The sequence below is a fragment of the Hyaena hyaena genome, unplaced genomic scaffold (genome assembly GCF_003009895.1).
Source record: "Hyaena hyaena isolate Hyena2069 unplaced genomic scaffold, ASM300989v1 scaffold_100, whole genome shotgun sequence".
Taxonomy (NCBI): domain Eukaryota; kingdom Metazoa; phylum Chordata; class Mammalia; order Carnivora; family Hyaenidae; genus Hyaena; species Hyaena hyaena.
Window position 1 is genome coordinate 1,156,678 of NW_024080732.1, and position 144,179 is coordinate 1,300,856.

Below are 144,179 nucleotides of genomic sequence, written 5' to 3' on the forward strand. Positions count from 1 at the left end.
TTTTGAATGAAAAACTGTCCAGGTTATTCTAGGCTGACAGTTATTTTTTCATACTTGAAACACATTCTTCCTCAGTTTCATGTGGCAGTTGAGAAGTTGGCTGACAGTATAATTGTTATTCTTCTACACATAAAACTGTCTTTCCTCCCTGGCTGTTTTTAAGATCTCCTGGTCTTTGGTGATCTGCAGTTTCACAATTATGTGGCTTAGCATTGGTTTCTTGCTGTTTAGCTTGGGTTCACTTCATTCCTAAATCTGAAGATTTGTATCATTCACCAGATCCAGACAGTTTCTTGCCTTTTTTGAAATGTTTTATTTATTTTTTAGAGAGAGAACATGAGCGGGAGATGGGCAGAGAGGGAAGGAGACAGAGGATCCGAAGCAGGCTCTACGCTGACAGCAGTGAGCCCAGTGTGGGGCTCGAACTTACAAACCATGAGATCATGACCTGAGCTGAAGTCGGACTCTCAACAGACTGAGTCACCCGGGCACCCTGACAATTTCTTGCTTTTTAATGTTTGATCATTCTTTTTACTTCTTATGGAATTTCATTTCAATGTACTTTAACTCTTCTCATCTTGCCCTTTATCATATTCCTTTCCTTCTCTTCCATATGTTTCATTTCTTTGTCTTTCTGTGCTGAATCCTAGGTAAGATCTTGGGGTATTTTTCTGTTCACAATTCTTCCTATCTCTTATGTTTACAGCACCATTAGCTATTCTATTAAAGCAGAGTGAAGTCTTATTTAAAAGTTTTACACACATACACTCATATCCTTGAGCAGATTTCAGCATCAAGCAGTTTTACACATCAAGATTCATATATTTATTTATAGTTTATATGGTAAAGCCCAAATGATTCACCAAGATGATTTTGTGCAGTTATGGGGGAAATATCATCTCCTAAGTAGAAAATTGTGTGGATGGCTTCTGAAAACCTTCATTTATAGTAGCTTTTGAAAAGGGAACTTCATTGAGAAGTCTGAGCCTTCCTTCCTCATTTTTCTGTAATCTACAAGCATTGAGTAGAATTTGTCTGAGTCAGGGTCAAGAGTTATTCTTTCTATCCTACTTGACATGGGACTGTATGTTTCTTCTGTCCCACAGGATATATGGTGCCCCTCCAGTACGACTGCTCCAAGAGCAGACAGGTCAAGTTGGACGCTTATGGCCCAAGCATACACAAAGACAGAAAACAAAATTTTCCGGGCCCAAGAAATGATAGTCTTTTCCAGTTCTTTCAGCTATGTCTCATCTGTCTTCTAACCTATCCATTGAGTTTTAATTTCCATTATTATTATTTGATTTGATTTATAGAAGTATTATAGTTCTTTTTTTGAAGTCCATCTGGTCCTTTTGGTAGTATCTTATTTTTTGCTTCTGTCTTTTGTTCCCTCTTTTGTTTCTTTAAGTCTTGTAAAAATGCTCATTTTAGATTCCATAGGGGATAATTCCAATACCCTTGGGGCTCTAACCCTGCTGTTGCTGTTTTTGCTGACACACACTCAAGGTAGTTGGTTGACTCATATGTTCTGTAATTGGGGTTGTGAGTTCCTGGCCCACATATTGGGCTGTATTTGTTGGCATCATGAAACTTTGGTTGAGTGTGCAAACTTCAAAAAGATTTTACCTTTAATTCTGCAAGGTGCCCTCAACCCAAAACCACTGTAAATTAAAGTCCTTAGCTCTGGGGTTTCTGGGCACTTCAGGTGATTTAAAATCATTCCCCAAATCCATGTGAGAGAAGGCCATGGCCAGGGTTATACATTCTCAGTCTTTTTTTTTTTTTTTTTTTACACCACATCTAGAGTCAAGGTCACAGTGGATAAATTTTTTTGTCATATCTTTGCCGGTGCATGGTTTTTCAGGTCTACCTTCATACGGAGGGGGACGTATATGTGCAAGAGGTCTTATTTCCAACTTCCCAATCTGTATGGACCCAAGGCCTTGTCTCCTCACCCCATGAGGCTATTAAAACCCATGGCTCTTGGAAACTGAGTTGGGTAAACTCCTTCATGGGAGTCTATGTATGGAAGCTGCCAGAACCTGCTTACCACTGTGGTTTCCTGGTGTCTCTTCATTTTTGACTCTGAGAATTTCTCCCACTTTTTTGAAAGTGCAGTCACTTGCAGCATTATTCACAAAAGCCAAGAAGTGGAAACCATCTAAGTGTCCACTGACAGATGAATGGTTAAAGAAAATATGGTATATGTATACAATGGAATACTGTTTAGCCATAAGAAATTCTGCTGTTTATGACAACATGGAATGAACTTGAAGGCTTTCTACAAAGCAAAATAAGTCAGACAGAGAAAAACAAATACTCTATGATCTTACTTTATATATGGAACCTAAAAACAAAACAAAACACCACACTCATAGAAAAAGAGATTGGATTTGTGGTTACCAGAAGTGAGGGGTGGAGGGTGAGGGTATCAGATGAAGGTGGTCAAAAGGAACAAACTTCCAGTTATAAGCTAAGTAAGAACTTGGGGGGATGTCATGAATGTGTAACATGATGACTAGTGGCTAACACTGCTGCATGATGTACAGGAAAGTTGTTAAAAGGACAAATCTAAAAGTTCTCATCACAAAGAAAAACCCCTTTTTTCCTCTCTTGTAACTATTTGAGGAAGTGAATGTGATCATGGGAATCAATGTACAACATACATAAATCAAATCATTATGCTGTACACTTTAAACTTCTGCAGTGCTGCATGCCAATTTATCTTAATAAAACCGAAAGGAAAAAAATCTGCTTAACATTTTTTCAGAAAGCGCAGCCACATACTTAAAAGAAAAACTTGAAAATTTTCGGTATCCAGTATTTTTAGTTGTTTTACTTCACATTATTTTTGTGGGCTATCTATTCTGCCATAGTCCTGGAAAAGGAAGTTTCTTTCCATATTTCTTCCAAATCAGCTTCCTCTTAGGGAAAAAGATCTTTGGTAGAATAAGAAATAATACCCGGGGGGGGGGGGGGGGGCAGGGGGAAGCCTAGAAGTTAACGTACCTAGAGAGAAGAATATTGTTTACATCTTGGATTGAGCTAGAAACCCAGGTATGGGGACAGGGGAATGCCTCACTTAGGCTGCACTCTAGGTAGGCCATTTATCTTCTGTAATTTCATTTAAAAAGATTCTATATCTTTGCTGCCCCAATATGAATTCCATTCCAGTATTTATTATATCCAGAGTAATTATATGAGCCAAATGGAAGACCAGTTAAGAAATACACAGGATCATCGAGGAAAAATGATGTTTCTAAATAAGAGAATGAGGGGTCTTGGGTGTCCCAGAAATCTTGGTGTGTTTAATGTCACTATTCTGTGTGCAATGGCACCTTATGATGGATGCAAGCCAGGTCAGACCCACTCTTAGCCAAATGTAATTGTTCCCTAGAAGAAGGATTTGCATGGTGGCTCTTGCAGTTGCTGGTGTGTGATTGTCCCCTAACGACTAAGACACTGCGGTTGCCTGGGTATAGCAGTGAACATGCCTCTCAATTTCCATAGTACACATTTACTTAAACAGCTAGTTCCCCAAACCTGACCCATTGACCTTGCCCAACAGAAACTGCTTCAATTGTAGGAGCCGCAATAGGGTTCTTCAGAACAGTTCTAAACTATCTAATGGAAAACATCTTGGCTGAGGATAGCTTGGGCTTAAATGCTGTTGTGGGACTTTGGGGCCACGTTTTCAACACATGTGGTTCATTGGATCTGCTCCCTTCAATCCTAAGTAGTTTAACCTGTGTGTGTGTGTGTGTGTGTGTGTGTGTGTGTGTGTGTGTGTGCGCGCGCGAGCGCGCACCATGTTCACACCACCTTTCCTCTGTCAGCATTGGCAATAACCTTGGGATGCCATAGAAAGTAATAGGTCTGCTTTGATGTCAGACAGTCTGAGTAAAAATCCCAGTGCTGACTCTTACCACTTATGTGACCTTAGAACATTATTTAACCGGGGCGCCTGGGTGGCTCAGTCGGTTAAGCGTCCGGCTTCGGCTCAGGTCATGATCTCACGGTTCGTGGGTTCGAGCCCCGCATCGGGCTCTGTGCTGACAGCTCACAGCCTGGAGCCTACTTTGGATTCTATGTCTCCCTCTCTCTCTGACCCTCCCCTACTCACGCTGTCTCTCTCTCTCAAAAATAAACATTAAAAAAATTTTTAAAAAAAAGAACATTATTTAACCTCTCCGATCTTAGCTCCCTTAAATGAAAAATGTGGATAATAACGGTCTATATCTCGGGGCGCCTGGGTGGCTCAGTCGGTTAAGCGTCCAACTTTGGCTCAGGTCATGATCTTGCCATTCCCAAGTTTGAGCCCTGTGTCAGGCTCTGTGCTGACAGCTCAGAGCCTGGAGCCTACTTTGGATTCTATGTCTCCCTCTCTCTCTGCCTCTCCCCTGCTCGTGCTCTGCCTCTCTCTCTCTTTCAAAGATAAATAAACATGAAAAATTTTTAAAGAATAATGGTCTATATCTCATATGAGGACTGAGGAAGGTAAAGTGAAGCCTTTAACACATTTTGTAGCACATGTTAAGCACGCGAGAAATGCAGGCGCCTACTTTTATGGATGGTGATAGGAGTAAGGGTAGAACAGCTGTGGAAAAAGTGAGCCAGAGAAAACGCCCCAGGCTCTGGTTTCACTTGACCTAGCACTGTCTGTTTTTCTTCCTCCTAATTGATTTCTTGTGCCAAGCACAGGACATGGCGCTGTCCTGCATCCTGCTCATATCCTGGTCCTGCCATTCATTTGCCATCAAGTGACCTTAGAGAAGCATTGCTTAGAATGGGTCATGAAGCAACACATTTCTTGGCTTGACATACAAAAGTTTATTCTTCACTTAGGCCAGATTGGCTGTGGGTCCAAGGGAGCCACCTTCCTGATGGTACCAGTATAGGCTGCTTACAGCCAGTGTTTCCCAACTGGAAGTCTCCGTGGCAGAGAAAGAAGGTGCCCAGGAAGCCGAGCCCCCTCCTGTGGGTGCGGCCAGTGCTTCCCCTGGCACCCTACAGGCCAGAACGAGTCCCCTTAGCCCTTCCTTCCTGCTGGGCACCGGGATGGAAATGTGGACCGTTGTAATTGACAGGCATTGCTCTTTCTGCCACAGCTGGTTCATAAGCCTCTCTGTGTCTCAACTCCCTTACCTACAAAATAGGAATAATACCTACCAGGGCTGTCATGAGGATTACCGGCACACAGAGAGGACTGATAGTATCTTGATCAGGGTCCTGGCAGGACACACATGGGACATTGGCAAGAATCAGTTGGTCCTATGGGGAGGCGCCTGGGTGGCTTAGTCGGTTAAGCGTCCGACTTTCGCTTGGGTCATGATCTCGCGGTTCGTGGGTTCGAGCCCCGCGTCGGGCTCTGTGCTGACTGCCCGCTCAGAGCCTGGAGCCTGTTTCAGTCTGTGACTCCCTCTCTCGCTGACCCTCCCCTGCTTATGCTGTCTCTCTCTCTCTCTCTCTCCTAGAAATAAATAAAACATTAAAAAAAAAAAAAAAGAATCAGTTGGTCCTAGAAGACAGTCAGTGGTGGGACCAGGTACAGAGTGCAGACAGAGTTAAGGGAACCACTAAGGGATGGCATCTGAGGTTCAGTTTCTTAGAAGCAGGGCAAGCCCAACTTCAAAGCAGAAGGCAAGGGAGGCTGGAGATGCAGCCGTCCTGAAGACTGGGCAGGCCACATCTGAGAGAGGGCTGCGGAGTGGCAAATCGAGAACAACCCACCCAGTACATCATAAACAGTCATTAATCTAAAACACTACATCACCAGTCAGCTGGGCTTGTAAAGGGTTGGTAAGTTACCCCATCCCACATTGTCTGGCTTCAGTCTCTGGTCTTCCTCAGCCCTTCACTGACGCATCTAGTAGGAAGGTGTCCAGAGGCACGGGTATCTGTAACGACTGCCACAGTCACCACACACATGTGTCTTTTGGATGGTACTTGGGTCCAGCGTTTCTCTGGGCATGGACAGAGCCATCGTATCTCCCCTTCACCTCCCTTGGCTTCCTGAGACTCACCTGCAAAGGCTGAGGAATGAATAGGAACCCTAGGAATTCAATCCCCGTGGTTTAGAACCTCACCTCTTCTCTCCTGGACTCTGTAACAGCCTCCTAACTGGCCTCACTGCTCCATGCTCCACGCACTCATTGAAATAGCAGTACTCACTCTTCAAAAAACGCTTAACGTTCCCTCATTCACAAAGAAATAAGCCTATACCCCTGAACCTGTTATTTATTTATTTATTTAGAGAGAGAGCACAAGCAAGTGAGCAGGGAAGGGTATAGGGAGAATGAGAGACAGTCTTAAAGATTTTTCCCCATGTTTATTTTAGAGAGAGAGAGTGCGTGTGTGAGAGAGAGAGCGAGCAGACAAGGGGCAGAGAGAGGACTGAGGATCTGAAGAGGGCTCTGTGCTGACAGCGAGAATGGGGCTCAACCCCACAATCCAAGAGATCATGACCTGAGTCGAAGTCAGACACTCAACCGACTGAACCACCCAGGTGCCCCTAGAGAGAGAGAGAGAGAGAGAGAGAGAGAGAGAGAATATCTTAGGCAGGCTCGATGCTCAGTGTGGGGCATGGCAGTGGGAGGTGGGCGCCTAACACTCAGTGCAGAGCCCGAACCTCAACGTGGAGCCCAATTCCATAACCTGGGGACTGTGATCTGAGCCAAAATCAAGAGTTGACTGAGCACCCCGAACCCCTCAGCTTGTTCACAGCTACCTCACACCACAGCTTCCCCTTAGGACTACTGCCACCACACCTGCATATTCACAATTTCCTACATTTTTCCTTTTGGGGTCTTGGCTCCGGATGGCCCTCCCGTGGCCATGGTCACTTGCTGAGGCACTATTCCTCTTCTAAGGGCCACGACAACACCACCCTTTGTCAAAGTCCCTCTCTTGATCCTCTTTAGAGGAAAAGTCCCTTTTTATGTTCTTGTATGACTGTTGTCCGCCTGATGCTTGTAATTTATGCATGTCTGTCTCCTTTACTAGATTACAAGCGTCTTCAAATCACCTTCGTTCTGCAGCCTTCTCGTGATGTTTGGCATGGCGTTTTGCATGCAGTAGATCCTCTGTATGTACTGGTGGATAGGAGTAAATCCATTTTGAATGGGAACCTGGGTGGCTCAGTCAGTTGAGCGTCGGACTTTGGCTCAGGTCATGATTCCATGGTTCGCAAGTTCGAGCCCAGTGTCGGTCTCTGAGCTCTGTGCTGTCAGCTCCGAGCCTGGAGCCTTCTTCAGATTCTGTGTCTCCCTCTCTCTCTTCTTTCCCTCCTAGTACTCTGTCTTGTTCTCTCTTAAAAATAAATAAAAAACATTAAAAAAAAAAAAAGTAACTCCCATAAAAGCTGGGGAAAGAGAAGGCTCCAGTGATAGTACTCAATTTTTTATTTTTTTGTTTTTAATAATGGTGTCTGTTTTTAAAATTTATTTATGTTTACTTATTTATTATTATTAGTTTTTGGTTTTTAGACAGAGAGAGCAAGCCAGTAAGGGGCAGAGAGAGAAGAGGAGAGAGAAATCCCAATCAGGCTCTGCACTGTCAGGGCAGAGCCCAACGCAGGGCTCAAACCCACAAACGAGAGATCATGACGAGCCAAACCCAAGGGTCAGACACTCAACCAACTGAGTCACCCAGGTGCCCTGACAACCCTTAATATAGATAAATCTCTCGCTTAAAAAAAAAAAAAAATTCCAAAGCCTCAACCTTCTACAACCAGAGGGCTATGATGCCATAGGAGACAGAACTTGAGGTGCAGGGGTTGGCTGGCCAGGCAGCTGGGTCTTTCCCCTGCCCCCCAGGAGAACTGTTAAAAGAATCTGAAGAGGGCCTGTGTGCTGTTTTTGCTCTAGATTCAGCGTTCCAGAAGGTGGGCAACACAGTGTGGTTCTCGGAGTGGCCTGTGCCCGCTCATGTCAAAATCAGCGTGGGGACGGCGACAGAAGGTCCTACTCTCCCTAAGGCGCCTGACAAGATGGCCTCAGGAAGTTTGCATGCGCAGGACTCCCAGCAGGACGGGGTGCGTTGCCAGGATCCTGCTTGCCTCCTGCAAGCCTTGGAGCCAACACTTGTTTTGCAAAAATGCCTTCATCTTTATAACTGAGTTGCCAAGGAGGCTTTGCTTCCCTCCGATACAGTCTGGGAAGCGTGGGCGGCTCCTTGACCCAGCAGGTTCAAAGCGTCAGCCCCTCACCCTGGGCTCTCTCCTGCGCTCTGGGAAGTTGGGGGTCATTTCCTGCCCGCCCCCGCTGGGAGCCAGAACCCGGGGCGAGCGCTCCTCCTCCCCGCCCCCCCCCCCCCCCCCCCCCCCCCCCCCCCCCCCCCCCCCCCCCCCGCAGCCGCTCCGAGGTAATATCCTGTGTTTGCGTAGCGTGTTCCAGCCACGGCTTCCAAAGCCCTCTGCAAACATCAGCTGCTCGTTACTGGGCTTCTCCCTTTTCTCGCAGTGTCAGGGCAAAGGAGACTGTGGAAAGGGCACACTGTTTTGTGGAATGGGAAAATTCAAAACCCCGTTTCGAATACAAAATAGGAGATTAAAAGATGGGAAAGGTCAGAAAACCCAAGCTCCGGCTATCAGAATAAAATTCACTCGGGTTCGAAATAAAAAATGCCCCTTCCTTTAGATTGCAGCCACCTGGCTGCTTTCCTGGGGACATGTCTGTAGGGTGCAACCATGTGACAACACTGGCCGGGGGACTTGCACTGTGTTTGCTAGCCTGATGACATCCCCAAAGACAGGATTCGATTTTGTGTAGAACAGACTCCATGCATTTATGAAGCTGTTATAATTCTGACTCCACTGGTAGGAGTGAAGCATCTACCACTCTTATATCCTTTGACTCACTGATCTTCCTAATAAGCTCTCCATTTTACAGATGAAAAACCATGTCCCCACTGATGAGCCAGATCCCCGAATCCACCCACAACTCTTTCCATGGGGCCATAGGTCTGTATTCTGCTGACTCTGATGGGTCACGTGGAAGGCTTTGCAGCTGCTTCTGCTCCTCAGTCACTTGTTTCCGGGCCCGGGGACACCTACGGGGACTTCTCTGGGCTGCTTTGCCTTCTCCCTTGGCCCTGCCACATTGAGTGTCTTTAAAGATCAAGTCTAGACCTCTGTTCTCTCCCTTCAGCCCTTATTCCCCCTGGGCTCTTCCTAACACAGAAAGTCACCTGGCTCCTATCTCAGACTCCATCTGCCCCGCCCAGCAGGAGAAATCCGGTTAAGGCCAAGCTCAGAAAACCACACGGACCTCCTCAAAGCAGGGGGTCCTGCCTAAACAAGGAAACTCGGCACCACCATCGGCATTTGCCTAATATAACCTCCATCTACCCAACGCTTCATTCCCCCTCTTTCTTTATACACAGCTCACATTCCAGCCAGGTTTCTAGCTCGTAGGAGAGACGCTCCCAACCTTGCTGGTCTGTGAAATAATATCCACTTGCACTGTTTCCCCTCCCCGGAATGCCGTTCCCAGCCCCCATGTCCTCAGCCAAGACCTAGTCTTTCTTCAAAGCTGATTTCGAATGCTACTTCCCTCATGCAGTCTCCCCTGCTGTGCAATCCTACATGCCTCCTTTGAATCCCCAAACACTGTCATTTCTCTTAGACGGTTCCTCTTATACTGTCCTGTAGCATAATGCTTGTCGTCGTATCCAAATAACGCTTGCACTGCAAATTCCTGAAAACAGGTCTGTGCCTCCGTTCTTTCTGGCTCTTCCACAGTACAGACTGTGGTACCTGACACGTAATAGATGTCAAATAAATGTTTGCTGATTATCGCATGGATGAATGTTTGCATTACTCACCACTCAAATATCTGTTGAAACTGGTTTGCTAACCATCCCCGATCCACGTTCTACTTCTCCAGCTGCGACTTCACCTAAACTCCAGGCTTATATTCCAGATGCCGCGAAGAATGCATCTGGTAGTGCCTTACCCTCACCTGAAACACAGCAAGTCAAAAACCAAACTAACTGACCATTTCCGTCCCCCCCACCCCTCAGCCCCGGGCCCCAGTTTCAATTACTTTTCTCTTTTGCGTCACAAATCCTTTATGAGAGTTAGTTCATATGGGGTTGATGGGCGTCAGAAACTTGACCTGGTAGCCAAATTCCCAGCACCTAACAGCCGCGGATTAATTGGTATCACAAAATTATAGGATGTGAGCACTCAAAGCAACCTAAGTCCGACCCCTTCATCACAGATGAAGAAACCAAACCCCCAAAGGGATTTGCAAGAACCAGAAGCAGGATTACCACAAGACTCCAGTCTTCTCGCTTTTGGCCTAGGTCGCTGTGCTCATTACATACGTCATGACCTTCCTGAGCTCTTCTGTTTCTCCTGGTGCTTCAGGTGGTTATTTTTCAAGTGGCTGCATGTTTCAGCAGCTCCTCGTCTCTGAATCCCACAGAGCGATATTTGACAGCACAGGCCTTTAGAATCTGTGGCACAGGGCTTAGACAAAGCTGTCTCCTTTCCCAGCACGGTCTGCTATACTGCAAAGCTCATTAACTCTGCCCCAGTGTCTGGTGAGCCTCCAGAAACTTCCTAGCAGTTAGCTGGTAGGAACTTTCCATTACTAACCCAGAGGCAAATTCAGATTTCTCTTCATTTTATCTAACATCCCCATACAAAGCTAAAGATAACCCAGGATACTTTAGGGCTTTGAATAGTCAATCAATTCAAAAAGAGTTCTTTAGAACATGATTAGAAATGGCCAAAAGTCCATGGAACACAGTTTGCACCAGACAATATGCAACTTGGACTGAATCATCTAAACTCACAGGCAGCCTCAGAGTGACACTGATTAGAAATTACTCATGTACATCTGGTCTGCTGCGCTAACGGGGGCCAGAGAGTTCTTTCAGCTGGTCTTTCTCTCCCAGGCAAGAAGACGAGAGAGAAACACCATTTCGGAGCACCAGCTACGCACTTTACATATGCGATCTCATTGGATTTTGTCTTCTCAGTAACCCCGTGTGGTAGTGTCCTCATTTTACAAATAAAAGAACTGACACATTAAAAGGTACAGTCATTTCTCAGCTGATGTAACCAGAAACAGAGACAGCCTTCAAGCCCAGCTCTGTCTTGCCTCCAAAGACTAAGCTTTTTCTGTTTCACTGGTGGCTTCCTTCCTCCCTCCCTCCCTTTTCTTCCGTCTTTGGAAGCCATATATTTTTTTTTTCAACTGAAATGATACACACAAACCCAAATACATAAAGCATGTAAAAGCAGAGATGCGTTGTTTTATTTACAATTGACAAAAACTGGAAACACCCCAAATGACAATCAACAGGTGAATAAAGAAGCAAACTGTGGTACATCCATTCAAGGAATGTAACTCAGCGATAAAAAGTAAATGAAGTACTGATATGCACAGATCATTGGTTAATCTCAAAATAATTATGCTGAGTGAAAGAAGCCAGACGCAAAAGAGGCTATACTGTATGATTCCACTTAGATGGAAATTTAGAAAAAGCAGAATGAATCTCCAAAGACAGAAACCCTATCAGTGGTTTCCTGGGGCGGGGCTAGAGTGCTTACTGCAAAGTGGCTGAGGGAATGTTGGTCCATTTTGGGGAAAATGGAATGGTTCTGTATGTTGATTGTGGTGGTAATGTACATATCTGTTAAAACTCATCAGACTTCACACTTAAAATGGTACAGTTTGTCATGTGTAAATTATACCCAGTAATGCTGATTTATCTTTCCTATTGTCTTTCTTTAAAAAAATTTTAATGTTTATTCATTTCTGAGAGAGAGAGAGAGAATGAGCAGGGGAAGAGCAGAGAGAGAGAAGGGAGACAAAGAATCTGAAACAGGCTCCAGGTTCTGAGCTGTCAGCATAGAGCCTGATGTGGGGCTTGAATTCACGAACGGTGAGATCATGACCTGAGCTGAAGTCAGATGCTTAAATGACTGAGCCACCCAGGCGCCCTATCATTTGTCTTTTTAAAAGCAGAATTGCTGGAGGGTCTGGGGGGCTCACTTGGTTAAGTGTCTGACTCTTGGTTTTGGCTCAGGTCATGATCTCATGGTTGGTGGGTTTGAGCCCTGCGTTGGGATCTATCCTGAGAGTGCAGAACCTGCATTGGGATTCTCTCTCTTTCCTCTGCCCCTCCCCAACTCACACAGACTGTCTCTTTCAAAATAAATAAATAAACTTAAAAAAAAAAAATAAAAGCAGAATTGCTTTAATTGAGGAAGCGATACCTCAATCCTCCCCACCCCTCCACCCCCTTAGTGACCCTGTGACCTTCCAAAGGGGCCCTGGGAGTGCTCTCTGGAAATTTACACCTTCAGAAAGCTGTCTGACCACATTATGCTGCCTCGCACGATCATAAGTATTGCCAGGCAGTCCAGGCTTTGTAAATAGCATAAGATCAGCTCATTTTTGAGAAAATCACTTCGGCATTCTTACTGAGGACTGGCTGCATAGTTCCAACTAAATTAGTCACAAGACTTACCTTTGGCAAAGGAAGGCTCCCAGTCCAGTTATATTCTCTGTGCTGTGAAAAGAATAATGCAGAATTCGGAGTTAATAGAGGAAACTGAGGAATGTTACAAGCATGAATGTGTGTATATGTGTGTGGTGTGTGTATGTGTGTGATAGAGATAAATTTGCTTCACACCACTTAGATGCAGAAAATATTGTTTTATTTTCCTAACTCAAATTACATCCGTCTCCCAGTCTCCACTGATCAGAATGATAGGATACACAGTGTCCACCACTTTTACTATCTCAAGGCCATGCAGGAGTCCTGGGGTGTTTATCAGTCCAGAGAATTTGAGGAAGTAGCTCTGCCCTTGAGTCTACCCAGCCACGTGTCCAGTGCCCAGCCTCAAACTGTCCATTTCAAAGGTTGGTGGCTTTGATGCCCAGCTGGGGCAGGAGGCCTGTACCAGGCCCCCAAATGGACACATCTAGTATTCTGCCATCTTGAAATCAGGCCCCCATGGAATGCTGGGTGCAGGAGGGCTTGGTCACTGCTACCTCCAGTGACCTCAGTGCTCCTCTCTTCTCTCAGAGTGGAGGAGTCTCCCTTCCCCCATTTCCCACCCTTCCTCCCTCCCTCCCCACCCGCTCCCACCAGACTCTCTCCTCTGTTCCCTGGAAACTTCCTCCTCCATAGGAGCTGGTAAAGGAGGCTTTTGTGCTCTTCCTTAGTGAATCCACAGTAGGAAAAGAAAGCTGAGACAGGAATTCGTTTCTTTATTAGTAACTGTGTATGCGAGTTTGCATTTATATTTAGGTAAAATAAGTTAAAAAAAAAAAAAACAAAATTCAATCAAGTACCTTTGAAGATCTAATTGGCTTTTTCAAGAGACTCATGGGTGGGGCAACACCCTACCTAGCAAGTAGAAGGCAGCTCCTGAGGCTACTAAATGGAAGGTTTTTTATAGGAAGGAGGGTGGCGCAAGGAGGTCTTAAGCAAAAGGAAAAAAAGGTTTTAGGCAAGCTCCCTCTCCCCTAGGGGAAACAACACGGGGAGGTATCACGCACCTCATCTCCTTTTGGGGGACGGAGAAGGCGCATGTGACAGATGACCTCACTGATGCCAACCAGAAAATTCCTGACCGCGTTCCTGGAGGAGTTTAAAAGTGCAATTAGGTTCGCTAGGAAGCTCTGGTTTGGTGGCTTGATCTAAGTGATGCTGAGAGAGGACTTTAACTGCCTCCATCTTGACCTCAGTCAGTTCTTCGTAACTGATTAAGTTCTTTCCAGCTTATCTCTTAAGTCAGGCAAAGGACCCTGCGGGCGAAGCATCCCGTGATGGGGACTAAACTACCCCTCAAGCAACAAGGACTGCTGGAGCCAGCAAGCCCCACGTGACTGACCCCGGGGCAAGGACCAACTCACGTGGCCTTCACTGCCCACCTGCACGTACCCACTAACATTTGTCCCACATTTTCTTTATATAAACCTGGAAGTATTTTCAGCACTTGGGAGACAATCTCTGAGACCCTAGTCTACTGTCTTTCAGGTGTTGGCCTCATAGAGATGCATTCCCTTCTGGCCTCACCACCAACCGTCTGTTTGCCTTTGGTGAGTGAGTGGCCGAACCTTCTGTTTGGGACCATCCCCCTCTCCCCTCTCCCCAAGCCAGGTGTTCCTGCACCGTTGGGCCCTGGTTATGATGCCATCCTGAGCCTGTGATTTTCTTTCTAACAGATCCACGAGGTAAAGAATCAGGTTGGTCTCATTCACAGCTGTATCCCCTGCACTCGGCCTGACACAGTATAGGTGACTGGATATTCCTGAATGAATGAGCGAATAGGGTTGAAAAAACAGAACCTACAGGCCAAGATGGAGTCACCGGCCCCCAGGACAGCACACCAAGACCTAACCGCACTTTCAGCTTCTCCAGGAGTGGAACTTTAAACCAATCGATTTGGAATTTTCTGGTCAGTATCGATGAGGTAATCTCACATGGGCTCTCTCCAGCCCCCAAAGGAAAATGAGGTCATCCACCTAAGACCCCCTCTTCCTTTCCCTTAGGGGAAGATACTTTGCCCGAAACGATCCTTTCTTTTATTTTGCTATTAACTCTTTGCCCCACCTTCTTTCCCATAAAAACCTTCTATTTTGTACAAGCCTCAAGAGCTCCCCTCCACTTGCTGTATGGGATGCTGCCTGATTCGTGAATCACTGGAAAAAGCCAAATAGATCTGCAAATGTACTTGGCTGAACTTTATTTTTTAACAATAGGAAATGGCCAGAAGGACACACACCGCACTAGAATGGTTTATGTTTGGGAAATGGAGTTCTACGGAGCGCTATCATTCCCACTCATACATCTTGTATTGTTTGCATTGCGTAAAATCATGTCCAGTGACTGTCACGTTTACGTAGTTTGTATTAGTAAGCTTTTCAGAGCAAGTAAGAAACAGGTGTAAGGCTTTATTTTGATGGTGTTCCGAGAGGGCAGCACTTTCGCAGCCATGGTTAGCATTCGATAGCATTACCCTGTGGAGTGAGAAAAATGTTGATGATTGTACTCGGCCAGATTCAGAAAGGTCATAACATCACTGGACATGTGACTCTCAGCTGAGTGGGTGACTGGTTTCTCAGAACATGACAATCTTTTCTGAATTTAATGAGACAACTTCTTTAAGCATTTTGTCAGGAACAAATGATATTCCCAGGAGATACAAAGTCCATCAATATGAACTATTCCAGACCAGGTTGAGAACAATTAATTGTTCTTTTACATTGTGAGTATTTAGAGGCCTGTGAGAGTCAGGAGGAGAAAGAAAAATAATAGGTGAACTAAAATCCTCACAAATCCAGGGAGCCTCCCAGTAGGCTAAGGTGCTTAGTCATGAAGCATTTTATTTTGCTCAGGAGACTACTGTTGGGGAAGATCTTTGGTTTCTCTGAAACCCCCAGAGCAAAACACTGCTGGAGAACCAGGAACAGAGCTTCAGCTAATCGGATGTAGAAGGACACAGAGTGGTAGCTCTCCGCCCTCCACCCCCATACTCCACCCCCATACTCACTGGAATTACCGAGGAACCTTCTCAGTGTATCAGAACTCTAGCTCAGACCAGTAAAATCAGGATCTCTGGGTGAGTCCAACAGCCTATATATTTTTAACATCAGTGGTTTTCCAACTCCGGCATGTGCCAAATCATCTGTAGGGCCATTCAAACAGGGGGTTCCCTGGGTGGCTCAGTCAGTTAAGCATCCAACTTCGGCTCAGGTCATGGTCTCACGGTTCATGAGTTGGAGTCTCGCGTCGGGCTCTGTGCCGACAGCTTACGGACTGGAGCCTCCTTCGGATTGTGTGTCTCCTTCTCTCTCTCTGCCCTTCCTCCGCTCACACTCTTTCTCTCAAAAATAAATATGAAAAACAAAACAAACAAAACACGGTTTGCTGGGCCACTCCCAGGGTTTCTGATTCGTAGGTCCAGGGTGGACCCTGAGAATTGAAAGTCTAATAACCTTTGCAGGTGATGCTGAATAGAAGATTCTAACAGTCACGCAAAGTCAAGAACTGGCATGGAGCGTCCTTCTCTACTTGGGTTTCCACAAAGTGTCATCTTGACACTTGTTAAAACAGTAGACCCTGACATAACTAAATCGAGACGGGTCAGGACATTATTTGCTTATACCACAAGGAATCTTTACTGAAGTTGAACATAGGATGTTTACTGAGAGACAGAGGCACAGACAGGGGAGGAGAGTGTGGTCTAGATGGAATTAGGGGAGGCGAGGGCAAGTGGGTGTGTTTGTGGGCCATAGGCCATATGGCCAGCCCAAAGGGAAACTTGAAGCTTCGGTAAATTCACCAAATGAGCTGAGATTCTTTGATGTTCCCCATCATTTTGAGAGCGGTGATTATGGCGGAGCAAGCAGGGCCAGGACAAGGGGAGGTGGGCAAGGCTCCTGTCTTAGGCTCAAAACTGAACAGAGTGCCAACAAAAAAAATAATTTATACAAATAATTATCTTTAAATTTTTAAGTAATTATAGACTCACAGGAAGTTCCAAACAATGGTATTCCCCCAAGGTTGACATATAACTATACTACAATCACAAAACCAGGAAAATGACACCAAAATGATGAGGTTTTGGGGTAATGATGGGATTCTGAGCCAAAGGCCAAGAAAGAATTCTTGAAAACATCTTTGGTGCAAAAATGTGATTTCATTTTTTTAAAAAATTTTTTAAACTTTTTTTTTTTTTTGAGAGAGAGACAGAGCACAGGTGGAGGGGGGGCAGAGATAGAGGGAGACACAGAATCTGAAGCAGGCTCCAAATTCTGAGCTGTTGACACAGAGCCCGACACGGGGCGTGAACTCATGAACCATGAGATCATGACCTGAGCCGAAGTCAGATGCTCAACTGACTGAGCCACCCAGGTGTCCCAAAAATGGTGATTTTATTAAAGCACAGGGACAGGACTTGTGGGCAGAAAGAGCTGCATTGGGGTTGTGAAGAGCGATGCTTCTCCATTGCATAGTTGGGGGAGGTAAAATCAAGAGAAAGTTTCTTTTTTTTAAATGTTTATTTCTGAGAGAGAGACAGAGACAGAACACGAGCGGGAGAGGAGCAGAGAGAGAGGGAGACACAGAATCCAAAGCAGGCTCCAGGCTGAGCTGTCAGCACAGAGCCTGACGCGGGGCTCGAACTCACGAACAGCAAGATCATGACCTCAGTCAAAGTTGGAAGCTTTAACTGGCTGAGCCACCCAGGCGCCCCAAGAGAAAGTTTCTTAAAGGGATTTCCACATGCTAAAGAGGGTTTACAGATGACTAGAAGCCTAGCTATTGTCCAGCTAAAGTTTTTTCTTCTAACAAAGCATTATCATTAAGATAGTAAGGAGTTCCTGGAGATCAGGCTATTGATGAGGTTATTTGTAAACTGATGGAGACTCTACCAGATTGAGTCTATCAGACTCTAATCATTTGTTTTCTGTCCTTTCCTCTGTTCTTGGGCAGCCAGGAGTGCCTGAGGGATGTCACACATATTTCACCCTGGGAGGGGGACCAGTTTTGCTAGCTTGTGCTTGGCCCTCATCTTGCCTTATGGTCCCTCATCAAAAACATTACTGCTGACTAGACTACAGATACCACTTTTAGCCTATATTCACGTGTGTGTGTTTGTATATAGCTGAATGCAATTTAAGATGAGTAATATATTTATTTTTAATTTTTGAGAGAGTGTGTGTGTCTAAGCCAGGGAGGGAGAGGGGGAGAGAGAAGGAGAGAGAATCTCAAGCAAGCTCCACACTGTCGGTGCAGAGGCCACTGTGGGGCTTGAACTCACAGACTGCGAGATCATGACCAGCACCAAAACCAAGAGTCTGACGCTTAACCCACTGAGCCACCCAGGCGCCCCATTAGGGGAGTACATTTTATTGCAATAATTCTCAAGCTCAAAATCAATGAAAAACATCCATGAATGGGCAAAATATCAAAATTTTCTATAAAGACAGGATCAGTAAAAGCTCTGCTAACCACATTGAGCCTTGGGGCAAAAGGAAAAATTAGTAACATTTTGTTTATCATGGATTTTTTCCATTAATTTTTGTTTTTTTAACCAATTGCACTAAAAGATTTATCTCACCCGCTGAGTTTTGGGGGCCCCCGGAGATCTTGTGTTCGAGGCGAGTGCCTCTCACTGCTGCCCAGCCCTTGGGAGCAGGGTGCACAATGCCCCATGAGCCGCGCAGGGCTTGCTGAACACGGGAGAGGTGGAGACGAGCCTCCCTGCTGCTCTCCTCTACCTCCATCTGCTCTGCTTTGGGGGCTGAGCCGGGTGGCGCTGGCACTTTGATTCAGCACTAATTACGTGCTGCAGGGCACAGGGCTTGCTTCTTGAGGCCAGACGGATCTCAGCAGTCAGCTGCCCTGGCTCGTCCCTCTAACCTCCCGGCCACCCCCGGAAGGGAGCACAGCCCTGCACCCAGCTAAGCCAACCCTATCCCCTCGCCTCTCCTCCGCCCTCCTCTTCCCTGCTGGTAACCGAAATCACAGACCCTCCCCTAAGAGCAGGCTCCCTGTCCTCGGTAGCATGGGGGTGGGAGTGCAGAGGGTGGTCTTCACTTTGAGCGAAGGCTGAAGCGTGTAACCAACGTGTAGGGCCGAGCATTCTCATTTCTGAGAACCTACAGTGACCCGAGAGCTGTCTTTTCTCTAAGTTGTCAGCAGAGAAGTCAGGGGTCTGCCCAATTTCCCCTCCTAGGCCAAGGACAGTTACCCTCAGAGAATACATTTAAAAGGATAATTGGAAGAGAAAACCAAGGTTTTTTTGGAGCACATCCCATGTGCCAGCAGTTAACAAAAGGTTTCAATGTGATGGTGTTAAGAGCTAAATACTGAAGAAGAAGTACAGTAAAAAGTAGTTCTCAGGGCGCCTGGGTGGCTCAGTTGGCTAAGGGCCCATCTCTGGTTTTGGTTCAGGTCACCATCTTGAAGTTTCATGAGTTCGAGCCCTGAGCGGGGCCCTGCGCTGACTGCTTGGGATTCTCTTTCTTCCTCTCTCTCTGCCCCTTCCCACTCGTGCTGTCTCAAAATAAATTAAACTTTAAAAAAAAAAAAACAGTTCTCAGTCATCATAAGGCACTTACGGAGTGTTTGGTGTGGGCAAAGCACTATCCTGGCACTACAAATCTTTATATCCTGTAGTCTGTGACCCGCGGGGCTGGCACCCTAAAGAAGGCAGGCCAGCACCAACAGGGTTAGCTCTGACGCCGGCTTGACCCGGACAGCTGTCCGTCAGGGGTCACACCTGCTGCTGAGGAAAGCGCTGGAGGCAAGTTTGTGCTCTCACAGGGCGTAGAGTGCAGCAGGGAAAGGGCTCATGCTTCTGTCGCCTGTTTATTGGGACACAACTGATTTTTAAATCCAAATGACACAGAACATGGGGAGGAATCACAAGGGGGAAGAACTGAAGCCCACAGAGTCACGGGCTTCCCACGAGAGTGGGAACCAACACTCATCCAGTAGAAGCCAATTCTCCAGTCATCTTGGCCTGACCCCACCGCGCCACTCTCTCCAGAGCCCCTCCTCTTCCGAAGGCGTCCCTCCTACGCTGACGCCCCAGTCCAACACGAGAGGATGGGAGCAGGCCACCCCCAGAAGTGTCAGTGAATTAAAAAGGAATCTAAAAGCAGTTCGAACAAGTGCTATCTGAGAACCCCAGATGGTCCGTTGTGGAAATGGCTCACTGGAGATTTAGAGAAGGAACATCAATTGTATTGAACTCCGTAAGAAAAAGAGAAAGAGCTGGAGAGATGGGTCAGCCCAAAGTCCTCGAAAAGGAGGGTAAAGGGGCGCCTGGGTGGCTCAGTCAGTTAAGCGTCCGACTTCAGCTCAGGTCATGCTCTCACAGTTTGTAGGTTCGAGCCCCGCGTCGGGCTCTGTGCTGACAGCTCAGATCCTGAAGCCTGTCTTCCGATTCTGTGTCTCCCTCTCTCTCTGACCCTCCCCTGCTCATGCTGTCTCTCTCTCTCCTTCAAATTAAAAAAAAAAAAAAACAACCATTAAAAAGAAAAGGAGGGTAAAGCCCAGCTCTGTGCATGGAGAAGGTGCCATAATCAGCCACCGTGAGGAACGTGGCGGCTTTGGCAGGTAGAACCACATGATGAAGCTCACCAGCTGGGCTTCTGGAACAGAAACCACAGGCCATTTACACCAGACAGATTCACCTTGCCCTGTGTATTAGTTTCCTGTGGCTGCCGTAATAAACGGCCACAGACTAGGTGGCTTAACAATGCACTGTCTCTCAGCTCTAGGGGCTGGAAGTCAGAAATCCTAGTGTTAGCAGGGCCATTCTTCTGCCAGGGGAGGCTCCTTCCTTTCTCTTCCAGCTTCCGGTGGTTCCGGGTATTCCCTGGCTTGTAGCTGCGTCCCTCCATCTGTCTCTGATTCTCTTCCGTCTCTCTGTGTGACCTCTCCTCTTCTTACCAAGACACAAACTGGAGGGGGCGCCTCGTGGCTCAGTAGGTTAAGCAGCCAAGTTAGGCTAAGGTCATGATCTCACAGTGTGTGGGTTTGAGCCCTGCGTCAGGTCCCAACAGCTTAGAGCCTCGAGCCTGCTTCGGATTCTGTGTCTCCCTCTCTCTCTCTCTGCCCTTACCCTTCTTGTGTGTGCTCTCCCTCCCTCTCCCTCTCTCTTTCTCAAAAATAAATAAACTTAAAAAAAAAAAAACACAAACTTTGGATTTAGGGCCTATTCTAAATCCAGTATGGCCTCATTTTAACTTAACTGATCACATCTGCAAAGACCCCTTTTCCCAACAAGGTCACGTCCTGAGGTTTGGGGCAGACAGGAATTTATTTACCCTGATTACACATTCACAGGACAACTTTCTGATTTTGTTTTCTAGAACTGACCACATTGGTCTACCAGATGGGAGTTACGTTTCCTGATACAAAAATTAAGTCCCATCCTGGCTTTATTCTCTAGATGCATTTTACCCCAGATTCTCTGGAGTTTCTCAGATGGAAACGTCTACCCACTGCATACATTTATTACCCTGGTGCCATTAACAAGAGCCTCCTGAAGACAAGTACAATGTGTATCCTAGCACCGAGCTCAGCACCAGGTACGTAATAATTGCTCAACGACTTTGTGGAATAAATAAGTTACAATAGTTAAGATTTTGGGGGTGCCTGGGTGACTCAGTCGGTTAAGCGACTGACTTGATTTCAGCTCAGGTCATGATCTTGCAGTTCGTGGGTTCAAGCCCCGCACTGGGCTCTGTGCTCACAGCATGGAGTCTGCTTCGGATCCTCTGTCTCTCTCTGTCTGCATCTCCCCCATTCATGCTCTCTCTCTCTCTCAAAAAATAAATGTTAAAAAAAAATAATAGTTAACATTTTTTCTGAGCACTGTGTTCAAAGGTAACACACACAAATGGCCAGGTTTGACGATAACAGCAGCACTTTGACATAAGTATTCATTTCCAAATCATTCTGAAAACAGGGACACTAAACTTACAGTGCTGAAGGTCTTTGCCAGCAGAGTTCAAGTCTCAAGTCCAGGAGTGACTAGGCTAGTATAGGACAACCGCTCTCAGCCTAAGCAATTCTGCTCACACAGACAGAATTCATTACTAAAACAGAGGGCTGAAGTCAGAGCCCTTGACCTTGGGGATCCCACAGACAGCATCGGTAGAGACCAAGCTCTGTTTAATTTCCCCAAAACTACTACACCACTTTCTGAGGCTGAGTTGGCTAGGAACATTCTTTGAATTTCCTTCCCCTCAACGTTTCTTTGTAGATTCTCTTCAATTTACCTTTTCTTTTTCCACAAGAAAAAAATCCTTTAATACCTCCTCAATCTTGCTCCATTGAACTACCCCTTTTCCCCCCACCTTGTTTCTCCCTCCCCGCCAGCCCAAAAACATGCTCAAATCTTCCCACCCTAAAAAAAACTCTTTCCTTGATTCTGCTCCTCTCTCAAGATGCTATTGCGTTTTCACTTTTCCTGACAAGAGAGGGTCTGTAGCTGCTGTGAAAGCAGGAGGCAGCTGGGTCTGAGACATCATCTGTGTGGTGGGAGAAGGGACCCAGCAAAAGGAGCCCAGAGAGGGAATACCCAGAGGGAGAGAACATTCATTAACCCCCTTCTGGCTCCACCCATATTTGGCTTTGACCCTGACCTCTTTTTATATTCTTCCTCAGTGTATCAACGGCATCCTAGAAGGTAACATTTACCACCCACTCACTCCTTTGGAGTCTGGCCTCTGCCCACACCATCTTTCACTGGTGTCATTAGTAGTCTCCTAACATCAGCACAGGCTTGTTGGAGCCATTATGCTGTACTGCTTCTCCAAGTAATTCGTGGTTTGGTAGGGAAGAGACACTGCATCGGCTGGGAGTTCACCTCATTGCAAGTCACAGAGTATTCAACCGAACGGTGTCTTCACTGTAGGAACATTTCATATTTTCTCAACAAGTCCAGAGGCAGACTGTTTAGGGTTTGCTTAGCAGTTCAGCAATGCCATCAAGGACCCAGGCACTTTCAAGCATCTTCAATATATTGATGTTTTGTTCTCATGCTTGTTTGCTACTAGTCATAAGATGGCTGCAGTTGCTCCAAGTATCATCCTCTCATACTGTATTCAAAACCAGGAAGCAGCAAGGAAGGAAGTTAGCAGAAAAAGAATGTTCCTTTCACCAGGAAGAAAAACATCTTCATTCGCCAGAACTAAGACATGGCTACTGGTCTCAGCTTTACTTTTTGCTCTGGCCTCTAAACATGACCATTTCTCTGACTCCTTCAGACAAACTCAAAAGGTCTTCTGTATCCACTACATCTCTTGTGTACCTTGATTACAGAACTTAATGCTTTCCTATCGTTGTTGAAGTGCCCTTCTTCCTCTATAAACCTCACCTTCCTTCCCCAATACCTCATACATATTTATCCCATATATTTTTCAATGAAGGAGTGAATGAAGGAAGGAAGGAAGGAGGGAGGGAGGGAGGGAGGAAGGGAGGAAGGAAGGAAGGAAGGAAGGAAGGAAGGAAGGAAGGAAGGAAGGAAGGAAGGAAAACTCTACTCAAGTCCTGGTCTTTTCCTTTTCTGTCCATACTTCTTCTGCTGGTGATGTCAGCCACAGCGTCAGCCCTGATGTGTCTACCAGGCAGAGGTCCTGCATTTTCAACTCCTGCTGGGCCTGGGAATCTCGAATCCAACACACATAAGACGGAACTTGGCATTTTCCACCAAAAATAAATGTTCTGAAATGGGGATAATATTTTTGGAAATACGTCAGTTGCTCTTCTCTATTACAATCCTGTGTGTGGTTTCAGAGCATCCGTTTGCCTCTGGGAAGGTTAGGATCGTTGTAGCAGGAATGTAAAGAGGAGAATAATATTCAATTCTCCTTATCTAGAGCAGACTCGCAAAACCAATTGTTTATTATGGAAAATTCCAAACATCTGCAAAAGTAAACAGATGAGTATAGTGAATTCTTTGTGTACCTCTCACCCAGCTTCAAGTTATCAACCCGTGATTAATCATGTTTCCACTATACCCCACCCACAGTCCCCCCCAAAATTATTAAATATCCAACCAGTATTCAAATTGTCCTGATTGCCCTTAATTGTTTTACAGTTTGACTCATGATCCAATTAAAATCCACGCATCACAATTGGTTCAAAGTCTCCTATTTAAAAAAAATGTTTTGGTTCCCTCTCCTCACATTTTTCCCCTTGTGGTTTATTTGGTAAAGAAACCCAAAGTCTCCAGTTTTGCTGGTCATACCTCGAAGGGATAGTTTAACATGCTCCTGAGTCCTCTGAATGCCTCCGCATTTGTGGTTAAATCTAGGGCTTGTTCAGATTCAGACTGGACCTTCTGGCAAAGAGGCATTCTCTGTTAGTATTGGTGGCAGGTGTTGGTGATCATCGCCGAGAGCAATTAATTAGGTGCTGCAAAAAATTATGCATTCTTTTACTCCTTCACTGATCAGCTAGATCATTTCTTTAAAGAAAAATGTCCCCTCATCAATCATTTGCTTATGATGAGGTACAACTTGATTAGGAAAGGCTGGATAAATGAACTCTCCCTCTGGCTCCTTTTAGCAGGAAATTATATATTTGCCACAATCTGGGTGCAAGGTGTACCTACTTTTCATGGAATGATCATTGTTCCCAGATCTTTTCAGTGGATAGAATTAGGAAATAGATTCCACAAAGAGACTCCTGGGTGCCTCTGTCAGTTAAGCAACTGACTTTGGCTTGGGTTATGATCTCAAGGTTTTGTGAGTTGAAGCCCCATATCAGGGTTCGTGATGACAGCACAGAACCTGCTTGGGATTCTCTCTTTTTCCCTCTCTTTCTGCCCCTCCTCCACTCTCACTCTCTCAAAATACATAAACTTAAAAAAAAATAGATTCTAAACAGATACAAAACACAATGAATTCATATTTATACATTCATATTAAATTCAGGAGCACATTGAGGTGCCTGGGTGGCTTATTTGGTTAAGTGTCTGACTCCAGCTCAGGTCATGATCTCATAGTTCATGAGTTTGAGCCCCACATCGGCTCTGCACTGACAGCATGGAGACTGCTTGGGATTCTATGTCTTCCCCTTTCTCTGCCCCTCCTCCACTCGCTCTCTCTCAAAATAAATAAGTAAACTTAAAAAATTAAATTAAAAATTCAGGAGCACATTGTTTTTTACTTAACATTGTTTTGCAATCTTACATCTGTATCTCTCTCCTTTTTTCCCCCACAATGATACCACTATAATTACTGGTTTGCTTCATCTTATAATCCACATACAACAATCTCAAAATAATACCACCACCACCATCATCAACAATATGATTACTCAAAACAGGTTTTGTTTGTGTTTTTTGTGGGTTTGGTTGGGGGCGTACTTCTTTCTGTCTTTAGGATCTATCTGACTATGGATACACAATCAAATTACTCTGAAATAAAGCCCCTGGACATACCTGATTTCTGTGCATTATGCTGCCAACTCAATACACTTTTAGATCCATTTGTTTGGTAGCTTTCAATTTTTAGGGATTTTTTTTCTTTGTAAATTTAACTTTTAAATAATTGTATAAAAGTTTTAATTGGTTTCAAAATCAAATCCACCAAACAAGGTACAGTCCAGGAAGTCTAGCCTTCTACCTATTTTCTCAACCCTATTCTCTTTTTACCCCCCTATCGGTAACATTTCTCCCCCTTTTCTATGGTTTATAGTTCCATTTTTAAGAATAAAAGTTTATATATATCTATAGAAAAATATGTGTATGCATGTATATATATTCATATTTCTCCCCTTTATCGCCTAAATGGTATATTAACATTTCTTCACTTATACTTTCCACTGATCAATAGAATCCAAATATAACAATGCAGTACTAGTATATGGAAATCTTTACCGTTCCTTTCACTTTCTCTTAAATACCTCTCCATTTTGAAAATACCTCTCAATTTTGATAAGACACTTGGTTTGTTGCCAGTCTTTTGTTAATTGGTGCTGCAAGAGTAGCTTCCCTTGCGTATGTATCTTTTCCTATTTTTGCTTCACTGTCTTTAGAATAGACACCGAAAAGTGGGAAATCCAGGTCAGTGAATAAATGCATATGTAATTATGCTAGATATTGCCAAATTTCCCTCCATAGGAATTATGCCATTTTGCATTCCCACCAGCAGCCAGCGTATAAGAATTCCCATTTCCCCACAGCTTGGCCAAGAGGATATGTTGTCAGAGGAGAAATTGGGTGGCTCAGTCGGTTAAGTGTTGGACTTTGGCTCAGGTCATGATCTTACGGTTGGTGAGTTTGAGCCCTGCATCAGGCTCTGTGTCTCCCTTTCTCTGCCCCTTCCCTCTGTGTCTCTCTGTCTCTCAAAAATGAATAAACGTTAAAAAAATTTTTTTAATAAAAAAAGAATATGTTGTCAGATATTTTGGCTTTTGTCAACCTGCTGAGTGAGAGATATGGTATCTCAATGAGTTTTAATTGTAGGCAAGGTTGAGAACACTGTTAAAGGCTATTGGATTTCATTTTCTATAACTTGTCTATTCATTTCTCTAGTCCATGTTTCTATAGATTTGTGGTCCTTTTCTTCTTTAATTTAGAAACTATTTCTATATTAGGAAAAACATCCTTTTGTCTATAATTCTTCCCTAGGCTATTATACTTTGCTTATGGTATTTTTTGCCATGCAAACTTTTTTTATGTAGTCAGATTTATTCATCTCTTCTCATTGCTTCTGGATTTAAAATCTTGGGGAAGTTTTCTCATTGCACACATTACACAAGAATTCGCCCATATTTTCTTGTAGCAGTGGTGGAGCTCTATTTTTCACATCGAAGTCTCTGATCGACTGGAATTTACATGTACCATGTGAAGAATGGGTCTTACTTTATTTTTTTTCCACATGGCTATCCTTATCCTAAAACCACCTAATAAAATGCCTGTGAGATGCCTCCTTTATTCATGCACCTACGAGGCTGTTTTCTTTTCTTTTTTTTAATGTTTTATTTATTTCTAGGAGAGAGAGAGAGACAGCGTGAGCAAGGGAGGGTCAGAGAGAGAGGGAGTCACAGACTGAAACAGACTCCAGGCTCCAAGCTGGCAGTCAGCACAGAGCCCAACGCAGGGCTCGAACCCACGAACCGTGAGATCATGACCTAAGTGAAAGTCGGACGCTTAACCAACTACACCACCCAGGCGCCCCTATGAGGCTGTTTTCTTAGCAGACTCCTTCTCCTTTCCTCCCAGACTCTTGGGGTTCAGAGTCCTTTGGCTTCAGCCCTTTTTTGTTTTAGAGATTCAGGAAGTATGGAACTCCCTACCTCCGCCATCTAGCGAGACGCCTCCTTCATTATACACGAAGTTACCATATGCAATTGGATCTTTTGCTAGATTTTCTAGTCTGTTCCTTGGTCTGTGTGTCTATTTATTTGCCAATACCACATTGTTTTATTTATGGAGATTTTATAGCATTTTCCTGTTTTCCCCACTCCCATTGTTCTTTTTCAGAGGCTTCCTGACTATCCTTGCATTTTCTGTTCTTTTAAATAAACAAACCATTCTTTCTATAATTTATATGATTATACACTTTATAATCAACTTTACCTCCATGAGATCATCATGACCCCTGACAATCCAGCCAATTCCATTATCCTGTATCTTAGATGCCTCTTGGAGAAAAGGCAGCTAGGGGGCAGAAGGCGGAAACTGAGCATTTGTTCAAGAAATCAAATCATCCACAAGGGACGGACATGCTACTCTTTGGCAAGCTTAAAGCTCAGGCATACTTTCCTGTTACCCAGAAGGTGATGTCTCAAGTGAAAATTCAGATTGGTTATGGAGAAATAACAAAGATATATTTTGTTGGCATATCAGCACAGTGTGTGTGATATGTGCTCAGGAGGGTGATGCTGCTCTCTTCTCTCGATTTTCTTATTTTTCTCTACTTTTTTTAATTTTAGAGAGGAGGGAAGGGCAGGGAAAGAGAATCTTTTTTTTTTTTTATCTTTATTTTTTTTACAAATATTTTATTGTCAAATTAGTTTCCACATAACACTCAGTGCTCATCCCCAAAGTGCCCTCCTCCATGCCCACCCCCCCCTCCCCCCCACATCCATCAGTCCTCAGTTTTTGTCAGCATTCAAGAATCTCTCATGGTTTGCCTCTCTCCCTTTCCCCCACCATTTCCGCCCTTCTTCTCCCCCTTGTTCCTCCGTCAAGTTCCTCCTAATCCTCCTATACGTGCAAACATATGATATTTGTCCTTCTCTGCCTGACTTATTTCGCTCAGCATAACACCCTCAAGGTCCATCCATGTTGCTACACATGGCCAGATTTCATTGTTTCTCATTGCCATGTAGTATTCCATGGTATAGATAAACCACATCTTCTTGATCCATTCATCTGTTGATGGACACTTAGGCTGGGAAAGAGAATCTTAAACAGGCTTCATGCTCAGCGAGGACTCGACACAAGTCTCAATTCCATGACCCTGGGATCATGCCCTGAGCTGAAATCAAGAGCTGGATCATCAACTGACTGAGCCACTGAGGTGTCCCTTCTTATTTCTCTTACCAGCATACCCATTCTCATCTGGATGGATTCCTCAGGGTGATCTGCGTGCCTCCCGTCCCACTGGCCACCAAGGCCTGTAGTTTCTGCCTTTACAGAGTTTCCATGTTTCCTGAGATCAGCAGGACCTCAAGGCTCTTCACCATGTTGTCCCACTGGCTCCCAGCTGTAATTTTCAAAAGAGACACATTCTTTCCAGGGCCAGCTCTATGTATTCTTCTAACCAACTTTAACGAACAAAGTACACCAAACTCCTATCATGTTCACTATGCAGCATAAATGTTGATATTGTTCCTTGTATGATTTTAAAACAAGTCTCCAGACTGGAGCCAGTCACAATTAAAAATCCATTTTCTGTGGGCTGTGGATAGATCTGCCTTTAATAAATATCTGTACACATATTCAGATTAAAAACTAGCATGTTTTATCAAGGAACATTTTTAGAATCTAAACATACTATCAGATTCAACTTTTAGATGTACAGCAAGAGTAATAAGCAAACTGATCCACCAAAAGACATGTACAAGAATGTTCATAGCAGCTTTTGCCAGAAGAACTCCTAAGTGCAAACAACCTAAATGTCCATCCGCAAGAGAACGCACAAATAAATTGGGAAGGTTTTCCTTCAGTAGAATGCTACACAGCAATAAAGAGATCAGACCACTGCTAAATACATCAGTAAGGAGGCCTTGCAAATGTGAGCACGGTGGCAAAAGAGCAGACAATGTAAACAGAGTACATATTACATAGTTCATATTTCATAACATAGTCCATGTGTATGAAGTTCAAGACTAGTAAAACCAAGTTATGATGATAAAATTGGAATAATAGTTCTGAGAGGGAGTATTGCCTGGGAAGTGGTTCTGGGAAGTGAAAACTTTGGGGGTGGAAGGCGGCTGGAGATGTCTCTGTCTCCATCCGGGTGGTGGTTATCTGAGTGTACAGCTATGCAAAATTTCACTGAGTTGTATATTTAACATTTATACACTTTCCTTAATGTAGGTTATACTTTAATAAAAAATAATAATAAATCTTAAAGGAACTCCCCTCCCACATCCCCAAAGATAGCAAACTTTTCTAAAATCCCTTGGTCCTCAAATATCAGGTACAAGAAAAACCATGCTCTTACGCACCACCAGGAGTCACAGACCTGAGTGCATGCTATGTAATGGTGCTCCCTGGAGCACAAAATTGATAGAGAGTTTACATTACAGTCAAAATGGAATTTCTCAGCCTTTTGTTTTCCATTTGCCCCAATCACCACATGAGTGAGGGAAGCCTGGCTCAATTTATGAATCAGGAACATGATCAAGTGAGATTGGAACTCCCAGACAGGACAGTAGAAGTACTCATGGCAAGCACAGAGCCTGATTTAGAGGCAATGGCAAATTCCTTGAGGGTGGGGAGATCATCACCCTCTCCATGGTCCTGTCCTTTGAGCCATTAGTACTGTGCCTTTCCTGAACAGAGCAGAAAATCAGAATAAATTAATAAATGGATGGATGGATGGAACCTTATATCCTCAGTACAACAGTTTAATTATCATTCCTAAATGCATGTTTTCTTTGTGGTAAGTCCTTCTCAAGGCTACATGATTATAACAAGCCTCCTTCATCTCTTCCCCTTCAATTTATTGTGTCTTTGATGAAGTATAATTATATCTAACTGGTATTTTTCTCAGTGTTCTTCCTTGTTGAAATATGTCCTGTTCTCATGATTTGTGTCCCATGGTGAAGTTTCCAGCGATAAGAGCTGGCATATAATCTTACATTTTCTTTCCATGGGAATTGGCAATGTTAACAATTAGAGTCAAGTTAGCTTAAAATACACAAAATATGTGAATACTGGAATTTCTCACCAAAGGCTTAATGTGAAAATCAAACCGTCAAGCACTTCCACCAGAGAAGAGTAAATTTCTCATTAAGAGCCAGCCCTGTCAGCTTGGGACAAAGGCAAGGCAAGGCCCCTCCACCAAGGGAAGGGGTGGGGAATTTCTAAGTTGGTGAGGCGCACCTGGGGCTGCAGAAGGGCATTGTTTGGTCCAAGGCTGCTTCTGTGTCTCTAGAGTTTGGTGGAACAAGACTTTATGAAGACACCCTTCTGTTTCCTCTTAAATGCTGCTGATGTCCTTAGGCTACAGGTTGAGGAAGGAAGAAGATCCAAGGGTACCTTCTCTTTGCCATTTCTTAAACCATCTAGAACATTCTTTCCACTTTCCCTTACACCCATCCAGAGAACTGGACTCCTACTCTATGTTGGATTAGAACCAGAACTTAACCTCAGCACATGGACGTTTGGAGCGGGAAAATTCTTTGTTGCAGGGCTCTCCTGTGTTTAGTAGCATCCCTGACCTCTACCCATTAAATGCCAGGAGCACCCCTCTTCCCAGTGTGACAGCCAAAATGACTTCAGACATTGCCAAATGTCCAGTGGAGGACAGAATGGCCCCTGGTTGAGAACCACTGAATTAAACTGATCAGATATGAGCGTCAATACTCAAAACCCAAGGACCCAGCTACTGCTTGTCTCCGCCCCACATACAACCTCCAAAACTCCCCTCTCGATAAGCAGTTGAGAAGAGAATAGTAAAATATTGACTCCATGACTCAATGATAGCCACTGGGTGCAGTGTGGGCAGAAGCTATCAGACATAAGAAAAGAAGGTAACAAAATGCAAATTTTATGCTAATATTTTGGTGTCCAAGATATCTTCTGCCTGGAGGCAGGCCACAGAGAACTCACAAAGGATTGCAGAGTCGGTGAGATCAAGGAGTATGTTCAGCAAATCTTCTGAATCAGATCTAAGAGCTATAACATCTCCTTTGTGGTTACTATTTTATAAAAAGAATGAGGAACCTGGGAGTTCCCTAGTTAAATGTTTTCTGTGATTCAATTCTTGGGTCTCAAAGATGAGTTGGTGTTTCTGCAGTGCCTGTATAGCCAAAGAACCATAGTGGGGTGTGGTGGCAGTGGGTGAGGGAGATGCAGGCTGGGAGATGGCCCCTAGTCCTATATCGATTGCACACTTCTTTGGCCCATTATGACATACTTTCACTACTGCTTTGTATCTGTGAGTCTCATTTTGCCACACTTGCCACTGTGTGGTGACTTGATTTTGTCTGACACCATATCCTTTCTACTTCTCGTGACGGACCATACCTATACCTAAGTTCCTTAGCTACAGAGGGAACACAGAATCCAGGTGGAGTTCATCAGAATACTTCATCTCTGGCCACAGTGACTAGTAACCAAGATTCTTTCTTGAGATTTTTTTTTCCATTGAGGCATTGTGTCTGCACATGTGTACCACATCCTTAGAAAAAGAATCCAAGGATTTTCCCTCCTGTGCATTCTTGTCCTGTCTCCCCATGATCCATGATGCCAAGTAAGGCCACCAGCACAATGAAACCAAACTGGTAGAGATGGGAGCAGATCACTCTGCCACCTCTCTAGATCTCTGAACAGTATATCAAATCCGGGGCCATCACTCCATAGCTGTTTAACCTGCTTGGGAGATTCACAATGATTTTCCTAGCCCTGCGATCATCAATGATTTCAAATTTGCCAATGTAACCATGCTTCAACATCACAGCTAGAAACTTGACAATGACCTTGGAGTGTGGCCCTATAACAACCTGGCCTTTGCCTCTCCCTTCAGTACTGTCAGTGCTGTTGAGATCAGCCACCAGGACATTCATGAGCCCCATTATGGCAACACAGAAAGACGGAAGAAAGAGCTTTCTTGACATTTTCAAATTGGTTGTAAAGCTCCCTTACCTCTGTGGTCAGGAACTAGGAACTACGTGCTGCTGGATGTACCAGGTGTCATGTGGAAAAACCCATCTACACCAAGAGATACTAGAGCAATACCTAGAGGGAGGGAGCCCTGGTGACTTTAGGTCCCTAGTTCTGGTCGTCATGGTGCTCAGAGTCCAGGTTCCCAGCCTTCCTGAGCCTGTATATTTACATCCTCATTTGACTGCATAAACTCCCCTAGAATGACTCTATTAAGTGCCCCTCCAGCTTTTTATTCTAAACAAATGTGATTTGGAGGCTTGTCCATTGTAACAAGAAAGTGCTGGCAACTACAGACTGTAAACTTCGTTAAAGGCAGGATTCTGTCTTACCATTTTTATGTATTACTTATACACAAATGATGACCGTAAACCAGTTTTCGAAAGGTTCTTTTTGATTCATTCTGAACACTGAAGTCTGAATAGCAGCAATACTTAAACATTGTCAGGTAAGCCAGACATTTTCCTGCTTTACTCTCTGTAAACCCACATGCCTTTATCATGACTGAGGGGACTGGGCTGACATAAACAGTGTTCACATTTAAGGATGACCTGTCTGGACATGACCCCCTGCTCATCTCCGAGGTGATTTGGCTGTTATCCCTGGAACGCGGTGTCTTTCCTTCCTTCATGAGTGTCACTTTGGAGGCTGTTTAGTCTAAGAGGATAATCTTGTAAGCATGGAAGACTGATTGTTCTGTCATGACTATATTTGTCTAGAGCTACTTGCTAGAGCCTATATTCAATGGATAATATTATCTTTTTAACACCTATATTGGTACTTAACTACCAGTGCATAAATATATATATTTAATATTATTATGTATAGTATATAAACATATATATACTTATGTCAGTAGAGAGCATACGGAAATTGAGAATTCATTCCATGAGCCTCAAATTCCAATTATTTGAATGTTTCTTATATCATTCCTGGGGGCCAACAAACATGGGGTGTGTGGGAGGAGGTCTCTCTGGTCTGGTCTCCTCATCTGTTGAAGGCCACTGATGTGGCTCCTCCAGGCAGACCCTTTCCTCCAATGTTGTGATCTTTACCTCTAGATCTGAAGGGACAAAAATCTCGACATTCTCAGTCTCATTCTCAGTGGTCATTTGGGCCCTCTGCGTACTTCCAAAATCCACAACTCACAAAAAATAAAAAAAATATATTAAGCATGAGGAGGAAGAATAACCTCAATTTTAATTTCTGTGGGCCGCCATCTTTGTTTTTCTGATATGTACATCTTTCTTCTTGCTCAATGCAAAGGGCAAGCAATTCTAATATCTGTGCCTCGTTCAGATTATAGTTATATATCATATATTATAATTCTATATTATATATTATAGTTAATAAATAACTATATGACTGTATAATTATATAACTATAATCTGGACCTCATTCAGATTGGTTATAGTTCATATAACCACATGATAAATTGTTGTCAACAGTTGCAAGGAAAAAAAGTAACGCCTTGGGTTCCCATATTATCATGCCTTATTACTCCTTTTTTTTTTTTAATGTTTTATTTATTTCTGAGAGAGAGAGAGAGAGAGACAGCATGAACAAGGGAGAGTCAGAGAGAGAGGGAGACACAAAATCTGAAGCAGGCTCCAGGCTCTGAGCTAGCTGCTAGCACAGAGCCCAACACAGGGCTCGAACCCACGAACTGTGAGATCATGATCTGAGCCGAAGTCGGAGGCTTAACCGACTGAGCCATGCAGGCGCCCCTACATTATTACTCCTTTTATAAACCAAAGTACAATTGCTGTCATTTGGAAAAAGATGGGTGTGTTTTAAGAAGCACCCAAGAACTCACCCAAACTTCTACTGTTTAAAACCTGATCAAGGGGCGCCGGGGTGCCTCAGTCAGTTAAGTGTCCAATTCTTGATTTTGGCTCAGGTCATGATCTCACGGTTCATGGAATCAAAGTCGGTGTCAGGCTCCATGCTTATCTCTCTCTTCCTCTCTCTCTCTCTGCCCCTCCCTTGCTCTGTCTTGAAATACGAAATCAATAAACTTAAAAAAAAAAAAAAACAAACCACCTGATTGAGAATTTGACTCTTGGCTCAAAAAAAGATTCCTGTAGTTTTGAGAGGGAAACAGCCTGCCATGTGGGTAAGACGACTGTTCACAGGACAGATGGTTGGATAAGAGCCAATGAGAAATGCATTGAAACAGAAGGAGAATAAAAGAAAAAAATAAGAAAGAAGAGTGAAGGTAAAGGGAGTAGGTGAAAGAAGGGATATCATCAAAACATAGGTTAGAAGATTTCTGTTTCAAAGAAATATTCATCTTCTCTCCCCCATAAAGTTCCCATTAAAGATTTTTAAAAACTGCAATCTCATAAATTTTCAAAATCATGAAGGTTTAAAAGCCCCAGAGCCCAGCATGGCTACTATCAAAACCCAAACAAACAGAAAATAACAAATGTTGGTGAGGATGCAGAGAAAGTGGAACCTTTGTGCACTGCAAATGAGCATGTAAAAATGGCCCAGTAACCATGGAAACCAGTATGCTGTTTCCTCAAAAAAAAAAAACCAAAAAACCAAACAAACAGAATTACCATACAATCCAGGAGTTCCACTTTTGGGTATATACCCAAAATAACTGAAAGCTGAGACTCAAAGGAATATTTGTACACCCATGGTCACAGCAATATTATTCACAAAAGGCGAAAGCAACTCAAGTGGCCATTAATGGATGAATGGGTAAACAAAATGTCACACACAACACACACACACACACACACACACACACACACACACACACACACACAGGAATATTACACAGCCTTAAAAAGGAAGGAAGTTCAGACACATGCTACAACACAGATGAACCCTGAGGACACTGTGTTACGTGAAATCAGCTAGTCACAAAGACACATACTAGTAGTATACTTCCACCTATTTAGAGTCCCTAGAGTAATCAGATTCAGAGACAGAAAGTAGAATGCTTGGTCACCAGGGGCAGGGAGGAGGGGACAACTGGGGTTATTGTTTAATGGGTACAGAATTTCCATTTTGCAAGACTGAGAGTTCCAGAAATGGATGGTGGTGATGGTTGCTCAACAAAGTGAATGTACTTCACACCACCAACCTCTATGCTTAAAAATGCTGACAATTTGGGGGTGCCTGGGGGGCTCAATCAGTTAAGTGTCTGACTTTGGCTCAGGTCATGATCTCATGACTGTTGAGTTCAAACCCTGCATTGGGCTCTGGGCTGACAGCTCGGATTTGGATTCTGTGTCTCCCTCTCTCTGCCCTTCTCCCAGTCTGTCTCTGTCTTTGTCTCTGTCTCTCTCTCTCTCTCAAAAATACATACATATTTTTAAAAAACTGTTCTGCTCTTAATTTTATTTTGTTGTACTAGAGTGAGAAAGAAAAAAGCATGCTTTCTTAAAGCATCAGGCTGGAGAACAGGAGATAGGCCAGGATGGTTGACCTATAATCTTTAGAAATCCACACAAGGTAGGTTTTACCCAAACGTGTACTTAAATGTACACGTGGCAATTATGTAGCAGGTGAATGGTGGAGTCATAAAGCTTACCAGCTGGCCTGGTAAAAACACACCACACACACACACACACACACACACACACACACACACACACACAGTTGCGAGCATACTCCTTTACTTCCTTTTTGTACTGATGTGGGGGGAGGGGCATGATGTGGAACATGGCTCAAACCTGAGGGATCTTCTGGGACAGGGGACCTTCAGTTTTAAAGCTGGGACAGTCCTGGGCAAATCAGATGGTTGGTCACCCTAGTTATAACACAGATGCATAGAATTTTCAAATTTAAAGGATGCAGAGTTTGACACTCTGGCTACAGATTGGAATTACCTGGAGAGCTTAAAAAATACACAATTGCTGGGCGTCATGGTAGACCAATTAAAATCAGCACCTCAAGGGTGTCTGGCTGGCTCAGTCAGTGGAGCATGAGACACTCCATCTAGGGGTTGTGAGTTCAAGACCCCGCTGGGTGCAGAGATTACTTAAAAAATAAAATCTTTGAGGCATCTGGGTGGCTCATTTGGTTGGGCGACCGACATACGCTCAGGTCATGATCTCTCAGTTTGTGAGTTTTCTGCTTTCAGCACAGAGCCCGCTTCAGATCTTGTTCCCTACTGTCCCTCCCCTGCTCACGCTTTCACTCTCAAAAAGAAATTAAAACATTAATTTTTTTAATAAATAAATAAAATTTAAAAAAGAAATTAGTATCTCTGGGTGCAACACCCAAGCATCAGTATTTTTAAAAAGTTCCCGGAGGGAACCATGGGACCAGATCCAATCTAGCTTTTTTATTGGCTAGATGAGGAATCTAAGGCCAGTAAGTTATTTATCCAAGGTCACGCAATTAATTAGGGGCAAAACTCAGGGTTCCTGACTCTCAGGCTAGTGTTCCTCCCACACCCCACAATCCTTTTATAGATAATTAACGATGAATTATTTGCAAACAAGCCCCTGCCCAACGCTACTCATTAGGATGACTCACACGCACCGCTGGTCTCGCCCTCAATAAAACAGACCTTTGAGCTCCCAGCTGCGCGCACTCACGGCTGAAATCCGAGGCTCTTTTCATGTTCCTTCCAACTGTCTTCTCTTACCACCTGCTCTGTTCCTAGGTCCCCCGGGCTCCTGAGGGATTCCGAGTCAGCCTGGATTCCTTCCCGGGCGGGGTGGGGGGGGGTCCCCTCTCCTCGGGTTTACCGAAGCGACCCCGGCAGCTCTCACTTCCGCTTGAGGCACCTGTACTCACTTCCGCTTCCGGCACGTGTGGTGGACGCACGCGATCGCTCCCCTGGGGGTGACCAGCGTCCAGGCCAGGAGAGGCTAACGCGGAGCTCCCTTAATAACAGAACTTCTTTTGTGGAACACGCTAGATCCACAGCAGGCCGTGACGTAAACCCTCCGCGGCCGCGAGGCCTGGCCGCCTGACCACTTGCGTCCAGCACGAAGCCAGCGCCACAGCTGAAGAGGAATCCAGGATGAAATAAAGTGCCTCGCAAAGGTTAGGGTCGCAAACCCAAACCTCAGGCCTGGCCAGTGTGACCGAGAACGGCCGGACTGTTCCCCTGACCAGGAAAAAGTATTGAAAAAAGGTGGTGGTGACATGATCACGGTGAAGGAAAAAACCATCTTTCAAACAGAGCACAGTGAAGTCTCAGAAAAGGAACGAGTGAAGAATGAAATTACAAGTGTTGGAGTAAGTTTCTAGGCTCAAGATGGCGCCGCTCCTGCCCGGGAGCCACGGCGGCAAGAGGAGGCCTCGATGACTTTTTGGGGTCCCTGCAAATCCTCTGCTTGACCCCAGTCAGCGCAGCTGGCCCCCTCACCCCAAAGGAGATATTTCCTATTTGTCTCCTCCTTGGTCTTCTTTCTGTGCCCTGGAAACGCTTCCTGCCCTCCGTTCTGACCGCTTGGTGACGTGTGGAAGTTTGTGTCGCCCATCCCGTCTTCTCTAATCCTCTTTGTAACAGAACAGCCCCCCAAACCCCCCACGGGGGCCTTCCCTCCCTACAGGTGGCAGTTGTCCTGGGGATGCTGGGGATGCGGGGCCCTGGGCTCCCCTGGGCCTCCCTGCCCCCGCCCTGGGCACCCCTCGGCCCTCCTCCCTGCCTGGTGGTTTCATGTGGTTTGTCCCACTGTCATCAAGTGTTTCCTCCGGGTCCTCGTGGTGGCCTAACTTGGAGGACGATGCCAGTCGGTGGTCTGTGGCAGCAAACCTGGCTTCTCTCCGAAACCACATGGGCCACATTCCAGACCCGTGGATCCAGAATTCCTGCGAGAAGCATCCGGGAATGTGTGTCTCCCAGAAGCTCCCTAAATGATTGGGAAACACAGACGGGTTTGGGAAACCCTGCCGTGGGGTAAGTCTAGAAGTAGTGTCTCCATGCAGGCCCTCCTTCCCACAGTGACCACCGAGGTTCCCGGCGGTGGGCGCTCCCAGCTCCCCCAGGCCTGGGTTCCCCGCAGTGGCAGCCGGCAGCCCCTTCCAGGCCTAGAGCCTTGCAGCTACTGCAGGGGGCTTGCACCCCCTTCCTGGGAGCTGTCTGAGGATGCGTGGAGCTGTTACACCAACAGCCCATTGCCTTCTAGTGCTTAATTTTGTATTTGGGCAGCCGGTATTAATTTTAGTTTATTTTTTTTAATTTAAAATTTAAGGAACGAATAATATCTAAAGCACACATCGTTTATAAAAGGAGACTGCTGACCTGAGACTGCAGCATGATCTACAGTCCACCAGGGGGCCCCCGAGTCCTGTACCGCACGTCCAGCGTCGCTATGTCCTTTCCCTGGGTCCTAATCGCTGCTAACGCCAATGCTGGGGAAATGCAGATCCTTTCCAGGAGCCCTTTGGCTCAGGGCTGGATCTCAGGAAATAATTTAACATGCATTTAAAAGCCATGCATTTCAAATCTCTGAGAACAATCCCTATTGGGAGGACATCACACAAGAGAGCGGTGGAAAGAAAGGGATTGACACTCTTTTTCTATTAAAGTGCTCTCTCTCCCAGGCCCTTTGAGTTTCAAACCCAAAGAATTCTCTCTCTCTCTCTCTCTCTCTCTCCCCCCCCCCGTCTCAACAAATAAATAAATAAATAAATAAATAAATAAAATATTGGCTCAGTTGGTAGAGCATGCAACACTTGATTTCGAGGTTGTAAGTTCAAGTCCCACTTTGGGTGTAGATATTACTTAAAGAAATCAAATCTTTTTATTTTCTTAAATTTAAGTGTTTTTTTTGAGAGACAGAACAAACACAAACGGGGGCGGGGGAGAGGGGGCGGTGGCAGAGAGAGAAGGAGACGCAGAATCTGAAGCAATCTCCAGGCTCTGAGCTGAGAGAGATCTGGCTGAAGTCTAATGCTTAACTGACTGAGTCACCCAGACGTCCCTAAAGAAATAAAATCTTTAATACATACATACATACATACATACATACTGATTGTAACTTTTCAAATCTTCAGTTGAAAGCAATCTGCTTTCTCTCCGCTTTAGTTTTGTTTTTGTGACTGTCATGAGTACATGTCCCATGGAAGTGGTCTGTAGAACATTCCAGAGCCTCGCAATGAGCCAGCTTATTCTTCACAGGTAGCGCATTCGGTCAGTGACAGACGAGCAGAGGTTTTGCTTGGTGTCCTAGAATGTAAACGTATCCTCTGTTGATAATGGAGACCTCTGAGTCTTTCTTTTTTTTAAGTAATTTTTTAATGTTTAGTCATTTTTGAGAGAGAGAGTGCAAGAAGGGGAGGGGCAGAGAGGGAAGGGAGACACAGAAATGGAAGCAGGCTCCAGGCTCCGAGATGTCAGCACAGAGCCTGACACAGGGCTTGAACTCCCAAACTGTGAGATCATGACCTGAGCTGAGGTTGGGTGCTTAACCGACTGAGCCACCCAGGCGCCCCATTTTTTTTTTAATTTTTTTTTTTAATGTTTTATTTATTTCTAGGAGAGAGAGAGAGACAGCGTGAGCAGGGGAGGGTCAGAGAGAGAGGGAGTCACAGACTGAAACAGGCTCCAGGCTCAGAGCAGGCAGACAGCACAGAGCCCGAAACGGGGCACGAACCCAAGAACCACGAGATCATGACCTAAGCGAAAGTCGGACGCTTAACCGACTGAGCCACCCAGGTGCCCCATTTTTAAGTAATTTTTTAAAGTTATTTATTTATTTTGAGTGAGAGAGCACAAGCAGGGGAGGGGCAGAGAGAATCCCAAGCAGGCTCCATACCATCAGTATAGAGCCCGATGCGGGGCTTGAACTCCCGAACCATGAGATCATGACCTAAGCTGAAACCAAGAGTCGGACGCTTCCCTGAGCCACCCAGGCGCCTTGACCTCTGATTGTTTCTGATTGGATAGACCCAATGCCATGGCCCAGGCGGCTGCCCAGCTCATGCTGATCACAGGATGTAGGACAGGTGTGGAGACATGCACACACTTTCAAACCAGGTTCAGGGCAGGATAATTTCTTGAGATAAGGATTTGTGTTTTGCTCTATGTATGTTTTTCCCCCTACGTTTTCCAGGAAAAGAGCTGAGCTCTTTATGTTTCCAGGGACTCACAGCAGAAGCTGCCTAAAGACAACTTCTCTTCCTGTTTATTTGATGTCTGCTCTCACTAAAAGTCTAAACTCACTGAAAAAATTATTGAAGTTTCTAGAGTGGGATGGAGACAAAGAGTCTCTTTTCAGGGAGGAAGGAAGCTGTACAGGAGATGGGTAAGAACTTGGCAAAAACAGCAGAAGGGGCCAGAGGCTGGCTGTCCCTGTCCCAGCCAGGGCCATGCTGCCGTGGTGGCACCGACGGAGACAGCCATCCCCAGGGAGCAGCGGCTGTGTGGAGGCTTGGAAAGGGGGCATTCTATCATCCAGACCTCTAGTCCTGGCAGAACCGAGCCGACGGCGGCACAACCGCCACTCCCAGAGGACCACGTGGGCTGGCCACTGACCCGTCTGCCGTGGTCAAGATGGACTGGAGTCTACAGGGTCTACCCTGTATTTTGGGGGACACATAAGCTTTCCAGTGTCTTTTGCTACCCCAGACGAGAGGAGGGAGCTCCTGTAATGACTGAGACTCATTTTTCTGCCTGCTCAGTGGAACGGCAAGCCTCATTTTATTTGATTTATTGAAATAAAGGTGATACTTCCTGCACTTCTGGGTTAGTGGCTAATTTATGCCCGAGACCGTTGTAAATTCACAGCAGGCCTGGAACCCACCGCATAGGAGATGAGATGCGTAGGAAATCAATGTCTGATTATTTCTGTCCTCCTTTCTTCCAAGCAACGCTCGCAAGCATTTCGTGTGCTAGGCGCTGGAGAGAAAGTGGAGATACAGGGATAAAAGAACACAGCCCCGTCCTCAGGGGTCGTCAGAGGGGAGCAGAGACGTGGGCATGAGGAGGGCAGAGTCTTACCGCCGAAGCTAGAGCTGTTTTGGTTGTATATTGCTGAGCAGGGCCTGGGGGTTGAAAATTGCTAATGGCACATATTGGGGGATTAATAAGAGAACATCAAGAGCATTTTAAATTGGATTTAATCAGTGTTAGAAGGTGGAGGACGGTCAGTAATGTATCCTACAGACTGAGAGGCACTTTCGTACTGAAAACCAAAGTAAGCCACTCCATACCGTCTGCACAGTTTTTATTCGGGGTAGCTTACTGGCAAGGGCGGTCAGGAGGGCGAATGGACCAACCCGCCAGGGCACTACGAAGCTATTCTCCACTCCTATTCTGGGCAGCCATCCAGACCTTAATCCCCAGATTTTATGGAGTGAGGGGCACAGTGGTGTGGTCCCAGGGTAGCTATCTAAGGTGGCACACCAGCCCGCCACAGGGGCTCTCTACTAGTTATCTAATGGGGCTCCAGCTGTGCCCAGAAGGGCTCTTTTCTAGTTATTTAACGTGTTGCCACCTGTTCCCAGAGGCGAAAACAAGATGGAGGGCCAAAGATGGACTCGGTGTTGCCCAAGTGGAATTCCTCAGTGCCCCGAAGCCTGGTGCTCCAACATCTGGTCCTTATCCAGGTGCCCGCTCCCACCTGGCCCTCTCCTGCATCCAGCCCTAACTTACACTTGCCCATTCGTTAGATTTGCATTTATGAGGGGTCCTCTGGGTGTGGACACCACTGAACTAGATGAAAATCTGACCTACTGTGAAAAAGGTGAAAGAAAGGGTGGCAGTATCAGCCTCCAAGTCCCATTAGGGAAACAAAACCAGACCAAGCTCGGGCCACACTCTCTCCCGTAGAAGATAAGGTGGATCTGGTGGGCTCAAGGCAAGCACAGAGGATGCTCTGACGTTAGCACACATTAGACGTGAGAGCCATAGGATGCATTCATTAGTCTTTTTTTCAAATTGCGGTATAACAGACATCCAACATTATATTAGTTTCACGTGGACAAGGTAATGATGCAATATTTGGACACATTGCAAAATGATCACAATCAGGCTAGTTGCCATCCATTAGCACACATAGTTACAAAATTTTTTTTCTCATGATGAGAACTTCTAAGATCTATTCTTCTAGTAACTTTCAAATATGCAGTGGATGGGGTGCCTGGGTGGCTTAGTCGGTTAAGCGTCTGATTTTCGCTTAGGTCATGATCTCGCGGTTCGTGAGTTCGAGCCCCGCGTCGGGCTCTGTGCTGACTGCCAGCTCAGAGCCTGGAGCCTGTTTCAGTCTGTGACTCCCTCTCTCTCTGACCCTCCCCTGCTCACGCTGTCTCTCTCTCTCTCCTAGAAATAAATAAAACATTAAAAAAAATACGCAGTGGTGTTATTAACTATAGTCACCATGCTATACACTACCTCCCCGTGACTTATTTTAGAGCTGGAATTTTATACCTTTTGACCCCCTCATAGTCATTATTCTTGAGCTCCCAGTCGAAAATAAGGAGACAATAGAGGAATAATATATATGAGAAATTTCTCACTAACTTCCACAACCCATGAGATAAAATGCAGTTTTTCTCCTTTGCACAGATCTCCAACTGTGAGGAAAAAAACCAAACAAACCCCAGAACATTCAGAAGTGGTCCAGCCTCATCCTTTCCATTTTGCCCTGCATCTCCTTGTGAGAGAGCAAATTAATAAGTCAGGAGTTAGGACCCAGAGATATGTTTTAGACTTACACGATCTGACAGCTGACTGGAAATCAATGAAGTGTAGTTTAAGAACCATCGCCCTGTCGTGAGGCGGTGTGAGATGGTCTTATCCCCACTTCAGGTGTTTCCCCCTTGGGCTCCACTTCGGATTTTGAACCACTGCATTTTCTATTCAAAACCTCCCTTTCTGATGGAAATACTATATTGTTAAAAAGGAAGAAATTCTCTTTCCTAACCTGACATCATGATACTGGCAGGCTGTATCCCGATGCTCATCATCCTCGGTGTCATTTCCTCAGGTAAGCTCAAGTTAGAGAAAATTAAAACTTCATCACCGCAGAATTATTTTAGCCAGGGAGGCGGCTAAATGCTAGAATGATAAAATGTGTTGTATAGGTATCTTTAGGATAACCTTTAAAACGTGGCTCCAATGAGTAATTCTAGGAAATCTGTATATTGCTAAAAAAATCATCATACTATGAATTCCATAATGTTTATGCTGTTGTCATTTCCTGTGCTTTTCCTTCTGAATCATGAACTTGGTAGGAAGCTATAAAAGCAGAAAAAATACTACCCAATGCACTGAATGCTACTCAGAATTGTTAAAATATTTGGCACAGAAATTTACTACATCAACATTTTTATATCATATCTAGTAATAATCACTATATCTGTGTGTGGATACTTAATTTTATCCAGTCTATCCTGTAGTCCTATCTACAAACCTTAATTTCTGTGTAGATGTATTTAGTATGTTTGTATATGGCAATGAAGCAAAAGTATACATCCGATGTCTGTAAACGTGTGAGTTTTCTGTGGCTGCTATCCACCTGAAATCAAGGGGATTCTTAATAAAGGAAGAGGGCACATAAAAGGAGAGAAGGAGAGAGACAAACAGACAGAAGAGAAATGGAAAGAGGAAGAAAGTAACTGAAAAGTTTAGGGGAGATGATCTTTGCACCTGCCAGTTATCTGGGTTTGGGAATCAGTTCCCTTTTTATGGAACTTCAGAACACAAAGCTCTCCTCACAGCAGCAGAAACCATGTAGAGCCAGGAACCAAGTGGCAAGAACACACACACTGTTGCCCCATTAGCAATTTGTATTCATTTCTCACTAGTATTTTTGCAGTGTTTGACTACTGCTATTTTCAGATGGAGAGCCAGAGGCACTGCGATTTGCCCAAGTCCTGAAATAAATCCTAGACTGAATAAACCCTAGATTTCAAATCTAGGCACGAACATACCTGAGCATTATCATATCTTTAAAACGTAGCCTTTCCTCATACGGGGGTCTCAAAACCAGTAGTTTTTAAGTGCAGAGGGCATCACACTCACTTTCAAATATCACTAAATTTGGACTCTGCAAAGTCTGCAGTGCAATTGGCCAATCGTAAAAATAATCATCAACTTCTGTGTGTTTTAGCATACTGTTAATACACACGTGTCTAATGTTCTTTTCTGCATTAATGTACTATTCTATCTACTATGAAAGAATGGGTTCCTACCATTTGTTCCCCGGGGGAAACCAGTCACTGGTTGATGGGGGGAGTTGGCATACACCCTCTCAGTTCACCTCTGCATCCTCACCTCACACAGTGATGGATGGGTACATAAGAAAATTGGAATTGGAGGTGAGACTGGTACTCATTCTCCATCGCATAGGCTGTAAGGGTTCAGGGATTGATACTGTGCTGTTTATGTCTGTCACAGATCTACAATCAACCTGTATAATAACCTGTAGTAACTCACATTTGTGGATATTTCTAGGTCCAATGGCGTCTATTTCTATTTTCAGATCTGTACTACCTTTCCTTAAATTTTGTAGCTTTACTGTTCATTGCAAAGGAAGTGGCTTCTTTTTGTTACACAAAACTACCTTTTCCAAATTACAAGGAGCAACCCTTCATTTTTATATTTCTGGCTTTGGCGGAAAGAATAATTGTGTATGGCCATGTGACATCTCTTGTGTTGCTAGTTCATGCTTTGTGGGTTAGTGTCTGCTCCCAGAAATAGGGCCTGTATCTTACTCATCTTCCCATCATTCTTACCACGTGGTGATGTGTGTTTATTCATTCAATAAATATTTACTGAGGGTGTACTGTATCCTAGGAATGATTCCAGCATGGGGAGTGCAAGAGGGGAAAAAACAAAGTCATTCTAATAAACTCTCACGCTAGCAGGAATCCATTCAATATTTATTATTTGATTTCACCCCGAGGGCTAGCTCTATGTGTTGACAGCAGAAGCTAACATACTTCTAACATACTTCTGGTGTGATTTTTTGGGACAAGCTGGTGATAATGGAAGGACAAAACCAAAATATACCAAAAAGTGTCAAAGCAAAAAATGTGTCTCTCCCAACCATATTTGCTGAAGTTTAAAAGTCTCTTATTACTTCTTTACTCTCTTAGCTAAGGATAAACAATGATGTTGTCTTCAATAAAACCATAAATAAGCATGTGAATTTTCATAGATTAAGCCTTATCAGTTATTTATAGCTCAGCATCCATGAACTTGCCAAAACTTTGCAGAAAGTGTTTTTTTTTTTAATGTTTATTTTTGAGAGAGAGAGAGAAGTATAAGTGGGGAGGGCCAGAGAGAGAAGGAAACAGGGGATCCAAAGCAGGCTCAGCACTAACAGCAGAGAGCACGTTGCGGGGCTTGATCTCACAAAGCGTGAGATCATGACCTGAGCCAAAATCAAGAGCAGGATGCTCAACTGACTGAGCTGTCCAGATGCCCCAGAAAGTGGATTTTGATCATTGAGTGAGGAGAGAGCAGAAAGCCTGAGAGCCTGAAGAAAGGAAAAGAAACATGGTCGAGAAGAAGAAAGAGGCCAGAAAGTCAAGTTGTAGGTTTCAAAAAAAAAAAATTTCTTTGCCTCAAGCTGGTACTGGGTACCTCATCCAAATCTCTCATGATCCTACTTACAGGGGTTGAGAGAGCCCTAACCTCCTCATGGGTGGTGAGTCCTGTCTAACCCTTCATAGCTTCAGTTACCTTTACCCAGATGCCTCTTTTGCAGTAAATGGCAGCCAGGAGAGATATCCTCCAATCAATGACACATCTTAAACATTGACTCTTTTTGTGTCTTCAGAATAACAAATACTGGGCATTAATAGGTCATATTTTGTGTCTGTGTCATGGACATAAAGATCCTAGGAGCATAGCAGATGTGAGTTGGTAGGGGCTTACCAATCATCCACCATTCTATTGTTATTGGGAGAAGTTAAATGCCTTGCTCGATGAAGATTGCCTGGTTTGGAAACAAGACCAAAACTCATATATCTAAATCTGAGTCCAGTGGCTCTCAATGTTAAATAAATATTTTTTGGATTCTTGTTCTAGTGAGTGACGAGTTTGGCAAGAGACTCTGTGTCCAGAGCCAAAAGCGGAGTGCCCTCCTAGAGCACTTTCCCAGCCTGAGTTCCACGTGGAGGAAATTACTGGAATCAGGCAGAGCTCCCCATCTGTCTGTCTGATCGCTTGCATGTGCTCTCCCTCTTCTGGTCTTCCACCTGCAGAGTTGCTTACACAGTCCCAAGAGAAATATTTTGACAAAGAAAATGAGACAAAGATTAAGTAGGGAGAGGGAGAGACAAAGAAGGGGGGAGAAATGGGACTTAAGAGAGCAATGAAATTCCTTTTTACCAAAAAAATGGTAACAAGCTGTAACAGACAGCACACATCCTTTGGAGATGTGCATTAAACTCAGTGTGTGTGTGTGTGTGTGTGTGTGTGTGTGTGTGTGTGTGTGTAAGGGGTGCAAAGCAAGACTTAATGCAAAAAATGTGAAGGGACCATGGTCAAGTCTGAAGCAGGATTGCTCTCACATAAAGCATTGGGTGTCGATCTCCAAGGAGAGTGACCTCAGTGCCCATTCAAGGGATGCCAGAGCCAAGCCAGGTGCCAGGTCTCAACTGCTGTAGACGGAGATTGAGTTGGATTATGCAATACCATCACCAGCGTTGAATATCTCTCTACCACCAAACAAATATCATCTGTGATCTGGTTTTAGAATATCATTCTTCCTGGCAATAGATTGCTTTAAAGTAAAGTATTTTGGTAAATACAATGCTAACAACTATGCGACAACAACAACAAAAAAGCATATAATAACAAATTTATGTTCGTAGACATGAACGCATCTGCCCCTCATTAACCAGGTTTACCCTGGGTAAGTCACTGTCCTTCTTGCCACCTCAGGATCTTCATCTGTAAAATGAGGGACTTAGATGACCTTCAAAGTCCTTTTTGGTTCCATTATCTTCACTTCGTCATCATTTCACTTGTCCTTCCTATTGCTGACATTATTTACAAATACAAGTGCTCTCCCGGCCCTCCCTTCAGGAAGTGGACTTCGGGAAATACAGGCACCCACTCAGGGAGTCACTCAGCTTCCAAGAGCAGTTCGTTGACTTGTCGATACATTGCTGAGAGGTATCTTAGAATATCGATCTTGTCTAATTTATTTAAAATACAAATCTATTTGCAAAACTTTGGTTTTCACACTACTTTTCAGGGATCCATGTATTCCTTAAAACAGGGACCACTTGTACTAGAAATCCTAGAACATCTGTGATCCTACATCCTCTAGAGCAGTGAGCCAAGGTCACTCTGCCTCCTCCCCCTGTGCACAGAAAGTGCCATTAGAGCCTTTGTGCACTGACTCTTTCATTTGTTCTTTTGCCAAACGTCACAAAGTACTTCTTGAGTCCCTAGTCTCAAAGAATCAACAGTGGAAACACTTTCCCTTCCTTATAATGTTCTATTTTGCAAGAAGGACACACAAGAAACATTTCCGGGGCTATCCTCTGCATCTGCTCCAATAACATCAATGACTTCAACTTTTATTTGGGAAAGTTCAAGAAGGTTGAAGATATTTGGGTCTAGTCAGCTCAGGCTGCCATAACGAAATACCACAGACTGTGTGGCTGAACGGCAATTTATTTTCTCACAGTTCTGGAGCCTAGAAGTCCATGATCAAGCTGTCAGAAAATATGGTTTCTGTGAGAATTCTCTTCCTGGCCTGTAAACAGCTGCCTTCTGACAGTGTCCTCACCTGGCTCTTCCTCGGGCTTGCATGGAGAGAGAGAGCTCTCTCATGTCTCTTCCGCTTCTTATTAGGATACCAGACCTATTGGATTAGGGCCCCACACCGATGACTTTATTTGGCCTTAAATACCTCCTTATAGGCTCTATCTCCAAATATAGTCACATTGGGGTTAGGGCTTCAACATAGGAATTTGAAGGCACACAAGTATTCAGTCCATAACAGCCAGTACAGATTTATGCTTTTTGTGCCTTGATTCTGACAATAGCTCACCCTCTGACATTGGCAGCTTGGGTCAAAACATACGAAGGTGCCTGAGAGAGCAAATCTGCTTATCCTTCCAAAGAGCAGGATCCAATCATTCTCACAGAGGGTACAACTGAGGTTGTCAAAGTCATAATTTTAGAAGATCCCTCCCAATGTGCAAGTCTACCTCCCTGCAAATTGCCAGTAAGATTTTCCTGCCAGGAAAGGAGGTTCAAAAGTACAACTTCTGTTCTTACTTAGGATCCCTCTCACATGTCCAGAATTATAATGCTTAGAGTTGTTCAAGCTAAGAAGTCCGTGTGTGTGTGTGTGTGTGTGTGTGTGTGTGTGTGTGTGTGTTGGTTCAGACATTATCCGGTTGTTGTCAGCCTTCCTGGAGTGTCTCCATCCATTGTGAGGTGGTGTCTTCAGTAAATTGTTCTCACTGGGCTGAACTGAGACACAAAGGCTCTTGGCCGTTAGGACTACACTCAGATGCATGTAACAATGGCTATAACAGCTTATCCAAAAGGAAAGATTGTTTTTCTCACACACCAAGAAATTTGGAGACAATCAGTCCTTAGTTGGTTGGTGGACTTAGAGTGCTATCAGGGACCATCTGTCTTTCTATTCCGCCATCTTATGTATGTAGCTTTCATCGGGCTTGTTAGATACCTCGGTGGCGAGATCCCTAGATGCCATGTTCTAGCTCTAGGCAGGAAGAAGAGGGAGCAAAAGGTGAAAGATGAAAGATGCATGTTGGACTGAGTCCATCCTTCTCAATAGTATTTCCTACAAACCTCACCCAGGGGCATCTGTTTGAATTTAAGTGGCCGTGTGTATGTCATATGGCCATCCCTAGCTGTAAGAGGCCTGAGAAGGGAACATTTTAAGCTGGTACCATTCAATCCTGAATAAAATTGGCATTTGTTACTGAGAAAGAAAGGGTAAATGGCTGTTGAGGAGGGAACCAGCGGTCACTGTCACAGTGCCCACCCAACAATATTCTCCTGCCAGGGGAAGGCTGAGGGAGGACAGCTGTGACCTCCCTGCTTCTCTCTCCTCCAGAACAATTCAGCTATGGCCCAAATTCTCCAAACACCACTCAACAAAGTAGCTCACTGCATTGCTGCACAAGGGTTTGCTCAGCAGCGATGATGTGCCAGGCCCCATGGGAGGCAGAAATGAGAAAGGTGTCGTGGAGCTGGCATTTTCCAATAGGGCAGACAGACAATAGACAAAGAAATGTATAATATGTTCCACTGCTCTCATGCAAGATAAAGTATCATTAAGGGAATAAATTGTGAGGAGGGATTTTTAGATTGTGTAACCTGGAATGACCACTTCGAGGAGATGACATTTGAGCAAAGGTGGGGCAAGAAGAAGGAATGAGTATGGAGTTCTCTTCAGGGCAAGAGCCTTCCCCAAACAGAAGCACACAGGCATGTTCTAGAAAGAGCAGATGGGCCTGAGGCTCTGGGGAGGAGGGGTAAGGGCATTGGTGGAGAGGGTAGGGCCAACACGAACCCCAGGAAACCGTGGTAAGGACGTGAGATGTCTGTCTACGTTTGGTGGGAAGCCATTTGTAGGATTTGAGCAGGGAACTGAAATAATCCTCTGCTTTGAAGAGAAGGTTCCATCTGCTGAGCAGGAAATGAACTGTAAAAGAGGCAAGAGTGGAAGCCAGGAGGAGGCAGCACAAGAATCCAAGGGAGAGACTGGAATTTGTGACGCAGGTGGCACCACCAGAAATGGTGGGAGACAGAGTTACGATGTATTTTGAAGAAAGATAAGACCGGTTGTGGGGTAGGGAATTCGTGAAGTTTAGCCTGAGCAAGTGAACACCCCATCCCTCCGGAGGCTTCAGGGAATTTTGACTCCTCCCCTCCCCTAACTTCCAGTAAGGTTTTGCAGAGTGCTGTCCTGGCAGCCACCCAGCTGACCCGCTCCTTCCTGCAGCGATGCCTGCTAAGAACAGCTGAAGTATCAAAGTTTGAGAACAATTAGCTTTTTTTTCAGTTTATTCATTTATTTTGAGGGGTGGAAGAAGGGAAGGAGGGAAAGGGCAGAGAGAGAGAGGGAGAGAGAGAATCCCAAGCAGGCTCATTGCTGTCATTGCACATGAGATCACGACCTGAGCCAAAATCAAGAGCCCAACACCTAACCGACTGAGCCACCCAGGCTCCCTGAGAACAGTTGGCTTTTTAGATAACTAAGCACACAGATAAGCTCTCTCCATCACTCATTCGCATTTTCATATACTTTTTAGAACATAAGAGAAAAGGGTGGGAGCGGCCTGAGTACGCAACCTACCTTACTGACATCTCTGTTTACCCCTAGGAGCATTACAAGTGGGTTTCAAGCTTCCAGTTACAAAATAAATAAGTCACAGAGATGAAAAGTACAGCATAGGGAATATAGCCAATAATACAGAAATAACATTGCCTGGTGCCAAATCATAACTACACATCATGATGAGCACTGAGAAACGTATAGAGTTGTTGAATCATTATGTTGTACCTGAAATTAATATATTACTGTATGTTATTTATGCTTCAGATTTTTAAAAAAGGGTGCGTTTTGAATTGCTACTCCCTTAATAAAGTGAAGGGCTCGTGTACACACTCGGAATGTTTGCTTTTCTTCCTACTAAAAATCTTTGGGTTTTGACTAGGTAAACTTTGGGGTGTGTCTTGCACATGATCATTGCCATCGTGTGTCACTCAGTAGAAAAGAAAGGTTTTCTATGGTAAGCCATGCAGTGCAGAATGAGTTGTTGTAGGGGATTAATAAGGCACTGAATATATGAAGAAAAGGACTATATTTAAAACAGGAACACCTGGGTGGCATGGTCCATTAAGCATCCAATGTTTGATTCTCCGTGTGGGGTTCTGCACTGAGCATGGAGCCTGCTTGGGATTCTCTCTCTCCCTCTCTCTCTGCTCCTCCCATGCTCTCTCTCTAAGTAAATAACTACGTAAAAAAAAACATACAGCAACAACAAAGCTGCCACGTTTAAGTTTGATAGCATAACACTGAAAAGAAACAAAAAGTATCTCTAGACTGCTTTCCTAGGCCATTTCTTCGGCCTGAGGTTCAAAGCTTGAAATTGGGGTGTTCCTTAAGCTCTCAGACATGTAGGGGTGGAGAGGAGTGTTAGAACCTGGTTCTTGACCAAGGAAGGTCTTTATAAGGGAAGACTTCCAGGAGGAATGCAGAAGGACAGCACAGTGGATGTGGTAGGTGCTCAGTGGATATGCGTGCTCAATGGATATGTGCCAAATGCAGGGAAAATGGCCCTGACATATTCCTGTGATTGGATCATTTATTAAACAGATATAAAATAAGCACGCAAGATGGGCAGGCACTGGTCTAGGTGCTGGAGAAACATCATCAAATAAAATGGATACCATCCCTGCCATCACAGAGCTCAAGGGAAGGACAGACGATAACTAATATACAACACATTGTGGTAAGGGACATGATGGAGCCAAATAGGGTGCAGTGGTAGACGACAGCACGTGGGCAGAGACCATGTATATAAGGAGGTGACATCTCAGGTATGTGAGGTCGAGGGTAAGGGGGTGGCGTGGGTGATTCTTTGGGGATCAAGATGCTGGCCTCATGGCGGGAAAATCCCATGAGAGAGCAAAGGTCTGGGTAAAGCATAGAACCCGATTTCAGCCGCATGCTGTGGGCATGGAGAATGGTTAGGGAACCTGTATATTCCAAGCTGCCTTTGCTGACCACATGAAGGTTCAGGCCATAGGATGCTAAGCCAGCCATTATGCTTTTCCCATTAATTCCAGTTTCGCTCATGATTCTTACAGCTGCTGCAGGATTCCGTTCCATTGCTGAAAATGAAGACGCCCTCCTCAGACGCTTATTCCAAGGTTATCAGAAATGGGTTCGCCCTGTATTAAATTCTAATGACACCATAAAAGTATATTTTGGATTGAAAATATCTCAGCTCGTAGATGTGGTGAGTAATCCTTGGCACTAAGCTAAAAAGAACATGCATCCCTTAACCTGTTTGTGAACCTAAGACTCTGTTTTGTTTTCTTTCCCCATGTCTACCATTTCAATTTTAAAAATAACTACTGTGAGAGAAAATCGGCCCCAAGAGGCCAATGAAATGACCCGAGGAAGGAATGAGAAGTGTTGTGGAGTCAATTTTCATTGCCACATTTGTGTGCACCTCTTTGCTGGGGGTTGAATGTGGCTGCTAAGACAGGCATTCCCCCGCCCCCAGCTCATCTGTGTGCCCGGGGCTGATCGGGTGTCACCCCGAACTGGGTGAGGGCTGGCAGGGGTGCCTACAGAGAACAATGGGAGATGGTGCCAGTACCCGAGTGAGCGCCAGGTGACTCATCACCCTCCTGAATCCCCTCAGGACCCCACCTGTTACCCTGATGCCACCATACCTAACATTCTCTGCTGATTTTCCTGTTGGGCTCCCCGTTCTGCCATGATTGCGTTCCTGGGAAACCAGTGCGCATGAAGCCTGTTCTGCAAAGTCATGCTATCGCGGTCCCCAAAGTCCTAGAATTACTGTCTCCTGTTTCCCAAGGCCCCAGTCCCACCAGTTGCATACTCACCGACCTCAGCTGACTCAATGGCCAAGGATTCCTTTTAGAAAATCATGAAAAACTGATCTCTGATTTAGCAAATATTCATTCTACTTTGCAGCCTTACCATACTTTCTGGGTTATGCAATTTAAAAAAAAATTTTTTGGGGGGCGCCTGGGTGGCTTAGTCGGTTAAGCGTCCGACTTTCGCTTAGGTCATGATCTTGCGGTTCGTGGGTTCGAGCCCCGCGTCGGGCTCTGTGCTGACTGCCAGCTCAGAGCCTGGAGCCTGTTTCAGTCTGTGACTCCCTCTGTCTCTGACCCTCCCCTGCTCACACTGTCTCTCTCTCTCTCCTAGAAATAAATAAAACATTAAAAAAAATTTTTTTTTTTAATTTGAGAGAGAGAGAAACAAGTGGGGGAGAGGGGCAGAGGGAGAAAGAGAGGGAATCCCAAGCAGGCTCCGCACTCCGCACAGGGCCTGATGCAGGGCTTGGTCCCACGACCCTGGGATCATGACCTGAGCTGAAATCGAGAGTCAGACACTCAACCGACTAAGACACACAAGAGCCCCTGGGTTATGCAATTTTGGGTAAGTATCACCACAATGAACTGCTCTTTGCTTTAATTATTATTTTTTATTTTAAGCAAAATGTGCATAATATTTTAGGATCCCATGCCATTTAACTGTTTAAGTTGAGAATCCTTTACACTTCAAACACCTCAAATGTTAAGACTCAGGGAGGTCTTTCTGACAAAACAAAAAACAAAACAAAACAAAAACCCTCAAAGATTTCACTTAATCTGAATTTACGTCTTTCTAACTGTCATTTTCTTAGGATGAAAAGAATCAACTGATGACAACAAATGTGTGGCTCAAACAGGTAATCGTCAATCCAAACACTGTATCCGCTAACCTAATTATTTCCATTCTTTTCTATTTGGAAAGACTCCCATTTGAAAAATAATTATTTTACAGTGCATATTGAGCTCCTCGGTGAGATATCAGGGAATGGTTAGGAAAGGTCTATTACTTTTCATTTCCTTTTATGAGACGGGGAGAGCAGGTCCCGGAAGCTCAGAGTAGACTCTCTGACATGGGGGCCTGGGCACGGCTCCCTGGCTACTGGGAAAAAGCGGGGAAAGGTTCCAGAGCACAGTTCCTCTCCTCCCACCCCGTGTAGGATACCGCCAACTGGAGCAGGCAACCAGCAATCTTAAATTCTCCCTCATCCCCACTGGTCCTCCACAGGATGACTCTGCCCCTTAGTGTTGCCTCTTGCTCCCTTCCTAGAAAGAGAAAACAGGTAGTGCAGAACAAAGTGAATTTCAGAACAAAGGAAAGCCTGAAACAAAGTGATGAATACACGTTTTCCTGGTATAACTAAAAAGGCATTTGTTCTTAAGAGAGGGAGCATAAGCAGGAAAGAGAGAGAGGGAGAGAGAGAGAGAGAGAGAGAGAGAGAGAGAGAGAGAGAGAATCTTAAGCAGGCTCCACACCCAGCATGGAGACGCAGGGCTCAATCTCACAATTCCGAGATCATGACCCAAGCAGAAATCAAGAGTCAGAAACTGCACTCTCCCGCCCTGCTTTTTTTTTTTTTTTTTAATGCTGCATGCCCAGCATAGAGCCCAGCATGTGACTTGAACTCGCCACCCTGAGATCAAGACCTGAGCTGAGATCAAGAGTCGGAGGCCTAACTGACTGAGCACCCCAAGCGTCCCTAAAAAGGCATTTTGAATGGTTTTCAGCTCTCTGCTTAGAGCTTGATTAGAGCCTGTTTCCTAAGCGTCTGTTCAGAGGAGCTTGATGTAAAGTTGTCTACCCTTGAAAGCCCAGTTTTGCATATGTGATGTAAAGGAGGAAATACTGACACTTCTTTGAAAGGAGGTGAGAACTTTGGTGTCACTGTTTACTTTTTGTTGTTATTGTTACCAGCAATTACTTGTTTTTCACTGAATGTCCAGATATTGCTTAATCTCCCATAGACTTCAAATCTTCCTGGTGAGGTTGTCCTAAATGTCTCACTTGATATTAACATACATACATAATATTTTTGTTCGTTTATATTAAAATAAGTTAATTACCTATTCAAGTTCAGGAAACATTGTTCAGTTCTGCTAATGGTTTATAGGAACAGTGGACGGAGATTGTAGGAAGATTCCCTGGTCTTCATTTAAGTGTCATTATATTTCTCCCACCCAAAAACTTTAGTCAGAGTTACAGAATTATCATTTTTACTACTCTCTATTCTTCTGATTTTTAAATTGGTAGGTATGTTAGCAAGTTATGAAACGGATCTGCGTATTATTTTATATGCAAATAAAAAATGTCCAGGAGAGGGGTGCCTGGGTGGCTCAATGGGTTAGGCACCTGGTTCTTGATTTCAGCTCAGGTCATGATCTCACAGTTTGTAATTTCGAGCCCCAAGTCGGGCTCTGTGCTGGCAGCTCAGAGCCTGCTTGGGATTCTCTCTCTCTTTCTCTGCCCCATTTCTGCCTGTGCTCTCTCTCTCTTTCTCTCTCAAAATAAATAAATAAACATGAAAAAAATGTTAATGCCCAGGATAAAATAATAAGCCAGTAATGTACATATAAAAATACAATTTAAATAAGCATGTTTTTTCAGTGTACCCATCTCTTTCCTCAGTGATGTATCCCACGTTTGCAACTTAGGAGCTGCGGAATTCAGAGGTATTTTGAGTTAATAAAACTCATTAAGAAGTGCTGTGTTTGAACTTGCAGGGGAGAGAATAAAAACTTTTATTTTTTATTTTTTTAACATTTATTTATTTCTGAGAGACAAAGAAACACAAAGCACAAGCACAGGAGAGGCAGAGGAGAGGAGACACAGAATCCAGAGCAGGCTGCAGGCTCTGAGATATCAGCACAGAGCCCAATGTGGGGCTTGAACCCATGAACCATGAGATAATGACCTGAGACAAAGTCAGACACTGAACCAACTGAGCCACCCAGGCGCCCTGAATAAAAACCTTTAAAGTGTAAGATAGGTTTAAGAAGTTAACAGAAATAAAACAAACAAAAAACCTCTCCCTGCTTCACACACATGCCCTTTTCCAACTGCTCCTTGAGATGAAACTTTTATTGATCTTTCACATAAAACTGTGGTCCAGGGGCGCCTGGGTGGCTTAGTCGGTTGAGCGTCCGACTTTCGCTTAGGTCATGATCTCGCGGTTCGTGAGTTCGAGCCCCGAGTCGGGCTCTGTGCTGACTACCAGCTCAGAGCCTGGAGCCTGTTTCAGTCTGTGACTCCCTCTCTCTCTGACCCTCCCCTGCTCACGCTGTCTCTCTCTCCTAGAAATAAATAAAAAACATTAAAAAACAAAAACAAAAAAAACCAAAACTGTGGTCCAGAGGCTCTTGGCCTTTAATAATGGTACTTTTCACTTTTCTTGAGGTTTTGAAAACATGAGACTGGGGCGCCTGGGTGGCTTAGTCGGTTAAGCGTCCGACTTTCGCTTAGGTCATGATCTCACGGTTAGTGGGTTCGAGCCCCGCGTAGGGCTCTGTGCTGACAGCCAGCTCAGAGCCTGGAGCCTGTTTCAGAGTCTGTCACTCCCTCTCTCTCTGACCCTCCCCTGCTCATGCTGTCTCTCTCTCTCTCTCTCTCTCTCTCTCTCCTAGAAATAAATAAAATAAAACATTAAAAAAATAAATAAAGGTTTAAAAAAAATGAAAACATGAGACCATTTCAGTGAGAGAACAAAAAGTCACAGCTCCTCCAACCTTAACTAAGACTTTGGAAATGACTTCCAGCAAAGTTAGGCCAACTAACATCATCATGGCCTGTCGAATGCCTCTAGGTCAATCAAAACAGTCAAAACCTAAAAATCTCCAATACCCCAAACAGAGCAAGAGAAATCGTGGGAGTGGGGCAAGCTGACCCTCCAAAAAGCCAGCCTGTTGAATTAGGTTCCATTTTTTAGAAGTAATGAGAATAAGAGACTTTTTGCATTAATGTATAGTGGCCCACAGCGTCCCATTAGTTTCATCGCATTGTGATCTGACAAGCCTGTACCTTAAGTTATGTTCACAAATGTAGCTACCACCTGTCACCATACAAAGCTATTACAGTACCATTGACCATATTCCGTATTGTCTACCTTTTACCCCTGTGACATTTTCATTCCAGAACTGCCTCACCCTTTTTACCTAACCCCCCATTCCCCTCCCCCTTAGGCAACCAGCACTTTGTTCTCTGGATCTGGAACTATTTCTGCTTTTTTGTTTGTTTGTTCTGTTTTTTTAGATTCCACATATAAGTAAAATGACATGGTATTTGTCTTTCTCTGTCTGATTTAGTTCACTTAGCATTTTACCCTCAACTCCATTCATGTAACAAAAATCTCATTCTTTTTTTATGGCTGAGTACTATTCCATTGTGTATCTATATACCATATCTTCTTTATCCATTGATTGATTGATTGGCCTTTGGGTTTCCGCATCTTGGCCATTGTGAACAATGCTGCAATAAACATAGGGGTGCATATATCTTTTTAAATTAATGTTTTCGTTTTCTTTGGGTGAATACTCAATCATCTGATACTTCTAATTTTAATTTTTTTTAATTTTTTTTTTTATTTCTAGGGGAGAGAGACAGACAGCGTGAGCGGGGGGGGGGGGGTCAGAGAGAGAGGGAGTCACAGACTCTGAAACAGGCTCCAAGCTCTGAGCTGGCAGTCAGCACAGAGCCCAACGTGGGGCTCGAACCCACGAACCGCGAGATCATGACCTAAGCGAAAGTCGGATGCCTAACCGACTAAGCCACCCAGGCGCCCCTAATTTTAATTTTTTTAAATTAGAACCTCCGTACCATTCTCCACAGTGGCTGCACCAGTTTACATTTCTACCAACAGTGCACAAGGGTTCCCTTCTTTCCACATCCTCGCCAGCACTTGGTAGTTCTTGTCCTTTTAATTTTAGCCAGAGAATAATAGACTTTCATTGCATTTGGTTTGCGAAGTGTTGCCATCTCTCTTCTCCCATTTGTGTTTCTCAACCACTCTGAAGTAGCAAAGCAGGTATCACATTACCCCTGTCTCCAGAGGCAGAAGATTCTGGTAATTCATCTGGCTGGAATCTGGGTTTCCCTAGTTGGGGCCTTGTCTGTACTATCCAACCTCTGCGCTAAACATTAAGTCCTGCTTCTAAATCACGGGAAGAGCCAAAGTACAAGAAGCCTCTGTGCATTTCACTGAACCACAGAAAATATTATAGCTATGCTGTGCACACACACTGCACTGGGAGTGCAAATGTCACGTACATGCCATGTATGGCACAAACAGTATGGGAGCAAAGAAAGGAAGATGGATTCTATAGCATGGTGGCAGGCAGGGGGGCTGCATGGAACAAGAAGCACTTGAACTCCATCAGGCTGTGATGTATCTTTTTATGTTTTAATTTTTAAATTCATATTTATTTGCTTATTAAAGTTTATTTATTTTGAGAGAGAGAGAGAAGGATGGAGAGCACTAGTGCATGTGTGTGAGTAGGGGAGGGGCAGAGAGAGAGAGAGAGAGAGAGGGAGAAAGAGAGAATCCCAAGCAGGCTCTGCTCTGTCAGCACCGAGCCTGAGATGCGGCCCAAACTCATGAACCATGAGATCATGACCTGAGCCAAAATCAGCAGTTGGATGCTTAACTGACTGAGCCACCCCTTTGTATTTTTTTTTTTTTTGAGATTTTATTTTTACATAATCTGTACACCCAACCTGGGCTCGAACCCACAACCTTGAGATCAAGAGTTGTCCACTCCACTGACGAAGCCAGCCAGGCTCCCCTAGCTTTTTAAAATTGAAAAGGTAAAAGAAAAATAAAGGATAAAAGACAAGAAACGATAAACACAAGATAAAATTGATGTTTAAAAAAAAGCTACCACTGGTGTTACCCACAGATCTCAGCTTCAGAGTAGTTAATAATCATACCTAAGATTTACTGAGTACTTCTAAGTGCTGGGGTGTTCTGCTTGGGTGTGTCATAGGAATGAACTCCTGTAATTCTCACAGCCGCCTTATGAGGTAAGTTCTATGAATATCCCCACTTTGCAGATGAGAAAACTGAGGATGGGAGAATTGAAGTGACTTGCCCAAGGTTAGGCACTGTCAAGTGAAGTCTGGCTAACTTGAAGAAATCTTCCCTTACCTCAGACGAGGGAACGGATGGAAGATGTCCAGTTCACTTCTCAGTGCTGTTCCTGTGGAGACTAGTCCCTAGTCCTTGGCTTCTAAGCTTTTGATGTCTCAACCTCTGGGACATCTGATGGTCTAGAAAGGCATTTAGGAGAGAATGCCATCTTCCATTCATTCCACAGCCTCTATTGAGAGCCTGCCAAATGTCAGCCATGCTGCTAAAACCCCAGGAAGACCAAGAGTAAAATACAGCCCCGCCTTCCAGGAGAGGACATGGTGTTAGCTGTGTAAAAAAAATGATGACTGTAATATGATAAACACCATAAGGAAAATCTACATAAGTACTGGATCATTACAAAAATGACAGTGAGACAGAGGAAATCCGGGAGAGCTTCCAAGGGAGGAGGTATTTCAGTTAGGTCTTACAGGATCCATAGAACTTCTGCAAGCCAAAAAGGTGGAGAAGTCGTGAACCCCTGTCTTCTTTCTCCAATCACAGAACTTCCCCAAGCTCTCACGCCAGAGCAAACTGACAGGAAGCTCTCCCCAGTCACCCCTGTGCACCTCGGTCAAAATAAAGACAAAACTGATGAAAGCCTCTCCTTTCCTCCTGTCCCTCCCGGACACTGAAAGATGCCACCTGATTCATATCACGGAGAGAATGAAATTCTACCTCCTTAGGACAAACTCAGCTCCAGGGGCAGTTTCCACAACTGAGATGCTTGAGTTGTTTTTTGTTTGTTTGTTTTTTGTTTTTTTTTAATGCGGTTCTTCTGTTTGGTCCGCTATTTCCATAGCTCTCCTCGGGTATATTTAGTCGTTCTTCCTCCATCCTTTCAACCAAAGACCTTTATCGAGCACACACGTAAGTGACATCCTGAGACAGTCCTCTATGTGGAGCTATTTTTATTTTATTGATTTTATTTTGGAAGCTCATTTGTCTCCTTCCTTCCCACTTCCAGAGAGTAATCAAAACCCTATAAACCATAAATAGAGTATTAACACCAACTCACTAAAACTACACGAGAAAGTACTTACTGCCTTGCTGCTCAGATTCTGCTCCATCCATTTCCAAGGTTAGGAAAACTGCATCGCAAGCACCTTAAAGGTAAAGGAAAATGAAACCACCCTTTCTTTAATGATAAAGGGTCAAGCCTTGGCCTAAACATTATCATGTGAATGATCACTATGACAACCAATGTCAAATTCACTCACCCAGCCAGCATTTACTGAGCGTCTACTATGAGCATGGGCGAGGCAAGGTCGGGGCGTATGCACCAATAGGGCAGTAAGATTCTGAGTGATCTGGCCTCACTGTAGCGGAGAGGAGTTTTCTGTTCTACCCCCTTTATCTTCCCGAGGAAAATAAAACTGCCTGAATGTCTGCCAAGGCCAACATCTCAAACTAGCCTTGTTTCTCCAACAGTTGATTCTTGTTTTAGATCAACAGAAAGTTCAGCAAACATATGAAGGCCTTATGGGATAGATCCCCAGAGCTAGTCTTTGAGGAGAAATCAGAGAAGGGACAGCCTTGCTGTAAAGAGCTGGGAGATCTTCCCAAAGTCTGGTCATCTTCCACAACCTGCAATGGCCTGCTCTCATCTGTGAATTTATCTCTGACCTTCTCTCCTCAGCATCTTCTTTTTCTTTCTTCTCTACAGCCTCACTCTGACCTTAGCAAAGGAGGCCAGCTTGGTCTTCTTGGTCAGGTGGACCCTGAGGAAGAATTGAGTAGAAACTAGGAGTTAGGAAGCAGAATTCCTGCTATGTAAACTTGGGCAAGTCATCTTGCCTCTCTGACCCTTAATCTCTTCATCTGTAGAAAAGAGGCAAGGCCTAGTTCCCCGGTTGTTAAGAGGTTAAATGAGATACATTCTCTGGCATGTAGTAGGGACTCAATAAATGTCATTTCTTGCTGCCACCTTTGTGGGCTTTTTCATCCTTAATGACAAATCTCGTTTCTTGGCCTTGACAACTCATGGATATAATGGGAATGTGAGATGCATAATATGTCATGTTGTTATCTTTAAGATTAAAATGAATCAACATTAACTTGGTTTTAAGAATTTCACACCTGGGGCCCCTGGGTGGCTCAGTCGGTTGAGAGTCTGACTCTAGATTTTGGCTCAGGTCATGATCTCACAGTTTGTGAGTTGGAGCACCACATTGAGGTCTGCACTGACAGTGCCTGCTTGGGATTCTCTCTCCCTCTCTCTCTCTGCTCCTCCTCCACTCAGGCTGTCTCTCTCTCTTTCCCTCAAAATAAATAAATAAACTTTAAAAAAAGAATTTCACACCTGACTTTAAGATAATTGAAGATCCCAGGGATGCCTCAGAGGCTACAAATCAAGACACTATTTGTTCCTTACTACCTCCTGGTCTTAGTATTAAACTAAGAATAACTAGGAGAATTTTTTGTAGTAAAAAAGTCTTTAGGAGTACCTGGGTGGCTCAGTCCGTTGAGCATCCAATTTGGGCTCAGGTCATGATCTTGAGGTCTGTGAGTTCAAGCCCTGCATCAGTCTCTGTGCTAACAGCTCAGAGCCTGGAACCTGCCTCAGATTCTGTGTCTCCCTCTCTCTCTGCACAGCCCCATCCCTGCTTATACACACACTCTCTCTCTCTCTCAAAAATAAATAAACCTTTAAAAAAATGACTTACATTTAAATGAAATTTGGTTCTGAATACTAGCTAGATATTTATTACTGCTATTTCAGGTTACATATGTAAGAAAGGACAAGGAAATATACATGATATGGATTTGAAATTGCACTGTTTAGAACTAAGAAAATTAATATCAAAGATTAACTCTGATATTTGGCCCTGACATATCCCGTGCTCTCCCATTTCCTGCAATGACACAGCTCTCAGACTGGGAACTGCTTCAGGGTAGAGCTGATGTTTGTAAAGGGCTTTGAGAATCTTGGCCAGACCATTCTATATGAACACAGGATATTATTTCTAATCCCTTACTATAAGGAGGGAGAGACAAGAGATTAGTCTCCTGATGCCCCCAGTATTTCAGAGAGAACAGGAAGTGACCAGAAAGTCTCAGAGCTCCCTAGCAAGATAGAGGGTGGGGACTCTGAATCCTCACCCTGCCATTGTTGACTCAGCATGTGTCATTGTCCTGGGGCATGGGGCGCTGTCAGCATCCTAATGGACGCACATGCTGGTAGAAATCCAGGGAACCTCTCCAGATGGACGTGTCAGGGAGAACATCTCTGATTCCCCAGGTCTGGTTCCAGAAGGACACCCCCAAGGGGTACAACCAGTACAGGACCATACAAGTGGGGAACTCAGGGCTTCTGACTCCAGTCCAGTGCTCTTTCTCTTCCGGGTTCTCCAAAGTCCGCAGCATTCACCAAGAGTCCCAGCTAGCCCCTTTCTCCTTACTGGTCAGGAACGAAGCCTAAATCACTGTAGATCTCTTTATGTGCTCCCCAAGGATTCAGTACATCCCTTATTCATCGTTCATTCACCCATGCCCCAGGCGGGAGCCCACGGCCTCTTACTTCTCCCCACCGCACACCACCACTCACTGCTGCTCCCTCCCTTTGGGTCTCTGCTTTAAAGGTGGTCTGCTCGGGGCGCCTGGGTGGCTTAGTCGGTTAAGCGTCCGACTTTCGCTTGGGTCATGATCTCGCGGTTCGTGGGTTCGAGCCCCGCATCGGGCTCTGTGCTGACTGCCAGCTCAAAGCCTGGAGCCTGTTTCAGAGTCTGTGACTCCCTCTCTCTCTGACCCTCCCCTGCTCACGCTGTCTCTCTCTCTCTCTCTCTCCTAGAAATAAATAAAACATTAAAAAAAATAATAAAAATAAAGGTGGTCTGCTCAGAACTACCTTCCCTGTCCATCCTGCGGTTCCTTATCATTATACCCAAATGGCACCCCCTTCTTCTTGGGTGAGGCAGCCCCAGGCTGAGAGCACGTGGCAGTGGTGTGTTCAGTGAGAGCAAAATCTCAGGTACTTGTGGAATGCATTAATTCCCTGCAAACTGCAAGCCCAATGAATCACTACCACGCTGTGATCTCTGGCCACAGATGTTTACCTTGCGGTTGGAGGTCCAGGTAAGCAACACAGACCTTTCTGACTGAAAATTCCCTCATCTTAGGGCATGCCCCAGTTCCCTTAGAACAGGTTGTAAAGCCAGTTTTTTGCTTGCTGGGGTTTGGGTGAAGGCAGGGACCCCAGAATTGTAGCTCTCCACCTTCTCTGCAGGGTGGAAGTGGGCGTAGGAAAAGACAGCCGTGCCTGGAGCAGAGAGGAACTTGGATCCAAGAAGCAGGCAGGTTTGTTCCCAGCAATCTTTATGCTCCAAACAGAGGAAGACTGAGATTGGACTCGGTGGCTGAGCTCACCAGCATCGTCCACTCAAGACAGAGCTAGCGCATAAGAGCACAGTCCCAGCTGGGTCTGCCCGTTTGTGCCTGTCCCTGGGGCTCACAGCCTGCTCGGGATCTGCTCAGGTTCTCCCAGGATCAGCCAAGAACTTTTTAGTTGCAAGTGACAGAGAATGCAACCCAAACTGGCATAAGCAAAAATAGAATGTACTGGCTTTCACAACCTGGAAAGCCCAGGGACAAGCTGGTTTTACATGCAGTGTGATCCAGGGGCTCAAGCAACCTTCCCAGGGCCCAGTGTTCCCTCTGTGTGTCTCTGGGCTCCTCATCCTCTGGGTGACCCCATTCTCACCTCAGCCCTGCTCTAGTGGCAGCAAGGTGGCCACATCGGCTCCAGCCTCAAAGTGCTTCCTGTGTTCAAGTTCTCTTTCAAGAAAGAGAAAGGCCAGCCTCGTTTCCAGTGGTTCCAGAAGATTCATGGTATGTCATTGTTTCCAACTCGGTTACTGCCGTCCCTGATCACAGTGGGCAGGTGTAAGGTGCCGCCCCATTTCTGGGCCAGAAGGAAGAGTCAGACCCACCCCCAGCAGGTGGGTGACAGTGCAGTGAGGAGGTTCTCCATGAGGAAACAGGAGAGGTGTGCTTTTACCAGGAGAAGGGCAGGTGAATTGAAGGCAGCAGGCAGCACGTGTTGACTTTATTTCTTAGTTCATTTGCCTCCTCTTTCTATGAAGATGTCTTGACATGCAACTTCCTTCTCGAACAAAGCCTTGCCTAAGTGGAAGTCAGCCAAAGGCTCCTGTTATAACAGTTCAGCTTCATTTCATAATTTCTCTTCCCTTGTTTGTCAGTGAACTTGTACACTGCTTATTTGTATAATTCTTCTACCTGTTGTCAGATATTTTGCCAGTAAGGCCAGCTTTTCTGTTTTTATTGTCTTCATTTTCTTTTCTTACCAGAGGAAAAGATGAAATAAGCTACTGCTTTAGTCTGAGTACAGAGTCAATAAGCTTTATAGCTGTCAGCTATATCTCTCTCTTAAAAAAACCAAAAAACCAAAAAACCAACCAAACGGAAATTAAATACTTAGGTATAAATCTAAATATGTGTGGGGTCTATAAGCTGAAACTACAAAACACTGATTAAAAAACATCAAAGAAGACCTAAAGGAACTTGAATAGCCAAAACAATTTTGAAAAAGGAGAATACAATTGGAGGACTCACATTATATGATTTCAAAACTTACTAGAAAGCAATGGAGATTAAGAGAGTGTAGTACTGGGGAAAGGAGAGACACAGATTGATGAAATGGAACAAAGAACTCATAAATAGACCCACACACATATACGGTTAATTGATTTTTGACAAATGTGCAAAGGTGATTCAATGGAGAACGTTTAATCTTTTCAACAAAAGGTGCAGAAACAAGTGGACATCCATGTGTGAAAAAACTCAAAAACCTCATTCCATATTCATATCATAATAAAAAAATTAACTCAAAATAAAGATTTTATTTATTTTTATTTTTTAATGTTTATTTATTTTTTGAGTGAGAAAGAGACAGAGACAGAGACAGAGCACAAGCAGAGGAGGACACAGAATCTGAGGCAGGCTCCAGGCTCTGTGCTAACAGCTCAGAGCCCGATGTGGGGCTCGAACTCACAAGCTGTGAGATCATGATCTGAGCAGAAGTGGATGCTTAATCGACTGAACCACCCAGGCGCCCCCAAAAGAAGGATTTTAAGATCTAAATGTAAAGCCCAAAAAACTATAAAATTTCTGGAAGAAACCATAGGTGAAAATCTTTGTGACCCTGAGTTAGGCAAATATTTCTTAGATATGACATAATTCATAAAAAATAAAATTGGTAAAATAAACCTCATCAAAGTGTAGAATGTCTGTCTTGTAAAAGACACTGTTTAGAGAATTAAGGAACCACAGACTGTTGGAAAATGCTTGCAAGTCAAATATTTGATGAAGGGCTTTTATCCAGAATACATAAAAGAAGTCTAAAAACTCACTAATAAGAAAACAAACAGCTTGATTAAAACATATGCCAAAGATTTAACAGCCACTTCACCAAATAAGATATATTGGTGGCAAATAAGCACACAAAAAGATGCTCAACATCATTGGTCATTAGGAAAGAGCATATTAAAAACTATAATGAGATACCATTTCATAACTATTATAATTAAAATAAAAACTGAGGCAATACTAAGTACTGGAGAACACTAAAGAACTAGAACTCTCCTACATTGCTAGTGTGAATGTAAAATGATACAGCCACTCTGGAACATGGTTTGACAGTTTCATATAAAGTTAAACATACACTTACTAGGGCTCCTGGGTGGCTCAGTTGATTAAGCATCCAACTTCCACTCAGGTCATGATCTCAGTTTGTGGGTTTGAGCCCTGCATCAGGCTCTCTGCTGTCAGTGCTGAGCTCACTTCAGAGCCTCTGTCCCCCTACTTCTCTTCCCCTCTCTCACTCTCTCTCACTCAAAAATAAATAAACATAAAAAAAAAAAAATGTCAGGGCACCTGTGTGGCTCGGTCAGTTGAGTGTCCGACTTGGGCTCAGGTCATGATTTCACGGTTCATGGGTTCAAGCCCTGCTTCGGGCTCTGTGCTGACAGCTAGTCAGAGCCTGGAGCCTGCTTTGGATTCTGTGTCTCCCTCTAGCTCCCTCTCTGTCCCTCCCCTGCTCTGTTCCTCTGAAAAATAAATAAATGTTTAAAAAAAATTTTTTTTTAATCTGGAAGAATCCAAAGATCCTGGAGCCTGTTTTGGATTCTGTGTCTCCCTCTCTCTCTGATCCTCCCCTGCTCACGCTGTCTCTCTCTCTCTCTGAAATAAACAAAAACATTAAAAAATATATAAAACAAATAGTCTTACTATATGGCCCACCCATCCCACTCCTGTATTTACCCAAGAGAAGGAAAGAATGTTTTTCACTGAAAAAACTGCACAAAATGTTTACCAGGGCTTTATATGTAATCATTAAAAAACTGGAGAATCCATGGGCACCTGAATGGCTAAGTCAGTTAAGCATCCAACTTTGACTCAGTTCATGAGTTCAAGCCCCATGTCAGGCTCTGTGCTGACAGCTCAGAGGCTGGAGCCTGCTTCAGATTCTGTGTCTCCCTCTTGCTCCCTCTCTGTCCCTCCCCCACTCTGTCCCTCTGAAAAATAAATAAATGTTTAAAAAAATTTTCTTTTAAAAACTGGAAGAATCCAAATATCCTCCTTGGAGAAGAATGATAAATTGTGGTATATAGTCATACAAGGGAATATTACTCACTAATAAGAATGAACAAATCACTAATATAACATAGAAGAATCCCAAATTTTATATGGTCAATAAAAGCAATCTGGATCGAAAGGCTCTCTCCTGTATGACTTCATTTATATGACCAAAGGCAACATTATAGGATCAGAAACTAGATCGGTGGTTTCCAGGGGTTGGGGGTGGAAGAATGGGTTATGAAGGAGCAGCACAAGGAACACGTTTTGGACAACAGAGCCATTCTTGCGTCTTGATGGCATCAGTGATTATACAACTGTTTGCGTAGGACAACATACACAAAAGGGGTGAATGTTATTGTAAGTAAATTTTTGAAAAGTAAAGAAAGCAAAAGGGAAACAAAAAAAAGTCCTATTCTGGGTTCCCTTGAACGTTTCTGAGATTCAGACCTGCTGCTGGTAGTATAAGTCTCCTAGCAGGGGACAAATTATTCATAGGAAGGAAAGTGCATTTGCTTTTCAAAATGGGCAGAGGAAATTAAAAAGAGAGAAGTCTGTGAGTACCAAGTAAACATGGTAAATACTTTATTAGTTTGGGCTATTAAACTGTCAGTCTTCATATGCATGGTTTTCCATAAATAGTCATGCAATCTTTTATCCTTTAGATTGTAGATTTTTAATGAACCATATCCTTTTAAATTTGTTTTCCAAGGATCAAGCCTCACAAATATAGTCTAAGATAGACAATGTCTCATCTGGGGTGTACGGTCTCATACTTCTTCAGGCATCATGCATATTTCAATATGTTACCATCTAGTGAAGTTGCCCATCTGCTGTCTCCTGATTTTTTAATGACTATATTGGCATCACTCGGCTCCAGGAAGCCTCACACCGGGCACACCCTTCAAACTTTCTGAAATGTCATTTCATATTATCCTACATCATTACTCAGTTGTCTACACGAGGAAAAAATGGGATAGAAGAATTTAATTTCAGGTCAGATTTTATAAGATTCTGGATCCAAAATCTTTTTAAGAAAGTCCCCTTTTGCTATAATTGGATCATCCATACATCATCCTCTTGACCTTCATAATCCAATCAATTAGTGGTCAGGTTTGTTAATCTGGGTCCATTAGCTCCTGTAAAGAAATGACTTCATTGCATTATGAGGAAAAATATGTAAGTATCTGGAGGCTAACAATATTAGGAATATAATTTAAAACTGCAATTGGGTGGTCACCAAATAAATTCAGATTAGAACTTAAAAGGAATTTCTTGGAAACTATTTTTTTATTGGAATAAAGTTATGTTATCAAGACTAATCAATGGATACTGAATGTTTCATATTAACATACTGGGTGGATGTTTGTTCAAGACTCTCGAGCGATATTAAAAATTGTTTCTACCCATTATATGAGATTAAAATATTACTGGGCCAACTCTCCTAGCATAGACTGAGTCAGATCTACTATTGCTTTTCTTTTGTTTCTTAAGAGAAAATAGGTTGGAAAAAATAGATCAATCTATTGATTGAGTTTCTTGTTCAAACTCTCCATTGGGAATGGATATGGCAATTTTGGAAATCCCAGGTAGGAGGATTGTGTGGGCCGGGGCAAGATCAGAGGCCAGTGGGGCTCAACCTGTATCTTGAGCTACAGATAAGGTCATAAGATCTAAAATGGATGAATTTCCCTGTTTTAAATAAAGCACCAGATTAGTAAATGAACATAAACTTGAAGATTCCAAAGTCTAATACACCGAATTTTCAGACTAAAATTTCAGTATGCTAATTTAATGCAGGAATGGACAGACCACAAGTTACGCTGGAATCCTGATGAATATGGTGGAATTCATTCAATTAAGGTTCCATCGGAATCTCTCTGGCTTCCTGACATAGTTCTCTTTGAAAAGTAAGTATCCCAGAAGAAAAATACACTGATTGGATTAGGACTAGAGATGGCAAAGCCTAGCCTCTTAAAATAATTAAGAGAAATGTACAACTTTAAGTAAGAAGAGAACTGATTCTTCTTGAAATATTGTTTGACACTATAGTAGGAAAGTAATAAATACAAATAGTAGAAGCGTGGGCAAACTCCCAACTCATCAGTGTTCATCTGCTTTTACCACAGTGCAGATGGACGTTTCGAAGGCTCCCTCATGACCAAAGTTATAGTGAGATCTAACGGCACTGTCATTTGGACCCCTCCCGCCAGTTACAAAAGTTCGTGCACCATGGACGTCACGTTTTTCCCATTCGACCGACAGAACTGCTCCATGAAATTTGGATCCTGGACTTACGATGGTACCATGGTTGATCTCGTTTTGATAAATGAAAATGTTGACAGAAAAGACTTCTTTGATAACGGAGAATGGGAAATACTCAATGCAAAAGGGATGAAGGGCAACAGGAGAGACGGCTCTTACTCCTATCCGTTCATCACTTACTCCTTTGTCCTGCGCCGCCTGCCCCTGTTCTACACCCTCTTCCTGATAATCCCCTGCCTGGGGCTGTCTTTTCTGACAGTGCTCGTGTTCTATTTGCCTTCTGATGAAGGAGAAAAGCTTTCCCTATCAACCTCTGTTCTGGTTTCCCTGACAGTTTTTCTTTTAGTAATTGAGGAAATAATTCCATCTTCCTCAAAAGTCATTCCTCTCATTGGGGAGTACCTGCTGTTCATTATGATTTTCGTAACCCTGTCGATTATCGTTACTGTTTTTGTGATTAATGTTCACCACAGATCTTCTTCCACTTACCATCCCATGGCCCCCTGGGTTAAGAGGCTCTTTCTGCAAAAACTTCCTAAATTGCTTTGTATGCAGGACCACATGGATCGCTACTCTTTCCCAGACAAGGAGGAAAGTCAACCAGTGGTGAAGGGTAAAGTTCTAGAAAAAAGGAAACAAAGACAGATTAGCGATGGAGAAAAAGTTCTTGTTGCTTTCTTGGAAAAGGCCGCTGATTCCATCAGATACATCTCAAGGCATGTGAAGAAAGAGCATTTCATCAACCAGGTGAGTACACTGGTATTCATTCCTGCTTCCATTGGAGTGGGCAAGAACCAATATTCTCACATCTATTTACAACAAGATGCTGTCATTTTTTAAATGTGACATTATTAGCTCTCTGCGTTTCACGTGTAAAATGTAAAACAAGCCCTGACATCAATAAGAATTTAAGAATTTTAGGAAGCAGTTCACAGAAACAGAATGAGCAAAAGTGAAGCAAGTATAGATTAAGCACCATTCCTTATCCTTAGACTTGATCTTATTTAAAATAATTTTTTAATGTTTACTTATTTTTGAGAGCGAGAGAGCAGGGGAGGGGCAGAGAGAAGGAGACAAAGGATCCAAAGCAGGCTCTGCACTGCTATCAAGGAGCCCAGTGTGGGGCCTGAACTCATGAACTGTGAGATCATGACCTGAGTCGAAGCCTGACACTCAACTGACTGAGCCACCCAGGCTTCCCTATTTAAAACAATTTAATTCTACATTTTAGGTTGGGTATCCTGGTCTCTGGTAATTTATCTCTCACTTTTAGTGCAATGAAATTTATTTATATCCACAGTGTTTGGAAATAAAAGAACAAAATTGGATTTGGGGATTAATGTAAACATACAGTGTTCCAACAGATATTTAGGGGTTGGGGGTGGGGAGGATGTAGTTATTTGGCTTACGGTTTAAAAAAAAGTGAGGCATGTGTGGATTTCAGACTCAAAACAGTTCTGGATTCATATCTTACCTAATGCTTAAAACAAATTTTAGGCCATTTATAGGGTTCAATTATTTTACTCTAAGATCAGTGAAAATTAGCGAGAAGAGCCTGATCCCATAAACAAAATTATGAAAGAATTTTTAAAATTTTACTTATTTTATTGTCTTTAATGCTTATTTATTTTTTAAAGAGACAGAGAGAGACAGAGTATGAGCAGGGAAGGGGCAGAGAGAGAGGGAGGGAGACACAGAATCTGAAACAGGCTCCAGGCTCTGAGCTGTCAGCACAGAGCCCAATGCGGGGCTCGAACCCACGAACCATGAGATCATGACCTGAGCTGAAGTCAGACGCTTAACCAACTGAGCCACCCAGGTGCCCCTGAGAGAACTTTTTTAAAGAATATCTTTCTATACTTTATCCAGACACTACCTAGCATATTCTCTACTGAGAATATGTTGTGTTGTTTTTCATCCGCTGCTATAGAACAGAATATCAGCTTCTTTTTTTTTTTTTTTTTTAAAGAGAGAGAGTGAGAGCACATGCTTACAAGGCAGCACAAGCAGGGGAGGGGTAATGGGAGAGAGAGAATATTAAGTAGGCTTCAAGCTCAGAGTAGAGCCAGATGCAGGGCTCAATCTCACGACCATGAAATCATGACATGAGCCAAAATCAAGAGTCGGAGGCTTAACCGACCAGCCACCCAGGTGCCCCTTCAGCTATTCTTAAGAGCTGTTTGTTGTTGTTTCTTTACATCTTTTAAAAATTCTAATTCAAGGACTCAACTAGCTTTTTTTAAATGATAAAAGTAACACATTATCAGGGTACAGAATTTGGAAAATACAACAATATAAACAGGAAAATTAAAATCATTAATAATCCCACCACTTAAGGTTGACACCTTACACACATCTTTTTTGTATTTTCTTTTCCCCCAAGGTTTTATTCCTAAACCTCTATGTGTGCAGAATGCATTCGGGTTCTACCTCAGTGCCCGTGTCCCTTCTAGAACTCCTGTTCTACTCCATCTTCACAAAACCCCCATAGGGTAGAAATGGGACATTGCTTCTCCTTCAGAAGAAGAAAACTGGCACCTCTTCTTCAGACTTCCCTGGCCTCTCAACTTATTGCTGCTCTGACCTTGCTCTTACGGGCCTATTCCTCACTCTCCCCCAACTTCCCTTCCTCCAAAGGACTAGATCTCCCCTCTCCCTTACAGATTCCTGCCATCTCCTGGTCACTTCTCCTCCAGGCAGTTTTCTGGCATTCCAGAGATAAAAGCAGCCATACCCACATATGGAGTGGACAAAAAGAAGGCTTGTAATATTTGGCCATGAAAATTCTTAACTTATCAGTTTGTGACTCATTTCATATATGAAACCAGGAAGATGGTAGTGAGAGATGCTGGCTTTTTATTTGTGGAAAAAACGGTCTTTTCCCATTTGGATCAGTATTGTCCTCCAACGCATAAATGATTCTGTTGTTCCTATTTTACGTCTCCCGTGCTGATGAAGGTGTTTACAGGCTGTCTCCTTCAGGCACTGTTAGGGAAGTCGCGGGGGAGCATCTGAGCCTCCGTTGCAGGCGACGTGTTAGGTGCATTTTGACAAATGAAGTGCTGTACATCCGAATATTACTATTTTCCATTCCCTTGAAATGAATGCAGAACTGTTGCCCTGCATTTTGAATGGAAGGCATCTTTTATCTCTTTTGCAGGTAGTACAGGACTGGAAGTTCGTCGCCCAAGTTCTGGACCGAATCTTTCTGTGGCTCTTTCTGATAGTGTCAGTTACAGGCTCTGTTCTGATTTTTACTCCTGCTTTGAAGATGTGGCTACATAGCTCCCACTAGGAGCACGTCCCCAGAGCAATGTAAAATACCATAAAGACAAAAACCACACCTCAGAACTGACATCCAGCTAGCACGTACATACGGTATCCAAATGCATGAGCTTAGTGCAAGGGCCCGCGCTGTCCCCAGGGAAACCGAACACTGGTAAATGTGGGTTCACCCACAGTAAATTCATGATTGCCCCTGGAGGGAGTCGGGTTTAAATAAAGCAGAGCCCCTCAGGCCCCTGCTTTGTATAGTTTGTTAGTTTGTATACTCAACTCTTATCAGATACATGGTTTCCAAATATTTTCTCCCATTTCATTGGCTGTCTTTTCACTTTGCTGATGGTTTTCTTTGCTGTGGAGAAGTTTAGTTGGATGCAACCCCACTTGCTTATTTTTGCTTTTGTTGCCTTTGATTTTGGTGTTAAATAAATTATTGCCGGGGCGCCTGGGTGGCTTAGTCCGTTAAGCATCCGACTTTCGCTTAGGTCATGATCTCGCGGTTCGTGGGTTCGAGCCCCACGTCAGGCTCTGTGCTGACTGCCAGCTCAGAGCCTGGAGCCTGTTTCAGTCTGTGACTCCCTCTGTCTCTGACCCTCCACTGCTCACTCTTTCTCTCTCCTAGAAATAATAAATTAAAAAAAATTAAAAAAAGTAAATTATTGCCAAGATGGCCTCCTTTCTGTTTCTATGTGTCTCTCTGCCCCGCTGGGAGAGAATCTTCCTCTCGAAGATTCATCACGGAGAGTCTGTTCAGATGCTTTTTGCCCTCCCAAATTGCTACTGCCAAATCCTGGATTTTAGCTTGAAATAATTGTTCTTTCCAAGATTTAAATCTTAATCCCTTCTGGACTATTTGGTTTGGGGCATGCTTCTCGTAAACAGTTTACAGCTGCGGGGTTTCACCCTTTCACATATATTGTTATCACCAAGATGTTTAGTCTTATTCATGCCATTTTGTTTTGTGTTTTCTGTGTAATGTTTTCTTGTTCTTTTTTTTTTGTTGTTGTTCCTTTTCCGCCCTGACTGTATTTGTATGTTCCCTTCTTTACTGGTTTGAAAATTATGTACCCATTTCTATTAAAACATATTCAAATTTTTTTTTTACAAATGTTTATTGTCAAATTAGTTTCCACATAACACTCAGTGCTCATCCCCGCAAGTGTCCTCCTCCATGCCCATCCCCCCTCCCCCCCACATCCATCAGTCCTCAGTTTTTGTCAGCATTCAAGAGTCTCTCATGGTTTGCCTCTCTCCCTTTCCCCCACCATTTCCGCCCTTCTTCTCCCCCTTGTTCCTCCATCAAGTTCCTCCTAATCCTCCTATACGTGTAAACATATGATATTTGTCCTTCTCTGCCTGACTTATTTCGCTCAGCATAACACCCTCAAGGTCCATCCATGTTGCTACACATGGCCAGATTTCATTCTTTCTCATTGCCATGTAGTATTCCATGGTATAGATAAACCACATCTTTTTGATCCATTCGTCCATTGATGGACACTTAGGCTCTTTCCATGTTTCAGCTATTGTGGAGAGTGCTGCTATGAACTATTCAAATTTCTTTTAATTGGCATTGGGATGTAATGCCCGTAGCCACCACTCTTGAAATTAAACAATTCCTTTAGCACTTTCTCTTCCCCTCTTCTTTTATCATCTTTTATATTTTGTCTAAATCACCCAGAATTTTAGTTCCAGGTTATTAACGTTTTATGTTACGTGTCTCTTTCCTCTGAATAATTTATTGACAATATATTTTGTATACAACCACATTATAAAGAAATAATTGTTTTACTCATTTCTTGGTTTGGCACATTTTTTCTCCTGTTTTCCTCTTTACCTGATTCATTTCCTTCTCTCAGAGGAATACATCTCCAAGCAATTCTTTTAGAAAGTTTTGTGTGTGGTTACCTTCTTGAATCCTTGCATTTCTGACATTGTAATATATTCGGCCCTCATAGGATAGGTTGACTGATCATGGAATTTTGAGTTCAAAATCTTTCATCCTCAGAATTGTGAAGATATTATTCTACAATATCCCATGTTTTAGATGAGATGTATGGTGAAAGTTGATTCTTATTCTTTGTTCCTATAGATTCCTGTTTCTTCCTTGATGAAACTCTTGGACTTTTCTTTTTATCTTTGGACTTTAGAAATGTCACCTGAAATAAAAAAGAAAAAATGTCACCCAAATGCTGTATGTATCTAAATATAGGGTTTTGTCTCTCTGTCTCTCTCTCTCATTCTCTCTCTTTCTCCCTCTCGGTTTTTATCTTCAAACTTAACACTCATGAAAATATTCTTCTCTTAACTCTTTTAGCTCTATTTGCTCCCTCCTCTCTTCTTGAAATTTCTAATAAAAGGATCTCGGTACTCCTGGATCTGTCTTCCATGTTTATTAATTTATTAACTCTTCTCTCATTACTTTTAATTTCTTTAATTGTTTACATTGTCAGCTTGATGATACTACTAACTAATTTGATATTCAGTCATTGTCTACTCTGCTTTGCAGCCCTCCTACCAAGGTGAGGTTTTGTGTGTTTACGGATGAATCATGTATTTGATTTCCAAGAACTCTAATTCTTATTTTTGGATGTCGTATCTTCTATAATAACTTGAGGGGATACTAATTATAGTTATTTTAAAGTTTTTTTTAATAGTTTTTATTTATTTTTGAGACAGAGAGAGACAGAGCATTAGCAGGGGAGGGGCAAAGAAAGAGGGAGACACAAAATCTGAAGCAGGCTCCAGGCCCCGAGCTGTCAGCACAGAGCCCAATGCAGGGCTCGAACTCACGAACTGGGAGATCATGACTTGAGCTGAAGTCAGATGCTTGACCGATTGAGCCACCCAGAAGCCCCCAGTCAGCCAGTTTATATTGATCCTTTCTAACTCTCAATCCTTAATATATATGCCCAATTGTATATGGAAACTAGGACACTGAAGAATCACCACAGGTGACATTATGCCCTGAGAAGAATGTGGAACTATTTTAAGGACTCTGATTAATCTTGACTTTACAGGCTGGTGGATGCTGGACACAATAAGGACTGGAGAGATGATTCTGTTAGGAATAAAATTGCTAATTATTGACCAAAAAAAGGGGAAGCACATCTTGAAGTCAATGATCCACATATGTTGTTAGATTTGGCAGGACATCCGCTCTGATGGGGCTCTTCATGCCTGGCTGTTTATAGGCTCCTGGACACTTGCACTGGTTTCCAAACTGTTTTTCCTGCTTCCAGTCAGATCTCCACCCTGTTCGTACCAATTAGCCCTTGTCCTTTTCACACCTAATCTCTCCCTCCCTTGTGCCCTTGATCTCTCCTCCTGGAAATGGTTTCTTTAACTGTCCTGGCTGTCTTGTGAGGCTCCCTTTCCTAGGCCTACGAAGTGCCCAGATCCACTTTCATTTTAGAACAAACACAGACCATAGTGAACAGAAATAATGGAATTTTTTCAAATAGCCCGGACTGCTTTCTTAGAGAGATTCATGCCATTCTAGTTACCCTCAAAGCAGGTATAAATTCCAAAACAGAAATCACATTTATATCTACTTTAAGTGTGTCAGTAATATTTAACATGGTCAGTTTCGTTTTCAATATATACCAAATTTTATACCACAGAATTATATTTTTATGCGCTATGCACACACTTCATGGAACAATGAGCTCCTTGCTTGATCTACATACTTGTTACTTTTCTGCACATTTTACCGGGTTTTTAAGAGCCAAACAACATGGTGAAGTGGAAGACAAGGCACTACCACCCAAGGGCTCTAGACAAGCCATTTCCTCGCTGCTGTGTGGGCTGTGGAGCGTTAGGTGGGTCACTTGCCCTCTTGGGGGGGGGGGGATTAGTTTCCTCGTCAATTAATTAAAGGTTAAGACTCATGGTTCTCTCCTGCTCTAAAATTCTGTACTTTGGAGAGTCTCACAATTTTTAAAGCACACAACTTCTAACTATAACTTTGTTCCTTTGGGAAAATGCAATCTTTTTATCACTGCTTTAGAACAGGATTTGCGAGGAGACACTGTGATGAAAATCAAGGATTCCCTGCTTGAAATCCCTGACCAGATGTGGATTCAAAGGGCACATGACTGTTCTTTCCTTTATTGAGAACACTGTTGACTTTAACTCATTACTGAACTGTATCTAACTCATTAGTTTGCTAGATAAATGACAATGCTAATCTTAGGAAAATGCATTTAAATTCAAATGCAGTTTTAAAGTTTGATAAGTACTGCAAGAAACACTTTCCGCAGCAAGCCTCTTTTTGTCCAGACACAAATACAGCAAAGGTCAAACTTTTATATGTGTACATACAGCTTTTCAAATATGGAAAAGCATAAATATCTATATACCCCAATAACCCAAAGATAGTAATGACAAAAGTAACTTTAAAGCAAAGAAATGTTCATTCCGAATGTATAACAAGAAAAATCTGGGACGCCTGGGTGGCTCAATCGGTTAAGCATCCGACTTCGGCTCAGGTCATGATCTCACGGTTCGTGGGTTGGAGCCCCGCATCAGGCTCCGTGCTGACAGCTAGCTCAGAGCCTGGAGCCTGTTTCAGATTCTGTGTCTCCCTCTCTCTCTGCTCCTCCCCTGCTCACACTGTATCTCTCTCTCAGAAATAAACAAAAAACATTTTAAAAATTTAATTAAAGATAAATAAATAAAATAAATCAAAGGGGAGATGGGCAAAGAGAGATGCTCAGACATTGCTCCCCTGTGCTACTTGCCCTGTCCCCCCTAAATCCCCCACCCCCAACCCCCCCACCCCTAACCCCAACCCCCAACCCCCCCACCCCACCCCTACCCCCCCAACCCCCCCACCCCCGCTACACAGGAAAGACATTCCCTAGGCCCTGCGGGAGGATGGGGCTGGGTGGAGACATCCCAAGTAGATGCTCCCTAGGCCCTCAGAGGGTGCCTCCACGGTTCTGAGTCCACCCCTTCCCTTCCCACTCCTCACACTTCCCTCCACCAGGACTTAGCCTCCTTTGGTATGACCGCACCCAACAGAAGGAATCAAGCACCAGTTTGTTAGGTCAAAGCTGCAAACTCACGTCCCTGCTACAAACTCCTGGCCCAGCACATGGGTCTTGTTTGGCTAACACCACGACTTTATTCTTGTTTCTTAATTTAGTTGCCATACTTTAAAACTAGGAGATTTTATGTAAAAAGCTGGATTTTCAGTTTTTCTCAAAACAATCGGAAGGTCAAGGACCCAAGTCCATACCTATATCCCCTGTCACCATTAAACTTTGATCCTAATAGTCCTGACCGTCCCCAAATAAGAGAGTATGTGCAGCTTCACCTCTTTAGCCTGATTTTCCATTTCACGTACATGACATGTCTTCCTCCTTCTGATTATTGTCCATGAGAGAGGCTTTCTCTGCTCAGTAAGGCTAGTGCAGGGATGTTGGGAGAAGAGGGCCACCTCAGGTGATTTACTATTTTTTCCTATTCCCTTCTCACAAGAGTGACTGAATTATACTGGGGCAGGGAAATGGTTTAAGAGTCAGGAGATGTGGAATCTGTTAGCTGTGTGATCATGGGCAAGTCACGCTACACTTGAGATTAAAAAAAAAAAAGAGTAGGGCTAAATAACCTATGAGTTCCATTCCATCCCTAAAAGTCACTGATCTAATAGTTCAGATACACAAAGACACTCCCATGCATGTGCACTTGTGTGAACACACAAACACACGGGTATTGATAATGAAATTACATAACCAAGAGAATATCAGGTCAATCCTAAAAGTCAAAAATCTCAGTTAACAAGCGTTCTTTAATGTTTTACTGTCTTTATGACCCTCTATGAATTTTCAATCCTTGCTTCCCTTGCTCTTCTGAATAAATGCTGTGACTTCCCTTTAATTCACATGCTTATCTCATTTCTTTTGCGTATGCTAGTTTGTTTACTTGTGAACACCAGATCCTCTCTCCTCTGAGGATCACTGAGCAAACTCTGGAAAGTTGGGCTGCAAAGTCTGAGGTACGTTCAGGTATAAAAGAATGTGTAAAGAAGTCACGATCAGGGTGTCCCTGCTCCTGGCTGGGAGCACTTTCCTCCCATCTTCCTGCTTTGCAGTTCTTGTAAGTTCTGTGTTTATATCTAATAAAGGGTTAATATCCAGAATATATAAAGAATTCCACAACTCAAACGCAATAGCAAAAACCAAATAACCTGATGTTTAAAAGGGCAAAGGACTTGAATACGCATTTCTCCAAAGAGGATATGCAAAGGAGGAAGAGGAGGAGGAGGAGAGGAGGGGAAGAGGAGGAAGAGGGGAGAAGGAAGGAGAGAGGGAGGGGGAGGGGAGGGGGAAGAAGGAGGAGAAGATGAAAGGAGGGAGGGGAAGAGGAAGGGGAAGAAGAAGAAATATGAATGGTCAATAAGCACATGAAAAGATGCGCAACATCACAATGATTAGGGAAACGCATATCAAAACCACAAAGAGCTATGGCCACTAGAAAGGGGGAAAAAATCAGAAAAGCTTAGCAAGTGTTGGTGAGGATATGGAGAAAATAGAGCTTTTGTACATTGTTGGTGGGCAGGGAAGTGGTGCAGCCACTGTGGAAAAACACCATGGCAGTTCTTTAAAAAATTAGACATCGAACTGCCATATAATCCAACAATACTACTTCTGGGCATATACTCCAAAGAACTGAAGCTCAGAGATGTTTGTAGGCTCCTGTTCATAGCAGCATTATTCATGACAGCCAAAAGGAAGAAGCAACTCAAATGTCCACTGATGGATGAGTAGACAAACAAAATGTTGTAAATACATGCAATGGAATATTATTCAGCCTCAAAAAACAAATAAATTCTTCCATCAACTGTACTTCAATTAAAATTAATTATTTTTTTTAAAGCAAAGAAATCTGACACATGCTACAGCACGGACAAACCTTGAAGACTATACTTAGTGAGATAAACTAGTTACAAATAGACAAGTGGGGTATGATTTCACTCATATACGGCACCTGAAGTACTCAAATTCGTGGAGACAAGGTAGAATGGGGTTGACAGGGGCAGGGAGGAGGGATGGGATGAGGAGTTGCTGTTAATGGGTCAGACTTTCAGTTTTATAAGACAAGAGAGTTCTGCAGATGGATGGTGGTGAAGGCTATACACCGCGGTGAATGTACTTAATGCCACTGAACCGTATCCTTAAAATGGTGAAGACAGTAAATTTCGTTGTGCACATTTTACCACAATTAAAACTTTTTAAACAATGATATGAAATATTGATTTGGCTTAATAATAGTAAAAAAGAAATGTATTAAGTAAACTAAACCATTGTAAGAAAGAAAGATAAAATATAGATATGATCACAAATAAGAGAGGCAGTAAACATACTTTAAAAAAATTTTTTTTTAATGTTTATTTATTTTTGAGAGAGAGAGAGAGAGTGTGTGTGAGTAGGCAAGGTGTAAAGAGAGAAGGAGACACAGAATCCAAAGCAGGCTCTAGGCTCCAAGCTGTCAGCACAGATCCCGATGCGGGGCGTGAACACAGAGCTGTGAGATCATGACCTGAGCTGAAGCCAGTTGCCTAATTGACTGAGCCACCCAGGCGCCCCTGAGAGGCAGTAAACATACTTTAAAACAGAGCTCAAGTCCAAGTTCAAGACCTCTGCCCGGTACACCACAGAGAGACTTACACTCCTGGGTAAGGAAGACAAGGAAGAATGAACATGAGATAATAGAAGTTATGGGGTATCAACACAATGGAGATTATGCAATCATAAAAAGTATACTTCAATGTAGAGGCTGCTTTTAGACAACAGGCTTGAGCAATGGAAACCTGAGCAAGGGAAAAGGCCCATGGGGACCACCAGCCTGAACGCAAACAGACTCATGAAGCGACCCACCTCAAAATAGCCATAGGCCCTAACTGACCAATGGGCTACTGACAACCAGGCACAGGTAAGAAAAAAGAGAAAATTTCATATGTTCCCCATTCCTCCTCATCTTCCGGCTTTAAACACGGCCACTACCCACTGCCTCCTTGCAGACAGTCTCTCCTCTGCTGTCCTGCTCCCTTGCCCTGTATTCAATAAACCTATATCTCCATTGTTCTGGCTTGGGTGAAAATTCTTCTACCGCCCGCTCCGCCAACCCCCGCAAGTCAGGACACCGCACATTGAAGACTACATAACATCAAGGAGAAATGTCCCTTGACACGTTTTGAGAAAACAGCAACATACAAAATGGGAAAGTAAAATTGACGTGTAAAATTATGGGTGCACATAGAAGAGGATGAGATGGGAAAAGGCCAAAATGAAATTAGTTTCTTTGTTAGGGTAGATTCATTTTTTTCTGCTTTGAAACACATCTTTAAAATGACAATAATGTTTATCCAACGAATATGAAGATAAATTAGAGTGGAATAAAACAGAATCCCTAGGGTGCTCCCTCTCGGAAAAGGTATTGCTCGGAAAGGTACAGATCACAATTTCTTACAGAAGAAATAACTGTGTTTGCAGTCTCAGCTACAGTGAACACATGGAAATTGCTGGCCAGAACAGACACCTCTCTGACCTGCCGCAAAGCCTGCCTCAGCCTTGCACGGCCACCCAGCCTATTTTGGGCTGCTTTAGTTACATTCCCATAATATCTGGTCTTGGAGATCTTTCTGTTTATGACTTTTCCTAAAAAGCTGCAAGCACCTGGGGACAGAACCCATTTCTGTTTCACTTGCAATGCCTTGCACAGGGCTGGGTTACCACTCAAGTTTCTTACCAGATGAATGCTAATTTGATGCAGCCTGCTGAGATAGACTCTCACTACCTGCTATTACTCTTTGCCAATTAATATATCAAATAGTGTTGACGTGCAGGGTTGAAATGCAGAGGCATGTGTAAGAAAGCCAGCACATAACAGTTCCCGAGCCCTGTAGCTGCCAGCAAGGTACAAGCTCTGGAGTTTTGTGTCTGCCATGTGTCGGTGTACTGATGAGCAGCATAAACTGGAGGTACAAGAGAATCCCTTTTCAGCATGGCTTGATGTTGATTACATGGCTCGCTGTATGCTCGTTCGTGTTCCTGGAAGTCAAACATGTACAGAGAAGAGAAGCCTGTGGGTGCCACCACCTCCGGGCTCCAAGGTGATCAAACATCGTAAATGTCCTCTGTGCTACATAGGCGGGCATTCAGCCGCCCAATTTGCAATAAAGTCCTCTTTGTCCATTCAGCCATCAGCTTCAGTAGATGGGGGACTTGGGTGGAAAGCTTTATGTCCCTTTCCTTGTGGTAGGGAACATAGAACAGGTACAGCATCTGTGAGTTTCAAAAGATAAAGGGAAAATGCATCCTTAAGACTTTCCTGTGTTCCCCAGTAGTGGCTGTAGAAATAGCCCTGAAGTTCCAAACACACAGACAATTATAAACACCCAAAGAAACACTCTGTCCACCACCATGGCTACGTATTTCCAGTCATCTTCTACCTGAAAGGCAAACAAAAAGTCAAAGCGATGTTAAAAAACTGACACCATAGGTAATACACTGTCTCATAAATAAGCTGCTTCCTTTTCAAAGAAGACTTCCCTGGCAATTTTTAAAGCAAATATTGGTTTTATCGTGGTTAACCCGTGTTGCCTATATAGGTCATAGAAGAACTCTTGTCTGAAGAGGGTGGATACACATGCCTCTGTAATGCCTCATGCAGATGGCCAGAGAGTAAGCAGGGTCCCGCAGGTGACAAAGGGCTCTTCCTGCAAAAACCGCTCCCAAGAAAGCTTGTCAGACAACTCAGCTTTTGTCATTGGCACCACTCGATATTCTGACACCTTGGCAGGTCTGGCAAATGGGTTTGAGGCAGGGAGTGTAGGACGTGAGGAACGATGGAGGACCCCTTATCAGGGATAGGCAGCCCTCTAGACCTCAAAGTCATGCTGGTTGTGGAGAGTGCAAATGTGCATTTCTCACATCCTTCCAGTTCCTGACCTCCAACTCATGCCCAGGACTTAACGTCTCAGGTTATGTCTTGAGGGCCCTACTTGGTGGTGTTTAAGTCAACAACAACCTTCTCTTGATTTTATGAAGATGTCACCATGAAAGCACAGTTCTAGGCTCACTTGCCCCATGATGCATCCCTCCAGCTCTCACTTGTGACTTGCCGTCACAGCATCCTCCCCTGCACCAACAGTGTGGACTTCAGGTCTCAAAACATCCTTTCACTAGGAGATATGGATGCCGGCGGCTGCAGTAGGAGGTCAAACCCAGACAACCGGCATAAGTTTCCAGATGCCCTCAGCTAGTCATCCTTAGGATATGGAAAATTGGCGTGATTTTATTGAGCTCTCTCTTTGGAGGCTGGGGGAGGTCCGTGCTGCTATAGTTAGACTCTGGACAGCAAGAGCAGAATATGTTGATGCTAAGAATATCCCTGAGGTTCATTCAATAAGCACCTAAATCCCTCTCAAGAAGGACAAGTGGGATTGGAATTGTGGAGGACTCACTCTGCCTGTCCCCACCAGGCTCAGACTGCCGGCTGCTCTGCAGGAATTTCATCTGCCACTGTATTTAAGAAACCGTTTCATTAACCAAGGTCTCTTGAATGTTTATTTTAACTAGATTTCACCTGAGTTAACATTTCTGGAGGTGGAAGTTTGCTCTGAGGCTAAACTTTACTCCATCCAACCCCAGGCCACTTCACCCACAACTGCATAATAATAGAGCTGGGTCTTAGAGTGATGTTCTGTGGGCCTCTTGTGAACAGAACTCCCCCTCAAGATCTGACCTTAGGTCTGATCTAAGCCAGCAGAGGGAAGCCAGGTTAGAGGAGATATGCCTTTACCTCCTTTGTTTCATTTTGGTTCTTCATGTTTTCTGCTATGAATTGTACACTGTTAATTACATCTTCGACATCGGGCGAGTGCTCTGAATTTTCAGTCATCCATTGTAAAGGCTGATGACTTAATCTTCTCCTGCGAGTGGCAAGCTCCCTTGATTTATGACAGTGGCAGCATTCTTGAGGAAGTTTGGTCTCTCTGCGATTATCAACATTGACTTCGGTGGGCCTACCAGAAATGCCTCTGGAGTTTTTATCTGAGCTTGTATCCTTCGTCTTGTCCAGAGGCCTCTTCATCATCAGGATCTGGGGGAACAGCTGGAGAAAAACCGTCTTCACCCACTCGGGCATGGTGTGTGTCATTGGAGTGCGATAATGTATGTTCAACACAAACACAGTCACCACAATGGACAGGGTGACAAAGATCATGGTGAACAGTAGGTACTCGCCCACCAGGGGGATCACAAGAGACGTGGATGGGATGGTTTCTGTGATTACCAGCAAAAACACAGTCAGAGAAAGCAAAACTGAAATACACAGTGTCACCTTTTCACCGCAGTCAGAAGGGAGGTAAAAGACCAGCACGGTTAGAAACGAAATAAAGAGACAAGGGATGATCAGATTAATGGTATAAAACATCGGCAATCTTCTAATGTAAAAAGAATAGGTTATATCTGTATATATCTCCTCACAACAGTTGTATTTTATATCATGCTTGTAGCCAGAAGCATCAACAATTTCCCATTCACTGTTTTCCCAAAAATCATTCATATCCACTTTAGATCCAAGGATTAGAAGGTCAATTTCAGCTTTGTCGTATGTCCAGGAACCAAATTTCAGGGAACAGTTTTGATGATCAAAAGGGAAAAAAGTGATATCCATAGGACAGGAACTCTTGAAAATAGCTGGTGGAGTCCAGGTTATCATGCCATCATATTTAAGAAGAGCTTTTGTCTTGCCTTCAACTTGGAAGTCACCGACAGCACTGAGAAGTAGAACAGACACCGTTAGTTAACACCCCCTTGTCTGGGTCAGCATGTACCAAAGGCAACTTTGGAAAGAGACTACTGTTGTCAGAACCCATACTTGTTGTAGAGAACAATGTCAGGCTTCCAGATCTTATCCGCAGGAACACGAAGAGTCTCAATGCCATCATATTCCATTGGGTCCCAGCGCAATTTATAATCGTTCCATATCTAAAGGCAATAGAAGTCAGTTGAATAAAAAATTCTTAGTAACTTACAAGTAGTTTTCTTCCAATGTTAATTCTATGTTGGTCCGGCAGTTTTTTGGAAATAATAAGTTCTTGTTTAAAGAGTACATTGGAGGGCACCTGGTTGACTCAGTTGATAGAGCATGTGACTCTTGATCTCAGGGTCGTGAGTTCAACCCCATGTTGGGCTTGGAGCCTACTTAAAAAAAAAAAAAAAAAAAGAGTACATTGGTTTCTATCAAAAGTTAGGAGACTAAATCCATGTGGAATAAGGGGCCAGGCAGCTGAGCTGATTTTGGCAAATATAAATCATCTGACATTAGACACTTAACTATTGATTATTAATTAGCTGGCCAAGGTTATAGACTCGACCTCCATGTTCCATAGACTGTATTCACACTGGAGTAGCAACTCATTTCTAATATCAAAAAGATACTTCAAGTGTACGATAGTGAGTTTATTATAAATCTGTGTAAAAAATTAAGACACGAAGGAAGCATGAAATGGTATAACTGATAAAAATAGCTGATGGAACTCTAACCCACATGTTCTTGTGCTCACGTCCTTACCTCCCTAGGCCTGGTGCAGGATCAAAGAGTGGGCAAGCATCTGACTCTGGGGCTCAAGTTACAGATAAAAATAGGATACTTGAGGGCAGAAATTGGAAGGGACAACTCTCCATGTTCCAGAGAACTTTATCACTATGTTTTTGCACCTGTGAAGTTTGCATCAAGCAGCTGTCCCCAGAGATGAACTCTAGGCTTTGGAGAAAGATAGTATTTTATGCTCTGTCACAAGCTGGAGATAAAAAGAGGGAATTTTAGTGGAATTTATCCATTATCCATTGTTAGGCTGACACACAAGTAAGACAGGTCCAAAATGACATGCGATGCAGACACATACGTGACGTAGCCACAGATTAGTTTCCATGATCTGGTTTACTTCATCCTGGGAAGAAGAAATAATATTTTTAGCCTTAAATGAACTTGCTAATAAAGGTTGCTCTTAGAACAAGAATTACAACAAAAGAGTGCCAATTCTGAGTTATTCATACTAAGAGAGGAAAACAAAGAAAGCTAAAGAGGCAACTTATAAAATGCAATCAGAAATGTATTTTCACATCTGGTTCCAACTCTGTTGACTTTGGAAGGAAATGTGGCTTAAGGAAAGTCTTTCAAATCTTAATTAAGTCTTGGGGCGCCTGGGTGGCTTAGTCGGTTAAGCGTCCGACTTTCGCTTAGGTCATGATCTCGCGGTTCGTGGGTTCGAGCCCCGCGTCAGGCTCTGTGCTGACTGCCAGCTCGGAGCCTGGAGCCTGTTTCAGTCTGTGACTCCCTCTCTCTCTGACCCTCCCCTGCTCACGCTGTCTCTCTCTCTCTCCTAGAAATAAATAAAACATTAAAAAAAAGTAATAAAACAAATCTTAAAATCTTAATTAAGTCTCACGTCTTCTGTGAAGCCTTTCTGATCACCGCAGCCCATTAAAGGTTTCTGATTCCATGAAAGAAAGGAGGAAGAGAAGAGACAGTGGGAAGGAGGCAAGGAAAGTACTTCAGATGGTGATAGGTATCAGAACCTGATTCATTGTTTTTACTGTCTTCCTCAGTCCTTGAAAACCTCCCTCCTCAACTGTGCTCAGCCCTCTCTAGGCTCTGAGTCCTGAGCCCTGTTGCCTCTTGAAATGTCAGCCTCTGTTCACCATGGAGTTTTCCAGCAGGAACCTGCCATTCCACTTTAACACATCTCAACTCTCATCTAAGCCATGCTGATTGCTTCAATCATTCATTATTCAAATATTTATTGAGTACCTACTATATGCTCTATACATTCTGGGAATATAGCAGTAAACAGGATGGAAAAAACTTCTACCTTCATGTGTTTAAACTGTTAACTTGAGACACAAAAAAATAAATAATAGATACATATTATAATGTATGATAGTTATAAGTCCTACGAAGAAAAATAAAGAGGGATAAAGTGGTGTGTGCATGCATACATACATACACGCAACACATCTTTTTTAGACAGAATGATCAAAGAAGGCTTCTCTGAGGAGGTTTAAGCAGGAACCTAAATGACTAAAGAGAGTCATGTAACTATCTGGAAGAAAAACATTTCAGGCCAATATTCCAAATACAATGTGTTCCTAAGCAGCTACCAGCCTTCAATGGAAAAACTACTGAAGACACTCCAGAACCTTCAGCAACCTTACAACACAGCAGCTTGGGAGCTGTTGGGTGTTCCCAGTGGCCAGCAGTGTGTTCCCAAAACTTACCAATCTTGCTTTATAATATACATGGACACCCTCAGAGTAAATGAACCCAACTGTGGTTGACAGAGTCGTGGACTGACACTAAACTGCTCCTTTTCACTGAGCTTCTCTGTCAAGCTTCCTTCTTCAAATGTGTGTCGAGTCATGGTAAGCCCCAGGGTTTTAAAAGGTCAACAAAAGAAAGGAGTTAAAGTCATGGTTTCCTATTAGTGAGGAAAAGCAAAAATAAATAAATAAATAAATGGACCATACTTATCCATTGGCCAAGCAGTCCATGGTTTTACAATTACCCAAGCCCAAGGTAATTGCCTTTTGCTCATGAGAGGATCATGCTGTGACCTATAGATTCCAGAAGGAGCCATGTCAATAAATCTCTTGGCAGTCAATCAAGAATGGACTGCCTATGCAGTCTTATGCATCCTCTCTGTATTCTGTGTTCATAGAACTAGTGTACACGGAACTAGTACTCCAAGAATTAAAATCTGTTGGCATCATCCTATCAGTACCTCTCTTTTTCCCCAACACTTCCACCATCTGGTGAGGCTCAGTGTGGTGTGGACATTCTTAGAGGTGTCAGCCAACTTTATGGACCAGGACTTGATCTGACAAGTCTTATTCTGCATGCAATTCCATACCACACTGATAGTCATGGGCACTACCATCAGAGAGCCCAGCTGGAGGAAGGAGAGACCCAAAATACCACTCCACATTCTTGGGACTTTTGCCCTGTTTCTCTTTCTTGAGAAAAAACAAATTAGTTAACACCCTGCCTATATTAAAGGACTGGAGTTGCAATTTGAAAAGGACTAGCTTCTGGAGCAGCAGAGATTGGGATCAGAAAGGCCAGGTGGGCTACACTTTACAGGTCTTTAGGTTAGTCACTTCAGATAGTGAGGCCACCAAAACACTACACAGGGACTTTGTCTTGGATCCCTGTTGTGGGGACAGCAGACATACTCTTACACTAACTGTACACACACCAAACAGTAGTCTCAAATTACATGAAACAAAAATTGATAAAACTGAAAGAAGGAACAAACCCCCAAACATAGTTACAGACTTCAACACCACCCTGCTCAGCAACCAATAAAACCACTAGAGAGGAAATCAGCAATATATAAAAGATCTGAAGAACATAATCAACAGGATCCAATTGACATATATAGAACACTGCACTCAAAACAGCAGAATACACATCTATCTCAAGAATGCATGGAATATTAACCAAGATAAACCGTATTCTTACCGTGCCATAAAACAAACCTCATCAAATTTAAAAGAACTGAAATCATATAGTGTGTTTTCTGACTATAATGGAATCAAACTAGAAATCAATAACAAAAAGACAACAGAAAAATCTCTAAACCCTCAGGAATTAAACAACACATTTCTAAATGATCCATGGGTCAAAGATCAAAGTGGGTTTAGATTTCAAAGGAGATTTTTTAAAAAATTTTTTTGTTTATTTCTAGGAGGGAGAGAGAGAGAGAGAGACAGCGTGAGCAGGGGAGGGTCAGAGAGAGAGGGAGATACAGACTCCGAAATAGGCTCCAGACTCTGAGCTGGCAGTCACCACAGAGCCCGACGTGGGGCTCGAACCCACGAACCGTGAGATCATGACCTAAGCGAAAGTTGGACACTTAACCGACTAAGCCACCCAGGCGCCCCTCAAAGGAGATTTTTGAAAATACATAGAACTGAATGAAAATGAAAACACAACATATCAAAGCAAAAGGTCATAGGTAAAAACAATGCTGAAAATAAAATTATAGCATTATATGCTTACATTAGAAATGAAGAAAGGTCTTAAATCAATAATCCAAGTTCTTACTTCAAGAAATTAGGAAAAGAAGCACAAAATGAGCCCAAGCCAAACTTAAGGAAGGAAAAATAAAGATAGGAGTAGAAATCATGGGGCACCTGACTGGGTTAGCCATTGGAGCGTGCAACTCTTGACCTCCAGGTCATGAATTTGAGCTCTACGTTGGGTGTAGAGATTACTTCAATAAATAAATAAATACAATTTTTTAAAAAGAGTAGAAATCAATAAAATTGAAAAGGAAGACAATAGAGAAAATCAAGGAAACAAAAAGCAAATCTTTTGGTGGGGAACCAATAAAACTGATAAACTTGTCTCAAGATTGACAAAAATAAAAACAGAAAACACAACTCATCAATATCAGGAATGATCTGAAAACTCACTAATCAAGGAGAACTTTCTCAACTTGAAAATCTCTATAAAATGCTTAGAGCTATCATTATATTAAATGGTGAAAGACTAAACAATTTTCCTTAAGAATGGGAACAAGGCAAAGGTGTCGACTGTCACCACTCTTATTCAACATAGTACTGATAATTCTAGTCAATTCTATGTAATAGGGCAAGAAAAAGGAAAAACGGCATAAGTCAGAAAGGAAGAAATAAACCCATCTCTGTTTGCGTATGACATGGTTGCCTGCATAGAAAATCCCATGGAATCTATAAAAATACTGAAACTAATAAGTGATTTCAGCAAGATCTCAGAACACAAGATCAACATCTAAAAAAACAATTGAATTTCTATGTACCAATGATGAACATGGAGAAACCAAAATTAAAAGTACAATATTATTTTCAGTTGTCTCAAATAAAACAAAATACGTGGACAATAAAACAAATATACAGATAATAATACATGGACAGGATCTGCATGCTGAAAATTACAAAATGCTGATGAAAAAAGAGCTAAATAAATGGAGAAATATCTGGAATTCATGGATAGGAAGACTTAACATAGCAAAGACATTTTTCCTCAAATTGATCTATAGATGTAATGCAGTTCCTTTCAAAATCCCAGCAAGCCTCTTTGTATACATAGGCAGCTTATTCTAAGGCATAGTCCCCAGAACAGTGAATATAATTTTGACAAAGAAGAATAAGGTGGCAGGATCACTCTGGCCAACACTAAGACTTACTATATAGCTACAGTAATCAAGACTGTGCAATATTGGTGGAGGGTTAGTCACATAGATCAACGGAATAGAATAGAGGTCCAGGAAACAGACCCACATAAATATGCTCAACCAATTTTTCACAATGATGCACAACCAGTCCCGTGAAAAAAGGGTAGCCTTTTCAACTAATGGTATTGGAGCAATGAGACAACCATAGACCAAAAAAGAAAAATGCCCAAGTCTCACATTTTATACAAAAATTAACTCAAAATGGGTCATAGCTTTAAATGTAAAACATCAGTAAAACTTTTAGAAAAAAAAAATCTGAGAAAATCTCTAGGATCTGCAATAAAAGCAAGGAATTCCTAGGCTTACCACCAAAAGCACAACACATAAAAGGAAAAAGCGACAAATTGGATCTCATCAAAACTGAAAAGTTTGTGTTAAAGTCCATGTGAAAAAGATGAAAAGAGAAGCTACAAACTAGGATAAAAACGCAGCTGACCCTTGAACACACAGCTTTGAGCTGTGTGAGTCCACTTACACGTAGAACTTTTTACACTACGGTGCTGTAAATGTATTTTCCCTTCCTTATGATTTTCTTAATGACATTTTATTTTCTCTTATTATATTGTAAGAATACAGAGTATAACACACGTAACATACAAAATGTGTGCTGACTGTTGATGTTATCAGTAAGGCTTCTGTTCAACAGAGGCTATTAGTAGTTAAGTTTTGGGAGAGTCAAAAGTCACATGCAGAATTTTTACTCGGCTGGAGGCCAACGTCCCTAACCCCTGCCTTACCCAAGGGTCCACTATATTTGCAAACCACATATCTGGCAAAGCATCAGTATCTAGAATATAGCAAGAACTCTCAACACTGAACAATTAAAAAAAAAAAATCAAACAATCCAATTAGAAAATGGGCACAAAAACATGAACAAACATTTTACCAAAGAGGATATACAGATGGCAAATAAGCATATGAAAAGATGTTCTATATGATGAGCCATTAGTAAAATGCATATTAAAATTACAATGGAGATATCGTTATATACCAAATGGAATGGCTAACATAAAAAATAGCGACAACGCCAAATAGTGGTGAAGATGTAGATCAACCAGATCACTTATATGTTGTTGATAGGAATGTAAAATGTTACATTCACTCTGGAAAGCATTTTGGCAGTTTCTTAAAAAATTAAACACACAACTACCATATGACCCAGCAATTGAACACCTGGGGATTTATCCCAGGAAAATAAAGATTTACATTCTCACAAAAACCTGTACCCAAATGTTCATAGCACTTTGTAACAGAACAAAACTGGTATCAACACAAATGTTCTTAAACCAAGGAAAAGTAAATAAACTGCGGCACATAAATACCATGGAATACTACTCAGCATCAGGAAGAAATGAACTATTGATATAACCAACAACTGGGATGAGTCTAGAAAATTATGCTGAGTTGTGGCACCTGGGTAGCTCAGTCATTTAAGCTTCTGACTTTGGCTCAGGTCATGATTCTACTTTTCATGAATTCAAGCCCCACATTGGGCTCTCAACACAGATCCTCTGTCCCTTTCTCTCTGCCCCTTCCCAACTCGTGCACACATGCTGCCTCTCACGTACACGCACACTCTCTCTCTCTCTCAAAACAAACGTTAAAAAAAATTTTTTTTAATTATGCTGAGTGGAAAAGACAATCCCACAAGGTTACATACTGTATCATTTTTATATAACTTTCTTGAAATGACAACATTTTAGAAATGGAAGACATATTAGTAGTCTGGGAAACTGGGCAAAGTGGGATATTCCTATTATTTCCTACAACTGCATATGAATCTACAATTATTTCAATAAATAAAAATTCAACTTAAAAAAAAAAACTACATTTCCCAAGTCTTCCTTACAGCTAAGAGGCTGTCAATGATACAGGAAGCAGAAGATACTAGGACTTTTAAGAAAATTCCTTAAGGAAGCCACAGATGTCTGTTATGTGCCCTTCTCCCTTCCTCCCGCTTCTTACGAAGGATGTGAACATCATAAGGGAAAATCAGCAGTTACCATGGACGATAATGCAACACTAAGGGAAGAAACCATATGGTGAAATAGAAAGATAGGAAACTTTCTCACTGTCACCATGTATGGTTTATGCTTTTAGCATTGTGGTCCATATGATTGGCATCCCCTGGAGTTGTGCAGTGCCCAACGTAGGCAACTGAGCACAGTGGTACAACCACCAACACCACAAAGCCACCTGGCATTAACCTAAACTTCTAACTTTTAAATTTCTGTTACATAATAAAGAAATCAACTTGTTTTATTTAAGCCATGTTGTTTTAAAAAATCTCTGAAAACAACCAAATGCAAATGTCAAAATCTGTATTCCACCCTCTCCACACACCATCCTCAGAACAATGTCCTGAATGGGTGTATCAACCCGGAATTTGAAGAGATGCTGTCTAGTGAAACAGGTTGACTTTAGGTGAAACTTAGTTTATAACAATCCACAGCAAATTATGGCTCCCAGCCCAGTAGGAGACCAGTAAACAGTACAATATTATTTGGGGGTGAAGGGGATCAGATTGGGTACCAAATAAATATTTTTTATTTTTTTTTTTAAATGTTTTTTATTTATTTCTAGGAGAGAAAGAGAGACAGTGTGAGCAGGGGAGGGTCAGAGAGAGAGGGAGTCACAGACTGAAACAGCTCCAGGCTCTGAGCTGGCAGTCAGCACAGAGCCCGATGCGGGGCTCGAACCCACGAACCGTGAGATCATGACCTAAGCGAAAGTCGGACGCTTAACCGACTAAGCCACCCAGGGGCCCCAAATAAATATTTTTTAAAGAAATGAGTATATCCATCTAGGCAAAAGGAAACATATGGCTTTTTTTTTTTTTTTTTTAACCAATATATATGTACCAGTATATACATACTTCCAATCTGGGCCAGAAGCTAGAGGACCGGGCCAGGGTCAGCCTAGTCCTCCAGGACACATGGACTGGAGAAACATGGTGAGCCTTGACTTCACATCTGTAATTAAGGTCTTTCCTGAAGAGCCACCCCTGTTTCCCACAGGGCAGATCTGGGAAGACAGAGGGCTCCTTCCCTGTGCATAGGCTGGGACCAATCAGATGAAAGGGGCTCCTTTGTACTGCATGGTTGTCTCAGGAGTTCTATCTAAAATCCTTCTCTGGAGATGCTGTAGCCTCCCCCTACTTCCTGAGCCTGCCTATTCCTGGAATTTGGTCGGCAAGCCAGCTCTATCCCCTCCTACGCTTGGGAGCCCAAAACTCTGCTCTCTGTTATAATACCAGGCCCCAGTACCTCCTCTCCCGGGAACTAGGGCATGAAGATTATTCAAAGGAAAGAACTGGAGTCCTACTTGTCCGTGAACATAGTAGCAATAAATTTAAGAGCCCCAAATTGCCATCTGTTTTCTCGGAGCTGGATGGAACTCTATATGAAAGAAGGTGATTTTTTTCTTTCTTGCATAACGTAGAAGACCTAAAGCAGTTCCTTTTCTAGAGAGTAAAAAGAACATGAGCTTTGGAGTTGGGCAGGCCCAATTAAGATTTCAGTTCCACCCTTTTATAATTGGATGACCTTGGGAACATTGCTTACCCGAGCTTCCCTCCAGCTGTGAAAAGCAGATGACAGCCACTAAGTGTAGACACAGTGACGGGCGCATAATAGGTGCACCATAAAGTTAGCTCCCTCTGTATTCTCCCTCAACTTCCCCTTCACCTCTCTGTTTCATAACGTGGTTCTGAAAGCACTTCCAGAAAGACACTGCCAGGGACGTGAATAATTACAGCATCAATGGGGATGCTGTCTTCTTCCCTACAGGGGGGCTTTGAAGAGCCAACACTTATGTAGATGTGTGTTTGTTCGTAGTTTAAATTTTCTATATTTCGCATGTGCAATAACTGGGACAATGTTTGGGAAATGCTTGCCCGCGCCCCTCGCCCCGAGTCAAGGGTCCTCCAGGGACACTGGTGACCTGGTGGCACTTACCACATTGGCCAGCTGTGTGATGGCCACTTCAAAATGCACCGTGACGGGATCAGAAACGTTTTCCACAGGCCTGATGAACTGGTTATAATGAGAAAACAGTTTGTGAAAGAGCCTCTCTTCAGATGCACAGCCTGCAGAGCCTGCATGGCCAAGCAGAGGGAAGAGTTAGAAAGGCCGAGAGGGTGTCCGCAGATGGGGAGGTTATGCCCCCCCCGTTGCCCGGCAGCATGGGCACTGGGGTGTCCCAGCCAACTGAACGCTCCCGCCCCTGTGTTCTGTCCACCCTCACAGGCTTCCCCTGGTGCCCATTGTCCCTAGCCTCTCAGAGCCCTGAAGATAAAGTGAATAATGCCTACATCCCAGATCTAGTGTGATATCAAATAAAATACTATTGGTCAGAGCACCTTTGCAAGTCTGATGCCCCACAAATACAAAGGGATAGCATGGGCTCCAGTTTTTGCTTATGTCATTGAAGGTAACTCAAGACCTTACTGATCTGGTTTTTAAGGAAGAGTCCTGCCGTTTCTGGTCAAAAATGCTGATCCAACCACCTGTTTCTACAAAGGCAAGGTGTTTAGCTGGGAGACCTTCACCACGCAAACTGAAATAACTAGTAAGTTTATAAAGACCTTAGCAAGCCATACTGCTTCTTAAAATCAGATTTGAATCCCATTATTTTGGAGATTTGTGTCAAGTGCAAGGTGTTTAAGGCCAACTTGCTTAATTGGTTTTAAAAGAATTCAGCATTCGTTCTTAAATAAGTGTTTTCAGTCACTGAATTTTAGACAGTTAAATGTGAATGTCTGTTTTTCCAAGAATGCATTGAAATCAGGTTACTTGCCTTCATTTTGACATTATTCATTTCATTAACACCCCTCTAGATTTCCCTTACAGAACCCAAATTTGACACCGGAAAAACAATTCTACAAATTTCCTAAAAGGATTTAAACCCTGAAAGAAAGAACATCATAGGCACTGAACACTCATTCAGCAAAAAAGGATATCAAAGGAGAGCTGTTATATTACTAAATAAAGAGTCGTTTGACAAATGCACTTGGAAACACTGAAACTCTGAGATTCAGCAGGAAAGAACAATTTTAAATATGAGACAGTACTCCTGCCTCCGTAATTAATAATAGTACAAATATTTCTACATAAAACAGACCAAAAATTCCCTCTCCATTACTCCATTACCATTTCCCCCTCTTTGAGACAGTGTAGATAAACCTTCTGTGGATCTTGAAGATTAACTCCCCTGCAAAGCCAACATGCGGATGTGGGTTTCTTCAGCAGAACAGCCCTTGCCTGTTTCCAAGTCTTAACTTTTAAAATGAATGATCTACTCTTAGGACACATTCCTGCATAGTAATATGACCGTATCCCAAAACAAGATGATTCCCTTCAAAATGGTTCATGGACTAAGTCTCAGCTAACAAACAAATCCCAGTTGTAAAAAATATTAAATACAAATAGAAATAAATCGGTTGAATACATCCATAGCAGAGATGGATAGAAAACTGCATCCTCACTATTATTACCATATTTTTATTGGAACGATAAAATAAGATATGGTTTACAATGTTTCATTGTCTTCCCCACGCCACCCCCCAAATCTCGTGTTCAGTGTTAAATCTAGCCCATAAGAAATGGGTTAATTAACAGCTGTAACAGCAGTAATTCCTGTACAGACCCTCTACATATTTACACAAAGAATATTTCATCTCTGCTCAGTCAAGCACAACTAGGAAAGAAGAATAAATACATGTAGCTGAAAAGAGAAAATGAGATAAAGCAGAAATAAAACCTACCTTTAAAGAAGGACATGAACATACACAACCAGAGACACAAACCGAAGTGAAGGAATCCCTCGCCCTTGCTGGTCAGCATGATTAAAACCCACTTTGATTTCTTTTTCTGGCCAAAGGATTCTGGAAAACAAAGAGCAATCAGAGAGCCACACGCATCAGACCTTTAAACCATCCGAGTCCCACTGCAATCCGCGCGTGTCTGCTGTGAAGTAAAAACATTCACAAACCTAACACGGATGTTCCCAATATCAGAGACTGAAGCCAACAAAAGGGCAAATGAAAAGGACTCAATCTGATGTCAGATGAATCATCACTTTTCCTGTCACCTTAGATCTCTTTCGTGCAAGAACGGTGAAGAAAAGCAGTGAGAGAACGCGAGGCAGGCAAAACGGAGAGAGGACGGAAAACACTGCCTGCCTTCGATCTTACTGGAGCACGGTCTCCGCAGTCATCCTTGGGGGAAAGAACACCCATTTACTGAGCTCCAAGTACAGGTAAAGCATGTGCTAGGTCCCAATCAGCGTCTGATTCACTGAGTTGTCTAGTAAATCAAGGCTTACCCTTGTTATTAGAAAACTGTCTAAAATATGAGTCTCCTTTCCTGTCGTGGTAAGTGTGGTTTAGACAGAACAGCACTCATCTGGTTTTGGCGGACTCCAGGGCTTCTAGTGCCTTGTCTTTCCGAGGTCAGTAATCACCATCCAGGACCAGAGATTAAGTGTCAGAACGAGAAGAATGAGTATCGAACACAGGATGCCACCTGGACAGCCCCGTATTTATTTAAACATCCTTGTCATCAACTGGTGTTCCTAGAAGTTTCTTCTTGCTTCTTTTAGTTCAATGTCAAGAGGGTTCTGGTAAGATTTTGGTGTTGGTTAAAGAGACGTTAGACGCACAACAAAATGAAAGGGCAATCGCAGAATGGGAGAAAATATTTGCAGCTAAATGTCTGACAAGGAATTAATATCCAAAATATATAAGGAACTCAGTATCCAAAAAAGTCCAATTGGAAAATGGGCAACAGACCTGTGTAGGCATACGTATGTCCCAAAGAAGACATACATATGGCCAACAGGTATGCTGAAAGGGAGTCACGGATCATCGGGGAAATGCAAATCAACCACAATATGATATTACCTCACACCGATCGGGATGGTTATTGTCAAAAGGACCCGAGATAAAAAGTGTTGGTGAGGGTGTAGAGAAAAGGAAACCCTTGTACACCATTGGTGGGAGTGTAAACTGGTGCAGGTGCTATGGAAAACAGTATGGGGGGGGTCCCTCAGAAACTTGCAATGAGAACGACCAGGCGCACAGGCCCCGTCATTCGCTTGGCTCACGCCTTCACAGCCCCCAGAATTGCCTCTGCACCCGAGAGGAATATTATGCGAGAGCCAGTGAGAACTCTCTTCCTGCCTAGATGTCTGTCGTGTGCCGATTGAAGTCCTACATGAGGATGGGGGTCACATCATGATTGGTGAGACCAACGCTGGCGAGACGTATCGTGGGAAGCTCGGTGGAGGGGAGGACAACATAAACTGCTAGATGTCCGACATCACGGTCCCATAGAGGGAAGGCCCAGTGGCACAGCTGGAGCAGGTGTACATCGGTGACAGCCAGATCTGCTTTCTCACTTTGCCTGACATGCTGACAAACATGCCCGTGTTAAAGAGCATGAAGAATAAATGCCACGGCTCAGGGGCTGGCCGGGGAAAGGCTGCTATTCTGAAGGCCCAAGTGGCTTCAAAAGGAAGAGGATGTAGAATGGGGTGTGGAAACATCTTCCAGAAACAAGTTAAATTTATCTGTTGAACACAACTTTGTGTTATTTTTTCTTCTAGGTTTTCAGGGCTCAAGGGGTGGGGGGTGCTTGCTTATGTGTACAGTCTAGGTTTTCTTTTTGACATCTTTCTCTTTAGATCAGGGGAAATGTTAAATGAAATCTATATGGTGATGGTGGTTGGGTCTTTTTTAATATATTAAAATAATAAAAACAAATAATAAATAATAAACTACCCTATAATACAGCAATTTCACTTCTGGGTATTTATCCAAAGGAAATCAGTATCTCAGAGAGATATCTGGGGGCACCTGGGTGGTTCAGTTGGTTAGGTGTCTGACTCTTGATTTCAGCTCAGGTCATGATCTCAAGGTTCAAATGTTCCAGTCCGAACCCGGCTCCCTGCTGACAATGTGGGGCCTACTTGGGATTCTCTCTCTCTCTCTCTCTCTCTCTGCCTCTCCCCTGCTTGTGCTTTCTCTCTTGGAATAAATAAACTTAAAAAAAATTTTAAAGAGAGATCTGCACTTCTATGTTCATTGCTGCATTATTCACAATAACTGCAGTATGGAAACAACTTAAGTGTCCGTCAATGGATGAATGGACAAAGATGCGGTGTATACATGTGCGTGTATGTGTGGAATATTGTTCAGTCATGAGAAATCCTGCCACCTGAGACAACGTGGATGAATCCAAAGGATGGTGTGCTAAGTGAAATAAGCCAGACAGAGAAAGCCACATAGTGTAGGATCTCACATATGTGAGGAATCTAAAAAAGTCAAACTCCTAGAAGCAGAGAGTAGAATGGTGGATACAAACTTCCAGCTATAAGATTAAATCAGTTCTGGTGATCTAATGTGCAGCAAGGTGACTATAGTTAGTGTATATTTTAAATGTGCTAAGAGACGGGTATGTGGCTGGCTCAGTTCGTAGAGCATGTGACTCTTGATCTCAGGGTTGTGAGTTCGAGCCTCCCATTGGGATGCCTGTCCCCAGGTGCAGAGTGGGAGGACCAGGGACCTTATGAGGGAAGGACACAAAGAGCCTCGCTGGAGGTGAAGAACAGAAGGAAGACATTGGACTTTGGAGTCAAACAGACCTGGATTTAGATTCTGACACTGATACTTGGGGGATGTTTGGACAAGTTACTTAAACTCCTTAGCTCTGTCGTCAGAAAAGTGTGATCAAATTCAGTAATATAAATCATTTATTCTCTCCCCATTCATTTTTTCATGTAATTCTTACTTTAAAACTTGTTTATTTATTTAAGTAATCTCTGCACCCAACATGGGGCTCAAACCCAGGACCCTGAGATCAAGAGTCACACACTGCCTCCTGAGCCAGCCAGGTGCCCCTCTTGCTCTCTCACCACTACAAACAGATGAACAAAATTAAGTAACTCTTGGGCCTGAATTTGTAGGAAAAATATGCTGTATTTTAAATGCTTATATAGAATTATACATTCTCCTATTCAAAGAAAATATTTATACTATCCCTTCATCTTCAGAAAAATTCTTAAGTTTCATAATTCAGTTATGGATTTGCCCCCTGTTTCCAACTCTTTCTGAAAATTCCAGGGATAAAAATTAAAACCAAATACACAGGAGGCACCTGGGTGGCTAAGTCAGTTAAGCATCCGACTTCAGCTCAGGTCATGATCTCGCAGTTCGTGGGTTTGCATCAGGCTCTATGCTGACAGCTAGCTCAGAGCCTGGAGCCTGTTTCAGGTTCTGTGTCTCCCTCTCTCTCTGACCCTCCCCTGCTCATGCTGTCTCTCTCCCTCAGAAATAAATAAAACATTAAAAAATTTTTAAACCCAAATACACAGAAGAAAAGAAGCAAATTTTCCCACCAAAAAAATTTTTTTAGAAAAAGCAGAATGTGTAGAATGCTTTAGAAAAAGCATAAGAGGTAGAGAGGGACAGAGGGAAAGAGAGAACCTTAAGCAGGCTCCATACTCAGCATGGAGCCCGATGTAGGGCTCAATCCCATAACCCTGGGATTATGACCCAAACCAAAACTAAGAGCCAGACGCTCCACCAACTGGCCACCCAGGAGCCCCCCCAATTTTTTTAAAAATTTATTTCAAGAAACAAGAGTTAAAGACATTTTATCTTTTCCTGCTGCTGCCGGTTACCATTGCAAGTTCATATTCCAGTATTTAGTTTAGCTGCGTTCTTGAACCAACCAGAAGTTTAATGCCACTCATGGTTTTTGGTGGTGGAAGGGCTGACTGAGGGGTTAACCAACATGGGAAGAGTCCTGTCTTGCCCTCCCCACTCTCACCCCTTCATTCCTCTTAGCCTCTTCCAAAAGGAAAAAGGAAGAAGCAATGGAACTTTTTTTCAAGGCCATAAATCTGATGAAAACTATGGGTCCTATGCCTCTCCCCCATATCCTATGTATATCAAATACAATTTGACATCTAATTCCTAGGGATTCCCAACCCTGGGGAGGAGATAACCATGGCTGGCTTTATAGTTTTCCCACTTTCGGGTCCCATGAACCCCCTTCATCCCTTTTTAAAATAACATTCTAAAGAGCTAATGTGTCAGGAAATTGATAAGCTTCAGAGACTAATTGTTGAGTTCCCTTTATTTGGAGGGAGGGAGTGGGGTATGGAGCCCATCTCAGGGCTTGAACTCACAACCCTGAGATCAAGACCTGAGCTGAGATCCAGAGTTGGATGCTTAACCCACTGAGCCATCCAAGCACCCCCAGTTCCTTTTTTGTTTTTATCTGTAGATGCTAACTTCAAAAAATTTTCTTAATGTTTAATTTATTTTTGAGAGAGAGAGAGAGAGAGAGAGACAGCGTGAACAGGGGAGGATCAGAGACAGAGGGAGACACATACAGAATCAGAAACAGGCACCAGGCTCTGAGCTGGCTGTCAGCACAAAGCCCGATGCAGGACTCAAAGGCACGAGCTGTGAGATCATGACCTGAGCCAAAGTCAGACACTTAACCAACTGAGCCACCCAGGTGCCCCTATAGACACTAACTTGAATTTGGAGGTTTTTCTGAGGTGGGGGGAGAAACAGTGATACTGCTTAATATGAAACTTTTAATTATTAATATTATTTTAAGCACCCCTCCAGTTGCTAAATTAAAGTCATTGCTTCATTCACTCTAAAAACAGGGCGACTATTTGATAAAGTTCTATAAAATTGGTTACATGCTTATTCAAAGTCCGAGAGGTTTTTGGCATAGAAACTGTACGGATGAACATTTTATTGACCTTTCTCCAACTGTCAGTTCACTTTAAACTCAAAACAAGAAGACTCTTCAGTTGTCCCTAAAGAAATGTAAAGGAAATAACACTTTAAACATGTATTATTTATAAATCCACTGCAGCAAAACATCATCAATAATTTAATGATCCCATATGCCGGTTGTATTTTTTTAACTACGGTCATTAAAACTGTCACATGTTCAATATCCTAGTCAGTAGTATTTCACAGCCACCTCACTTGACATTTCCCACGCAGGAAACATAAAACAGCAGCAAGGTAAGTATTCAAATTAGATGCTAATTTTAGACCACGAAGAAACATTTAATAAATAGCTCATAAGAGAGGCCCGAATTAACCCTACAGTGCCTATGTTTTGTCCACCTAAATTTTTTTTAAAAAAAGGAAAGCCTTAGAACCTGGGGTGGGGTAAAGCAGTGGAAAAAATTGAAACTGGTCTGAAATGGTAAGACCGCGCATATAAATGGTGGATCCTTCCTAGCAGCCTATGTGCCAATCAGCAGGCTTAGTAAAACCTTTACATTCTCTCTTTCAATCCCCACAGTAACTCTAGGAAGTGAGATTCAGTGTCATAGGTGAAGACACTGACACTTAAGCAGGTTAAGTAACTTGCTTAAAGGTCCAAAGGCTGAGTTAGAATTCCAATCTAGGTCTGTCTGAATCCACAGTTAATGCTTTTCACCTGAAAGCTATATTCGAGTTCTTTTGGATCTATGAATAATTTAGAAGTTCAATATATTTTTAGAGGGTTGTTATTGAAATGAACCATGGTTAGCACTAACTTCATTTTCATTCACCACGGATCCCTCACGTAAGCCAAGGAAGCCAAAGTTAATAATAAAGGGAGTTGTAGTGGAGCACGTAATGCCAAACAGAAATGAAAACCCAGAGATTGTCTCACTTAAGGCACAAGCTGACATCAGGCAAAGTTCCCAACTCTGGGAGCGTGGGTGATGGCAGCCACATCACATCCCGGGGGCCTGTTGCTAGCTGAGCGGTGAAGGTCACTAGGTCAAGCACTTACTGGTGAAGGGCATGATAGGCCACACTCTTCCAGCCAGGATGATTCCTATACAGACCTTTGGGAATTCTGTAACTTCCCTCCAGGCTTTCTTCTTCACTAAATGGGCAGCAATTATCTCTGGGTCCTTCAAATAGAATGGAATGTGCTTAAATCATAAATCCCCTAAAAGGAAGAATCGATTCAAGGTTACCATTGTCCCAGAACCCAACAGTAATAAAATTGTAACGAAATTTATCACACTTACAGTAGACCCAGATCTGCAGTGGTAAACAGAAACAACAATGCCAATTTGTATCCATTTCCGAGGGCTGTCCTGACAAGTGACCACAAACTTGCTGGCTTAATGCAACGGAAGCTTGCTCCCTCATGGTTCTAGAGGCTAGAAGTCAAATCGAGGTGTCAGCAGGACCACGCTCCTCCCTCTGGAGGCTGTAGGAGAGACTCCTTCCTTGCCTCTTGCAGCTCCCGGTGGCTCCAGGCATTCCTTGGCTTGAGGACGTATCACCTGGACTTCCGCCTCTGTCGATACAAGGCCTTCTTCTCGATGCTCGTGTCTTCCCCTCTTTTATATCTTCTAAGGAAACTGGTTCTTCAGCTGAGGTCATAGTGGTAATCCAGGATGAACTCATCTCAGGATTCTTAACTAAGTTATATCTGCAAAGACCCCTTTTCAGGTTATCAACATTCACAAGTACCAGGGGTTAGGGCGCCATATATATATATATCTTTTGGGGGCCACCATTCAACCCACCACAGAATCCCACAGTAGTGTAGTGAAGACTTAATTAGAAAGTGTATGGAGTGGCAGCTACTGAAGTGCACATCCATTTTCATTTTCCAGAGAACAGTACTGTGATGTGTACAACGGATTCTGTGGACCAGTGGGGAGGCCCTGAAAGTATAACCGCTTTTGTATAGAGTCGGAGATTTCTTGTTCTTTCAAAGAAGAGATTCTGAAAAGTCCTGATTTTCCTGATTGGTAGTTTAGATGTTAGTGTGCATCAGAATCGAGGGTCGGAGGGAATCGTAACATATCAGTGGGTTGGGCGTCCAACTCTTGATCTTGGCTGGGGTCATGATCTCATGGCTCGTAAGATTGACCCCGAGCTGTGTGGGGCTCTGTGCTGACAGCCAGGAGATGGCTTGTGATTCTCTCTCTCTGCCTCTCTCTCTGCCCCTCCCCTGCTCTCTCTCTTTCTTAAAATAAATAAATAAACACTAAAAACAAAACAAAACAAAAACAACAACAAACACAAAGATCAGATTCTGGGTGCCATCCTCAGAAATCGTGTTTCACCAGGTCCGTGGTGGGACCTGGAAACTACGTTTTTAAAAAGCTCCAGAGTTGATCCTGATGCAGGTGGGCAGTGGTGCCACACGTGAGGAGCTCCTCCAGCGAGCTGCAGGATTTCCACACGGTCCATCTACGGTGTGCTTCTGTGATATTATAGAGTTAGACATTTCTAGGACATACACGTCCCCACAAATGCATAGGTTGCAAAACAGAAATGTTAGAGACCTTCTGAAGTTGCTATATAGGCACCGTGTTTTGTGTGAAAACGCTGAGTCAGGTAGGTGGAGGAGGAAGTGTTTACTAAGTCCTACTATGCTTTGGGCACAGGGATAGATGCTAAATATAGCTGCAGAAAATACACATTTATGTCCTCAAGTATCCATGGAATATGCTCAGGCTTCTGGGTCTGAATATAACAAAGATTGTATTAATCCTAAGGTGCTGATCCCACCAGTCATGCAGAGTGCAGCCCCTTCCCAAAGCTGCCTCCTCTTCAGGCACTGCCCAGGCCTCCGTGAGAGCTTGCCGCTGCCCCCAGGCTCTACTGCTACTCTAGAGAGCACATGGAAACTAAATATATAGTTCAAGTCGTAGGTTCAGACTAAAATGTAAAAACCGTAGTAGCATATGAGTTTGCGGTAGATTCTAAAATTTTTCTTGTGAGTCAGGGGAGCATCGGACTCAAAAAGAGCGCGGGGTTTTATAGTCTTAAGAGAATTAGTTTAATGTATTTCAATCCTTTTCAATTCCTTGAAATATGCTAGAGCAAATACTTACAAAGTATTGAAAGCAAGAAGTCTGATACATCAAAACAAACACAGTATACAGTGGAAGTTAATGTTCTCAGAATACAGTTTCCATCATGTTAATCCCATATTCAAACTTTCCCAAAGACTAAATCTGTTAGCTTACCATTCAGGTTCCTCCAAAATCTAGCTCTGAGCTCTCCATCCAATGGCATCATCACTCCTCAGCTGAGTAGCCAAATCGATCTACTGACCATCTCCAGATACAGTACATTCTCACTTCTTTTTCCTCCTGCCCCGACTATTCCCCTTCGTTCATTTCGTTTAAGTGAATGCTTTCTTGCTTTCTTTCAAGGTACCTCTCTGCACCTTCTGCTATTAGGCTAGTTTTTAAATTAAAGCATTGGTAGGGCACCTGTGTGGCTCAGTCAGTTAAGCATCTGACTTTGGCTCAGGTCATGATCTCAGAGTTCACGGGTTCCAGCCCCATGTCGGGCTCTGCTCACAGCCTACTTCAGATTCTGTGTCTCCCTCTCTCTCTGCTCTTCCTCTGCTTGCACTCTCTCTATCTCAAAAGTAAAAGATAATAAAAAATAAATTACAACATTGGCCACAGTAGGCTACCACTGCGTACTTGCCCATGTCGCTGTATTTCCTTGAGTACAACTAAGAGCTGGGGCCTTGAATTCCTCTGGTCCCACCACCTGGTTTAAAGGAAGAAGTAGCTGCCCAGAGAGGTGAAATCAGGGTCTTACTGTGCACGGGGCACAGGTGTGGTGGAGGCAGAGCCATGTCTCCTGACACGGTCATAGTGGCCTCTGGCCCACTGCTTTCTGCTTTGACATGGCGCTCCAGGCAACAGTACACATCCCTTTCCACAAGTTTGATTTTCTTTCTCCTTCCATGTGACTCTATTTATTGAGTAACAGCACATGAAGTGACCCACCCCAGTGGCCTCTGTGAGGAGTGCCTCCCTTCTCCCTCCTCATTCTCTTCTTTCACTTGCTGCTTCTGGACATTGGAGCTCCCTGGTGCCAACCTGTTCCCGAGCAATTCACATCCACAGGTTAGTCTTCAGGCCTCTGCCTTTTTAGTTTGAGGAAGAGGGAGGTGTTCTGGTGTGGGGGCTCCAGGAGAGAGAGTGCATTGAGAGTGCAGGGGTTAGGGCATGGAGCCTGTACCCTAACTGAGGGCCCAGCTGGAACCCCAACATCATGTTTATAAAAGTCAAGGAACTTTCTAGAGAGTTCAAAACCAAGCAGGTTAATTTATCTGACATCTTACAGTTCAGTTGAAATGATTGGCCGCGCTGCTTTTCACTTTCCCTAACAAATATGAGTTTCTACCAAAGGAATTCAACTGTTCTGACCTGTTTTTGAGCCTAATTTTGTCTGGCTCAGCCGATTATATTGTTATATGTTTTGTTACTCTACACTTACTGCCCTATTTTCCTTTGAAAGTACCCATAGAGTACCTAATACATGGACGGCATTAGGGAGAGGGAGAGGTTACTGAGATAAATAGTAATAATCCTTACCCTCATATACCTTAAAATCTAGAGGATTGTCAAACTTGCCAATATGTGAGAATTATCTAGAGATATTTTTTGAAGGGGAGATTTTTCTCTAATTAGTGCAAATCCCCAGAGACTCTAATTTTTACCAAACACATAAAGCCAGAGTTCTCAGACTATCTTTTCTCAAACACCAATCGACAGAGGGAAGTATTTTAATGACTAATATGTGCGGGATGCAGGGTAGCTAGAAATCAGAGGAGGACCATTTTCTCCCCGGAACTCTGAGGAATTCACACAACGTTTGGAAGCTATTGTCTACTCAAGGTCCTCCCAGAAAGAGTCAGGGATGACCTTTGGAGAAAAGGATTAGGTAGAAAGAAGAATCAGCTGGACTGTTTTTTTTTTTTTTTTTTTTTTTCAGCTGGACTGTTAATAACACTTCCCTTGCCAATGGGTCTCCCAAGTTAGTAACAGTCTTTCTTCAAAAACAGCCCAGAAATAGATCACTAATCTAACTGTCTCAGTGCGGTAAAACTATTCGAAATAGCCAAACTTCTACTTTCTAAGTAGAAAGTTCAGATTAGAATTCAGTAGTTCGGAATTTTTATTTCCAGCAATGTGACATACACTAAAAGTATTGGAAAGCTTTTGAGAACAGAACACTTAAAATGATATTTTTGTTTGTTTCTTTTTTAAATGTTTTATTTATTTCTGAGAGAGAGAGAGAGAGAGAGAGAGACAGCATGAGCAGGGGAGGGTCAGAGAAAGAGAGACATAGAATCCAAAGCAGGCTCCAGGCTCTGAGCTAGCTGTCAGCACAGAGCCTAATGCATGGGGCTCAAACCCCTGAACCATGAGATCACGACCTGAGCCAAAATCGGACGCTTAACCGACTGAGCCACCCAGGTGACCCAAAATGAAATTTAAAGTACAAAAAAAGGGTGGAGGGCACCTGGCTGTCTCAGTTGGTTGAACATCCGACTCTTGATTTAGACACAGGTCATGATCTCATGATTTGTGTGTTCTAGCCCCACATCGGGCTCTGTGCTGACAGTGTGGAGCCTGCTTGGAATTCTCTGTCTCTCTTTCTCTCTGGCCCTCCCCCATTCTCTCTCTCTCTCAAAAATAAATAAACATTTTTAAAATACCCCAAAATATATTTTTTAAATATTCTTTTCAAAGTTTATTTATTTTTGAGAGAAAGGGAGACAGAGCATGAGTGGGGAAGGGACAGAAAGAGAGGGAGACACAGAATCCCAAGCAGGCTCTAGGCTCTGAGCTGGCTGTCAGCCCAGAGCCCAACACGGGGCTCAAACCCACAAACAGTGGGATCGTGACCTGAGCCAAAGTCAGACACTTAACTGACTGAGCCACCCAGGGGCCCCCATAAAATATCTTTTAAAAAAAGTATTTATTTTGAGAAAGAGAAAATGTGTGTGCATGTGGGGGAGGGGCAGGGGCGGGGGGTGGGGAGAGAATCCCAAGCAGGCTCCACGTGGTCAGCACAGAGTCCCACATGGGGCTTGATCTCAGGAACCATGAGATCATGACCTGAACCAAAATCAAGAGTCAGACGCTTAACCAACTGAGCCACTCAGGTGCCCCCCTCAAAATCTTTTTAATTCATAGATGAGATGGCAGGAAGAGAAAACCATGAAAGTCAAAGAAAGAAAGAGGGAAGGAAGGAAGGAAGGAAGGAGGGAAGGAAGGAAGGAAGGAAGGGAGGGAGGGAAAGAGGGAGGGAGGGAGGGAGGAAGACAGACATTAGAGGCCTCAAATCCAGATAGGTATACCAGCCAAATAGGTAATGAAGCAATAAAGAGCACATTTGCCCTAAGATAGCATCTGTTGATCCCTGGTTTCAGAGAGGAGACAAAGCTGCAGAGCCCCCACCCCCTCACACGTACGTAAAGGCAGAACATGAGTTTAGAGCTGGCATTCACCCGATTTCAGTTACACAGGAAACCCCAAGGGGAAAATTCAGTTTAAAATGCACAGAGTGCACAGGTTGGCACTTACCCCCTTCCCTGAAGGTACCTGAAGGAAGCAACGCGTATCTTTTTTGGAAAGCCCAATCCTGGAAAACTTCAGACAGATAAAACCCTAAGTAAAATGAAGAATAGTACTTAAAAATCACAGACACATAGGGGCACTTGGGTGGCTCGGTCAGTTAAGCGTCTGACTTCAGCTCAGGGCACGATCTCGTGGTTTGTGAGTTCAAGTCCTGCATCAGGCTCTGTGTTGACAGGTCAGAGCCTGGAGTCTGCTTGGGATTCTGTGTCTTCCATTCCTCTGCTCACTCTCTGTCTCTCTCTCTCTCAAAAACAAATAAAAAACATTATTAAAAAACCACAGACACATAAAAAAATGGGCCACTCTGAGTAGAAGTCCAAAGAAACAGTAAACTACAGAATAAAGCTTGCAAAGAGTTAGTTAAAAATTATTTATCAGAGGGGCGCCTGGGTGGCTTAGTCGGTTAAGCGTCCGACTTTCGCTTAGGTCATGTACTCGCGGTTCATGGGTTCGAGCCCCGCGTCGGGCTATGTGCTGACTGCCAGCTCAGAGCCTGGAGCCTGTTTCAGTCTGTGACTCCCTCTCTCTCTGACCCTCCCCCGCTCACGCTGTCTCTCTCTCTCTCTCTCTCCTAGAAATAAATAAAACATTAAAAAAAAAAGAAAAATTATTTACAATGTGCACAGAGACAAAGAAATGGAAAATATAAAAGATATTAAGAGACGTGTAGGAAAGAGAAAGAAGGTCTAAGATCGATACATCTAATTGGAGAGGACAGACTAGGATCACAAGGGAGTTGGTACAGCAGGTGACATAATAAAGGCTAAGGGTTTTCTAGAGTTGATTAAAGACGTTATGTGTATAAATTGGTATAAATACCAAGCAGGACAAGTTAAATGAAATCCACACAGCAGTAAAAATACAGAATGCCATAGGGGAAAAAAAATCTCAAAAGAAAACAGGTAGAAAAGACAAATCACGACCAAGATATGATATTGAGACTGAATATAAATTCATCTAAAGCAACAATGGAGGTCAGAAGGTGGCGGAATAGTATCTTCAAAGTTCTTAGAGAAAACTATTTTCAACCTACAACTATGAACTCTGTAACACTGTCTTTCAAAACCAGGGTGAACTAAAGACATTTTCGACAGAGATAATACAATCTAAGAGTTAACTAAGAGTTCACTGTGGTGCCTTCTAAAAGATGTACTTAAGAAAGAAGGAAGGTGGGGTACCTGGGTGGCTCAGTCGTGTAGGCATCCAACTCTTGATTTCAGCTCAAGACCATATCGCAGTTTGAGGAATCCAGCCCCAGCATCAAGCCCTCTGATGACAGCAAGGAGCCTGCTTGGGATTCTCTCTCTCCCTCTCTCTCTGCCCCTCCTTCTCTCACTTTTCTCTCTCTCAAAATAAATAAATAAACATTTTTTTTTTTAAAAGGAAGAAAAGTGATTGTATTAGAGAGGAAAAAAGAAATAGCAAAGAGCATCATAAACATGTAGATTGATGTTAACAAAACATTACTTATCTTGACTATTGAGTTTTTTTGATACTCTCTTAAATTTTGTGCCCAAGGCAAGACCCTCAGCCACTAAGAGCCTCACTCACTAAGCCCTAAGGCAGGGGGTGGGGGAGGGGGGGTCTCATCATTCAATGAGAAGAATTTCACTTTATCTCCTTATTTTCAACATGGTACCCTCCTCTCAGCCCCATCCGTGGGCCAGATTCCCTTTGGTTCAATACCTCAAGGTAATGAAACTCTGGCCCTTAGCTTGGAATAAGAAAGAAGATCTGAGGTCCAGTGTTTATTATACAGACATTCATAAATCTTTCTGTTTTTGTCTTCATATACATCCCTCATTTCATAAGTATCCAGTGTTTCCAATTCCTGACCTTTCTGGGGATCTGCCAATCGATTGAGGGCTTTTGCCACTGCTGCCTTAGGTTTCAGCTTTCTTGGGTTCATAAAGTCCATTATCACTCATCTATCTCTCTTCTAGCTTCCAAAAGTTTGTCCTTTTCTTCCAACATCTTTACTCTGTGTTTATTCCTAGCATTTTAACGGAGTTTCAGTTGGATGAGAGGGATTTTTCAATCCACCATATTTTAACGACGGCTTTGTCTCCTGTGACTCTTTCTTCAGAGAGAGAAGATCCCCCCAGAGGCTCAGCAGACCTCTCTGTCCATCTCAACTGTCAGAACTAAGTCACACACCCAATCCTAAATCAGTCACAGGTAAAGAGGAAGACCTGCCAATACCATTCAAACCTTATTATCTGGGGTGGAATGGAAGTTTGAGATCAACCACACCCACAAGAACCTTAATCAGGGAGTGGAAATGCCAAAGTCCACGCCACTTACCCAGGCCAGAAGATGAGCCCTTAAAGGCAGTGGTCATATATTATTACTCTTTATACTTCTAGCAGTGAATGTTGGTGTTTAGTTGACTGAGGGAATGACCTATTTCATAAATACAATGTGTGGAGATCATATTTATGTATAAAACCATGAGGTGGTGAAGGCAGGATGATAAAGGTTATCCACTCAGAAAAGACCTATAAGCATGGAGTGAGGAAAGCTTTAGAGACTATGGTTTCCTGCCTGAATCCTGCAGGCTGACCAGAAGCAGTGACTTTCTGTGTAAAGAGGTATTTTAAATGTCAAGGAGCTAAAAGACAGGATTATGGTAGCTCTCAAGCTAAACACAAAATCAAATTACTTTGAGGATTCTAGCCTGAAGGTCATATTTATATAACGATGGCTGAATTAGACTAAACCAAAAAGTTTGGACTGTTTTGTTTTTACTGTGGCTTATGTGTATATACATATGTATATATCTGGAATACTCCCTGTTCTGGAAGGCATTGAAAATTTCTAACAAATTTTATCAAGTGAAGGTTCAGTCTGAAATTAAAATTTGTCATAATCATAAGGTTTGGGCTTCATATGAAATTTTAAGAGAAAGCCAATAATTTATTAGAAAATATAAATATATTGGTTGCCTAAAAAATAAGCAAAAACCATAGGAAGTCATGTTTTCTCATAGTTCTGAATTGTCTGCTACAAAAACCTTGTAGTTTAAGATAGAATGTATGAAATGTTTGCATGTATAGGAGGATTAGGAAGAACTTAATAGAGGACCGTGGGGGAGAAGAAGGGGGAAAATAGTGGGGGAGAGGGAGGGAGGCAAACCATGAGAGACTCTTGAATGCTGAAAACAAACTGAGGGCTGATGGAGGGGGAGGGGAAGGGGTTGATGGGCACGGAGGAGGGCACTTGTGGGGATGAGCACTGGCTGTTATATGGAAACCAACTTGACAATAAGCTATTTTAAAAAAATAGAATGTATGAAATTAAAGAGGTTCCATTTTTTGTCTCATAAATGTCTTGTTAGGAACTGTTTAAGTGAGGGACGCCTGGGTGACTCAGTTGGTTAAGGATCTGACTCTTGATTTCAGCACAAGGCATGATCTCATGGTTTGTGGGTTCAAGCCCCGTGGCTGGCTCAGCACTGACAGTGTGGAGCCTCCTTGAGATTCTCTGTCTCCCTCTCTCACTGTCCCTCACTCTCTCTTTCAAAAATAAATAATTAGGGGAGCCTGGACGGCTCAGTCGGTTAAGCATCTGCCTTCGGCTCAGATCACGATCTCACAGTTCATGAGCTCAAGGCCCACACCAGGCTCTCTGCTCTCCTTGCACAGCCTGCTTCAGATCCTCTGTCCTTCTTTCTCTCTGCCCGTCCCCTGCTTGTGTGCTCTCTCTCTCTCTCAAAAATAAATTAAAATAAATAAACAAACAAGTAAACTCTTTAAAAAAGAGCTGTGTAAGTGTGTTTGTAAATGCATATTCTGGCAAGATTTGGATGCATCATTGAAAAAGAATCTGGGGGTCTCTGAGAAAGATAATTATCTATACTGTTAGTTGAGTTTGTTGTTAATACAGAAATCCAGAAAGTCACCGGCCACTTCCAACTTCCAAAGCTGCTGAGCCACAAATTTTTGAAAAATGAAGAAATATAAAAACTATACAGACACCTTTTAAAGGAAAGCACACAGAGGATTACATACAAATTACATACAAATAAGCATTGCAAATACTTCAATACCGTTTTCCTAGAAATGTACTTTATACTGATAACATTTCCTGCAATAATCAGTTTTTATGTGCTATGCATATGTGAAAAAAAAATAATATATTTCTAAATATGATGCCCCTTTCCAGTAAGCTCATAAGTTTATGACATCATCATGGGGAATTTACTCAAAGTTTCAAGGAAGAAAAAAAATATAGGAAGTCTTCTAAACTTTTGAACCCGATGGGTGATACATCTGAGAAAAGAAGAAAACTGTATCACACTCATCTGTAATACTTAAAAAATACAGTATCATAAATAAGATTTTTAAAAATTTTTACTGTTTATTTATTTTTGAGACAGAGAGAGAGACAGAGCACGAGCAAGAGAGGGGCAGAGAGAGAGAGGGAGACACAGAATCTGAAGCAGGCTCCAGGCTCCGAGCTGTCAGCACAAAGCCAGACGCAGGGCTCGAACTCACAAACTGTGAGATCATACCCTGAGCCGAAGTCAGAAGCTTAACCAACTGAGCCACCAGACGCCCCCATAAATACAAATTTTAAGAGGCAATAGAACTGCAAGACGTTTGCAAATACAGATGGGATATTCTTAAGTAGTTCTCGCTGCGGATAATCGGGAGAAATAGGAGATAGTGGACAGTGTACATGAAATCCACCTCCTCCGCTGCCGGCCTCGATCCCGAAAGATCCACAAGGGAAATGCATGGTGATGGGGAGAAAATATTTACGCTTCTAAATTGATGCGGTTTAAGACTGTTGCTCTAAGCAAGAGCTGCTAAGTCAAACACCTTTAGAGCCGAACAAGCAACAGCAGGAGTGAAGGGGGAGGGGGAGGAAGTGCCCACATACGCCGCCGTGTGGACGCCACAGCCCTGTTCTGCTCCAGCACACGTGAGTGGCCACGTGGAACGGCGTTTTCCAGAGAAACACAAACTTTCAATTATATGTGATTTCTCCTGATTCTTTCTTCTTCTTCTTCTTCTCCCCCTCTTCCTCCCCCTCCTCCCCTTCTCCTCCTTCTTCTTTTTTCTTTTTTCAAGTAATCTGTATGTCCAATCTGGAGCTCAAACTAAGACTCCAAGATCAAGAGTCACATGATCTACCAACTGAGCCAGCCAGGCGCCCCTCTCTTGAGTCTTAATTTTGACAACTTAAAAAACATTTTATTTTTATTTTATTTTTTAAATTTTGTTTAAAAAACATTTTAAATAGGATGAGCACTGGGTGTTATATGGAAACCAACTTGACAATAAACTGTTAAAAAAAAAACCCAAAACATTTTAAATAGCTTGTGGCCCCACAAGATATGTCTGTTGGCCAGAGGCAGACCATGACCTAGAATTTTCTAATTCTGCCCTAGAGGAAAAACAATATCTGTAAATAGAGAATTGCAGTGCCCACTTAGGAAAACATGCGGATGGATCTTTTTGCTGAGCTAGTCTGTGTTGCTTAGTTCCTCTATGTTACAAAGTAAGGTAAATGTGTAATTTTGGTGGGATTTGGGAGCCAAAAAAAAAAGACAGAACAAAATTTCTTGGGAATGAGTGGGAGAGCAGATGTCAGCAGTAGAGCTGATGGTCTGTGCTTAAGCTGAGGGAGATGGCAGGAAACAGTGACAGGGTGACTGAAGCTTTGCTGTGTGTGTGTGTGTGTGTGTGTGTGTGTGTATGTGTGTCTGCGGGGGGAGGAGAGAGAAACACTGCAATAACCCTCTACCACCATAGGCCTTCGGTGCAAGCCCGTTGCCCAAAAGCACATCAGAGGTGACAGGTGACGCTGACAGAATACAAACCTGAGTCACCCCAGAGGAAAGTTAAAGAAGTTTTGAAAGATCGCGGGATAATTATTAAGAACAATGGCTACCAGAATGCAAGTGTGTATGGAAAAGGAAGCTAGTAGTTTTGGCTACTTCATTTTAATTTGGAGAGTGCCATGTGATCACAGGGACTGTAAAGGAGGCATTCTTTTTCTGTGACTAGGGGGACGGAAGAACCTGGGTTTTTCTTTTACTCTTCAAATACCAAGCTTTCCCTGCCACCTGCTGGTCATTGGTTGCAACTTTAAAGAAATTTTCTTTTGAATAAGTCCTAAAGTATAAAGAATATCACCACAATGTGTTGGCTTAAGAAATAGAATATTACCAATGAAATTTAGAATCTCCTGTATTCCCTCCCCTGACTGCATCTCCTTCCTCTTTTGAAGTATTCATCTTGAAATATATGTTTATCATACCAACACATTTCTTTTTTTTCTGTGTATGTATCTCTAAGCTATGCTGCTGTTATTTTGCATATTTTCAAAGTTCACCTAAAGAGTATCGTTTTGTATAGAATATTCTATATGAATTCTATATGAAATCTGCAGGTTAGAGACCTCTGGGTGGCTCAGTCAGTTAAGCATCTGACTTAGGCTCAGGTCATAATCTTGAGGTTTGTGAGTTCGAGCCCCGCACTGGGCTCTGTGCTGACAGCTCAGCCCGGAGCCTGTTTCAAATTCTGTGTCTCCCTCTCTCTTTGTTCTTCCCCCTCTCACACTCTCCCTCTCTCTCTCTCTCTCTCTCAAAAGTAAATAAACATTTAAAAGAAGAAATCTGCAGGTTACTTTTTTAAAAAAGTTTATTTATTTATTTTGGTGGCGGATGCCACAGAGAGAGAGAGGGAGAATCCCAAACAGTCTCCACACTGTCACTGCAGCCAGTCTAGACCGTGAGATAGTGACCTGAGCTGAAATCAAGAGTAGAATACTTAATCCACTGAGCCACCCAAGCGCCCCTGCAAGTTACTTTTTGAACTCACATTGTCTTTATGAGATTCATCCATGTTGACCAGTGTGCCGGGAGCCGCGCCGGCCTCTCTGGATGGCAGTCACAGCAGGGAAACTGGTATCTCCTTCTGCTACTACTGGCTCATGTTGTGAATGAGGCTGCTGGTATTGACCAGGTCTCACGATATTCCAGATCAGACCAATATTCCCCACACAGATTAATCATAAGGAAAGGCATGTCCTTGCCTTTCCAAGGATGATTGTCAAAGGGCTCTTCCTAGGGGTCTTGCAGATCCAAGACTTACATAATAAAGGGGGTTTGAGTCTGGCCCTGAGGCAAAGAGCCTAATTTAGAGTTAAGGGTAAATATCTACCCCCACCCATTTGTTGCTGCCTGGAGCATTTTCTGGCCTTGTATATGCTGACTACTCCCTGTGAAGGAACCTATTGAGGAACTTCTTTTTGTGATTATGAGAGCAAAGGTATCTCCTGAAAGACCTGTTTTTGACCCCTGCTCACAGAGAAGTAACTTCACCCTCTTATGCTAAAAACATTTTCTGGTATGCTAAAGAAGGCTTCCCCATAAGATAAGCATCTAAATCCCCTACCTCAATGGCTATTGATAAAGGTTATGCGTGAGTCTTCTACAAATCTATGTTCTGGGAAATTCTTACATATCAAAGAGGTTTGTTGTCAGAAACTATTGTCTAGGCAAATGGCACTTCTGTGCTGTCTCCAAAACACTTAAAATAAAGTGGAGCCCCAGTCAGAGCAGAGATGCCTGCCTGGTGAACAGAAAGAATCTCCGGGGCTCTCTCACTCTCCCTCTCGCCGACACCGTCCATCCTTCAGGGACCCCTGGACACTCTGGAGCCAGCCTCCGGCACCAGTGTATTTTCACTACCATATAAAATTCTGTGTAATGGATATGTCATCAGTTATTTGCCCATACTCTTTTTGATATGTACTTAGATAGCTTCCAGTGTTTTACTAATACAAATGCTGCTGCTCTGAACATTCTTGCATATGTCCTCACATGTAAATGTTGAGTTTCTTAGATAGCAATATGTAATTGTTTTGTACTTCATATTGATGGGATTTTGGGATGGGGATTCCTAGCTGACAGCCAAGAAAGAATTCTTGAAGACACCTTTGATGCAAAAAGGTGATTTTATGAAAGCATGGGACAGGACCTGTGGACAGAAAGAGCTTCCCTGGGGTAGTGAAGAGTGATTGGTTATATACTACAGGGTCCCACAGAGATTTTTATATGCTAAAGACTCACAGATTACTGGAAGCCTAGCTATTGCCAAGCTAAGGTTGTTTTTCCCTCCAGCAAAGCAATACCATTAAGACAGTAGGGAGTTCCTGGAGATCAGGCTATTGATAAGATTGCCTTTTTCTTGTAATATTACTAAGATATTTGTAAACTGATGGAGATGCTGTCAGTTTAACCATTTGTTTTCTGTCCTTTCCTTTGTTCTTAGGCAGCCAGGAGTGCCTGAGGGATGTCACACATATCATGGGGGGGGGAGGGGTGCTAGCTTGTACTTTGCCCCCAGCTTGCCTTATGCTCCCTTATCAATATTGTCAGATTTCTGAATTTTTGTAGTTCTAGCGGGTGTGTGGTGATGTCTCTTTGTGGGTCTAGTTTCATGTGCTTGATGGACTTTTGCATAGGATCTGTGAATCAAGTTTTTTAGGGCATCTTGAATAAAGGTTTATAATAGGCTCTATAAAGATCTTTCATTTCTTTTACTGGAGTCATTCTTAAGTATTTCATATTTTTATTGTAAATGTATGTATTTATTTTTAAAATTATTATTATTGATTTATTTATTTTAGAGAGAGAGAGCATGAGTGTGGGGAGAGGGGCAGAGATGGAAAGCGAGAGAATCTTAAGCAGGCTTCATGCTCAGCTTGGAGTCTGATGCAAAGCTCGATCCCATGACCCGGGATCATGCCCCAAGCTGAAATTAAATCAGATGCTCAACCAACTGAGCCACCCGGGTGCCCCTAAATGTTTTTAAATGACATTTCCTAACAGATTTTTTTTTCCTACCAGGGTATATTGATGCAATTGATTTTTTATATTGTTTTTCTGTCCAGTAACATTGTTAAGTTCTTTCATTAACCCTTGAGACTGTATTTGCAGATTCTGCTGGATGTTCTATGAAGGAAAATTGTATTTTCTACAGATTTTTATTATCTTTTTTCATTTTAAATTCTTATTCTTGTTACCTGTTTTTCTGATCTTATTACACTGTCCTGCGATGTAGTATAGAGTTGAATAGAAATGGTGAAAAACAGCACTTTTGGATAGCCCATGATCTTATCAAGAAGTTCTCTTTAGTCCCCATTTTGTAAGAGTTTACCTTTTGTTTTTATCCTGCATGTGTGTTAACCTTATCTTTCTAGGGGAACCTGGGGGTCTCAGTTGGTTAAGCATCCAACTTCAGCTCAGGTCATGATCTCACAGTTCGTGGGTTCGAGCCCCACGTCAGGCTCTGTGCTGACCGCTTGCTCAGAGCCTGGAGCCTCCTTTGGATTCTGTGTTTCCTTTTCTCTCTGCCCCTCCCCCACTCATGATCTGTCTCACTCTGTCTCTCAAAAATAAATAAATGTAAAAAAAATTTTTTTAAAATATGAATTCTTGAGATGTCTTTGATGCAAAAAGGTGATTTTATTAAAGCACGGGGACAGGACCCCAGGCAGACAGAGCTGCACTGGGATTGTGAGGAGTGACTCGTCATATACTTTTAAGTTTGTGGAGGGAGGGGATTTTCAAGGAATTTCTGGATGCTGAAAGCAGGGTTTCAACAGGACCCTGAAGATTTAGCTACTATCAAGATAAAGTTGCTTCTAGTTTTTAAGGAAGCATAAACATTAAAGTATTAAAGCAGCCATAAACGTCTTGGGGAGTGTAACAAGCTGCAGGTCTCTGAAATCTATGAATAGGCTGCAAGCTGGAATTTCACTTAAACTACATTTTTCTTAGCACCACTAGGAATTTATCCAAAGGACACAGGAGTGCTGATTCATAGGGGCACATGTACCCTGATGTTTATAGCAGTGCTTTTAACAATAGTCAAATTAGGGAAAGAGCCTAAATGTCCGTCAATTGATGAATGGGTCAAGAACATATGGTATATCTATACAATGGAATACTAGTTGGCAATGAGAAAGAATGAAATCATGCCTTTTGCAGCAATGTGGATGAAACCAGAAGGTATTATGCTGAGTGAAATAAATCAGTCAGAGAAAGACAGATATTATATGTTTTCACTCATATGTGGAACTTGAGAAACTTAACAGAAGACCATGAGGGAAGGGAAGGGGAAAAAATAGTTACAAATAGAGAGGGAGGGAGCAAACCATAAGAGACTCTTAAATACAGAGAACAAACTGAGGATTGATGCAGGGATGGGGGAGAGGGGAAAATGGGTGATGGACACTGAGGAGGGCACTTGTTGGGATGAGCACTGGGGTGTTGTATGGAAGTGATGAACCACGGGAATCTACCCCCTAAACCCAGAACACACTATACATACTGTATGTTTGCCAGTTTGACAATAAATTATTTTTTAAAAATTTAAAAACTACATTTTTCTTGACTTTCTTTCCTTCATCATCTTTCATTCTGTTACTCCAGTAAATAACATTAATAGATTTTTTTTCAGACTTAAACCATTCTTGCATTTGGGGGATAAACTTACTGTGAGTTTATCACAAAATGAGTGAGCTCAAGCTTGATGTGTTATTTTCTTGCATTGTGTGGTTCTGACATATTGGCCACATAAATTAATTGGGTCACATTCTCTCATTATCTTTTCTCTACCATGAAAATTAAAAGACTGTAGAAATATTTGTTCCTGAAATCTGAGGCATCAGATTTAAAGAATGCTTCACTTCACTTTACAAATGTATAGTCTACTGTTAAGCCACAGGACCAAAATGGCGTCACTTAGGTTGAGGCCCCAAGTCAGTAAACCAAGACTTAATAGCTAAACTACCTAGAGTTTCAACCCCCCAGAAGTGTGACCTTCAAGCAGTCAACATGGGAATTTCCTGGTCAGCTCTAGGAAGTTTACTGATAGAAGTCTTCCATTCCCTTTAGGGGGAGGGAGACCTTGCATTCTTTGCTAATAATTTCCTATTTCTCACTCCCTATTTACCTTTAAAAACTTTTCTTTTTCTATAGCCCTTTGGGGTTCCTCTCTACCCCATCTACCAGACACTGCCAGATTCATGAGTCGATTAATAAAGCCAATTAGATCTTCAAAATTTATTCAGTTGAATTTTTGTTATTTTTTAAAGTATTTGTTATTTAACAGAGCATATGTCAAAGATTCCTTTAACTCCTTCATGAGGGAATCGTCAGGATAACAAAGTTGGTTGAGTGTTGGAAAGACTGAATAAGTACTGAAGCCAGATGCTGGAATATGATGGCTAGATTAGATTCAAAACAGGTTAATGTCTACACAGAGAAATAAAACTATAATCTTTGGCATTATCTCTTCTACCAGATAGAAATCTCATGCATCCCTATTGGGCAAAAATGTACAGGTTAGCATGCAACTTCAAAGAGTCTTTGTTCTAATTACTATTACAAAGTCAATCAGACAAAGGTATAGTTTCTTGGAGTACAAAATAGTCTTTGGTGGGCCTCTTAGATAATGTTCTGGTAAGACACTGAAGAAACTTGCAGGCATCCTTTGCCCTATATCCATGGTTTGGCTTTGATTTCTTAACCATTGAATGCCCATTGCAGGCTGAGCACCCTCTTGGGGACCAAGGTGAATGACTTCAGCCTTGTTTTCAGGTATCTTACAGTCTAGCAGAGAAAGACAGCCACGTAAATGACTAAGTTCAGAACTGTATTAAAGGTTCTATGATAAAAAGTCTCCCAGGGCACAAGAGAGACAGTAAGAAGGGATAGTCCGCTGTTGCTAGGAGAGCAAAAAGGCCAGAGGCGTTGCCCAGGTGCCGGGGAGGGGAGGCCGTTCCAGGGAAGAACAATCAAAGGCAAGCAGGTGTAAAAAAACCAGTCATGTTACTTGTCACAACCATTATTTATGGCCTCTAATTACATGCTGCCCTGAATTGTCTTCAGTTGCTTTCTATAACAGCAACATCTCAGCAGTATCATATTCCCGACCTGGGGAAACACTGGGCAGAGATGGTCATATACTTTTTGAAAAAAGTAAGAGGTCATGGGTAGACGGTGAGATTTGTAGAAATCAGGAAAATTGACATTTGGAGCCCGGGTTCAAATCCCACCACAACCGTTTGCGAGCTGTGAGACCTAGGGTAAATTAACAAAGTTCTTTTCTGTGATTGCTTTGTGCAAAAGGGTCCCCAAACCACCGGACACTAGCACCACGGGATACGAATGAACAGCGTTTCCTTGGAAGCTCGCAGGCAGGAAGGCCGCAGAGTCTAAAGATCCCTGTGCATCTCTCATCCTGTAGGTCAGTGTGCCCGGCTGGGCACATCACGGAAGTGCCCAGTGCAAGGAGTCCATTCCAAAATAACAATCTAGCTATGCCCGGGGGAGGGGGAGAGCCAGAGGGAACATTTAGGTGAAGTCATAATTACTAGAACTACCTAGAGGAGGAAATGACCTTTTTAAAAGGATGGACCTCCAGAGGCAGCCTGTGGTTTCAGCCTGTCAGACCTGTGTTCAAAAGTTACATCTGCAGAGGGGCGCCTGGGTGGCTTAGTCAGTTAAGCGTCCGACTTTCGCTTAGGTCATGATCTCGCGGTTCCTGGGTTCGAGCCCCGCGTCGGGCTCTGTGCCGACTGCCAGCTCAGAGCCTGGAGCCTGTTTCAGTCTGTGACTCCCTCTCTCTCAGACCCTCCCCTGCTCACGCTGTCTCTCTCTCTCTCTCCTAGAAATAAATAAAACGTTAAAAAAAAAAAGTTACATCTGCAGAGTCGCCTGGGTGGCTCAGTCGGTTACGCGTCTGACTTGATTTTGGCTTAAGTCACGATCTCATGGTTTGTGAGTTTGAGCCCTGCCTAGGGCTCTGTGCTGACAGCGCGGAGTCTGCTTGGGATTTCTTCTTTCTTCCTCTCTCACTGTTCCTCTCTCACTTGTGCTCTTTCTCTCTCTCCCTCTCTCAAAATAAATAAACTTTTAAGTTTAAAAACACATTATTCCTGCAGGATTTTAATTCACGAGGGGGAGGACCAAGTGCCAACAGGAGAGGCCAATGCCATTGAGAGACTTTATCACTGACATTTCCCAAGAGAAGGGGCCACACAGGGCCACACAGGGCCACACAGGGCCACAGGGGAAAGCCAGGTTTGGTCAGGTGCAATGACAGGAGGGAGGGGAAAGTTGAGGCAGACCTTCTGCTGGGGTTTAGGCGGAAAAAACAAGACAGGCAGGAATTAACAGTTTAGGCTTGGCTAGTTTCAGATCATTCCAGTGGCGTGAGCTACACGAATGGTCCCAGTTGTCCCATTTCTGGCCATGGGGGGATTTAGCGCTGGGAAGATACTGGTGTGCAAGTCTGAGAAGGGGCTGGGTCTTGTGTCTGCCAGTCTGCACATGAAAGGGCTATTCTGGGCAAGCTACCCACGGTCCCCAGGAAGTTGCTAGCTCCGGGAAGGGGGGTGCCTCTCCAGGACTGGAAGGTCCCCAAGAGATATCAAAACATCATAAGATCCAGAAAATTTTAAAAAAATAATGAATTACCTTCTGGGACAGCTTCTTGCTAAGCTACTCATGCGCCTTCAGCATCACCCGGAGTGTCTGTCCTCACCTCATCTACCATACGAGAGCATTCATGTTAACCGACCCCACAAGGTTATTATGAGACTTAGGTGTAGTAGCAGACACTTCATAAATGGCAGCTCTGTGACCTGTCTCACCAGCCTCAGCTTCCATAATGGCACATCACTTTCTTTATTGTAATAAAATGTATGTAACATAAAATTTACTGCCTTAACCATTTTTAAAAAATTTTAATGTTTATTTTGTTTTTGAGAGAAAGAGAATGCACGAACAGGGAAGGGGCAGAGAGAGAGGGAGGCACAGGATCCCAAGCAGGCTCCAGGCTCTGAGCTGTCAGCACAGAGCCCGACTCGGGTCTCGAACCAATGAATTGCAAGGTCATGACTTGAGCCAAAGTCGGACACTCAACCGACTGAGCCACCCAGGCGCCCCTGAAACTCTGTACCTATTAAACAATAATGCCTCATCTTCCCCTCCCACTAGCTCCTGGCAACTACTGTCACACTTTCTGTCTTTTTTATTTTAACTGCTCTAAAACACCTCATATAAATGATACCATACAGTATTTGTCTTTTTCTGACAGGCTTATTTTCCTCATCAAAATGGAACAAGATTCATGTATATTGCAGCATATTGCAGAATATCCTTTCTTTCCAAGGCCAAATGGTTGTTATGTCCATATCCCATTTTGCTTCTCCATCCATCTGTCATGGACACTTGGATTGCTTCTACCTTTTGCCCACTGTGAATAATGCTGGTGTGAACATGGGTGTACAAGTGTCTCTTTGAGACTCTGCTTCTAGTTCTTTCGGGTAATAGCTCAAAAGTGGGATTGCTGAAATATACAGTAGTTCTATTTTTAATTTTTTGAGGAACCTCCATATTGTTTTCCACGGCAGTGGTACCATTTACATCCCTCCTGACAGTGCACAAGTTCCCCGTATTCTCCACATCTTTGCCGAACCCTTGATTCCTGGTAGCCGTGCCAGTGTGAGGTTATGTATATTGTTGGAGTTTTGATTCACATTTCCCTAATAATTAGTGATGTTGCGCATCTTTTCACATGCTTGGTGTGGCCTTTCCTATATCTTCTTGGAGAAATATTTATTCAGGTTCTTGCCCATTTTTGAATTGGGTTGTTTGGGGGTTTTTTGTTGAGTTTTAGGAGTTCTCTATATATTCTGAATATTAATCACCAATAAGATACATGATCTGTAAACATTTTCCCCATTCTCTGGGTTGCCTTTTCACTCTGTAAATAGTATCTTTTGATGCATAAAATTCTTGAATTGTCATGAAGTCCAATTTGTCTAGTTTTTCTTGTGTTACCTGTGTCTTTGATGTTATAGTCAAGAAATCACTGCCAAATCCAGAGTCATGAAGCTTTTGTTCTATATTTTCTTCTATCAGACTTATTGTTTTATGTCTTACATTTAGGTCCTTAAGGCATTTGGAGTTAATTTTTGTATGAAGTGGTAGGTAAGTATCCAACTTTATTATTTTGCATGCATCTAGTTTTCCCAGTACCATTTGCTGAAAAGACTGTCCTTCACTAAATGATCTTGGTACCTTTATCAAGAGTCATTTGACCATCTACGTGAGAGTTTATTTCTAGGCTTTATATTCATCTTATTATAAGTCTATATGTCTGTCTTTATGCCAATACCATGCTGTTTCTAATACTGTAGCTTTATAGTCACTTAAAAACTTTTTTTAAATGTTTTTATTTATTTTGGGGAGAGAGAGAGACAGAGCATGAGCAGGGAAGGGGCAGAAAGAGAGAGGGAGACACAGAATCTGAAACAGGTTCCAGGCTCTGAGCTGTCAGCACAGAGCCCGGCACGGGGCTCAAACCCACAAAATGTGAGATTATGACCTGAGCCGAAGTCAGACGCTTAACTGACTACACTTAACTGACTGAGCCACCCAGGTGCCCCTATAATCACTTTTAAAATAAGGAAGTGTGAATCTTCCAGTTTTGTTCTTATTCAAGATGGTTTTGGCTATTCAGAGTCCCTTGAGATTCTTTATGAATTTTAGGATAGATTTTTCTGCTTCTGCAAAAAACATCATTTGTTTTGACAGGGAATACATTGAACTTGTAGACTGCTTTGGGCAGTATTGACATTGTAACAATATGAAGTCTTCCAATCTATGAGCATAGGATGTGTTTCCATTTGTTTATATCTTCTTTAATTTCTTTCAGTAATGTTTTGAAACTTTCATTATACATGTTTTTTACCTCCTTGGTTAAGTTAATTCCTAAGTATGTCTTATGGTATTGTAAATGAAATTGCCCAATTGTAGCTTCCTGCTCAAAGTGTTTATTGTTCATGTATGTAGACGTAAAACTGATTTTTGCATATTGATTTTGGATCCTGCTGTTTTGCTGAATTCATGGATTAGGGTTTTTTAAATAAAATTTTTAAATGTTTATTTCTTTTTGTTGCCTAATTGTTCTGGCCAGCACTTCCAGTACTATCTTAAATAGAAGTGATGAAAGCAAGCATTCTTGCCTTGTTCCTGTTCTTAGGGGGAAAGCGTCCAGTCTTTCACCATTGAATATGATGTTTGCTGTGGGGTTTTCACAGATGGTTTTTATTATGTTGAGGTAGTTTCCTTTCATTCCTAGTTTGTTGAGTGTTTTCGTCATGTAGTGTTGAATCCCACATCACTTTTATTTCTGCAATCACTCGAATCCCCCTTGACCAGATTAGCAGAACCCTCATTATTTTTTTCTTAGGCTCCTCCTGTAGAAGCAAGAACTGAATGCGGGCCCTTGGAAGCTAAGGCAGGCCATAGCTAGCAGTGAAAATAGACCCAGGGTAAAGGATGGTAACGGGTACTGCTGTCGGAAGAGTCATATCCAAAGCAAATTGCCCCTTTGCAGCCCCCACAGGTAGTACAAATCCTGTCCCAGCCCAGGTGGTTCTTCACTCAGACAATCCTCTCACTCACTTGGTCAAGGCTGTCCCTCCCCCGCCCCCCCCCCCCACTTTCCTTTATGCTCATGTGCCCAGGCACTGCTGCCTACATTGCACAGCCACTGTGAGCTGTGGAGAGAGCAGGCCTTTCACACCCTGCCCTGGACTCCCTGTCATCAGTCCAGACGAACTAGTTCTTCATACTTGGTTCCTCCCAGGGGGGTGCTTAAGGCCTTCCCTGCTGGTGGACGTCACTTGGTCTCTCAGAAAGGTTCTAATAATATTGAATCTTCAAAGGGGAGCGCACTACACCCCCTTGAAACTGTCCAGGTCGTGAATAACAAAGAAAGGCTGAGAAACTGCTACAGGCCTAAGGAGACTAAGGGGACATGACAGCTAAATGCAGTGTGGATCCTGGAACAGAAGAAGGACATTGGTGGAAAAACTGGTGAAATCTGATTAAATTTGGAGGTTAGATAACGGCAACATACTAATGGTGGTTTCTTAGTTTTGGCAAAGGTCACATAGACTATGTAAGACGAAAACAGGGGAAGCTGAAAGTGGGCAGGGCTATGTGGGGACTTGGCAACTTTTCTAAAAATCTGAAATTATTCCAAAATAAAAAAATTATTTTAAAATTTGGGGATGGCTGGGGTGCCTGAGTGGCTCAGCTGGTTAGACAACTGACTCTTGATTTCAGCTCAGGTCATGGTCTTGCAGTTCATGAGATTGAACCCCACATTGGGCTCTGTGCTGGCAGCGTGGAGCCTGTTTGGGATTGTCTCTTTCCTTCTCTTTCTGCCCATCCCCAGCTCTCTATCTCTCTCAAAATAAATAAATAAACATTTTAAAAATAGAAAGCTGGGTTAGGGATGGGGAAGAGGCAAGGCCTTTGTCCCATTTCTCCCAGATGACTCCCTGGTTCTTACACAAATTTACTCACCTCTTTCTTACCCACAAGTTTCTTTTGAAAGTAAAATTCTCGAGGCACCTGGGTGGCTAGGTTGGTTAAACGTTTGACTTTGGTTCAGGTCATGATCTTGCAGTTCGTGAGTTCTAGCCCCAAGTCGGGTTCTGTGCTGACAGCTCAGAACCTGGAGCCTGCTTCGGATTCTGTGTCTCCCTCTCTCTCTGCCCCTCCCCCACTCTCTCTCTCTCTTTCTCTCTCTCTCAAAAATAAACATTTTTAAAAATTAAAAATACATGAATACATGAATGAATAGATAAATAAATATAAAGGTTTTGGGGGGCACCTGGGTGACTCATTTGGGTAAGCATTTGACTTTTGATTTTGATCTCACAGTTTGTGAGATCAAGCCCTGCATCATCTCTGTGCTGACCACGTGGAGCTGGCTTGGGATTCTCTCTGCCTCTCTACTCCCCTCCCCCAAGACGTGCAAGTGTGTGCTCTCTCTCTCTCTCTCAAAATAAATAAATAACATTAAAAAAAATTTAAAAATAAAATTAAAATTAAATTGCTTTTTGACAGGGACACCTGGTCAAACCGAAAACATGGACACATTCATCTTTTGCATAGAGTATTACATTTATCTAATAAAAGATGCATGATTCTTCACAGATCATGGAGATCTGCTCTGAGGGGACTAATGGCTCCTTTCACTAAGAAAATGTGAAGTTCTGGTAACTCTTCTTTACAGTAGCTACTCTTATTGTTGATATGAACCAAGGGGAATAAGATAATCACTATATATTTTTAAAATATTAATAAATGAATCAAGCTACTTATTTACAAATCTTGGCCTATGGAGAAGTATCATTAGTATCTTCTAATTGGAAGACATTATCTGGATATTTCCTAGGATAAAACGACCCCAAAGTGAGTTCCCCCATTCAGTGCACATGCATTATTTACATTCCGTGTTGGTGTCCTATTATTGGTGAAAAACATCAAATGACTTAGCTGTAGGTAAGCATGTTAATAAAATGTTAAATACCTGTCAGCTTGACTGCCAACATCCTATATCATAGGAGTGTGTTAAGCAGCTCCATGATGGGCAAGCTTGTAAATATGTAGGCATCTTGTATCAACTGAATGAATCAATGTGAGTAGAGACCTCGGCCCTCCAAAGTCTTACACTGACCAAGTATGCCACAGGTTCCCTAATGACAAATGCTAAGGGGAGGAGAGAAAATATTTTTTTCTGGATATATATGAAAAACAAAGTTTCCAAATGTTTAAAAAGTTAAAAAAAAAAAGTCAGAGATTTCAAATAAATGACAGAGGGGCTGGCCAGTCATTGTCCCAGTTGTCCCAGGCCAGAAGTTGATCAGTTACTGAACTTTTTCCCACCTCTCAGCAAAATTTAAACCAGAGGCCTAAATTCCTAGACCTAGTCAACAGACAGGACTATTTTGATGCTTCTGCTTTAGCCAACTGAGTGATTCCCCTGCTCATCATGGTTTCCCCAAGATAGAGAATTGGGGCCCAGCTGGCAACCAGGCATCCTACACTAGATGGTGAAATGAGGAAGGGATGGGGGATGCTGCACACTAAGTCCTTCTGAGAACCATATTCCCAAGAGTTCTACTTGAAGGCCCTAGCTATTATGAATGTCTAATTTGAATTTTTTTTAAATGTTTTTTATTTATTTCTGAGAGAGAGAGAGAGAGAGAGCATGAGCAAGGGAGGGCCAGAGAGAGAGGGAGACACAGAATGTGAAGCAAGCTCCAGGCTCTGAGCTAGCTGTCAGCACAGAGCCCGACACAGGGCTCAAACCCACCAACTGTGAGATCATGACCTGAGCCGAAGTCAGATGCTCAACCGACTAAGCCACCCAGGGGCCCCTATGAATGTCTAATTTGAATGTGTGAGTTAGGGAGTCTATCTGCCAAGGTTGTTTTAAACAGAAATGAATTCTGGCTAACTTAAGCAGAGATAAAATGACCAAATTTTATTGATTCCTATACACATATTGTTTACTTTTAACATCTTTTGAAATCAGGAATATCTTTCAATAGATGGTGCTTTGTAAATGCTGTTGGCCAGGTGGTAGTAATGATATAGTCGTCACTGCCTAAACACTGATATTTCCATTGGCATGATGGAAAGGTGCAATCCTGGACATTTCTGTCAACAAGCCATTTAAGGTCCATGTGAGGGAAGACCATGAGCTTGGTTTTGTCTGACAATCTTCTATGAACATCTATGGTGAGATCAAGAAAGTGTGAGCATTGCAGCTTGAACAACTGGTATAAGGGGCGTGGAAGAACCTTGAGTGGACAATAGTGGGGCACTCTTTCAATAAATCACCTAAGCTCTTGGTGGCATAGAGGGTGATGTTGTATGGAGAAAACATTTCTTAAGGGTTCTAAAAGGTCAGACTCTGAATGAGAGGATGTTTTAGGAATACCTTAAGCCTTCTGTTCTTTAATATTTTCCTTTTCATGTATCCACAGGTGATATATGGTAAGGAACTATGTCTAAATACATCTTTGATGAGTATATAGATTTGGAGTTCCTGGTGATAAGAAGACATTGTGTCATCATTGGATTGGCAACCACTATGAAAGGCTGTAGTCAAAGACAAATATCATATGTCCTTCACTCATATGAGGACTTTAAGATAAAAACAGATGAAAATAAGGGAAGGGAAGCAAAAATAATATGAAAACATGGAGGGGGACAAAAACATACGAGACTCTTAAATATGGAGAACAAACAGGATTATTGAAGGGGTTGTGGGAGGGGGGATGGGCTACACGGGGGAAAAAAAAAGAAAGACTGTAGTATATGAACTGCTGGTTCATTGATCATTTGAAGGTTTCTTAGCTTTGATGACAATTGAGATGGTATGGTAAATAAGAATTATGGAGAGAACTAAAAAAACCGAAGTGAGGTTAGAAGTCAAGAATAATGCTGAAAATCATCCCAGAAAGATGGAATGGTGTGAACACTGCTACTCTGACTCCCAAGCATGGATACTGCTCATGCCACCAATAACCTCAAGCACTACAGTGTCATAGCCAATGCTGACCAGACCCAACCCTGTTCTATCATAATCCCTGATAGAGACCATGTCTCACTTTTCCCCTCCTACCCTCACCCCTACCCTCTTTGTGTCTCACTTTTTTTGCATTATTAGTTTCTGGTACAACGACTGAGGTGGGTTTTAATGTTCTTGCACAGAGACTGGGAAAACAAGCATCTGGCGTCTCTGGTCCTTCATAGTAGAAAGTGGACTTGGTTTCTGGCCATGACTTACAGATAAGAGAATTCCCCAGCTATAAAAAGGGGATTCAGATGTGGGGCAGCCAGAAAGGATGACAAACATCCATACAGGGAGGGTTGGGATAAGGTTTACTGGCGAAACTAAAATGCACCTCTATGGAGTCCCATGGTGAAAAAAATCATGCTTCATGCTGGGGAGAGGCCAGAACCACAAAAACTCTGAGCCCACCCCAAAATCAAAGCCCAAGGACACCCAGGATCCCCAGGGACTGCAGTAGTGGATCAAGTGGTTCTGTGCTTATCATACTTCGTGTTTTAGCTTCTTTGGTCCTGGTTCTTCCCTCCAAAATAATAAGAGGCAAAATTATTTCTACTTCTACTTTTGTAAAGTCCTTCATCTATTTAAAGATAGTAGCTCCTTAAAAAAGATTTCAACAATTTTAAATTTTAAGTTATGAGAAAACAGAAATTGAAAACTTCCATGCCAGCACTCTCAGACTAAGGCATTTTTTTGCCTCGTATAAAATTTGTCATTGCACATCAAGAAAAAAATAAAATTTATTACAGGGCTATAAGTTACTATTTCCAAGTTAAGTGAGAATTACACAGAACAGAATAACATAAAATCTTTATGATGACCTTTATTCATCATTATCTGAATCAGAATTTAGCTTTGAATTCAGAAGAATGTAAATAAAAATAGTCAGAACTTCAAATGAAAAAGATTTGGCTGAATAAAAGTGCTTTCTGCATGAATAATGATAATAATGATAATTGTTTTTAAAGCAATTATGTGGACTTAAATTCATTATTATGCATTCCTTTCTTCCAGCTTCATGGAGACGTAATTGACATATTATAGGCTATAAGTTTAAAGTGTACAACATTGATTTGATACCTTTATATATTGCAAACTGACTACTGTGCTACCATTATTTAACACCTCCATTAGGTCATGCAGATACTTTTTAAAAAATTTTTTTAAATGTTTTTAAATTTATTTCTGAGAGAGAGATACAGACAGTGTGAGCAGGGGAGGGTCAGAGAGAGAGGGAGACACAGAATCCGAAGACAGACTCCAGGCTCTGAGATAGCTGTCAGCACAGAGCCTGACGTGGGGCTGGCACCCCTGAACTGTGAGATCATCACCTGAGCCAAAGTCTGACACTTAACTGACTGAGCCACGCAGGAGCCCCAGTACTTTTTTTTTTTTTAATGAAAACATTTAAGATCTCTTAGCTTTCAAGTATATGATATAATATCATATATGCTGTACAATAGATCCCCAGGCCTTATTGGTCTTATAACTTGAAGTCTGTGCCCTTTCCAACATCTTCCCATTTACTCTACTCAGGTTTTGGTAACCACCGCTCCACTCTTTATGAGTTCAGTACTTTTAGATTCCATATATAAGTGAGATCATGCAGTATTTGTCTTTCTCCCTCTGACTTCCTTCACTTAGCATAATACCCTTAAGTTTCATCCATGTTGTTGTAACTGGCAACAAATATTCATGAGCTTCCTACATGTCCTGAAATTTGTGCAAGTAAGTCTCTGAGGTCATCTCCAACCTGTTTTTAGTTACTTCCTCACCAGAGGCTAGAATTCAGAATGTTCAAAATGTGTAACCATTTATTTTTCTTAAGGCTCTAGAACACTAGTCAAGCCCTGGTTTTTCAGATTCTTTGCTTTGAAAGGAATCGTAGCATGTCTAAAGAGGCATGGATTTCGTTACCATACACTCCTCTCATCTACAATTAGGACCACGTTTTTACTTCTTAGGGTAAGCAATATATCATGATGGCTAAGGATGCCCATTTTTGAGTCAAGCTGCTAGAATTCAAATCCTAGTCCTGCCTCTTTCTAACTGTGGGATTTCTCTGTCCCTTAGTGGTCCCATGTGTAACGTGAGGATACTGATAGTATCTCCCTGACTCGTTGAGGTGTCCTGAGGGTCAAATGGTATGAGGGTGTCTAATGTACATTAGCTGTCAATAGAATAGCTATTTCTTGCTATTTTTTGGGGTTTTTTTTGTACGTGTTTGGAACCTCACACGTACAAAATTAACTGGTTAATCCTTTATTCATAACTCACTGTCATCATTAGTCCATATATAGTACTCTTGTTTTACTAATTTTATTTCAGTTGTGTACATTTTTAATTTTTCTACATTAGCTTGTTTAATAGTATATTAGATACATACCAACCCACTCAACCCTAGAACTAGATTATCAGTAACTTGCATCTACTTAATGGCTCTCACTTTGTCCTCTCCTTTAGTCTCCCTCCTCCCAGAAATAACCACCGTCTTGAACTTTGTGTTACTCCTAAATACTTCTTTATTTATTTTAATTTAATTTAATTTAATTTAATTATTTATTTTGAGAGATGTGTGTGTGAGAGAGAGAGAGAGAGAGCATGTGAACTGGGGAGAGAAAGAATATTAAGCAGGCTCTGCACTGTTAGTGTGGAGTCCGACATGGGACTCAAACTCAGGAACCATAAGATCATGACCTGAGCCAAAAGCAAAAGCCAGTCACCTAACTGACTGAGCCACCCAGGCACCCCTCATAAATACCTTTTGAAGAAATAAGTTATATACCCGTATGGCTCAATAACATATTATTTAATTTTGTTGGTTTTGTACTTTAGAGTACAAAACTTTACATTATGTTTTAAGATTTGCTTTTATCACACATTATTTTACTACAATGATTCATCTGTGTTATTTCATGTTATATGATATTCCATTGTGTGACTAAACCACAGATCACGCATTCTCCTATCAATGAGAATTCAGATACTTCCTTTTTTCTTTCTTTCCTAGCAGTGTTTCTATGAACATTCTGGTGGATGCCTCTGGTGCATTATGTGCAAGAATTTCTCCTGTGCATATAAATATAATGAATGTGTTAGTTTATATGCCAAATTGTTTCCCAAAATGGGTTAAAAACCTCACTAGCCATATGTAAACTATCATATTGGTCCACATGCTCTCTAATACTTGGTATTGTCAGACTTTTTTTTTTCAGTAATACATTTATTTTGGGGGGCCTTGTTTGAGAATTATACAAGTAAGCAATTGATTTTCTGTTAATTTATTAAAAATAGAGAAGGATAGGGGTGCCTAGGTGGCTCAGTCAGTTAAGTGGCTGACTCTTGTTTTCTGCTCTGGTCATGATCTAGCTGTTTGTGAGTTTGAGCCTCGCATCAGGCTCTGTGTTGACAGTGGGGACCCTGGTTGACATTCTCTCTCTCTCTCTCTTTTTGTCCCTCCTCTGCTTGTGGTCTCTCTGAAAACTAATAAAATAAACATCTTTTAAAAGGTCATAGTTTTAAAAAATTGAGAAGGATATTTGAAAAAATATATATGGCATTTCAATTACTGAGCATCAAAGTTGATCTTGTGTTCACCTGAAAAAGAATAGAATGGAAGCTGTTTTGTCTCAGCATACTTAATTTTATGTTTGTTCACTCATGGGTTATATGCATACATTACAATTAAAATGCTAGGTTAAAAGTACTAAATGATATTAATCGAATGAAAGTTGAGTCAATTCTGTATTTTTGTTTCTTGTAAGATATGATTCAGATTGCTTTTCAGCTAATTGAATGTTCATTCATTTAACAGATTTGTTTTTTGTTTTTACCTTTCACTTCTTAATTCTCAACCATCAAATGAGTATGAAATTATATCTCATTATGATCTTTATTGCCATTTCTCTAATTATTGATGGGATTAAACATTTTCTTATATGTTTATTAACCAAATGTGTTTCCAGTTCTGTGAAATTCCTTTGAGCAGGCAGCCATATTGGCATTTAATTACTGTTGATTAGTCTAGCTATTGATTTTCTCATACAACCAATTTTTAAGTTTCTTTTATTTTCTCCATCATTTTTCTATTCTCTATTTCATTAATTTCCACTTTGATATTTATTATTTTCTTCCTTTTGCATACTTCACGTTTAGGTTGTTCTTTCTTCAGTGTCTTTAGGTGAAAGTTTAGGTTATTGAGTGGAGCTCTTGCTTCTTTTTTTAAATATAGGTTATAAATTTCCCTCAACACTGCTTGGGCTGCATCCCATGAGTATTGACGTTTTGTATTTATTTCTATCTATCCCAAAATATTTAAAATTTTTAATTAAGAAAATTTTTTAAAAATTTCTCTTGTGATTTCCCCTTTGTCCCATTGGTGGATTAAGAACATGTTTTGTAATTTTTACATTCTTGTGGTTTTATCAAATTTGTTCTCATTTAGTTCCATTGTGGCTAGAAAATATACATTGTATGATATCAATACTTCAAAACTTATTGAGATTTTTATGGCCCAGTATATGTTCTACGTGATTTGAAAAGAATATATACTCTGCAGTGGTTGGGCGCAGTGTTTTATAGAGATCTGTTAGGTCAAATTTGTTTATAGTGTTGTTAAAATCTTCCATATTCTTGTCAATTATCTACTTAATTGTTCCACCAAATATCGAAGTCTTCAATTATTATTGTTGCATTGTCTATTTCTAAATTTCTGTCACTTTTCACTTCATGTATTTTGGGGCTCTATTTTTAGGTGGATGGATGTTTCTAATATTTATCTTTCTGATGGATTGAGTTTTTATCATTACCAAATATCCTTCTACACCTACTGATATATATATATATATATATATATATATATATATATATATATATATATATATATATACTTTCCTTTAAAGTCTGTTCTGCCTAATATTAGCATAGCCACTGCAGCTCTGTTGTGGTTGCTGTTTGCCTGGTATGTCATATCCATCTTTTTATTTTTAACCCATTTTTATCTTTAATGTAAACTGTGTCTCTTGTAGACAGCATATGATTGGAGCTTGTTTTTCTTATCTCGTCTGACAATCTCTGCATTGTGATTGAATTGTTTAATCTATTCACCTTAAATGCTATTACTGAGATAGCTGGATTTATGTCTGGCATTTGATTTTTGTTTCCTATATATCTCATGTATTTTTTCTCTATTCCTCCTTTATTGCTTTCTTTTGCATGAAGTGAAGTTTTCTCATTTAAAATGTTAATTCTTTTAATGATTTTCCCCCCTACACTTTGGAGTTATTTTCTTATTGGTTGCTATAGGGCTTACCATATATATCTTAATTTATCATAATTTACTTCAAAAGTATACCAACTTAATTAATTCCAGTGAGATTGTTATACCCAGATTGCAGAATCCTTACTGACCAGAGACCACTGGGGAGACCGAATCACGCATGCAAAGGCAAAGAGCTTTATTACCGGCTCGAGCTCTGGCTCACAGACCTCACTAATGCAGTGGATCCGTGCTGTGAGCCCCGAACAAAGGCAGAGTAGGGTTTTTTTTTTGGTTTTGGTTTTGGTTTTAATTTTTATTTATTTCTAGGAGAGAGAGAGAGAGTGTGAGCAGGGGAGGGTCAGAGAGAGAGGGAGACACAGACTCTGAAATAGGCTCCAGGCTCTGAGCTGGCAGTCACCACAGAGCCCGACGCCGGGCTCGACCCCACAAACCACGAGATCATGACCTAAGCGAAAGTCGGATGCTTAACCAACTAAGCCACCCAGGCGCCCCAAGAGTAGGGTTTTTATGGGGTTTGTGATGGGGGAGTTACAGAAATTGTGGCATGGAAACAGTGATCCAATCATAATTATACAACATTATTGACAGCGGGTTTAACCATACATGTTATCCAGAGTATCTGTTACTTTTGGCAGGATCCAATTACAACATTCAGGGTACCCTTAAATTCAACCAACCATAGAGCGAGCTTAGAGTCTTGTTCGGCGACTAATGGGTTAACTTTTACATTAGGCAGTTGAGATTTATCTATAGTTGCTGGCCTTTCTTGATTGGGCGTTGCCAAGGTAGTGTGGTGGAGTGAAGTGGTGGGCAGTTTCTTTGGCCTTGGGCAATGTGTAGCTGCCCGATAGTTCCAAGGAAACTGAAACTTAGGCCTTCTAGTTTAGAGGGGAAACTTAAAGCCGATTATGGAGTCAGTCTGGTTTAGACTTGTGTCCTTACAAGATATAGAAGCATTACTTCAATGTAGTTCTATTACTTCTCCTCCAATTCATCTATTATTATGCATATTACCTGCATATACGTTACAAACCCAACAGTATATATATATATTATATATATATAAAAAAAATATATATATATATTTTAATGTTTTATTTATTTCTAGGAGAGAGACAGGGAGAAAGCGTGAGCAGGGGAGGGTCAGAGAGAGAGGGAGTCACAGACTGAAACAGGCTCCAGGCTCTGAGCTGGCAGTCAGCACAGAGCCCGACGCGGGGCTCGAACCCACGAACCGCGAGATCATGACCTAAGGGAAAGTCGGACGCTCAACCGACTAAGCCACCCAGGCGCCCCTCTCCCATTCTTTCATGAGGAATCTATTTGTGTCTTTGCATCTAAAGTTCAATCACATATAGGTCAATCACATTTATTTGTTAAAAAAACTTTTTTTAACGCTTATTTATTTTTGAGAGACAGAGTGTGAGTGGGGGAGGGGCAGGGAGAAGGAGAGAGAGACACAGAATCCGTAGCAGGCTCCAGGCTCTGTGCTGTCAGCACAGCTGACAGATCATGACCTGAGCCGAAGTAGGACGCATAACCAACTGGGCCACCCAGATGTCCCTGTTTGTTTTTTTATTTTTTTAAATGTTTATTTATTTTTGAGAGAGAGAGAGACACAGAGTACAAATGGGGGAGGGGGAGAGAGAGAGAGGGAGCTACAGAGTCTGACGTGGCCTCCGGGCTCTAAGCTGTCTGCACAGAGCCGGACTTGGGGCTAGAATGACAAACTGCGAGACCATGACCTGAGCTGAAGTAGGACACTTAAGGACTGAGCCACTCAGGCATTCCTATGTGTATGGTTTTTAATCTACTCTGCCAATTTACGTCTTTTGATTGGAGAGTTATTCCATTTACGTTTAAAGTAGTTACTGATAGGGGCGCCTGGGTGGCTCAGTAGGTTAAGCAACTGACTTGGGCTCAGGTCATGATCTCGCTGTTAGTGGGTTTGAGCCTCATGTTAGGCTCTGTGCTGACAGTTCAGGGTCTGGAGCCTGCTTCAGATTCTGTGTCTCCCTCTCTCTCTGTGTCTCCCCCGCTCATGCTCTGTCTCTATCTCTCTCTCTCCAAAATAAATATACATTTTTTTAAAAGTAATTACTGATAAGGAGGCACTTATTTCTGTCATTTAGCTACTTAATTTCAATATGCTTTATAGCTTTTTTGTCTATTTCCTGTACTATTGTCTTTTGTGTTACATTGAATTTTTTTATAGTGAAACATTTAAATTCCTTTCTCATTTCCTTTTGCATATATTCTTTAACTATTTTCTTTGTGGTTACCATGGGGATTACATTTTACATCCTAAATTTATAACACTACAATTTGAATTTATACTATTTTAACTCCAGTGACATAGAAAAACTCTGCTCTTTCACTGCTTTATTCCTACCCCTTTCAATTTTTGATGTCACAGAATTACACTGTGTGTCCAAACACATAAACGAATACTTTTTGTTAATGTATTAGTCTCTTAAATTATGTAGAAAACAACATGTGGGGGGCGCCTGGGTGGCTTAGTCGGTTAAGCATCCGACTTTCGCTTAGGTCATGATCTCGCGGTTCGTGGGTTCGAGCCCCGCGTCGGGCTCTGTGCTGACTGCCAGCTCAGAGCCTGGAGCCTGTTTCAGAGTCTGTCACTCCCTCTCTCTCTGACCCTCCCCTGCTCATGCTGTCTCTCTCTCTCTCCTAGAAATAAATAAAACATTAAAAAAAAAATTAAAAAAAAAAAAAAACATGTGGAGTTACAATCCAGAGTTACAATACCACCTTTTTCATTAATTGCTTTTTTCTTTTAATGTTCATGCAATGATGTCGAAAAAAGGTACTTACAAACCACTGTTACAATAACGGTAGCTTTTGTAATTGCCCATGTGTTTACCTTTACTGAGATCTTTATTTCTTCCTATTGCTTCAAGTTGGTGTTTCCTTTTATTTCAACGTACAGAACTCCCCTTAGCGTTTCTTGCAGGTAAGACTAGCAATAATGAAGTCCCTCTGCTTTTGTTTATCTGGGAGTGTCACAATTTCTCTCTCACTCTTGAAAGGCAATTGTGCCAGCTACATTCTTCTTGTTTACGGGTGTCTTTTTTTTTTTTTCTTCTTTTTTCTTTTAGCACTTTGAATTTATCAGCCCACTGCCTTCTGGCCACTGAAGTTTCACTCTAGAAATCTGCTGATAATTTACTGAGGATTCTTTATATGCGATGAATAACATGGCTCCTTGCTGCTTTCAATATTCTCTTTGTCTTTGACAGTCTGATTATGATGTGTCTTACTATGAGTCTTTTTGAATTTGTCGGATTTGGAGTTTGTTGACTTTCCTGGGTATTTATATTCATGTCTTTCTTCAAACATGGGGAATTTTCAACCATCGTTTCCTCAAATGCTCTCTCCAAACTTTCTCTTTTTACTCCTTCTGGGACTCCCACGATGCACATGTTGGTCTACTAATTTGTGTCCCACATGTCTCTTAAGTTCTGTTCACGTTTCTCCAATCTTTTTTCTTTCTCTTCTTCAGATTCAACAATTTCAATTTCCCAAGTCTCGTGTTTTTTAATTCTTTTGCCTGCTCAAATCTGCCTCTGAACCCATCTAGTGAATTTCTCACTTCTGTTATTGTACTTTTCAGATCCAGAATTTCTTTTTAATTCCTTTTTAGGTTTTCTGTCTCTATTTTGTTCATACATGATTTTCTTGACATTCTCCATGTCTTTCTTTCATTCTTGAGCATCTTTATTAAAGTTGTTTTAATATAAAATTGTCTAGTAAGTCTGCCAATTGTTCTCTCTCAGGAATAGTTGCTTTGGATTTATTTTTTTCCTTTGAATGGGTCATACATTCCCTTTTTCTGGTATGCTTTATGACTCCTTTGTTGAAAACTGGACCTTTGAATCTAATGATGCGGCAACTGGGGAAATCTGATTCTCTTCCCTCCTAAGGGTTTGCTGGGTTTTATTATACTTTTAATTTTTTTTTAAATTTATTGTTTTTATTGCTTTAGGCTATCTACTAAGAATCTTCCAAGGGTCAGCATAAAGGGTAAACTTAATATCCTCTCAGGTCTTCCCTAAGATTTTATTTTCCCCGGGTATGCACAATGACTAATTTCTCTGTATGTGCGGATGCTTTAAATGCCCTAGTCTTTTTTATTTTATTATTTATTTATTTATTTATTTATTTGTTTATTTATTTATTTATTTATTTTAAATGCCCTAGTCTTTAATGCTGGGCCCCCAAAAGGGGAGGAAAAAAATGAAGTCGGAGGGGAAAGCACCGCCTTTTAAATTCCCTAAAGTCATTTCAGCCAGAGGAGAGGGGCTTGGAGAGTGAAGGGGATGCAACAATGACTGCCTACCTCTGTGTTTTCACCTTTATGATCAAAATAGTCATCACCTTTTGGAACACAGATCTCTGATATTTGGAGGACAGGATCCTTATTGCTCATCATAGCTCTCACCAGCTGAATACAAACTTCTCCTGCAACTCCTCCACTGTCTGACATGGGGCTGAGCGTGGTAAATGGGTCCTTGTCACTGAGTTAATAGTTGAAATTGACTGATATTAACCACAGTTTACGATCCAACCCTTCTTCTGGAAGTTTCAAGCCCTCAGTAGATTCCAGAGTTCCAAATATTCCTAGCAGATGGATTACTTCAGTGCCAGTGTTGCCTAGGTGAGGAGACAGATTCCTGGTGCTTTCTACTGCACCATCTTCTTAGAAACCTCCATCTTCATTTCTGATAGTTTTGCTACATACAATATTGTTGATTAACAAGTTTTTCTTTCAGCACTTTGAATGTCATCCCACTGCCCCCTGGGTTCATTTTTTCTGATGAAAAAACAGATGTTAATCTTATTAGGGTTGCATATAATGTCATTTTGCTGTTTTTGATTTTGATCATTTTTACTGTGATGTGTGTCTGGGTGTGAATCTCTTTATCTTACTTAGTATTTGTGAAGCTTCTTGAATCTGTAGATTCAAATTCCGACTGAGCCAGCCAGGCGCCCTCTTCGAATATTTTTCTGCTCCTTTCTCCCTCTCCCTCTCATTTCTATTCTACCCTCCCGTTTCCTGGTACTTCTGGTACAAATATATTGATGAGTTCAGAGGTATTATATTTCTCTTGGAGTGCCTGGGTGGCTCAGTTGGTTGAGCATCCCACTTTGGCTCAGGTCATGATCTCACAGTCTGTGAGTTCAAGCCCTGTGTTGGGCTCTGTGGTGACAGCTTAGAGCCTGGAGCCTCCTTTGGATTCTGTGTCTCCCTCTCTTTGCCCCTCCCCAGCTCAAGCTCTATCTCTTAAAAATAAAAACATTAAAAAATATATTTATATATAAAAAATATACATATAAAAATAGAGAGATTGTTTCTCTGAGCCTCTGTTCATTTTCTTTATTCCATTTTGTCTCCGTTTTTCAGATTGTGTGATCCATCTTCAAGTTCACTGATATTTCTTCTGCAAGTTCAGACAATTGCTGAGCTTTTCAGGGCACCTGGCTGGCTCAGTTGGGGGTGTGTAACTCTTGCTATTGGGGTTTTGAGTTTGAGCCTCACATTGGGCATAGAGATTACTTAAAAATAAAATAATTAAAACATACACGGTGTCTCTAGCAAATTTTTTATTTTGCTTATTGTACTTTAAAGCCCCAGAATATCCTTTAAAAAAATTCTATTTCCTTGATATTTTATTTTTGATGGGATATCGTCATCATTCTTTCATTTCTTTAAACATGGTTTCCATTAGTTCCTTGGAACTAATATTTATATAGTTTATTTAGAATGGTTGCTTTGAAGTCTTTGTTAATTCTGACATCTGGCCCCTCTCTGTTTCTGTTGCCTGCTCCCTGCCCACCCCCTCTCCCTGTATGAGTTACACTATCTGGATTCTTTGCATATCTCATAACTTCTTGTTAAAAACTGGACATTTTAGGGGTAACTGTGTGACTGGGGGGTTAAGTATCTCACTCCAGATTTTGGCTCAGGTCATGATCTCACATTTTGAGATCAATCCCCTCATAGTTTGTGATCAAACCCCATGTTGGGCTCTGTGCTGACAGCATGAAGCCTACTTGGGATTCTTTCTCTCTCCCTCTGTCCCTCTCCCCCACTCTAACAAAATAAATTTTAAAAACTTTAAAAAACTGGGTATTTTAGATTACATCTGTTGTAGGATCTTTGGACCTTGACCCTACCCACCATCCCCTCCCAGGCTTTTTTTTTTTTAATTATTTGACTAATTTAGTGAAGTTTATTCCCCCTCCAGGGCAAAGTCTCTGATGTCATTTCGTAGAAAGTGCAGCCTTGGGCATGCACATAGTCACCTGGAGTGACCGAGCTTTTAATAGGCCGCTCTCTATTTCCTGATCTCGCTGTTAAACTACTGCCTTTGCTGGTACCAAGCTCAGATGTTAGCTCCAGTTGCCAGTTGATGGCTTTTTGAAGATGTCCTAGAAGTTAAGCTGCTCTGTAGCTTGATTCACTTAGATTCAGGACTTTTGCAGGGTAGGTTTTGAAGCTGGTCTTCAGGACCTGTTACGACCCCAAGAGGGCTCTTCTTCTTTCCCTGTTCTCTCTGGTAAATTAGCTAGCCTAAAAATAAGTTTATTTACTCTGGTGGAGTTACTAGGCTCCTCTAATTTTTTTACCATTAAACTTTCCATTGTCCTTGAGAGTTCCCTTAGTCTTTTTTTTTTTAATGTTTTATTTATTTCTGAGAGACAGACAGACAGACAGACAGCATGAGCAGGGGAGGCGCAGAGAGAGAGGGAGTCACAGAATCTGAAACAGGCTCCAGGCTCTGAGCTGGCTGTCAGCACAGAGCCCGACGCGGGGCTCAAACCCACAAACCATGAGATCATGACCTGAGCTGAAGTCGGACTCTTAACCAACTGAGCCACCCAGGTGCCCCAAGAGTTCCCTTAGTCTTGAACTTCTCCCACACTCTTCCAAATAAACTTAGTTCTTTTAGGAGAGCTTCAGAGATCTCTGTTCTTACAGGCCCCTCTCCCCTGGGAAAAAGGTCTATGTCACTCCACTCTAGCCACAGTTGGTAAAGGGCACAATCTGTTTCTCTAGGGTTGATATGCTTGTTTTATGAGAACTCAGTTGGGATGTTAGCTTCTGGCCTTCTTAGCTTACTTCTGGCATGAAAACCTTGCCCTGTGAGCATCTAGGAAGAGGGTGATCAGAGTCCGGGTACTCTTGGCCTGCTGCACCTGGGGTAAAGCTGCACCCTGTGAGTGGGAGTTAGGTGGAGAACGGGAGTCCTGACCTTTTTTTTGCCCCATTTACCCGTAGTTTAGCCTTTGCAACACAAATCTAGGGGTGTATGAGAAATATTGGTTGCCTGTCCCTGCCTTGGGAGATACCAGAGGACTTAATTGGGTACAGGGAGGAGAGTGAGCATTGTCTTCTTGGCCATATCCACTCAGAATGGAGTTCTGTGGCACTGTGCTGTGTGTGTGAGAGGGGGTGGTTGAGGGCAAGAATAAGTTGCGGCATAAATGCCACAGACCTTCTCTCTTTTTTTAGTGTTTTTGAGAAAGACAGAGGATCTGAAGCAGGCTTGGCACTGACAGCAGAGACCCAGCATTCAGCTTGAACCCATGAACCAACTGTTGAGATTGGGACGTGGGCCAACCGAGCCACCTACGCACCCCAATAACACAGACTCTTAATGCTCTTTCAGAAATTTAGATTTTCTTGAGTGTTTCTTCATTTGCTGTATGCCCTTAAGATAACAAGCAGAGACCTTAAATGGCTGTTTAAAAACAATTTTTTTTTTTTAACCAATCATGGTAGTTAGGGTGTACATGTAGCCAGTCCAGAAGTCATTTGTCTATTTATTAATATTGTACAGTTTGTCCCATGAAAAACAGTTTAAAACAAAGGGAGTTTATTCATATCCCTTAGGATATCTTAAAAATGAAATTTTAATCTCAAAACCCCAAAAAATATGAATTTAGAAAACAATAAAAATTCTTAATAGATTTTTTTTTTAGTTTAAAAAATATTTAACATTTGGGAAAAAAAAATCTCAATAGAATGAAACAACATCCAAGGTAAAAAAATTATCAAGGCATGGAATTGTAACTTCTCTGTTATTTTAAGGACAATAATTATAACTGCTTTTTCGCTTATTTATAAATCATTGTTTGCTTTTTGATCACACCAAGAATTGTATTTTAATACACAACTATATAAAACCATAATGCCCGGAAACACCAGTCACCATCATAAGAGCAATGCTCATCACTCATTGGTCACCCAATTCACATGGTTGCCAGTATCAGGAAGAGTAATAGCCAAGCAGATTTGTAGGTTTGCTGTGATTCTTTTATTTTTTTTTTATTATTTTTTTTTTTTAATAATTTTTTTTTTTTGTATTTTTATTTATTTCTAGGAGAGAGAGAAAGACAGCGTGAGCAGGGGAGGGTCAGAGAGAGAGGGAGTCACAGACTGAAACAGGCTCCAGGCTCCGAGCTGGCAGTCAGCACAGAGCCCGACGCGGGGCTAGAACCCACGAACCGTGAGATCATGACCTGAGCGAAAGTCGGACGCTTAACCGACTAAGCCACCCAGGCGCCCCTGCTGTGATTCTTTTAAATGTTATTCGTGGATGGCTGTCTTTGAAAAATCCTGGAACATAAATGGGAATTTTGTTTTTACAGATCATATAGGCTTTTATTAATTTGTGTTGCTTACCACTGACTTTATAAAAGCCATATTGAGTATGTGTATAATTTTGTAATAACTAAAGATGGACAGAGAATATTAATTTAACCAAAAACAAAAATGTGTATCAAATGAAACTTTCATCTGCCTTCACCCTTACTGTTTCACTTATAGAAAAGAGGGGGAGAAAAATCTCACAAACTTGGACTTCCCAGTGAAAGTTTTGCTAATAATTTTAAACACCACCACGTTTCTTTACTGCAACAACAAAATTATTTTTAGTTCACAGAACAGGTATACAATTACTAAACATTTAAATTATTTTACAAAATTTTAAAACTTCTTTACCTTGGAATGTGATGGTTCAAACTATGTAGCAGTTCAAAGCGAAGTTTATATTTCCACTATAAACAAGTACAAAAAGAGTGGTAACTGATTCTTCCCTAATCCAGAAGCCCATTTTAAAGAATCTAAGAAGAATAACTGCTTAAAAAGAATAGATAACCACTTATCACTGATATTTCACAAACAAATGTCTGTAGGGTTTGGAGTTTAGGCTAGTGTTCAATCATTTCTAAGTTCCTTCTAATTCTAAAATTCTATGATTCTATAGTTTTCCTAACAGTTTTATTAAGGAGGTTATTTCTTCACACCATGATCTCCAGATTATGTCATCACACATAGATGGACATTTTAATTACGTTACTGTATGTGCTTAAACGTCAACCTTTCAGAATATGCTGCAGTTAACATAAGTCTTCCCTCTATCTGTTCCAGATTGAGAATTTGTCCACTTGTTTCAGACTGAGTTTCACTGTACTTGAACGGGACCTATTTTAAGGCCCAGTTTTCCTTTATTTGGCAAAGTAATCAACAATACAGTAGACAAAATGAATTTTTAAAGCATTCACCAAATGTTAAATCTCAAATTCAGAAATAACCACCTGTAACCTCAAACTCCCTATGTTAAACTATGATAATTTATTTAAATGCAAACAGTTGGTATACATGCTGCTTGCTCAGGTCTCTCCAAATAGCGATTTACATTTGTTAGGAAAAGAATGTAACTCCAGGTTAAATCATAATGGTAAGATGCTCAGTAATTAGGATTGCTACTTTTACAATTCAATGTTGGATTCTTGATTCTGGTGACACACACACACACACACACACACACACACACACACACACACTTCCGTTTATGTAGATGACAATTTAGATAGATTTATACTTTGCAAGACGTTTATCCATATATTCTCCAGGAATTGTTAGTGAGATGAAATGTAAAAAGAAACTACTTGGAGATTTCATGGGTTTCCAAAACAGGGATGAGATCCATGAATAGCTAGAGAAAGTCTTCTGATTCATTAGAGTTAGTTCTAAATGTTATCAGACAATAGAACTTCAAGTAATCTTTTGATCATAATTTTCTTTTTGTGAAATACTGGTTCATAAAAAATCACGGTATTATCCACTGGCAGCATAGCAGTAAATTACACTGAAATCCACGTCTACAAAAGACACTTCTGAATGTCATTGTTTCAGATTTGTAATACTGCCTTAAAAAGGCCTGTTACTCCTCAACTATCTCAGTATACTCTGAAATATAAAATAATTATAATTGGAACAAGTTACTCTAAATCTAAGTAGATAATTCCTAAGGCAGTATTGTTTACTTAGAACATATTTTCATTTCAAATATATAACTAAAACTTCTCATAAAGTTAGAACACAACTCATAGTTTGAACAGAAACTTCAGTGTTTAAATCTCAATACTCAGTAAAATAAACACGATGCATTAGGTTGCTTTGGAATACAAATCACTCATGTAAGTAAGTGGGATATAATTTCTAACTTGTGTTAAAAGTGAAGAAATCTTTTTTTATGTGAAGACTTGACCAAAATCAATTAGTCCTATTATCGTACAAATCAAACTCTACCGACACAACACATCTGTTAGAGTTGGATACGGACAGAACTATAGTTGGAAACCAGTACTCCTTAGCTTGGGGGAGAGTGAAAGAAAAAAGGCATACTATGGATCAGGCCCCCATTTTTATTACTTTATTAATAACAATGCTTATTTTATTTAATGAAGAAATGTCTCTTCCACTGGAAATACACTTCAAGTTTAATAATGCTAGACAGTGGGGATAAAAAAGATGGACCTACTTTTTAAAAAATTCATACTTTATAAAGTTATGTAACCATATTGATTAGGTATAGAATGACTCTTCATTTTATGCTCTGAAGACAGTTTTTTTTAAGTACTGACTTGTCAATTTATCTCTGACAAGTGACTAAGAAAGATAAACAAATCTTCTGACTTCACAAACAAGAATATGTGAATAAGAATATATATATTCTGAGAAGTTATGTCCCATGATGACTTACACTTCTGTTTTATAATGTAACTAAATTCTTTTAATAAACTGCATTAATTTTACATTTTAAATTTAAATCATCCTTGCTGTACTGTTCTCATTCACTTTACTTTTAATTTTTACATTTCTATAAATACTCAAAAAACTCCTCAATTTGAAACCAACTTACATTGGAGTTCTGAGGTTAGATTATAACTTTTAAGATATTTTGTTAAAATGTAAAAACCCTGAAATTACAAACAAAAAATTTACAATTTTACAGTATATATCTAATTTATTTTTTTAAAAAAATATTCTGAATTGTTTTTATACAAGTAATCAAGTGTTATTTTTTTCAAATGAAACTCCTTTATAGGCTAGAAGGTGTGTGGTTTTGCCCCATTAAAAAACAATACAAATATCATTTTTTTATGCTGGCACTTCAACGATTTCAAAGTAGTCATTTGGTAGAATCACATAACCTCTCTCTGATATGTCGTCCTTCTCCTTCTGGAAGTGAACAACCTCCTTTAATTTTTCAAGTTGTCGTTCTTGTCTTCTGCATCGCTGTTGTGCGGTCTTAAGCTTCTTTCGGAGTTTTTCAACTTGTTGTTCTAGCTGATGAATCCTTTTTCTCTGGTGCATTGTATCCTCCACAGTATAGTTGTGGTCACAGAAAACTGAGAGATTATCAGGGGTCTGAAGGGGAGGCATTAATAATCCAATAGCAGCATCAACCTGGGAAATGGGAGGTGTTAAAGGAGGCGGGGGAAGCTGTTCTTGTGGCTCCAGAAGGTCTTCCTTCTACAATAATGAAGAGTATGTTCAAGTTTAGTTAACTACAAATAACAGTTTAAAAGAATCCACCCATGGAATTTAAGAACGACTTTTTACAAACCAGACAACCTGGAAGAAATAGCTGTGTTTCCAGAAACACACAATCTTCCAAGAATAAATCAGAAAAAATAGAAAATCTGAATAGACCAATCATTAGTGACAAAATTGAAAAGGTAATCAAAAAACTCCCAAAAGACAAAAGTCCAGGACCAGAT

The 144,179-nt window shown here is 42.3% G+C and overlaps 4 protein-coding genes and 2 long non-coding RNA genes across 7 annotated transcripts in view; 3 read left to right on the top strand and 3 right to left on the bottom strand.

The window, feature by feature from the left end:
• Positions 1-7,275: 7,275 nt before the first annotated feature.
• Positions 7,276-10,457, bottom strand: LOC120233986. The gene is made up of 3 exons (XR_005528958.1): positions 10,276-10,457; positions 9,826-9,962; positions 7,276-7,311 (listed from the first exon to the last, which is right to left on the bottom strand). It is a non-coding gene; the product is annotated as an uncharacterized LOC120233986 (long non-coding RNA).
• A 3,516-nt stretch (positions 10,458-13,973) lies between these two features.
• On the top strand, positions 13,974-28,464 carry LOC120233987. Its single transcript, XR_005528959.1, has 4 exons — positions 13,974-14,066; positions 14,193-14,425; positions 20,856-21,074; positions 28,052-28,464. It is a non-coding gene; the product is annotated as an uncharacterized LOC120233987 (long non-coding RNA).
• Positions 28,465-42,713: 14,249 nt separating this feature from the next.
• Positions 42,714-71,609, top strand: CHRNB3 (cholinergic receptor nicotinic beta 3 subunit). Its single transcript, XM_039235643.1, has 6 exons — positions 42,714-42,744; positions 51,576-51,727; positions 53,153-53,197; positions 67,850-67,959; positions 68,179-69,061; positions 71,475-71,609. Exons 1-6 carry the CDS (start codon positions 42,714-42,716, stop codon positions 71,607-71,609), a joined length of 1,356 nt encoding a protein of 451 aa, XP_039091574.1.
• Positions 71,610-80,921: 9,312 nt separating this feature from the next.
• CHRNA6 (cholinergic receptor nicotinic alpha 6 subunit) lies at positions 80,922-94,729 on the bottom strand. 2 transcript variants are annotated; one of them, XM_039235634.1, is made up of 6 exons: positions 94,651-94,729; positions 92,843-92,982; positions 84,516-84,560; positions 83,486-83,595; positions 82,406-83,384; positions 80,922-81,053 (listed from the first exon to the last, which is right to left on the bottom strand). In XM_039235634.1, exons 1-6 carry the CDS (start codon positions 94,727-94,729, stop codon positions 80,922-80,924), a joined length of 1,485 nt encoding a protein of 494 aa, XP_039091565.1. The 2 variants fall into 2 exon arrangements, with proteins under 2 accessions (XP_039091565.1, XP_039091566.1); XM_039235635.1 differs by lacking the exon at positions 84,516-84,560.
• Positions 94,730-95,802: 1,073 nt separating this feature from the next.
• LOC120234012 (small nuclear ribonucleoprotein Sm D3-like) lies at positions 95,803-96,462 on the top strand. Its single transcript, XM_039235625.1, is given in 2 exon segments — positions 95,803-95,836; positions 96,071-96,462. Coding segments are annotated over 2 exon segments (426 nt in total).
• Positions 96,463-143,423: 46,961 nt separating this feature from the next.
• Positions 143,424-144,179, bottom strand: part of THAP1 (THAP domain containing 1) — an 8,393-nt gene continuing 7,637 nt past the window's right edge. The window contains exon 3 of the mRNA XM_039235601.1: positions 143,424-143,931. Within this exon, the coding sequence (XP_039091532.1) occupies positions 143,557-143,931 (375 nt within the window). The 3' untranslated portion in view covers positions 143,424-143,556. The remainder of the gene's footprint in view (positions 143,932-144,179) is intronic.

What these genes read in the sequence shown, in the direction of transcription:
- CHRNA6 (XM_039235634.1), bottom strand. Translation starts at nt 94,729, where the DNA reads ATGCTGACCAGCAAGGGCGAGGGATTCCTTCACTTCGGTTTGTGTCTC. An exon ending in TCACACAGCTGGCCAATGTG is followed by an intron (nt 84,561 to 92,842) that starts GTAAGTGCCACC and finishes TCTTCTTCCCAG; the next exon opens with GATGAAGTAAACCAGATCAT. An exon ending in GACATTGTTCTCTACAACAA is followed by an intron (nt 83,385 to 83,485) that starts GTATGGGTTCTG and finishes TCTACTTCTCAG; the next exon opens with TGCTGTCGGTGACTTCCAAG.
- CHRNB3 (XM_039235643.1), top strand. Translation starts at nt 42,714, where the DNA reads ATGCTCATCATCCTCGGTGTCATTTCCTCAG. An exon ending in CCTCGGTGTCATTTCCTCAG is followed by an intron (nt 42,745 to 51,575) that starts GTAAGCTCAAGT and finishes TGATTCTTACAG; the next exon opens with CTGCTGCAGGATTCCGTTCC. An exon ending in CAAATGTGTGGCTCAAACAG is followed by an intron (nt 53,198 to 67,849) that starts GTAATCGTCAAT and finishes AATTTAATGCAG; the next exon opens with GAATGGACAGACCACAAGTT.